The following is a 141,725-nucleotide window of genomic DNA, read 5'->3' on the forward strand; positions in this document are numbered from 1 at the left end:
GAGAGCTCACCTCTGATTTCAGAGGATGCACAAGACAGCCTTATCTTAGAAGAGTTCAGGTTACTCAACCGTTGCTCAGAACTGGGTCTCATGGCTACAGGTTTCCTGCTGGGACTGTGGTCCATGCACCTCTTTCCAGCCCCGGTGGTCCCGTGTGGGATCGCGGTGTTCACAGTCGTGTCTGCCCAGGCCAACACCTCCCGAACCCGAGCTGCAAACAGAGGCACGTGTTTCTCTTGCAGCGCGTTCTGGCCTTGTTCCCTGAAGGCGCATCTGGAAACCAGGGGTGTCGTTTGCACTCATCTAACCTGGGAGTCTTCCAAGTGACGAATGCACACGTTTATCTCCACCTGTTCTCCTTTCAGCTCCTCGGGGTCTGTGACTCCGTGGAGCACAGGACCATGTTGTAACGGCACCAAGTCGGGTCCTGTCTGTGTGATGTCACGTTTGGTGGTGATTGAAGGCACAGGGTCCCCAGAGCCCGCAGCAGCAATGCCCCCGAGTCCCCCACTCGAGTGTGCCGACTTCAGGAGTGAGAGTCCATCTCCTACCAAGGGCTGTCTCGTGAGTCACGATGCTCTGACACCGTGTGTGTCTCTCGAATTAAAAACAAAGACTGGTGATCTGACGAGGGAGGCGGAGCGGTGAAGCTCTCCTACAGATCTTCATGACCTAGTTGTCCTGTTGGATTAATGTACATCTCATCCCTTCACCCTGGGCATCATCTTACCCAGATGGCTCGTCACTGGTGACAGTCAAGGGCACAGAGACGCTCCCCTGATTTCAGCTCTCTGACCCGCGGGGCCTCTCTCCCGCATAAACTGAGGCAGTGCGGCTGCAGCAGGAGGACCGGCAGGCCGTGCTCTTGACAGCGCTCTGGGAGGGCAGGGTGCAGGGTCTGCACGCAGAGGCACACCTGCGTGGGGTGTGCACGCACACACAGCCTCACAGGGCTCACCAGGGCACGGGGTCAGCACACACAGCCTCATGGGGCTTATCAGGGTGTGAGATCTGCACACACAGGCACACGTGCATGGGGTGTACATGTGCACACAGCCTCACAGGGCTCACCAGGGCGCGGGATCTGCACACACAGGCACACCTGCATGGGGTGTACACGTGCACACAGCCTCACGGGGCTCACCAGGGCGCAGCGGCAGTTCTGTGCTCGCTCCGCGGGTGGAGAGGCCTTTCTGGCCAAGGACGAGGACTGAGCTCGGGGCAGACCTGGGAGCAGATGGCTCAATGCCTTGTTTTCCAGCCTAAGGAGTTTGGACTTTGTGAACAGCTATTACGTAAAGGCTTTTCTTCAGGAAATTCTCTAATTTTACTTCCACCAGTGCATCCCTGCCAGGGAGTCAGCCTGCTGTTATTCCCCTAAATCACGCCCACACAGACAGCCCCAGCAGCCCATTCCCGCCAGACCTGCCTGCATCTCCATCTGCTTCCCTCTCCGGGCTGGGACAGCCCGCGCCGTCAGCATGCTGACCCCCGGACACGCTGGGCAGCGGACCAGACCCACCAGCGTCTCGTAGGCATCCCTCAGCCAGGCACGCGGATGCGGCAAAGTCCCGGGCTTCACCTTCAAAACTGGAACAGACAGGAAGGACCTCCCTGGCGGCTCAGTGGTAAAGAATCCGCCCGCCAACGCAGGAGACTCAGGTTTGATTCCTCGTCCAGGAAGATCCCACATGCCTTGGAGCAACTGTGCGCCACAACTGAGCTTGTGCTCGAGAGCCCGGGGAACCACCGCTACTAAAGACGGCAGGCCCTGGGGCTTGTGCCCCACAAGAGGAGAGGCCATCGCCACAGCTAGAGAGCAGCCCCCGTGCACTGCAACCAGAGAACGCTGGCACCTTGCAGACCCAGCGCAGCCAAAATACATAATAAAATTAAAAAAAAACCCAAAACAGAAGTAGCAGACAGAAGGACCCGGAGCATCGGGTGGGCGCTGGGCAGCATGGATGCTGGAGCCAGGCCGTGGGCCCCATCTGACTCAGCCACCTGCCAGGCACTGGGCTGGTTAATCATATGAAGTTGGTGAGACCGCTTCACATCTCATTTCCTCTAGCAAAACAGGGCTAAAAACTGCAGCCCCACAGAAGGGTTCCTGCAAGGGTCACATGTGTAACATACGACAGCAGTGCCTGGAGGATAGACAAGACAGGCGTGAGCTGTGTCACGGCCACTCCTGTGCTGAGGCTGCCTTACAGTCTGCGGAGTCTTAGAAATGTCCTGCATGTAATCTGGCAGAGTAGACTCAGGTTAATGTCATCCCAGGATTCACTGGCTGCTCACTCTGTGGGTGGGGTCGACCTGGTGTGTGTGGATCAGTGGCGGGCAGGGTCAGGGAGTGGTCCTGGGACCCTGCTGTCACAAGCAGGTGGCTGGACACTCGGATTACACACATGGCGGACCTGACCCAGAGGACCCCCAGAAGGAATTGGCTGCAACAACAGGCGCTGCAGGTCTTTAGATAAACTTCCTAAGTCTGTTCATTAATGTTTTTAAAAAATTAACTTTATTTGAAAGGGATATTCCCTTTAGCAACCTATATCATGATAATGAAACATACTTAATTTTAAATTATCTGATGGCCACATTAAGTGCATAAATAATGTCCACATTTGGAAATTATACACAGTCTTTTTTTAAAAAAAATTCATATTGAGAGTGAAGAAATTCATAGGAAGAGGCTAAAAACTTCTGCTTGGGTATTTACACTGTGGAGAAGAGATGTATATCCTTCACGGGGAGTGCTACCTAAGTTATATTTAAAGCAGACATGTTCCTATTAAAATATTTTCTCACCAATAGTCAGGAAGGATCCTGTTACTATTGCACACCCACACCTCTGCTGACACATCCCTCCAGTCAGTCACAACGACAGGCGGAGAGGCGGTTGTTCATCTAACAGCCCCAGAAAGGTGATCGAGGGAGGCCCTTCCTGAGCCACGGTCGGCGGGGAGTCTGGTGGTTTCTTTGCTGTCAGGGCGGGCGCCAGGCTCAGAATCCTCCTAGAGCCTCCAAAGGGGGGACTCTGATTCCAGAGCCAAGTACAACATGGGGAAAAGTCCCTTTGGAAATCCCGGACTTCCAACCAAAGCAACCTGACCTGAGCGTCTTGGCAGATCCGCCAATGCCTCCGAGGACTCTTATACACAAAATGGGCAGATTCCTTCCCATCCATTTTAAGGCCAAACCACAGTAACGGGTCATTCTGGGGGAGAGGGCTTCGCTCTGCAAGTTTGAGTTTCTTGAACGTCATTTGGGAAAGGAAGTGGTCCCCTGCTCTCTCCTGGGGATGCTGACCGTTTGCCCTGCACCGTGTGTTGGGGTGGGGGTGAGGCAGGACCTGTTGGCCTGCAGCACCTTCCTTCAGACAGCGGACGGCACACGGGGAGTGGGCACGGCCGTGCCTGCTAAGGCCACTGACCGCCTAGATTGTGTCTGTTTCATCACGCAGCTCTTGCTCAGTGCAGCTATGACAAAATTTCTGCTTTGCCCGATTCTTTCAGGCTTTAAATGGATTCTGGAGAGCTTTTAAAACATGAGAGTTCCAAACTCAGGCTTTTCAAGTGAGTCCCATGCCCTGCCTTGGCTTCGAGTCTATGATGACTTCCCAGAGGAGAACCCACAGGGGTTGGGCCTGTGCACATTCTGATGAGAGTCAGGCCAGAGAGGGAACTAGGAGGATCTGGAACTCTTTTCCTGGCCAAAAACTAGTTAGTTTTCTGAGGCCCAAGACTGGCCATACCATACAGAGCAAGTGTGAAAAGAAGGAGGCAAATCAGAGAGCCAGTTCTCTGGTTTTATTTCAGACATGGAGGTGTACACATATATTTGGGTAAGATATGTAAGTATGTGTTACTTTTTATCTAACTTTCCCTGAATGACTCAGCTGACTAAGAAAACACCTCTGGCATTTTGGGAAAAAGCCAGAACCTTTGCTTATAAAATCTGTGCTGGTTTCCAGTCTGTCATCACATTCCGGTCACCAGGGGCCGGAGTTCATCTCCACCTCAGTGGACACAGCCTCCCCAGCGGCTCCGCGGGCTGGGGCACAGCTGAGTAAACATGCAGCACCCCCATGACCCTCACGCCCGTGGTCAGAGTTTCAGCCTGTCCCCACCGTCCCCACGCTGCCTTTGCACACGTCCTAGACAGTGCTCTGCATGTGGGAATATGCCCACAGGGTACTGTTAACAGTTTCTGGGAAATAGGGAGGGAGGGAGGGGAAGAGAGACAGAGGAAGGGAGAGGGAACTGAACATCTAGAATTTCCACCTCTGAGACACTTGTATTTCTGAGAATATAGGAAAGCCTTTTTCCTAACATGGCAGCAGGAAAGAGCCGGGCAAGGATGTGTGTTTATATATATACATACACTCAACCCTGCACATTTATAGGGATCAGGTAACAGTATTAAGTACGGTTAGCAGAGAATCAGAAGCAGCTGAGGGTAGGTGGTTACATGTCACTGTATCTCGTCTAAGAGGCGAACACAGCCTGGAAAGACGGCGGGCCTGGCTGCGTGCATCTGGCGGGTTTCTCTTGTCCTCAGCCTCTTTGTAGGAAAACCAGAGCACAGCTGCCCCACCCCTTATGCCAAGAGCCCCCCTCCAGGCTGCCGAGTCTCAGTGAAGATTTGGCTAATTTAGGAAAGATGGTTTATTCTTATGATTCATCTGCAGGCGCTCACCTCTGCCTTCCAAGGAGTTATGTGGGTTTTGTTTTCTGTTTTCTTTCATCTTGGCTTCTCTTTGGGGGCATGTGTGCTCTTTGGAGCGTCCCTTTCTTGGAGGTTTTCAGAGGTGCGGTGCGGAGAAGGAGTCAATCAAATGGGTTTCAGGTTGGAGCCTCGGAGGCCAAGCCCACACAAAAGCCCTGGCTCAGCACCTTTCTTTAAATACTGGTTGTGACCAAATTTGAGATAGCTGACTGGATCAGGTTTCAGGAAAACTGTCCCAGGGTAGAACTGAGGAGGTGTCATAGGCTAACCATGCTTTCTCACTGAGAGTTCTTAATTTCACACATAACATCTCATTAGCTTGGAGTTCGGGAATGGTTGATATTGACTGTCAGTGATCCCCAAACCAGCAGTTTTGTGGTTCAACCCAACGTATTAATATTTACAGCCCTTGGCTGAACCGGGTCCTTCTTTACAGCCCTCAGAAATCAGGGGAGGAACAGTCTTTTAATTCCTAAATAATATTCACTGAAGTATCTCTCCAGCACTGAAAAGCCAAAATCCCCTTCCCACCAAATCTGAAGCCTACAGCTTGTGGGGGTGCTGGGGACAGATGGTATCACACGAAATCGCCTATGGAAAATGCAAACTCAAACATCCTCTCTTTCCCCGTAAACAGGAACACGAAGAGCTGGTGACACGACATGGAAACACCTGATATTCCGACAAAGGAAGAGGAAGGCCCCCGGTGGATGAGTGAGGAAGCCGGGTCTAGTGTGTGCACTGACTTGCCCTAACGCCCACCTGGCGAGTGAATTACAGCATCCCCGCCCGCCCCAGGTGAACACTGCCGAGCCAGGCCCCCGCTCAGCGCTGATGGCGAACGGGGGTCACACACGAGGAGAAAGTTCCCCGGGCGGCTGCCTGTAAAGCAGGACTAAAAGTCAGGGTTGGGAAGCGTGGGTCGCAGCCCGGCGCCGAGCGCGGACGCGATGGGATGCGGACAGATGGACGGTGACTCGGAGAGAGAGGGCGGGCCAGGTGCTTAGTACCCGACAGCTCGGCCCGCAGAGCGGGAGCCGTGCCCAGAGCGTCCAGTCCGCCGCGCGGAGCCCGGACCGCACAGACCCGGGCAAACGGCCGCCCGCCCGCGGGGACCGCGCTGGGGTCACAAGTTCAGCCGCGAACGGGAGCGCGCTCCCGCCGACACACCCCTTTCTCGGGAGAGCAGGCGGGCGGGCGCGAGCCGAGCGGCGCGAGAGCGAAACCCGCTGTGGACACAAGTGAGGTCTGATCGCGCGCCCGGAGCCCGGAGGAGCCATCAACCTTGGGCGGCCCGAGTCTGGGCGGAGTGATGTGGGGCTGCTGAGCGGGGACAGCCGCCCGAGCGCGCGCGCATGGAGAGCCCGGTGGTCCCCTGCGTCCTCTACCCGGGCGACGGAGCGTGCGGCCAGGCCGGGGGCCGGGGCGGCGCTCCCGAGGCTCCGGGAGAGGGCAGCCTGCAGCCGCCGGACGCGGCCGAGGGGGAGGGCGCGGCGTCCCCGGCGCAGACACCCTGCAGCCTCAGCGCGTCCCTGTGTTTCAGCTCCGGGGACGACTCCCCGCCGCAGTCTCGCGCCTCCTCCGCGGCGGAGGACGCAGCGGCCTCGCCGCCCTCGTGTCGCAGCGGCCGGGGGGTGGTGGAGAGGCAGTGGGGCGTCGGCAGCGCGGGCGCCGCGTTCCCGGAGGAGCCAGCGTCCCCGGAAGACTCCGCGTCCCCCGAGGAGCCCGCGTTTCCCGGGGAGCGCCCGCCGGCCAAGGAGCCCGCGTCCCCGGAGGAGCCCGCGGACCCCGCGCCCGTGCCCCCCGGCGTCGGCCCGGAGCACGGAGAGCCCGACCTGCTCATCGAGGTCTCGGGCCGCCGGCTGCGGGCGCATAAAGCGGTGCTGGCGGCGCGCAGCGACTACTTCCGCGCGCGCGCGTCCCGGGACGTGCTGCGGGTGCAGGGCGTGGGTTGGGCGGCGCTGCGGTTGCTGCTGGCCTACGCGTACAGCGGGCGCATGGCGGGCGTGCGCCCGGACAACGTGGCCGACGTGGTGGCCGGCGCGCGCCGCCTGCAGCTGCCCTGCGCCGCGCAGCGCGCCACCGATGCTGTGGCGCCGCAGCTGAGCCTGGCCAACTGCTTCGAGGTGCTGACCGCGGCCAAGCGGCAGCGGCTGGCCGAGCTGCGCGAGGCCGCCTACCGCTTCATGAGCGACCACTACCTGGAGGTGCTGCGCGAGCCTGCCGTCTTCGGGCGCCTGTCGGGAGCCGAGCGCGACCTGCTGCTGCGCCGCCGCCTACGCGCCGGCCGCACCCGCCTGCTGGCCGCCGCCCTCGGGCCGGCCGGGGAGCGCGCGGGCAGCCGGCCGCAGAGCCCGTCGGGGGACGCGGAGGGCCGCGGCGAGGCCGCCGTCTACTGCTTCCACGAGGCGGCCGGCGAGTGGCGCGAGCTGACGCGGCTGCCGGAGGGCGCGCCGGCGCGGGGCTGCGGCATCTGCGTGCTCTACAACTACCTCTTCGTGGCTGGAGGCGTGGGGCCTGCGGGCCCCGACGGCCGCGCCAGGCCCTCCGACCGGGTCTTCTGCTACAACCCGGCCACTGATCGCTGGAGCACCGTGAGGCCGCTGCGCCAGGCGCGCTCGCAGCTGCAACTGCTGGCCCTGGACGGCCACCTCTACGCCGTGGGCGGCGAGTGCCTGCTCAGCGTGGAGCGCTACGACCCGCGCGCCGACCGCTGGGCTGCCGTGGCCCCGCTGCCCCGGGGCGCCTTCGCCGTGGCGCACGAGGCCACCACGTGCAACGGCGAGATCTACGTGTCCGGGGGCTCCCTTTTCTACCGCCTGCTCAAGTACGACCCGCGGCGCGACGAGTGGCAGGAGTGCCCGTGCAGCAGCAGCCGCGAGCGCTCAGCCGACATGGTGGCCCTGGACGGCTTCATCTACCGCTTCGACCTGTGTGGGGCGCGCGGCGACGCGCCGGCGGCCGTGCAGGCCGGGGGGGTCAGCGTGCTCCGTTACCACTGCCTGGCTAAGCAGTGGAGCCGCTGCGCCTCGCACCTGCGGCCCCCGGGCGCGCCCTCGGGCCTGCAGCCCTTCCGCTGCGCCGCGCTGGAGGGCACCATCTACTGCGTGAGCCGCGCGGGCACCTGGCGCTTCGTGCCGCCCGCCGAGGGCGAGCCCGGCGCCGGTGACAGGGGCCCGGAAGGCAGCTTTGAGCTCCATTCGCTCCAAACCCCGGCGGACGCCCGGGGCCTGCTCTTCCCCTTCGTGCTCAACTTGCCGGAGGAGAAGCCGGACCGAGGGGAGGAGGGCGCCGCGTAAGATGGGCCCGGGTGGTCACTCGGCGTGTCCCTCCGTGGCCCGAAATAGGGCCGAGGTCCCAATTGGGAACCCGGAAGGGCGCAAGGGGAGCGGAGGCGAGGGGAGAGGGTCGGGGGTGGGCGCTGCCCACGGGGATCACTTACGAGGTAGTGCTTGTTGCAGGGCCTGGGAGACCGTGTCCAAGGCTGCCTCAAGGCCCCCTTTCTACTCTGCTTTCCTTCTGCTTTGCTTTGCTTTGCTTAAGGGGGGGGTCGATGGATTAAGATGCAGGATGTGAGCAAATAACCTTGCAAATAAGATACAACATACCTGAGAAAGAAGGAAACAGAATCAGAGACTGCGCTTCCGGGTGCAGTGGGTGGGCTTGAGTTCTGCGGGCTGCGGGGTGCCAGCCCCCTTGTTACTGCCCGCTGAGAAGGCCCTGGGAAACACGGAGGGGCTCCCAGACTGGAGTCCTAAATGAGGCCAGTGTGAACCATATTCCTGGAAACACCTGAAAGAAGGTCGTACTATTTTTAGCTTGGAGTTTAAAATTATAACCGATAAATCAAGCTCTTAAAGCTTTTCTAATTTAGTTTAAAAGTTCCTGCCCTATGTGCTCAACTTGCAATTGGCTCAACTCCAAATGTAAGCAGTATTAAAGATGAAATTTTTGATTCCCAATAAGGTCTTCTGTTCAGTGAGCACTGGAGATATTTCCTGTCATCGCAGGGGCCCCAGACGGGGTCCAGAAATCCACACACCTGAGAGCAGGTCCCTCATCACCTAACTGAGGTGGGTTTAATACTTTCAATTTAAAGGGTGTTCATCATTGTGTTCTGGAGAAGGCAATGGCACCCCACTCCTTACTCTTGCCTGGAAAATCCCATGGATGGAGGAGCCTGGTAGGCTGCCGTCCATGGGGTCGCGAAGAGTCGGACCTGACCGAGCAACTTCACTCTCACTTTTCACTTTCCTGCATTGGAGAAGGAAATGGCAACTCACTCCAGTGTTCTTGCCTGGAGAATCCCAGGGACAGGGGAGCCTGGTGGGCTGCCGTCTATGGGGTCGCACAGAGTCAGACACGACTGAAGTGACTTAGCAGCAGCAGCAGCATCATTATGTTCAAAGGTGTAGCAATGACTGACTCTTACTTGGGTTTTAGGTCAATAGGAGAGGCTGACAGCGGCCTGGTGCTTGCCTGCTTTGAAAGCGGGGCCAGATGTGCCCAGCCGCGGCGATGTTTTATAGTGGGCTTGAAGAGAGCAGTGTTCCCCCTGAAAGGGGCCTAAAATCCTTTCTTGTCTGAGAGTTCTAAAGAAAAACATACAGGCATAGTTTGAACCCACTAATTGTGATGTTTTAAATATTAATTCTGTAACTCTGAGGGAACTTTATTTTTACAACCATTATTCTAAGAAAGTGTGCAGAGTGACAGCATATTGACAGGAGAGGGAGCTAGGTAGGTTGGGGCTTTCCTGGTGGCTCTGCGGGAAAGAATCTGCCTGCCAATACGGGAGACTCGGGTGAGGAAGACCTCCTGGGGGAGGAAACGGCAACCCTCTCTAGTATTCTTGCCTGGGAAATCCCATGGACAGAGGAGCCTGGTGGGCTGCAGTCTATGGGGTTGCAAAAGAGTGGGACATGAATTAGCAACTGAACAACAACAACATAATGTAGTTTAGCAAATGAACTACTTTTGTCTAATTGTGAACTCCAAAATAACCATTAATAAAACTAACATTAAGTTTCACTACTGTGATAGGGCACAAGGATTAAAAGGCAGGGTTTACTGTTTATTAAACATTTAAGGATAAAATATATGTTCATAAAGAGAGGCCAACTGACTTGGCCTCTGAATCCAATCCACTTTTTTTTTATGACAGCAAACGTGCCCACTGAAGGTTACTGGCACAGGAGTCGATGAAGTCACGTGTAGCTTACTGTGATTTCCTCATGAATCAGTGAGGGGAGGGAACCTGCCTGTGCGATCCGTGGGTGGGCGGGGAATAGGTTATGCTTCCTAAAGTGGCAGTGGTCATTAAAGTGGTCAGTTAAGCATGCTTAGAAATTCAGCGTGACTCATGCATGTCCTGAGGACAGAGCTCTGCCGTCTCAGCTGGTGTGTTCTGGGGATTTGTGCGCCTGCCCGTGACCGCTCCTGACACGACAGGATGTCTTGGCAACTTGGGTCAGCGTCTTAGGAAAACCCAGGCTCCAGATTGCCTGACTTTGTAGGAGCAGACTGGAGGCATGGCAGGAGAAGAAGAAGTGAGGGCCAAAAGAAACAGACAGTGTTCTTGTAAAGACATGAGCTTTTCACATGACAGTACATTTTCCTCCAGACTTTCATTATTTATGCTCAATTTTTATTTGAAATGGAACCGGGGTGATATTTTCATTCCTTCACTATCAAACTCATGAGATATTATCACTGTGATTTTACTTGAGAAATCATTCCTAGGATGCTTACCACTGAAAAACACAAATGCTAAAGTGGGCTTCCAAAGTCAACGCTCCCCATTGGAGATGGGAGACATACTAGCTGTCAGACGTGGACAGCCAGACGATGACACACCCCGCTGGAGTGTTTGGATATTATTTCATCCTTGAATTGAATGAAGGGACGCGTGGCTGAGACGCAGCACCGCTTCCTGTGGGAGCTGGCCCCGAGCCCCAGGGAGTTGTCAGGACCAGATCCCGGAGGATACCTGAGGAGGGTGATGGACTTAGAATCTTGCAGACCACGTTTCTCATGGCAGCATCATCGAGAACAGGTGCCAGAGGACCTGTGTGCTGCAAAGACCAGTTTATCTTGTTTGGGGGCCAGTACCAGGGGTGTGGGGCCAGTTGGACAGTTCGCCAAGGACACGAATGGAAAAGCCCCCCGCCCCGGATCCTTCTGCACAGGAGGGTGGGGTGAGGGGCTGGCCTCCAGGGCTGACGTTCCAGGATCGGGGCTCGTCCCATTGCCGAGCCTGTGTCCGGCTCTCTGTAGAGAACCAGTTGGTGCAAAAGTATCCCTGCTCTTCGATCGCTTGAATCAAATGAAGGCAGTGTATTTACAACATCCGTAATTCTCATGAAATTAAGAAACCCCCAAACACTGACATTTCCAGACATTTGAAAGAGCAGTGGGGCATTTTCAGGGGAAACGTTAATTTGTGGAAGCTTAATCTTTTGGTTGGTTGACAGCAATGACTTCTGTGTTGTGAATCAAGGTTCGTTTGGAACCCTAAGGGTTGGGGTGAAGTCATCTTCATTTCCTTTCTGTTTTTACTCCTGGCTGGGGAGAGCTCTGGTGCCAGCGCCAGCGTGGACTCTGGCAGCTTTATTGGGGCTGGCCTGGGGCTGCGGTGACTTTATTTCTCCACCAGTTTCCTTTCCTTTGAGAAAATGAATGTTGCAGAAGTTCTTTGGCTACTTAGTGACAACAACTGCCTGTATCACTTTTGCTACAAATACTTAAAATGAATCACTTGGCCCATTTTTGTTACTTTCTGGTGTCACTTTATTAATGCTGGTAGCCACTGGTTAATTTGTTGGTCTCTTGGGTAACTTCCTCTGACATGTTTTGAAATGAAATGTGTTTTTAAGTCTTGGCCTTTTCCTGAAGTTAAGATGGTTTCAGGACATTATCTGTTGTAACACCTTCCTGGGTCGAAATGTAAACACAAGTGCTCTTTTGCATTCTGTCTTATTGTAGATGATTTCCTAGCTTACAAAATGTTTTATTTTTGGTGTCTTTAAAAAAATCAGTGTTCTCCTTTTCCCCATTCCTCTGTGACATCATCATTCACAGGAAGATAACAGGAACTAAGGATGGGAATGCGTCGTGTTCTGGCTGTGTCTGAGTGTGCAGCAGAGCTGCGTTCTCTTTGCTTCCCTGCGTCCTGGAAGGCACCGCGAGGCTCCGGCTCCTAGTGTGGGAACTGGCATGGGTGAGGGCCTCCTACCTGCTCGGTGAATTGGTGTGAAATGAAACAAAAGACCAGATGTGTCCTCCTGTGAGACGCAAACTCCTCTGAGGCTTTGAAAGCGCTAAGCAGTGCTGTGATGTTGCTGGATGTTGAAGACAAACAGTCGCCTTGAAGACACAGATTTGCCCAGTTGATGCTGTACCAATCAGCGCTCGCGTTTCGAGTCCTGAGTGCCCACCCCCATGAAACCCTGTCCATCTGCCTGCTTATGCCAAGATGAAATAAATCACTGGACGATGCTAGCGCTCCTGCAGTCTGCGAGGCTGGCCTTGTGTCTTCTCTCCGGAGCAGAGCCCCTGGTGGCGGGCCTCTCTGGGAATGAGCTTCAGGGCTGGGAGATTCCAGCCTGACCTTTGAGGCCTGGGGGTCGGGGGGCGACCCCTCTGTGAATGAGGCCTGTGGAGTGTGGAGGGGCTTCCAGCGGCCAGATCCAGGCATGGGTCTCTTCATACTCCTCAGGCACCTGTGGGCACCTCTGCCCACCCTCCCCACCGTGCCCCTTCCAGCTCACCGCTCCTGGGGGGCAGTGTCTATGCTGGGACGTTGCCCGTCGGCCACGGGAGGACCCAGGGCTGGGCGGGGGCGGGGAGAGGCGGTCAGGGACACAGCACGAGGGTGAGGGGAGTGCTTTACTGGAGTGTCTGTGGGAGAGGCAGGTGGGGGGGACAGCGGGGCGCTGGCTGCTCTGAGCAGTCTCAGGGTCTGTTGGGGGGGTCCCTGAGCTGCCCAGGGTGCCAGGCAGGGGGGATGAGTGAGGTGGGCTGAGGGCGGCAAGTTTGGGTGTGTCTGAGGCTGGGAGTGATGGGGGCTGGTGGCCTTGGGGCTGGGGGCGGCCTGGGTTGGGGCTGCAAGGCTGGGGTATGGGTGAGGGACAGGCAGGGGCCTCAGTGGGCAGAGAGGAAGCCCGCCCCCTGGAGGGAGGCCCTCCCGGGTCAAAACCTCCTGAGTGAGCAAGAAGCCAGGTGGGCATAGCTGTGGTCCCGTGACTTAGTCCTGCCAAGGGTCTGAGGCCCAGGACTGTCAGGCGAAGCTTGGGGCGCAGTCCCTGCTCCCCGGGATCCTCCTCCTTCCCTGAGAAGCACCTGATGCCACTCAAATCCAGAGGACACAGAGTGCCCAGGGCATCCCCCCCGCTCCCCTCCCCGCCCAGCCAAGTCACCCCCAAATGAGAAGGAGGCTCAGGAGGGGAGAGGAAGTGGGGCTCGGGTTACTTGGCGGAGTGGCTGGTACCTGCCCCCTGAATCACCGCGTGGGATGCAGGCCTGCAGACCCACAGGAGTGGGTGGGCTGTATCCATTTAAAGTTTTCTGTCTCCTGTGATGTTCTGACAGCTGAAATCCCACCTGGTGGGCAGATACCCCCCCACCTGCCAAGGGCCCAGGAGCCGCCTGTGACCTGTGCCAATCCCCCGGGGAGGCCCAGCCTCCACCACCTGCCCTGCCCCCGGAAGGGACACTCCTCTGCCCGAGTCACCCCGGCCCGGTGCCCGGCACCTCAGAACACCCCAAAGCCCAGAGAAATCACTAAAACCGGCCAGTGTCGTGTTCACCCCACCCTGCTGGCCTCTTCCTGGAAACCCAAGGACGGCTGTGGCCTCCATCCCCCTCTGTCCTGTCGTCTGACCCCTGATCCCTGACCCCCGCGTGCCCGGCAATTTGGGACACCCCTGTGGCCCAAACCCATCGACATCACGATGAGCGGCCAGCCCCGCGCCTCATCTCTAGGGCTCTGCGAGGAGCCTGACATTTCCTTCAGCAGCTTCTCCTGCTGCCACCATCCCCTCTGTGGGCTGAGACCTGGTGTGGGCACTGGGCGCAGACAGAAGCTGGCCTTGGCAGGGGCAGGACCCACAGAGGGGGCCCAGGGTGTGACGGGCAGGGCCTGCCCCCGATGCATCACTCAGCTCCCCTCCCCTGGGCGAAGGGGGCAAGGTGCAGAGAGACCCAGGTGTGCCCCTGGAGATGCCCTCTGCGCGGAAGAGGCGTGGAGAGGACTGTCCCGCTGCAGCCATTTCCTGGGTGTGCTGGGAGGAGGATACTTTCAGAGCTTGTCCACGGCGCTCTGCCTGGTTTCGGGCTGGAGTCAGATGGGTGCACCAGACCCAGGCTGGGTGGACACGGCCTCTGGCTCGCTTGGCTCTGACCCGACTGCTCGGAGTTTCCAACACAGTCCAAAGGGCCCCAGCTGCAGCCCGGCCTGGGCCACACAGTCTGCCCCTCACCCCGCGCGCCAGCCATGTCACCCCGCCACGCTTCTCCAGCACCAGGCCCGCCTCACTGGACCTGGCGGGGCCCACCCCATGGCGTCCACGCTGTCACCTCTCTCCTCGCCCCCGCCCCGTTCTCCTCTCTCTCTCTCCTGCCCCGGAACGGCCTTCCAACACCACCTTCCTTCCAGCCTTCTCCTCCTCCATCCCGGCCACGGTTCACTCAGCATGCTTTCTTGATGACTCTTGTTAGTACCTAGCTTGTTGTGTATTATTATTGTCCATTATGTCTTATCCTTATTGTTACTGTCCAGTGTATCACATGTTTATTGTTATCATCCGGTTCTATCAGAACCTTATTATTACTCAATTAGATCAGGCCTTTATTGTTAATATCCCTCATGTCATGCCTTTCTTTTTGTCTACTTATGTCTCTGGTCTTAGCCATTTAGGTCATGTTTCTATTGTTAATGCGCAGTCAGAGCAGGTTCCTGTCTGTTTGCTGCAGTCTTTCGTCCTCACTGGAAACCAAGCTCTTTGAAGACATGGGTGGGCCTGGTCGTCGGGACCCTTGGCTTCCAGATTCATGGTCAGCGTTGGGGACGGTGGGCACTCAGCTGAGTCCACTCGTGAGCTGTGGACACCGCAGGCGGGCGTGCTACTGTCTGCAGACCGCGCCTCCCGTCCAGAACCTTCACCTCCGGGCCTGAGGTCGCGGGTGCAAGGCCACTGCCTGCATGGCGGTGAAAACACTGGGGCCCAGCAGGGACATGACACTGACCGGCCAGTTCCTCTCTGGAGATCTGTGTTCATGTGAGCCCCTAGGGGCCGTTGTCTGAGTGAACGGCCCCCAGGTGTCCTGTAGGAGAATCCACCAAACCCCAAACAGACAGACACCCATGGCCACGCAGCGTTTTCTCTGCTGTCTCCTCACATCTGCTGGTCCTCTGGGTCCACAGTCCTGTGTCCACAGTGTCCTGGCCCAAGGCTCCTGCATCCGTGGCCTCTGGTGCCCACAAAGCTGCTGAGCTGCTCACCACCCCCGAGTGTCATCAGGACGTCACGGGGCCGCTGTCCCTCCTCCACATCAAGGCTCGGGCAAGCACAAGTTTCCTGGCCTTTGGAACCCATCAAAGACAAACACAGCTGGGCGTCCGCTAAAGCGGATTCTGCTCAGTGCCGCCCACAGTGAGAGGAGCCAGCATGGGGCTCAGCCAGGTGATGGCGCCTTCGAGGGGGCGGGAGGGGGCAGCAGACAGTGCCGGGGCCGGTTCCTGGACCGCAATGGAGCCGTGTCTGAACCTGGCAGCTGCTGAGTTAGGGCTCTGCCTCCCCCAGGTCTAGGGGGCCAGCCGTCCTTCCTCAAGCTTCCTCCAGAAGGCGTGACTCGCAGGCCCCCAAGAAGGATGCCCCGAATGGTGGGAGCACGCAGGTGTCTCAGAGAAACAGAGGAAGGGCCCATGCTCGTCAGCCATTCTTAGTGAAAGCTCTGGAAGGTCAGGGCCCGGCCGGGCACGGCGGGAGCGGACAGCGTACCCCTCGCTGCAGCTCTGAGTTTCCGGGTAGGCGTTTCCACGGGGCTGGTGCCCCCAGGACCGCCTGGTGGGTGGGAGGCCCTGCTCAGGTCAGACTCGGGTCCTGGTGCTGAGCTCAGACAGAGCGGTGGGTGCCCGGGGCCCCGCCTTCAGACAGGTGGGCAACACAGCGACTCCTACCCGCGACAAAAGTCGAGTTCAAGCCACTGCTGGCTCTGCAGGTTTCTAATGCACTCTGGAGACATTTCCTTCTGCTTCCCGGGCTTAATTTGAGAACTCTCTGAAATTGAGCAGCAATGGTATAACTGGGACCGCATACACAATGGAAGGAAGAGTCTAATGTATCAGAAGTATGCATCCTGGCCATGCCCGCGGTTTCAGGACTGTGTGATGCTTCAAACAGACTGCATGTGCCAAGTCAGGCTGCCCGGTTTCCGCTTAGGTTTAGACTACAGGTCCCTTCGGGGCCTTACGAATAACCTGATTACCGAGGCCGCTGCGTCCCGAGGGTGCTTTCCCTCCAGGGCATCGGGGGCCGAGGCCCGCCCCCGTGTCCAGCCCCATCTGCCCCGCAGCTGCTGCCCCCTACAACCCAGCGGGTCTGCCCTTTGGATGTGCTGTGACTCTGCGGTGACTCACACAGGCTGTGGGCAAACCGCCCTGCAGGCCGTGCGGTGCAGGCGCCGGCGGAGCAGGGAGGGCGGCGGTCGGGGCGGAGAACCCCAGGCTGGCCTGGGGCCCCCGGGGGCGCACCGTCCTGGAAGGAGGCGGGAGCGGGGGGGTGGGCAGGCGGGCGGGGCACCTGCAGCCAGCCCGGGCCTCAGGACGGCCAGGGGAGCTCTCTGTCCGCCTCCAGGATGGTGGCCGGGTGCCCCACCGGCTTTCTCGGCGCTTCTGTGAGCTTTTCCCCGCAGGCTTGGTGCCACCCTGGGGCCGGCCGAGCCCGCCCCGCCCCTCTGTACACAGCAGAGCAGTGTCCGCCGGCCTTTGTGACACAGCGGCTGTGGGAACTGGCCCTCGCGCAGACAAAGGCTCTTTCTCTCTGCGGCTCGCTCTGAATCTCCTCCTGTCCCCGGGCAGGCGGGCCGGCGTCCCCACAGTGTCCTCAGCAGTTAAGGGCTCTGCGCTCTTTTCAGAAGGTCGTGGCCCAGGGCTCTGTGTCCGGGTCAGGGAGGCCACTCTCTGACCTTGGCCGTGAGGAATGGATGGGCCCCCTGCCCCCACTCACCCCATCCAGTTACTAATCATTTACTTGGCACAATTCAGATGCATTAAACCTGAATAGAGTTCAGGTTCTAAGGAAGGATGGGTAATAGAGACATGTAAGTAGGAAGGGATGGCTCATAGGAAATCCTAAGTGGGAGCTGTGACTGGGGCAGCAGACGGGACGAGGGCAGCTGGGGTCCGGGGGGGCCGGACCCCCCCTCTGTCTTTTCAGCCATCACCAGCCCATCACAGCCTAGTTCTGGAATGCTAACTCAGTAACCTGACTTGGGCCACTGTTTCCCCATCTATTTGCCATGAAGTGATGGGGCCGGATGCCATGATCTTAGTTTTCTGAATGTTGAGTTTTAAGCCAACTTTTTCACTCTTCTATTTCACTTTCATCAAGAGGCTCTTTAGTTCCTCTTTGCTTTCTGTCATAAAGGTGGTGTTATCTGCATATCTGAGGTTATTGATATTTCTCCCGGCAATCACCTTATAGCAAATAGATGGGGAAACAGTGGAAACCGTGAGAGAACTTTATTTTTGGGGGGCTCCAAAATCACTGCAGATAGTGACTGCAGCCATGAAATTAAAAGACGCTTGCTCCTTGGAAGAAAAGTTACTATCAATTTACACAGCATATTAAAAAGCAGAGACATTACTTTGCCAACAAATGTTCATCTAATCAAGGCTATGGTTTTTCCAGTGGTCATGTATGGATGTAAGAGTTGGGCTATAAAGAAATATGAGCACCAAAGAATTGATGCTTTTGAACTGTGGTGTTGAGAAGACTCTTGAGAGTCCCTTGGACTGCAAGGAGATCCAACCAGTCCATCCTAAAGGAAATCAGTCCTCGGTGTTCATTGAAACGACTGATGCTGAAGTTGAAACTCCAATACTTTGGCCGCTTGATGCGAAGAGCTGACTTATTTGAAAAGACCCTGATGCTGGGAAAGATTGAGGGCAGGAGGAGAAGGGGACGACAGAGGATGAGATGGCTGGATGGCATCACTGACTCAATGGGTATGGGTTTGGGTAGACTCCAGGAGTTGGTGATGGACAGGGAGGCCTGGCGTGCTGCAGTTCATGGGGTCACAAAGAGTCGGACACGACTGAGCAAATGAATTGAACTGAACTGAACTGACTTGGTCACCCCTTCCTTTTCCTCCCGTTCTTTGCCCAGGGCCCCCCACACCCCCTTCGCCTTCACTGGGCCCTGGCATCCACCCTGGTTCCTCACTTCCCTCTGGCCTCTGTGGGCATCTTCCCCTCTCATCACAGCCTCGACCTTCCCACACTCTCCCCACTTCCTGTCACCCCAAAGCACTGCCCACCAGAGCCAACGTTAAATTCATTAATGTCAAGAGGGGGCTGACCTTTTCCCCTCTGTCCTGTTCTGAGTCTGTTTGTAAAGGTGACTGCATGATGGCAGGCAGTTGGTCACACGTTACTTACAGTCCCCAGGAGAGATGGGAACTGCGGGACGTGTGGACGCGCAGGGGGATGGCCTGGGGTTGGGGCAGAGACACGCTGGAGGCAGGACGAAGGCCGTGGGCTTCCCTGGGCTCCAGGATGGAGGGCAAGCGTCCGTCCTCGAAGGACACAAGGGGACTCAGTCTCAGGGCTGCAGCCCGCAGGGGGCCCACGGTCCGCGGAGGAGGGTTCTGACGCTGCTGCAGCCACCCTGATGCAGACGCTGAGGGTGGGAGGGGCTGCCAGGACGCCCCCGCCCACCTGCAGCTGCTGCTTCCTTTTGTGTTTCTCAGTTCTGACAGTGAGTCCCTGGGCCCACCCCATACAGTCGGGCAGCTTCTACACAGCAGCAGGAATCAGCTGTCTTTGCGATCAGTGTTCTCAAACCTCAGGCTGTGACTCACTTGTCAGGATGTCAATGTGCTCGGCTGCAGCTGCACGTGTGAGATGAAACAGAGCCGAACAACCAAAGTCAGAGCTCCTCCTGCCCCCGCACCCACACATGTGCTCACACGTGTCCTCTGAGATGGTGGGCAGGGGCCTTTGATTTCACACGTTCTCCTCTACCCTCCTGTTTGCTGTCACATCCCCAGTGATCTTTGCATCATCCATGATTTCTAGCTCAGGGACAAGGAGGCTGAATCAGAGAAACAGGAGCAGTAGGAGGTATAGAGATAGATAGGTAAGTAAATAGATGAATGGATGGACAGATGATGTTGATATCAATACAGACACATAGATGCACATCTGTGTCTGTGTATACACATATACCTGGGGCTTCCTGCCTGCAGTGCAGGAGCTGCAGGAGGCACGGATTCCATCCCATGGAGGAGAGCATGGCAACCTGCTCCAGTATCCTTGCCTAGAGAATTCCAGGGACAGAGGAGCCTGGTGGGCTACAGTCCATGGGGTCGAAAAGAGTTGGACACAACTGAAACTACTTAGCATATATGTATCTATATCTGTTTCTAGAAAGATCCTTCATAAGGTGTTTGCTCACACGAGGCTGGAAGCTTAAGAGCCGGCGACGAGCCCTCCGTGAGCTGGTGGCCAATGCGGCCGATGGTGCAGCCCGGGGCCTGAGTGGGGTGCTGCTGGGCAGACCCCGGTCTGAGCGCCAGGGTCGGGAACCCGGGGAGCTCAGGGCAGAGGCTGGGCGCGGGCAGAAAGGCAGAGAGACGCATCCACCCTGCTCGGTCCACACAGTGGGTGGGATGATGCCTCCCAGATACGCCCGGAAACACTGCTTAATCTGACATCAGACTGGCCCCGAGGCCCACGGAGGTGACAATTGAAGCCATCCGTCGCAGAGGCAAGTCCATTTAACACAACGGACGCAGCCCTGGAGGCAGAGAACCCAGGCAGGGTCACCGGCAGACGGGCTGTCACAGGGCAGCCGGCCGCTGCTGCTGTTCTGCTTAGAAAGATGATTTATACCCGCTCCCATGTGTCTCTACAAACCTGCTCGTCCTTGGAGCCTCACTTGCTTAACTCTCAAGTGGGTGACCCTTTTGTTCAGTTTCTTCCGGTTTGGGCCGTAATTCACAGCACCCCGAGTCTACTGCACCCCCTGAATTTCTGAACTGTGACTCTCGCTGCAGACCCAGCAGGGGTAAACGCGCAGGCCTCCTGTCAGACCTGAGACTGGACGATTCCAGGGTCTCCCAGACCTGAGCCCAGACTGTGACGGGCAGCGCTGCCGCCATCTCGTGGACAGCTGCAGACATTACACTTCAGAGCCTAGAGTGAACTAAATACTCAGCACGTTGAATTGGGGAAAAGTCAGTTCGGTTCAGTTCAGTTGCTCAGTCATGTCCGACTCTTTGCGACCCCATGAATCACAGCACGCTAGGCCTCTCTGTCCATCACCAACTCCCGGAGTTTACTCAGACTCATGCCCATTGAGTCGGTGATGCCATCCAGCCATCTCATCCTCTGTTGTCCCCTTCTCCTCCTGCCCCCAATCCCTCCCAGCATCAGGGTCTTTTCCAATGAGTCAGCTCTTCGCATGAGGTGGCCAAAGCATTGGGGAAAGATCAGAAGGTTCTAAATTATACAGCTACTATAACATAGGACAGGGCACAGAAGATACTTGTGAAACCTTTATGTACATCCAATATTATTTAAAGTGAATTCACACAGTAGATGGTTGCTAATTAAAGGACTGACATGCATCTCTACTTTCAAAGGTGACACACACCCCAGGACAAATTAAATCCTCCAGCGATGCACGTTTCTGATCATAACATGAAACACAATTTGCCCCTTCATGCATGTGTACTGTGGTGTGTGAAAGCAACCCTAAGGGGTGAAAAAATGAGGAGTCCTGCTGTAGCAGGCACCTTTAGGAAAATCCCAAATAACAGCCCAGAGTTATTAAAGAGGCCAGAGAAGTTATATCTAGCATTCAGAATATAAGAAATCAGGAACCTTAAGTGGAAGGCTCTCAGAAATGCTAACATTTGCAACCACAAGTTCATCTAACATTGAGAAAAGATGTCAATTTCTTCTGACCTGGCCCTCCCCTCCTCCATCACCGTGTCCAAGACTGCAGCCCAGCCCCGTTCCAGCCCCCAGAATGCAGCCAGCACCAGTGTGTTCCCGTGGGCCCCCTGGGTCCTGGCCTACTGTGGCCTCTGCGGGCCGGGGCTCTGGCGTTTGGACACAAGCACGCACAGTGCCTGCCCAGGGGAGATGCACGGTGTAGGGGCTGGGGGCGGGTGTGGGCTTCGAAAGGCCCCCGTGGCTCCCAGGGCCGGTCAGCAGAACCAACAGGAGGTAACACAGGAAATCAGCGTAAGAGCCAAGCTAGGGTAGGAAACCAGCTGACACCACTGCAGGCCAGCAAGCCTCAGATCTGTGGCGGCGGAACCCCGGCGAGGGTTGCAGTTGGGGTCTGAAGATGGTCTGCTGACAGAATCCTCTTTCTGGGACCTCGGTCTTTCCCTGTGGGGGCCATCAACTGATCGGGCAAGGCCCACCCACGCTGTCGATAATCCGCTTCCCTCGAGCCCACAGATTAAATCTTAATCCTTTCCAGAAAGGACCTTCACAGGAACAGCTGTGTGGGTGTTTGACCAAATATCTAGGTGCCACAGCTTAGCTGAGTTGACACATAAAATTAACTGTCCCGGTGTGTGAACACACACATGCACACACATCTTCAGATTTTTTAAAATACATATTTTCAGTGTAAGAGTTACTATAAATAATTAACCTTACGTTACTCAACTTGGAGCTTTTTTTACCCTGATATGTTTTTGTTTAGATAAAATTACTGTGATTAGCTGGAGCCGTGTTAGGATTATTATAATTTGTTTCAACACTGAAAAAGATTATTGGTAACACAATTATTTAAATTTGCATTTAGTGTTTTTCCTCTTTCTTAGAAAATGCGTTTGAATTTCTTGAAGGACTGGTAATTTTTGGATAGTTCTGCCGGCTTGGTGTGCCCTCCAGTGGATGCAAGTTGAATATGCACTTGTTCAACATTTCAGTGGATGGTTCGCGGCTTTAGCACTTCTGAGCATGGTCCAGAGTCACCCGGAGGTTTCTGATGCCGCTTACAGAGCCTGGGCATCAAGAATCATTCTCATAACACTGATGAGATTGGTGGTTGTATCAACAGTATGAGCTTTTGCTCCTGTATGATGGAATTTGGAAGATCTGTGTAAATTCAGGGAACTCTTATTTTCCGAATGGCCAACATAGGATGTCACAAAGTGTGTGGGTGTAGATGGTGTGTCCAAGCCGCAGGAGAGATCACAGGATGTGACAGGTGTGGAAGGTGGTGGCTGTGATTCCAGGTTCCCTGCTGTAAAGAAGCTTTGAGAAATTACCAGAGAGCATCTGACTGCAGTAAAAGAAAAAACTATTCACTTCTGAGAAGGCCGTGAAGAGTGCCCTCTCCTGCACTGCGTACACACGAGAGCCTGAATCTTTCCCACACATTCCAGCCAAGAAACAGACTGCAACAACCTGAATGCAGGAACGCAGCCCCAGCTGATTTTCTTAAACCAAACGTCGGTTCAGTTCGGTCGCTCAGTCGTCTCCGACTCTTTGTGACCCCGTGAACCACAGCACGCCAGGCCTCCCTGTCCATCACCAACACCCGGAGCTTACTCAAACTTTATGTCCATTGAGTCAGTGATGCCATCCAGCCAGCTCATCCTCTGTCATCCCCTTATCCTTCCACCATCAATCTTTCCCAGCATCAGGGTCTTTTCAAATGAGTCAGCTCTTCGCATCAGGTGGGCAAAGTATTGGAGTTTCAGCTTCAGCATCAGTCGTTTCAATGAACACCGAGGACTGATTTCCTTTAGGATGGACTGGTTGGATCTCCTTGCAGCCCAAGGGACTCTCAAGAGTCTTCTCCAACACCACAGGTCAAAAACATCAATTCTTCAGTGCTCAGCTTTCTTTATAGTCCAGCTCTCACATCCATACATGACCACTGGAAAAACCATAGCCTTGACTAGACGGACCTTTGTTGGCAAAGTAATGTCTCTGCTTTTTAATATGCTTTCTAGGTTGGTCATAACTTTCCTTCCAAGGAGTAAGCGTCTTTTGGTTTCATGACTGCAATCACTATCTGCAGTGATTTTGGTCAGAGAGAGTCTTAAAAATATAAAGAAGTGCCACTCTATTTTCTGTTTTAAAAATATATTTATTTTATGTAAATATGTTATTTGTGTTAACATATAATAGGTTTCGTTACCTTAAAGTGAACTAAATTTCTCGTGTGGTAAATATAGGTAGACGCAACCCATGTCACTAAGAACTGTTTGGGATATTTTAAAGGGCACATGAGGGTCCAAAAAGTTTGATTAAAATGTTCAAGAAATCTTGGGCTCAAGGAGTATTTGATAATCTGCAGATAATCAATAGTCAAACATAATGTTGAATTTATAAACTAGAATGAAGTAATGGATGATGTCTATATGTTGACACAAATAATAATGATGTCTATATGTTGTTACTTTTTTATACTTTAACATTATTTCATTTGTACCTCTAACAAGTCAGGAGTTGATACTTGTGTCTTTAATTTTCACAGGATTAAAGCAGGTTCCACTCCTGCCTTGACCACATCTCTTAATTCAGTTCATTTAATTTTCTTCTAAACAACCAAATCAAGGAATATTTATCAAGCATCTGTTTTTGCCAGCCCCAGGGATAGTTGTTTAAGACAAAAAGGGAATGAGACATGGTTTACGCCTCTCCTGGGGTAGAATAGCAATAGTTTTATTTATGCACACTTTTGAAAATAATTTGCTCAAATTTCTAAAATCATTGCCAAATTAGACTTCGGATGGTCGTCTTTTAATTTATGAGTAACTGAGTACTCTTAGATCCTAGGCACTGTGGTCTGCAGTTTCATTCCTAATTGGCAAAAATTAGAATTTTATGTAAACAGCCGTTGCTTGAACTTGGGCTATTTCAGCAGCGGGTCGGGTTCAGCAGCGGGTCAGCGTCTTCTCTATATAATAGTCTGTGATGACGAAGGGAACCGTCTCAGGAAGAGCACCATGGGAAGCTCAAGTCGAACGAGGTGAATCTGTGACAGCTCTTCACAGGCATGAAAAATAAAGTGCAGGAGCTCACGGGAGAGACAGCAAAGCTCCATGAGCTCAACTCCACATTCGGCTGGAAGGGGAAAATAAGAGTCTTTTGGAGAAAAACGTCATCCTCACTGAGTGTGCCTCTAAAGTGTTTCATTTTCATGGGGCAGGTCTGGGCCCCCTCATGGCTCTGGGTCCCCATTCGTGGGGTGAGCGTATGCTGGTTGTAATTAGGGTGCTGTGGTCAGCGTGCTTCAGAGAGACAGCTGGTGGGACAGACAGATGGACAGATGGACATGAGGGGAGGTTTAGAACAGGAAGTGGCCCAGAAGTCCCGCTGTCAGCCTTCGGCCTGTCTGGGTCTGTTTCCGCGTTTGCGGGGGGCAGCAAAGGGCCGGGGGGTGGCAGCCAGTGCTGTCTGGCTCTGGGGGTCCTCTGAGGCTGGGCCCGTCTCTGCCCCCCGCATCCACCCTGGGACTGGGGCTCATTGCCGGCTCCCGCCACGCACAGGACACCGGCCCTGCCAACTGAGCGCTCCTGCTACCCGCTCTGTTTTGTGACAACCGCTATTTTCAAAGCACGATGCGCGGTGAGCTTGGTGATCTCCAGGCCATCAGGCGCTTACGGATTGCACTCCTCTTGGCAGGCGCGTCCTGGGCTCTGGTTCCTGTTTCCTGGATCCTGTTCCGGGCCTGGCCGCTGGGGACCCTATTCGCGGGGGCTGCACTCCCTTCCCTGGGTGCTGCCGTTCAGCACTGAAGTCACGGCGGATCGGGGCTTAGACAAGGACCATCTAATCCGCGTCTCGCTCTCCCACCGGGAAGCCAAGTCCCGGGCGGCGGAGCCTGTGCCCAGGGCACGCAGCTTCAGCCGCAGATTAGCAGACAGGAAAACCAGGCCGGCCGCCAGTGCCCTTGACAACGGGCTCAGGGTGCCCCGGGCAGCTCTCACCTCCTCTGGCCCTGCTGTGATTATTTAGTGACAGGGTGGAGATAAACTTCCCATTAATTGAGGCCCATATCTGTAAACAAACCTGTAAATAGAATCCGCAGGACAAAGTCCATGCTCTCCCGGTTAGTAAACACGTCTTTATGGAGCTGAGACAATGCGGAGGCCCGATTTGGTCAGAGGGAGGGCGCAGCTGCCAACCAGCTTCCGTCCCAGGGGGAGTCCTCGGGTGCTGGGGACGGTGGGGTAGGAGAAAGGCCCAAGGGTACAGTTCTGCTGGTCAGATGGCAGTTCTCAGCTTAAAAACACAACCACGAAAACTGCATTCAGGATTGAATATAATTTCCAGCTTTTCCAAGACGTGGAAATCTGTGGTTGCCTTGACAACCGTAACCCACTTCAGGGCAGCCCTTCCCCTGCCACGTGGGTCTGTGGGCCTCTCTGGGTTTTCTACTTGCCGAGACAACTTTTATTCTCTAGCTGGTTGGGAAGAACCTCCCGAGTCAGGAAACGTCAGCTCCCTGGGGGAGCTGGGCTGCAGGCCCCCCGTGGCCCCAGGGGCTCCGACACCCCCGTGTTGGGGAGGGACGCAGTGGAGGTCACGCTGAACAGAATGTACACATGACCCTGCAGAGACGTGGCCGGGAGCTGGTGCCAGGTTTCCTAGGATTAGTTCCGATTTACAAAATATGGAAAAACTCTGGGCTCCATTACAGAGACACTGAGGAATGCTCCAGGCACCCGCTCTTTGATGCCAGGGAGAGCGCGGGTCGGGTCACTCCTCCGTGTCTTGCTAACGTTGAAGGAGGCCTGTTAGCTAGTTCCGTGCGTTCATCAGGAATCACCTCTTTGTTGAGTGTGCTTTCCCTGCAGCCTGGAGCTGTTTTCATGGCCAGCTGGGTACCTGGTGCTCAGAGGCTGGAGGGTAGATGGACCGGTCAGGCCATCGCCCCGGTTACCGCACATGTATGTTTACCAACCACGATGAGGTCTCTCAGGGGACATGACAGAGGAACCTGACTTAGAAGGGGTCAGGGAGTGGCACCCGAAAACGAGCTTGAGGTGGAATCTGGACGGGGTTAGCTGAGCAGAAGGAGGGGGCAGCCTGGGGCCTTCCAGCTGGGACGCTGCAGCCAGGCGGACATCAGCACACTAGTCTTTAAGGCGTGACGGGCTCTCAGAGGTTGGGGTGATGGATGGCTCAGATTTGCAGCCCGAGGCTGTCGCTTGGGATGGGGCCTGGGGAGGCCAGGGTATGTGTGGGTGCAGACAGTGGTGATTTGGGCAGAAGGGCCCAGCTCTGCCCTGGAGGGGGACAGAGGCATGGAGGGGGTGTCAAGGAGGGCTGTGCAGGGCCAGGTGGGCCTGGCGGAGGCACCCAGGGTCCCTGCCTTGTGCTGCTCGTGGAGGGGGCACCGCTGGACACGGAGACCCACGGGAGCAGAGCCGGCCTGAGCTCAGTCTTCATCTCACGGAGGTTGCTGCTGCATCCACTCTGTAGACGAGGACGGGTGTCCACATCGGGTACCCGTCCCCCCAGCGCTTGCTCCCAGGCGGGGCATCCGCGGGGTAAGGGGGGCAGAGGTGGGGAGAGAGGGGCTGTGGGTCCTGCCCCAGGGCAGCTGCGATGTCTCTTCACGGCATCTCAAGGAGGTGGTCCCTGGGGTCAGACGGTGGCAGAGGTGGCGGGTCACAGCCCCTGGAGGCAGTGACACGGGGTTGGGGGACTGCGGGCTATTCTGGTGAGTGACGTGACGGGAGTGGAAGGTGGACAGAGAGGCCCAAGGGCGGTGGAAAGTGGATAAATGGGGAATGTGGCCACGTGCGGCCGGGAGCGGGGGAGGGCGAGGCCGGCAGAGCACGTGGGGGCTGGGGGGGCACCGCAAGGACGCCGGGGCTGAGGGGGTGGGCTGGGGGGTGAGGAGGGGAGCGGCGGGGCTGGGGCGGCGCCTGCACCCTCTGAGCACCTGGGAGGGGACTGAGTCCTGGGAGGCGGGGAGCAGGGCGGGGGCCCCGTGTGCAGAATCAGCTGGCCCGGTGGAGAAGGAGGTGGCGGAGTCTGTGTGGGTTGTGTTTGGATCAGGTCCCTCTGGCCCCAGCCTGATAGGTTGGGGGGGTGGCTCATGCTGCCTGGTTACTGGTGAGACCAGGGCCCCCAGGCTCTGCTGACACCCCGGGTCTGAGGCAGGGGCACCTCTTGGGGGTCCCCCCCAGTTTCCCACTCATAGCACCCCAGCTCTGTGTGTGCATGGGGGAGTCACCTTCATTTCTGAAAGTTGCTTTTTTTTTTGGCTGAAGACTCTCCTTTGCACTGTTTCTATGAAAAGCCCTTCTCAGCTTCATCTCTCTGTGCAGAACGTGTCCTTTGAAGCCATCCTGGTAATCATAACTGCTGGCTCTGAGCACCTGGATTACCACTTGACTGGCTGTAGCTTCGTTCATGTTACTTTTTATTTATTTACTTATTTTTAAATTTTTATTGTAGTGGTTTTTGCCATACATTGACATGAATCAGCCATGGACCCACACGTGTTCCCCATCCTGATCCCCCCTCCCGCCTCCCCCTCCATCCTATCCCTCTGGGTCTTCCCAGTGCACCAGCCCCGAGCACTTGTCTCATGCATCCAACTTGGGCTGGGGATCTGTTTCACCCTTGATAGTATACTTGTTTCAATGCTGTTCTCTCAGAACATCCCACCCTCGCCTTCTCCCACAGAGTCTAAAAGTCTGTTCTGTACATGTTTCTTGACCTTGATGTCTGTTGAATTTCTTACATCCATGGGCTCAGAGTTTTAGCAAATTTAGAAACATCGTGCTGGTTATTTCTTCAGGTATTTTTTTTGGTCCAGCCCCTCCCTTGGGGGCCCTGATGACTCCCGTGGGACCACATATATTACCTGCCTCAGGTCATCCTGCAGTTCTTGGAGGCTCTTATTTTTCCCCATCTTTTCCCTCACTGTATTTTATCTTGCTTATGTTCTATTTTTGTATCTCCAATATTCACTGAGGTTTTGATTCTGTAGTAATGTCAATCCCAGCAGTACTTTTGTTGCTGTTTTTCAGCTGTTCAGTCATGTTTGACTCTTTGTGACCCCATGGACCACAGCACAGCAGGCTTCCTTGTCTTTCACCATCTCCCAGAGTTTGCTCAAACTCATGTCCATTGAGTCAGTGATGCCATCCAACTTCTGTTGTCCCTTTCTCCTCCTGCCCTCAACCTTTCCCACCATCAGGGTCTTTGAGTCAGCTCTTTGCATCAGGTGGCTAAAGGATTGGAGTTTCAGCTTTAGAATCAGTCCTTGCAATGAATATTTAGGGTTGATTTCCTTTAGGATTGACTGGTTTGATCTCTTTGGTGTCCAAGGGACTCTCAAGAATCTTCTCCAGCAGCATAATTTGAAAGCATCAGTTCTTTGGCACTCAGCCTTCTTTGTGGTCCAACTCTCACATCCATACATGACTACTGGAAAAACAATAGCTTTGACTAGATGGATCTTTGTTGGCAAAATGATGTCTCTGCTTTTTAATATGCTGTCTAGGTGGCTCAGACAGTAAAGCGTCTGCCAACTATGTGGGAGACCCAAGTTTGATCCCTGGGTCGGGAATATCCTCTGGAGAAAGAAATGGCAACCCACTCTAGTACTCTTGCCTGGAAAATCCCATGGACAGAGGAGCCTGGTAGGCTACAGTCTGTGGGATCGCAAAGAGTCGGACATGACTGAGCAATTTCACTTTCACTTTAGGCTTTTCATAGCTATTCTTCCAAGGAGCAGGCATCTTTTAATTTCATGGCTGCAGTCACTGTCTGCAGTGATTTTGGGGCCCAAGAAAATAACATCTGTCACTGTTTCCATTGTTTCCCTATCAATTTGCCATGAAGTGATGGGGCCAGATACCATGATCTTAGTTTTTTGAACAGGAGCTTTTTAACTCCTGGTGGTAATTAGGTATATGTATACACTGCTGGAAGCAATGTCGATGGATCTATTGATTAAAGTTTCTCATCAAATTTGGGAGGTTTTTGGCCATGATTTCTTCAGAAACCAGCAGTTTTGCTGTCAGAGGAAGCAAGTTTGTGACTTGTGCCTTTATAAGCTCAATGTGATGAGCAAAGTAGAAAATGGGATAGGGAAGCCCTCAGCTTCGCTACCTGAGGGAGAAGACCCAGCGAGTGTGAGCAGTGGCCCCCTGCACTGGACCAGCAGGGGGTCCCTGGGAAAGGTATTTGTGGAACTCTTCCAGGACACGCCTGCGTCAGTGGAGCAGCGGCCTCGTGGATGGTTGTGTCCCGAGGATGAGGTGCAGGGTGCAGAGTCCAGGAGGCAGAGCCCGAGGGGAAAGCCTGCAGACCCCACGCAGGCTGGCCAGCAACGTGACGGGAATGGGATGCACGGGGGTGTGATGGGCACTGATCCCTGCCCCCCGTCGTGTGGCATCTGCAGGGTGTGCGCCCACTCTCCAGAGTCAGGACGGGCCCAGCGGGGGTCAGCTCCAGTGAGCTGTGGTAAGAATATCAGGATCACGTTCTTCATTGAGAAGCGAGGCCTTCAGCAGCAGAGGGGGGACCCGCCTGGGGGAAGAGCTGGGTTCTGGGGCTCGGGGCCAGCTCTCCAGGGCCCCTGCTCACAGCGTCTGCCGGTGGGGAACCCCTGCAGAGGTGAAGGGTGACATGCATGCCCGGTGCCACCACAACTGGCCCTGGGCCTCCCACTCTTGCCAAAGCCTCGAGCCTCCTTTCAATGGGCCTTCATCCTCCGCAACGTAAGACAGTCACAAACGTCTGGCCAGCTGGACACCTGTTCCCTAAACTGTGTTGAAAGATTTCTTTTGCTGCTTTCTGAGACAGAATATATGGAAATTAACAAAATATCTTAGAATATTATGCTACTTTTTTCAAACATTCAAACAGGTTTCTCTGAACTGAGCATCAATGTTGGCCCTGTGCTATAACTTCGAGAAATCCTTAGCACTCAGCAGATGGGGACATGGCCATCTGCCTGGGGGCTGGCGCTGTGGCTGGGTGGGGCCTCGGAGATGGGGGTCCCTGGCTGGGGGGCCTCGGAGATGGGGGTCCCCGGCTGGGGAGCCTCGGAGACAGGGGTCTCCTGCCGCCCCTCCTCTCAGCGATGGGTGCCAGGTGGCAGCCGGGGCTCGATCGTGCCAGTCGTGTGTTATTTATATTTTGACTCGGGCCGCACGAAACGACGGGCACCCTGCAGTCATCTGGGCGGGTGAGATGCCACGCACGCCTGTGGTAATAACTATAAATAAGACGTAACTTGCCGACTAGGCATGGGTCTTCTTTTAGGTGGAAGTTCTGGGTAAATTAACCCCCGGATGAAACCTGGGGTGAAATTCCCAGCCGGAGTCGTCTCTGAAATAAACTTAAAAACCCAGCCAGAACCTCCCCTGTCCCCGCCAAGGCCACCTCCCTGCACGCACGGCTCAGAGCCTTCTCGGGGTTTGGAGTCCAAACGGTTCAGTGTTTGCTGCAGTCCACTCTCTGTGAGAGAGCTGTCTAGGGGTGTCCGTTCATGAACCAGGGACACTTTAGCTGAAAACTGCTGGAATAGATCTGTGGACCCCTGAGCAGAGGGAAGCTGGTGGGGGGAGGGCAGGCGGCAGGGGGTCGGGCCCATGCTCCTTTTCTGGGTCAGGTGCCTCAGTTTCCTGGGTGTGAAAGGTTCACCTGGGGAGTGCAGGTGGGTGCTCTCAAGGTTTCCATTTTTCCGACTTGAATTGGACTTTTTCCGTCATGAGTTCAGGCTAATGATTTATGACACAGGTAGCCCCGTGGGGCCAGGCGTCCCAGGGTCTATAAATAGCATCTCCTCGGCCATAAATGGACCGCAGCTGGGCATCAGGAGGGAGTCGTGCTTGGCTGCCCCAGCAGAGCCTGCAGCCCTGTGAGCCCTCTCCCCTCGGCCACCCTCTCCTGCGGTGAGTCTCCTCTTCTCTCCCTCGCTCGCGGCAGGCTGGGCAGGGAGGACGGAGGTGTGGGTAGGAGCTCACCGCACTCAGACTCCCAGTGGGTGTCAGGGGGAGAAACGTGAACCAGAGCAGTCCACTCTGCGCAGACAAATGTCAGCCAGGACTTGGAGTTGAACTTGGAGTTTCTGTGCCGGGATTTGAAACTTTCTGTGCCATTAGGCGCTTCTGAGCCCGTCCCAGCCCTCGTACCTTAGCCTGGATTTTGCAGCATCTCCAGGTTGCCCAGTCAGTTGATGGATGTCTGCAATTTTCTGGAGCCTCAGAAATGACAGCCTCTGGCAGGACAGGGCAGATCTGAAGTGGTGTGAAATGAAGCTGGATATTTTCTTGAGAGAAAGAGAGAACCCAGGGCCATTCCGCTCTGACCTGACTGCAGCGTCTCGGGGAGGGGACAGCTCCGTGCTCCTCGTCACTGTTTCCAAGAGCACCTGTCACGGCAGCAGGCTGCCCCCGTGCTCTTCTGTGTGTTACAAGCCTGCACGATTCTCCCTCGGTTCCCCTGAGAGAGCCTGAGTGCTGGGCATGCTCTTGAAACGCTGCCCCTGAGGAGGGCAGTGGGGTTGGAAGCCTGCACCCGGGAGGTCAGGGGTGGTAGGAGGAGTGGTGAGGCAGGAAGGTGGGGGCTCAGCGGTGGGAATCCCATGGGAGGACTTGGGCTCGAGCCCTGGTCCTGGCCAGGGAGGGTCCTGCAGGCCACACGGCGCCAGCAAAGAACCCAGAAATGCTGAGCTCTCCCCACCTCTGGATCTAAGGTCCTGCCCTGAAGAATGCAACGGTAACACAGACTTCCAAGAGCACTCTGGGCAAAGCTCATTTAGAGCTCTGTCCTAGACTGAGGCTGGGTCGTACCTGCAGGGCATCTGTGTGAAGCTAACGCTGAACTGGGGAACTTGGTCCATGTGTTCTTATGGAGACAAGGAAACTGGTGGGTAAAGTTTGTGGGATGAAATCTCTGGATAATCTCCTTTGTTTCTAGCTCTTTTCATTTATGAAAAATGCGGCAGGCCGCTGGGCTGCTGGAGAGGGCCGTGCTCCTGTCCAGGAAGCAGCGCCTTATCCTGTTTCTCCGTCTAATTTGATCCTGCTTAAGCACCGGGGCAGCATGGACCAGCTCCTGGGGAGCCAGGGACTGCGGCAGCAAGGAGGGAACTGCTAAGACATTCAGTCCCGGGGCTCAGAGGCTATTTGGGGAACACTTGAAAAACTGGCAGCCAGACACTAGGCGTCAGGCTGCCTCGCGGGGTGAGGATTTGAAGGGCTGCTCTGTGCTCTATTATACTGACTTCTGGGCTGAGTAGTCCGGAAAGCCTCAGGCAGAGCAGTGCGTGTCTTGGGAACCCGGGTTGGGGGGCGGCTCCGCGGGGTGGGGGGCCAGCTCCGCGGGGTGGGGGACGGCTCTGCGGGGTGGGGGCTGGCTCCCCGCGGTGGGGGCGGCTCTGCAGGGTGGGGGGGCGGCTCCCCGGGGTGGGGGGGGGCTCCGCGGGGTGGGGGGCGGCTCTGCAGGGTGGGGGAGCGGCTCCCTGGGTGGGGGGGAGCGGCTCCCTGGGTTTGGGGGGGCTGGCTCCGCGGGGTGGGGTCTGGTTCCCTGCGGTGGGGGCGGCTCCGCGGGGTGGGGGGTGGCTCCGCGGGGTAGGGGCGGCTCCCATGGGGTGGGGGCTGGCTCCCCGCGGTGGGGGCGGCTCTGCAGGGTGGGGGGCTCCGCGGGGTGGGGGCAGCTGTGTGCTCTGCTTCTCTGGAGGCGCTCTCACCTGGTGTGCCCGTGGACTCTGACCTCTTTAGCGGCACAAACGACACTTTCTTTTACTACATGGAAGTAAATGGACACGTTTCCACAGATTAAAGCCCTTCTGGGGACACAGGTGATGACTCCGGTCCGTGCGCGAGGACGGGACCAGGGCCGAGCCTCTCACAGAAGCACGTCCCTGCGCCGGAGGACAGGCTCGCGTTTCATTTCGGGGTCACGGTCCCCAAACGTGTCAGGAGCACCCGTGGGTGGAGAGCGGGCGGTTCCGGGTCAGACAGACGCTGGGCTCTGTTGCCGGGAGCCAGTGAGCAGGAGGCTTATTTTCATCACCTGAGACGGTTTCCTCGCAGGAAAGGTCGAGACTCAAACCGGGACAGAAGGAGATGACGAAGCTCAAGTTGCGTAAATTCACTCACAGTTGAAAACGCCGAAACCCCTGTGCTTTGTCCACGGTTGACTGGTCAGAGTGGGGTATTGTCTCTAGGGGTCACAGAGCCGGCCCGCTGGTGTGCCCGATGTCCCCTTCTTCCTCCTCCAGCCCCTTTTTTTCTCCGTGAAGGACACTGACCCGGGTGGGCGGCCAGGTTAGAGCTGGGATCTGGCCCCAGTGCCCCCTCCCCCGGGACTCACTCCCCTAAGCTGTGCTGGGCGCGGCTGAGGGGTCAGTGGGGGGATTGTTTTCCTAAAGAGGAGAAAGCGGAGGAAGGTCTGTGGAGATGGCCCATCACCCCCTCCTCTTGCGGGGTCCCCATAGGGCAACTGGCTATGTCCCTGTGGTCCCCTGAGACCTTGTGGCTGCAACTCTGGAGCAGGCGCTGGGCCTGCAGGGCTTGCTTCCACAGGCATCCTCCCACTGTTGACAGGCCCCGAGTGGGCGGGGACGGGCACAGTTGGGCAGGTTCTAGAATCTGAGGCCCACCGAGCAGCGCCCACGCGGGGCCTGGCATGGGCTCTGGCTGTGTGGCAGTCCCGCCGGCAGGGGTTGCATGCACAAAGGTGGAAGTTCACTGCCAGCCTGGAGCAGGCATCCCTAAGTCCTCTCCATCCTTGAGATGCAACAGGCCGGGGTCCAGGCTTGGCTGGCATGGGCAGGTGTGCCCGCTGTGGGCGGGGTGGATGCAGGGGAGCCTCCTGGATCTCTGGGCAGGATGTCTACTCAGTGAGTGGAGAAGCGTGGGGGCTGGGGGCTGGGTACTGCCAGGCCCCCGGTGTCCTCCGGGACGCATCTCGGGCAAGTCCACAGTCAGAGCAGGGGAAGTGCGGGCACTCCACTCCAGCCCTGTGTCCCCATCGCTGCAGAGGGCTCGCCCGTGCGGACTCACCAGCCACACGTCAGCCCACCACGGGCCGGGTGCCCCCGCACGTAGAGCCCGCGGGGCGCTGGCTCTGAACAGGACCGGGGTCCCGCCAAGGGGGGCTGCCTCTTTGGGGCGCTCGCTGCCACACTCTGAATGCGTCCTGACAGCTTACTCTCTCCTGTCACCTTGGCCGTTTTTGGACTCTTCCCTCTGCCAAGAAAGGCGACAGATTTGATGGGTGTCTCAGCAGAGACATGTGCACATCACGATGGGACGGGACACCGGTGCAACAGCAGCTGCGGGGCGTCCTGGGCTCCTCTGCTTAGGACTCTTCCCCACGAGTGCAGGGTCGATGGGAGACGGCGTCTCGGAGGCGGAACTGGCTCCGAGTGATGACCCCTGGCCCCCAACACAAGGACTCAGTGGCCCGTTTCCAGATGTAATGTGTGCCTTATTAGAGGGGAAGCTTTCCTTGAAGATTCGCTCTGAGTCTGGAGAATCCCAGGGATGCAGTTGAGGGATCTGCACATATTAAAATGATAAGCACATGCTTTCAGATACCCCGTCCTGCCTACAGAATTAAGCTTGACAACAGCAGACACTGGTGTGCCAGGCCCAGATGGCCACTGGTGTTGGTGTGCGTTCCTCCCTGGGGAGCGTGGTGCCCGCGCTGTGTACGTTCAGTCGGAGGTCCGGGTTAGAGACAGGACAAGAGCGCCAAGGCCACGCAGAGGGCTGCGGGTGTTGGAACCTGCGCACTTGACCTCAGCATTGGCGCCTCTTCAGAGCTGGGTGGGATGGAGCATCTGCATCTGCATTGGCTCCCTCAGGTGGAACTTTCTGTTGTGTGTTTACAGTCAGACATACACCACGTGCCACACGCCGGACCCCAGGGATCCGTGGTCATTGGTTGACTAGTTGGTCTTTAGGAGGGAATTTGGAGATGAGTTAGTGTAGAAAAGTATAAAAGGCCCAGGAAGAGCAGTCTGGTGGCATCTGGACCGGGTCTTCTGTGTGCTTCTGTATGCTTCTGCATGCACATAGGTCATTTCTGTTTGCGTCTAGGAAATCAGCCTCCTCTCTGGCCACGGGGGCACCTGCCCATCCACCCCAAGGCTAACCCCCAACGACCTTTCTGAGCTCTGCAGTTCTGTGATTCTGGGAGATCACAGTCTAAAGGGACCTGATTGTGAGTCACAGGAGAGGAACAAACCCTGCGTTTGGAAGGCTTCCTAGCCTCCGCTCAGGAGTGTGGGTGGCGGTGCGGACTGGGGGACCGCCGCAGGCAGGACCCCGCACTTGCCCCTCGGCTTTCATCCTGTCCCGTGGGCTATGCTCTGGGCCAGATCACAGTTTGAACACAGACAATGAGAGTGGACTGGGGTTTGGGGGGTCCTTGAGCCCCTCTGCCTGGAGGTCAGCAACCACAGGGCCTGGGGGATGCTGTCTGCACCCCTCAGAGAGGCAGGCAGCTGGGAAGCCAGTGGGCTACCGGCTTGGCGGGCACGTGCAGCACACGCTGCTAACACGCCCTGTCTCAGACCCCCACGTCCTCGCCGCAGGGGGGGCCCTGTCTCTGGGATCTAATGCTTGATTATCTGAGGAGCTTATCATAGGAATAAAGAGCACGATATATCTAATGCACTTGAATCATCCCAACCCTGCCCCCTCCAGTCTGTGGGAAAACTGTCCTCCTCAAAACTGGTCCCTGGTGCCAAAAAGGTTGGGGACCACTGCTCTAGCAGACTTCTTGTTTGGGGAGGATTTAGCTGAAACATGCTCACTTTCCTGCACCCCGCAGACTTTGAGGCCTGCTCCTCCCATGAAGTGAGCTGACAGGTCGCCCGTGAGCAGGCCAGGCTGTTGGAGGGGTGGGCCTGCGGGTGTCCTGGAGACACGATCCTTTCTCAAGGCCCCTTCAATCAGGAGTGACTTCAGCCCCTGGGAGATGCCGAACCCTCCACCCATGGCCGAGGTCTTTGCAGAGTGGAAGCTCTCTTGTTGGGACCCTGCGACCCTTTGTCCTGCCTTGCCTTGCTCCAGGGACGCCCTCACCCGCCCTGCGGCCGCTGTCATCTCCCCACCCAGAGAGGCTCCTCTCAAAAAGGCGCCTTCTTGGGGGCCGCTGGCCGCTGCCAGTGGGGCTGCTTCCCGGAGGGCTTCGCACCTCCCTCTGCTGTGTCTCCTCCTTGCTCGTGTTCTAAGCGCTTGTGTACTTCTTTGACCTGTGCTTCAATTATTTTTATCCTTATCACTCACATTGCTTTCCATGTTGCCTGAACGAACTAGGTCGTGAGTTTATTAATTAAGTGGAAAGTGTAGCTCAGTCTTCCGATTTTTTATGGACTCAAACAAGAAATGCAGTCAGGTGCCGGGGAACCTAATAGGTGTCCAACACTATTTCCTCTTATAGAATCTTCCTTTTGTTCCCTTCTTTTAGCCAGGGTTGAGTTAGTTGGAGCTGATTTCCGTGCAGGCGTTGCAGCAGCCTGGCCGGGGGAAACGCAGGGCCTCAGCTCCGCCTGTCGCTCTTCCCTGCAGGAGTCGCCAACATGTCGCTTGTCGCTGTGCCCTTCTACCAAAAGAGACACAAGCACTTTGACCAGTCCTACCGCAATATCCAAACACGGTACCTTCTGGATGAATACGCAGCGAAAAAGAAGTAAGTCGAAAGTCACTGATGAGGCAGCCGATCTCGAGTATGAACTGTGTCTGACCTTGGAGGCTTCCTGAAACCCAGGGATGAACTGGTTTGGGGGTTCAGGGATGGCTGTGATCCCCAATGCCCATGTCCAGAGCAGACAGGGAGCGTGGCTGACCCAACTGCAAAGAAAGCTGTCGGGCTACTGCATGACATCCTGGCAGGTCCTGGCAGGTCCCAGCAGGTCCTCTTAGATTGGCTCTGAGCCCCGGGTTTAGCTCATGAGACAGGGACCTTCCTTCACACATCTTCCAGAACTATAATCTAGAAGCTCACCCAGAAGCAAGGACCATGAGAAGGAAATTCGTGGAAGGGAAGGCCGGTGGGACTGAGGTGTGTAGGGGCAAAGTGATGATTGAATGGAAGCTGATCTCAGAGAGGATGCTGCTACATTAATGACAAATGTAGCAGAAGGTAGATTGCTCTCTGTCTGATGGGCTGGTGTCAAGCTGCAGCAGCTTCAGTGAGTTCCTGCGGCGACAATTTAGGAGATGGACACTGAGCGGGGCTCTGGCCTCAGGTCCACGGCCCCTATATTTAGAGCTGCCCATGGCCCTTGTGGTCGGCTGCCATCCCAGGAACAAACAGAGCCAAACATTCGCTGCCCCTCCCTGCAGCCTTGGGGAGCTTCAGATCTCTTAAGATAGACATCACTGTGGCCTCAGGCCAGAAGGGCCTGGCGGGCACCTGCTGGCCCCAGAGGGCGGGGTGGGGGTGGCAGGGATCTGAGTCCGGGGAGAGGGGGCGCCCCTGGGGGTTGGCCCCGGGCAGATGGGGCGGAGGTCACACATGGGGATGGGTGTGTGTGTGCACATGCGAGCCAATAGGTGTGTACACACATGTGTGCCCGCAGGCGTGGACGCCCGTACATTCCAAGGAGAGGCTGGGGGTATGGCAAGAGTGATGCTGTTTGTGACTACACGTTTGCGCTTCTCTCCTGCACCAAGGCGCGCTTCTGCCCAGTCGTCTTTGCAGCGATCCGTCACTCGGAAGTCGTCCTCGCAGAGGGAGTCCAGCCGGGCGGCGCTGGGAGAGACCACCCTGGGAGAGACCACCCTTGGGGAGACCACTCTGGGGGAGTCCACCCTGGGCAGGACCACCTGCCGGCTGTGTGCCAAGAGGGTGAGCAGTGCGCTGGAAGAGGAGGCGCAGGAGAGGAAGCGCAGGTAACCCCCCAACCCCCACCGCCACACTCGGCGTCCCAGCCCGGGACTGGGGGCTGTGCGGTCAGAGAGCGGGGACAGAGCTAGAGGGGCCTGGGAGACGCGGGGGGGCTCCTGCTGCAGCAGAAGCCACGAACGGCCGCTTTCGGCCCGTCTTGCTCTGCAACCCTGTCGTCTCCACTGGTCCCTGCAAGGAAGCCACCGGGGTGGCTTTTCTGCAACCTCAGGTCCAGGGTCCAGCGCTGCAGTCCAGGGGACCCACGTCTGCTTTTCCGCGACAGAGCTGGACTGGCCTCAGGCCTCTGTCCCCTCCCCGCTAAACACACTTCCCCACCCAGGGAACATGACTGCCACACTTGGAAGCATCGAGACCTAAAGGTGTGAATTGGAGTTTTCAAATTTCTATCAACAGCCTCTCAGGCTACTAAAGGCCAGCTGTGAGACCTGCGCTCAAGCAGGGGACCTTCCAGAGAGGGACCAGGCTGCCAGCCGGCTGTCTGTGGACCCTCGTGTTTCACATTTCTACTGGCTCAGCTCACGGGGGAGAAGCTGCTGGAATGGGGGTGGGCAGGCGACTGAGAACTCTCGGCTTAAAATTATCCCAGATCACAAGAAGCCAGTGGTCAGCTGACTCCAGTCTTCTAAGAACAGAGTGCTTATGCATCTCGAGAATGCTTTGTATCTGCTCTATTTTCCCTCCTCACCTTCTACTTATTTCTAGAAATTTCTGTCTATATCTCTAAAACACTCAAAACCAGAAGGAAAAATGGGATTTACGTCAACATGTTTCAGTCGGAAAGTTGCACTATGACTAAGGAATCTGTTTAATGAAAATATTATATAGCTGAAAAGATTAGCCTTTATTTTTGAAAATTTGAATTATCTTTAAATGCCTTATGGGAATGTTGTCCTATAAATTAATTTTATTGTCAAGTGAAGACTTATTTTGTAAAAAAATCAATTCAAAATGTGTACATTAAGAAATTGGGTTTTTATATGTTGGATTATTGCAGAAAGAGTTCTACTCTACTTACAGTTTTGGCACAGCAAGTGACAAGACCAGAGTCTTATCACTTTATCTTTATTTGAACCATCAGTTATATTAATAACTTGCGGTGACCTTGTCCCATAAATTCCCATTCCTCAGTTTCCTGAGGTGAAATGGATGAGGAAAGTAAGCTTGTATTGATTTGAACAGTTAGGGAGTCGGTTACCGTGACTCGTGTGGTTTCAGCAAAAAATGACTTTTGTGACAGTTCTGGCTGTTGGAAGTTTTCCTAAAACATTTGAAGCTTCTCTCTTGCAGTAGCAAATCTGACTCAAGAATGTATTTTGATTCTCAGTGACTGATTATGATCTTACTGTGTCCCTGGAGCTCAGGGTGAAGCCCGTCCGTCTGGGCAGGTGCAGTGGAGACAGGTCACGGTTGTGCCAGCCCTCCACGAAGCCCAGCGCCCAGGCTTTGGGTGCTGCTTTTAGGGCCTTCACAGGATTTTACCCTCACAATCCACATGTACATCTCCCGCGTGAAAGATCCTACAAGGTCTTTCCTCCCTTCAAAGTGAACCTGAGTACAACTGGAGGTTTTGGTGAGCTGAGCCAGAATTCATGGAGATTTTGTAGCAATTCCCGCTCTGTCCTGGCCATGGAAGGGGATTTGAGGAGTTAGATGAATTCCAGTCCTGGTGATGATTTACTGCTCTTGTTGGCCTGAAGTGTTACTGAAAGCACATATTTATTCCTACATCCTGAAGCAGATAGGAGTTTAATCTACAGGACAAATCAGTCTTGGGTGAAAGATGAAATTGTGGCTCCATCAGTGTGAGTTAAGCTGTGAGATCTTCATGCGAGTTAAAAGCCAAGGCGGCACCAGTGTGCTCTGAAGGGTCTGGGCGTGTCGTCCTGAAAGATACAGCCGATTAGCTGTGTCCCTTTGATGCCTGTCTGTCTGTCCTGGGCAAAGTGGGCCTCCCAGTCTCACGCAGCTGTCCAAGGGGTGTGCCCTTAGGGCAGAAGCTTAGACACTGACATTACTCGGCGCAGGAGGGTGGGGTCCTGGCCTCCTGGACAGGGACCAGCAGGGACACTTTGTCAGTGTCCTGAGTCGCGGTATTTGGGGCAAGGGGTGATTCCAGTTCAATTATAAGTCACTAGGGGCTGGTGGTGCCATCAACAAGCCCCGGACTCGTAGAGTTTGTACACAGGTCAAAGTGGGACAATCTTGTCAGGACAGTCTGTGGCACATGCAGAGCTCCATCAGTGCTGTGACTGTCACCTCCTGGGATCCCTACAGACAAGAAGGCTCCGTTTCTGGGAGCCCGCTTAGCAGGCCCCTGCTGTCTCCAGCACAGACCCGCAGAGCCACTTGCGCGGGAGTGAAGTGGAGGCCGGCAGCCAGGTTCAGGGTGTCTGGAGCCAGCCCGGAGCCTAGATGCCTGCTGGGCCGGGGTGTCGGGGGTTGTCTGTGGGCACACGGGAGGTGGCCCTCGGCAGGAGGAATGGACCCCTTACTTCTCCGCCCCTACAGATGGAGAAGCTGCCGACTGTGTGCTCTGGAATACAGACTATTTTACTCTGAATTTGCTAGTCCAGAAGGCTTTACCTGGGTCTGAAATTCACTCAAACATGGAAGCCTTGGGGGGAGACAAGTGGGTTTTGTGTGACGCTGGGCTCGCGGAACAAGCGAGTCAAGGGGAACAAGCGAGTGGAGAGGAACAAGCGGAGGGGAGCTCTAGGAACAAGCCGGGTTAGGAGATCCTGGGGAGGCGGGGTCAGGCCCCGCCCGCGGTCAGCGCGCCCCCTTCTCCGCGGCTCGCGCAGGTACCAGTCGATGGTGGCTGCCTACGGGGAGGCCAAGCGGGAGCGCTACCTGAGCGAGCTGGCCCAGCTGGAGGAGGATGTGCACGTGGCCCGCACCCACGCCCGGGACCATCTGGACAGGCTGGCCCTGCAGCACGCGGGCAGATACGGCCTGCACCACGCGGTAGGCGCGCGCACTGGGGGCGTCCGGGGGCGGTGGGGTGCTCCGGGACCCTGGGGCGCACCGGGGTGACCCCTGGGGCCCTGACCGTGCCGGACCCCGGACAGGTGGACGACAGGCTGGCCTGGGAGCGGCACTCGTTCGAGGATCGAATAAGCCGGGCGCCCGAGATCCTGGTGCGGCTGCGCTCACACACCGTCTGGGAGCGGATGTCAGTCAAGCTGTGCTTCACGGTGCAGGGGTTCCCCACCCCCGTGGTGCAGTGGTGAGTGGGCGCCCTTCAGGGCGGCCTGGCTGCTTCTCTTTGAAGGCTCCGCAACCTTCGGCTCACCTGGGTGGATGGAAAAGGTCCGAGTGGAGGGAGCTGCACCCGCTCCAGGGACCAACACACACAAAACCCACAGGGAAAGGCAGCCGTAAACGTGCCCGGGGTGGGGGTGGGGGGGGTGCTGGGCAGGCGGTTTCATTTCACTGCAGTTGAGCCACTGATTGTCCAGAGGTTTGTTATGTAAAACCCAGGAATTCCCTGGAGGTCCCCTGGTCAGGACTCTGAGCTCTCACTGCCCGGGGCCTGGGGTTCCACTCCTAGTTGAGGAACTAAGATCCTACAAGCAGCACAATGCAGCCAGGAAAATACAATAAAGGAAAATAAAACCAGGTTTCCTGAAATGACCAGTGTTGACACCCACGGTTCTGCTTTTACTAGTGTCAATGGAGACGCTAAACTCCAAGGCCCTGGAGCCCTACAGTGGGGTTCCTCAAGCCTTGAGATACTGACAGATGAAGTCTCTAAGTCCATCGACACTTGGTTTTGATGTGCATTGCTAAAGTTGACATATCTGTCCATTTCCTTTCCACTTGCGCATGCTGGGTCCCTGGGGTCTGTCTGGCCACAGAAGACATTTTGCTCATGTCCCGGGTTGGGTCTCTTGGCAGCAGAGGAGACAAGCGTTGCCTGGCTCCTCTGGCTGCTTGACAGGTGGGCTAAGGAGACTGGGGCTGCCCGCCCTTGGTCTTGGGGAACCATGGTCCTGTGTCCTGGGGGACCACCGGGTCCAGCCTCGTCCTGGTGAGATCAGAGTGTTTGGCTCTCTCCATGTGAGTCCCGGTGACCCTGTGACTTCCAGAGGCTGTACCAGGGCCTAACCAACCTTGGTTACGTTTTTTCCTTGGAATGACGTATCCTGAGTTTCTAGAAAGTTCCAGGGGGTCTTGGCCCACGCTCTGTTGCAGGTTGAGGGTTGCCCAGGCCGTCCGAGTGTAGTGAGAGCTGCCCCCTCTTCAACAGTTGAAGGGGTGCTGGACCTTTCCTGAAGCTGCTCCCCCTGCCCATCCACCTGAGATGTGAGCGGTGACTCAGGCAGAAGCAGGGCAATGATGCGTGTGTGTGTGTGCACACGTGTGTGTGCATGCGCGCGTGTGTGTGCGTGTGTGTGTGTGCGCGCGCGCATGTGTGTGAGTGTGGGGCCAGGCGGGGGCAGGGATGGAAAACGAGCAAGGTCGGGACATGCGCCAAACCTCCACCTGCCTTCACACTCAGGTGCTTCCCTTGTTCAGGTATAAAGACGGCAGCTTGATCTGCCAGGCCGGGGAGCCGGGCAAGTACAGAATCGACAGCAAGTACGGCGTGCACACGCTGGAGATCAACAGGTAAGTGCCGGGACGCCTGCCCAGGTGGTCAGGCCCCCGTCATGGGAGCAGAGGCCATGTTCCACATGGCGCTCTGTTAGTTTCTGAGTTAACTATTGGCAGGAGACACAAGCGTCCCTCCGGCTCCCTGGTGGCAGCTGAGGGTGTGGACCCGAGAGTTCTGCCCAGGCTTCTGCTTTGGGCACAAAGGGAGTAGGTGGTTTAAACAGTTTATCGAAGGACAATGGTGACCAGTCCAGGTGTGAGGCCACGGGGAAAGCTGGGCCTCACGCCCGCCCACCAGCAGGGCTGAATCTTCTCCCAGGTTTGGGCCACAATCCCTAAGCTCCACTCTTCAAGGAAACGTGACTTTTTTTTTTCTCACAACAAATTGGAAACATGTAATAAATACAGGTGGGCTTCCCAGGTGGTGTTGGTGGTAAAGAACCCACCTGCCAATGCAGGAGACCTAACAGACACAGGTTCGATCCCTGGGTTGGGAAGATCCCCTGGAGGAGCACATGGCAGCCCACTCCAGTGTTCTTGCTGGAGAATCCCACGGACAGAGGAGCCCAGCGGGCTCCAGTCCATGGGGTCGCAAAGTCAGACACGACTGACGCGACTAAGTATGCACACACACAGAGTAAATACAGCTAAGTAAAAGATAATGACATTCACCCGTTTCCAGCGTCTGGGGTCCATATTCCGGAGCACTTAAGCACTGCTGTTTCACTTATCCAACACTCACCCTCATGCGCACTTCAATTTTTTTTTTTTACAAAAAGTGAAATTCTGCTGTTCATTTTCTCTCTGCTTTTCTGAATACACAGCTTTTATTTTTTACAAAAAGATCATAACATTATGCAGGTTAACGAGGACAGAGGCTAACAGGTTACAGTTAAGATTAAAGCCTGTGTTGAGTCATGACTTTGATTCTCTGAAGTAAAGCTGAGGCCCCACTGGCACTGTTGGCTGAGAACATACTGTGTGCCCCACACTGTCTGGGGGCTTGGGATAAAGCCGCCAGAAGCTGGCTTCCTGACCTGGAGGTCTAGCACACGGAGGTGAGCCGTGTGGAAAGGAGTATCAGGCCAGGGTGACGGTGCTGGGCGCCCAGATGCAGACGCAGCCCGGCCCTGCGTCGGGTGTGAACTGAAGAGGCAGGTCTTTGGGGAGAAGCCATCTAAGCGCCAGGCCTGCAGGCCTGACGGGTCCCCGAGCGTCACTGCTGCGAGTGGCAGGAGGGTGGATGGGCAGCTTGGCCGGAATGTAGGGAAGGTGGCGGCCCGTGGGCAGGTGGACGGCGGGGTGAGGACAGGTTTCACGGGTGGAGCAGGAGAGCTTGTGATGGAGTGGATGCGAAAGGCGAAGCCAGGCAGTCCCCCGTCCGCTGGGGTGTGGACGGCTCGGGGATGGTGGGGGGCCGGGCATCCACGTTCCTTCAAGCCCCAGAGTTTCTGGAAATGTCCACAGGCAGTGAACCATGCAGTTTATGAACAGGGAGAGGAGTCAGCGGCCGTTTAGAAGAGTGCTTTAATTTGAGGTGACTTTTCTCACCTGGGGTGCCCTAGGACTGCTTGGGGTGAGCTTGAGAGCAACTGCTTCATTTCAAAGCTGTATTTTAGTCATTATTTTGAAGAGAAGCAAATTCCCTTTCTTAAGTATGTGTGTGTTAGTTAATCAGTTGTGTGTCCGACTCTGTGCGACCCCCTGGACTGTAGCCCATCAGGCTCCTCTGTCCATGGGGATTCTCCAGCAAGAATACTGGAGTGGGTGGCCTTTCCCTCCTCCAGGGGATCTTCCCGACCCAGGGACAACACCTGGGTCTCCTGTACTGCAGGTGGATTCTTTATCATCGGAGCCCCTGGGGAAGCGCTTCTCAAGTATGAAAAGGTCCCACTCACCCTCGTGAGGCAACTTTTCATGGTGTATCGGGAATAAGAGAAGCTTTGAACCAGGGGAACTAAATCAGTGAGGCCCTAGCATACCCAGGGATCCTCAGATATACTTGGTGTTGGCATCAGCTTGCAAGCAGCCAAGGAACTGGGGACAAGGACATTCCCGAGGCTGACGCTTCTCTCAGTATTCTTACCCATGTGGGGACATTCGTAGCAGCTGAAATGAGCATATTCTCCTGAAGAAGGGCCGGGAGGTCCCACACACGACAGCTGCACTCAGCTGTTCATTCCAAACTGCTGAGCTGCCATCATCTGATCCGCGCCTGGTAGGTGTGGGAGAATGCGCCCGCGCCTCGCCGCCCCGCGGGAGCCAGCCCCGCCTTCTCTTACCCACTCAAATTTGCTCCTATGAATATTTTTTGGCCGCTGCTGCCAGATTCTTGAAGTGCCGAAAAGGAGGCTCGGTCCCCTTCGGTGCTGTTCGAGTTGAAGCTGTAATTGACACGGTTTTACACGCTTGTAAGACTTTCTCTTGGGACTCAAAGTGTGAGTTCTGTTTCTGCAAAGAATTTTCATGCTGCCGCCGTCTTTGGGTAAAGGCGCTCAGAACATGCCATCTTGTGTTTCAGTCTGACCCCAACGCGCCCCACTCCTTGTAGGGTGACTCCAGGGCTGGCCTCTTCTCACGCTTTATTTTTAGACTTTGATATTCAAATTCTACTTTGAGTGAAAATTTAAATCCCATGTCAACACTGCTTAGAGTTTGAGGACATGGGACCTGATGACCCAGAAGAAATTCATGTCCTGCTTAAACGTTCGTCTCCCCCTCTTTTAAAATAGACAAGGGACTTTCCTGGTGGTCCAGTGGCTGAGACCCCACGCTCCCAATGATGCTAGCCTGGGTTCGATCCCTGGTCAGGAAAATAGATCCCAGGGGCTGCAACTAGGAGTTCGAATGCCACAATCAAAGATCCCGCATGCCGCAGATGAGACCTGGTGCAGCCCAGTCAATGAGTAAATATTCAAGTAAAACCAAACGGACCACGGTGAACTTCCTGGTGATCCAGTGGTTAAGACTCTGCGCTTCCGCTGCAGGGGGCACGGCTTTGATCCCTGGCTGCGGAAGTTCCACATGCCACTCGGAGTGACCCCCCCCCCAAAAAAAATAGATAAGGTTTCTTGCCTGGGGAGGCTTTGGGATGCAAAAGTGCCCCACGGACGTTTGAAACAACTGAGATGGAAGGAACCCGCCTCTGTGTGACCCGGATGTCATCCAGATAGAAAGGAAGCTTCTCTGCCTCTTCATCACTTGTGTGTGGCTTCTGACAGTCTTGAGTTAAGACTCCGGGCTTCCCCTGGTGCAGCCTCGGAAAGGAGAGAGAGATTGGGGGCCCCTGGCTGTGGTTAGGTGTGCGGGTCTCCAGGTGACCTGTGAACGAAATTTCAAGGGGGGCGCGGTCCCCTCTGAACACTCCATCCTGCATGCCCTGGCCCTGCTGTCTGCCCCTCCGTATGAGGCTTCCTGCGGCCCACCCCTGCACCGGAGCCAACAAATATATATGGGCACCCCCGCACGCCCATGTGCTTATTTATCATCTGTATGTGTTCCACTCTGTTTTATAGGGGTGAAACGTTTACAGAGACATGTTTAAGAAGAAAGAGATGAAAGTAACCAGAGTTCCGCCCTGCCCCGTGTGCCCCCTCAGCGGGCGTGCCTGCCTGGGGCCCGCTGCAGTGAGTCAGCAAGTCTGGGCACTCGTAGGGGGCGTGGGCTTCTGTCCACATCACACGGCCCATGGAGCCTCTGCACTGGCTAAGTGCGTGTGAGTGGGCGCACATGCCTTCCGCGCACCAGGACCCTGGGTCCCAGGCGCCCTCTCCCCGGCCCGGTCCCTCCTGCTAAGCGCCAAGTGCCGGCAGGTTATTGGACCTGCATCGGGGCTAATGCGTTAGGGAGCTCTGCCCCGGGTCCTAATTCTGTGAATCAACCGAGGAAGAGCTCAGACTCTGGTAGGAGATGCTGTTGTCCAGGTGGGCTTGGCACCTGGGGCTTGACTGGAACCTCTTGAGGGTGGGCCAGGGTTTCTCCGAATGTTCTGAAATACGCCCTCCTTCTGTCGGTAAAGAATCTGCCTGCAGTGCAGGAGATCCGGGTTCGATCCCTGGGTTGGAAAGATCTCCTGGAGAAGGGAATGGCAACCCACTTCAGTATCCTTGCCTGGAAAATCTCATGGACAGAGGAGCCTGGTGGGCTGCAGTCCATGGGGTCGCAAAGAGTCGGGCACGACTGGGTGACTAACACTTACTGTTGGAGACACTGTGTACGTTTTGGTCAAAGAAACTATTTTCAGCCCCAGGTGGAATAGAACGTGCAATAAAATTAAAGGACTTCTGAAGCACAGGTTTGTCTCTGGGTCACCGGATGCTTGAAGCATCTAAATGTGATGCTTGAGTAAGCATTCTCCGTGGTTTTGTCACTGTGCGTGTGATGCACATGCTTGGAGAGGCAGTAGAAGGCAGAAAGCTGCAGATTTCAGGATTTTGTGTGTGTTGTTTACCCGACTTCTTAGAGACTCTGCTTTCTTTCCGTATTGATAGGGTAGCAGGACTCTCTTGCCCGGCACTTGAGACTTTTATACAAAATAGCTGATGAAAAATGACCAGCGGAGTGTCTGTATGCTAAGTCGCTTCAGTCGTGTCTGACTCTTTGTGACCCCATGGACTGTAGCCACCAGGCTCCTCTGTCCATGGGATTCTCCAGGCAAGAACACTGGAGTGGGTGGCCATGCCCTCCTCCAGGGGATCTTCCCAACCCAGGGATCGAACCTGTGTCTCTGGTGTCTCCTGAGTTGGCAGGTGGCTTCTTTACCCCTGGCGCCACCTGGAACCCAGCCAGCAGAGAGTCTGCGTTTAGTGTAAGTCCTTACTTCCTCTCAACGCAGTGATGTTTTGGGGGAAGTTGGTGGGAAGACAGTGCAGATCCAGAAAATAAGCTTCAGCTTCTGTGAGATGGACACGGGGCGAGGAGCCCCTCCCCGGGAAACTGGGGTCTATGGTGGCCGGGTCACTGTCCTTCCTGGGGCTGAGCACACGTCCCCGTGATTCTCCAGACCTCAAGGCCTTGGGCAGGCCCAGTCCAGGCACCCGCCAGTGGGTGCTTTGGGGTCTGCACAGGGGCCCCCTGGTGGGGAGGAAGATGGGGTGATTCTCCCAGAGGCTGAGGCCATTGGAACTGCCCCATGACAAGACAAAATCACGGGCGCAGCAGGTAGGAAAACAGAACCAAAGGGAACACAGGCTCCTCCTCAAGGGTGAAACTCGGGGTTTTAGGAAGGGCCAGGACATATTTTTCCCTGCAAAGCCAACACATAGTGTGTGTAATTAATACCTCATTCCGAGGACAAGCTGGCATTGTTCTTAAACAAATCACTCATGGACGAGGGATCCAGGTCACCCGAGCTGCTTTCTAGGAAGGCTGTGCTTGTGTCCGGGGCAGAGCAGGGCGGTCCCAGGGCACCATCGGGACCTTGTCTGGCTTCTCCCCCCAGGGCCGACTTCGACGACACTGCGACCTACTCGGCGGTGGCCACGAACGTGCATGGACAGGTGTCCACCAACGCGGCAGTGGTGGTGAGAAGTGAGTGTGCCCTCGGGGTGGCTGGGGGCTGCTCCCGCCTTCTCGCCCCTTTCTCTGCCCGCCATGACCACCCGGCTGTCTTGCAGGGTTCCGGGGTGACGAGGAGCCGTTCCATTCGGTGGGGCTCCCGATTGGATGTAAGTTGATTATTTTCCTGTTTGTGCAGAAAAATGTGTCCAAATATTTTCTAAACATCAGATGTTTTCTAAAACTGTATTCCAAAAGGCCCCTTCTGCCGGCTGCTGTCCGTGTGCTGACAGTTTCTGTGGGAGCTCGGGGCTCAGGGTGCTACGACCTGATGGCAGCCACACGTCTTGGGGCTGGTGCAGGGTCTAGACCCCTTACTCTTGCATGGTGCTCAGAGCACACACGCCCTGCACACTCTGATTCTCCCTTCTCCTTTGGCACAAATGGCCAGATGTGACTCCACGCTGGTTTTCTGGTTCTTCAGAGGTGGCTGAGTCCATGCAGGCATCGTGACGAACATCACACATGGGCTTGAACATCAGACTCTTCCTTCCCCCAGTGCTGGAGACTGGAGGTCCCAGGTCGAGGTGCTCACCGAGTGGGCGAGGGATGCTGCATCCTCTCTGAGAGGAGACACAGGGCTCTGGTCTCGTCCTCTTCTTACGAGGGCATGGATCCCATCCAGGGCCCCACCCTCATGACCTCATCACCCACAGACCCGCAGTATCATCACACAGGAGCTCTCCCACATGAGACCTGGGGGACACAGACGTTCCACCCACAGCTGTCTGATGGAGGCAGAGGGCACAGGGGTGGTGGGGGGCCTGCTCTGCCTGCTGGCCTGGCCGTGACCGCGTCTGCTGCTCTGTGCAGTGCCCCTGTCGTCCGTGATCCCGTACACACACTTTGACGTCCAGTTCATTGAGAAGTTCGGAGTCACCTTCCGGCGGGAGGGCGAGACCCTGACTCTCAAGTGCACACTGCTGGTGACGCCGGACCTGAAGCGCGTGCACCCCAGGGCCGAGTGGTACCGAGACGGTGAGTGGCCGTGGGCTCCTCCCGGGCCTTGTGGGCGGCGGTGAGCTCTGAACCTGGCACTGACGTGGCGCTGTCTCTGCCTCCGTGACAGCTGAGGGGGGCAGAGCCTGGGCCTGCCGTGACCTTGACCTTCCCCGGACTGCGGTTCACGGGCCTGGAAGAGATGAGGCATTAGGGCTGTTCTTGGTCTTCAGGGAGGGTCTCGGGTGATTAGAGGGACAGAGCGAGGTGTTTGTTTCCATATGTTTTTTCTTGGCTACAGCAGTTGTGAACTGTCACTAGAGCTAACTGTGTGTCCAACTGTTCTGAGGTTGGTGACCCAGTTGATTTCATTAGGACTTTTGGAGGGACTGCGGTCAACCCCTCATGGGTGGGCAGCTGAGGCAAGGAACCATTGACCTCCCCTCTCTGCCTCTGGGAGTCAGCAGGACATGGAGTGGGACCCGGGCAGCCTGGCCCCGGTCTCCATGGCCCCAGGACCCTGCCCCATGCTACCGCCTGTGCATGTGTGAATGTGTGTGTTTTTGTGTGTGAGTTTGCATGTGTATATGGGCAAACTTGTGTGTACGTGTGTGACTATGTTTGAACTCCTGTGTATGTATGTGCAAGCTCACGCATGTGTGTATGTGTGTGACTACATGTGAACTCTTATGTGTGTGTGAGCTCCCGTGTGTGCATGTGTGTGTGTAAGAGAGAGCTCCTGTGTGCGTGTGTGTGTATGAGCAGTGTGTGACTATGTGTGAGCTCCGGTGTATGTGTGTGTAAACTCACATGTGTGTAAGAGAGAGCTCCTGTGTACGTGTGTGTGTATGAGCAGAGTGTGTGACTATATGTGCACTCGTGTGTGTGTGTGAGCTCCGGTGTATGTGTGTGTAAACTCATGTGTGTGTTTGTGAGAGAGAGCTCCTGTGTGCGTGTGTGTGTCTGAGCAGAATGTGTGACTATGTGTGAGCTCTTGTGTGTGTGTGTGTGAGCGCCAGTGTATGCATGTGTGTGTGTGAGAGCTCCTGTGTGCATGTGTATGAGCAGAGTGTGTGACTATGTGTGAGCTCTTATGTGTGTGTGTGAGCTCCGGTGTATGTGTGTGTACACTCACGTGTGTTTGTGAGAGAGAACTCCTGTGTGCGTGTGTGTGTATGAGCAGGAGGAACCTTCACCTCTGGAGGCTGCTCGTTTCCTATGGATTCGGTCACAGAACCCTCTGCTTTTATCTGTCCAGGGACCTAACCCAATGCAAAATACCACAAAGAATCCTATGCCATACCTGTCCCTGTCCATAAGGTAGTTTATAACCTAGCTGGGAAAATACACAAGATGGTAAATCGAGGTCTCTGTGAAGTATAAGGAGTGTCCCAGGAAAGCCTGTGACAATTTGCCAAATGCCTGGTTCTGGCCTCTGGTGCTGTCAGACATAGCCAGGAAACCAGGTCCGCGGTGATGACGGAGAGCTCGATGGAAAGGAAGCTGCTGACAGAGGGGGCGGCTCTGGGGGGTGCGGGGAGCTGCTGCTGACCTTGCAGCCACTGCGAGGGTGCTTTAGGTTTGAGGGCGTTGACAGCCAGGATCTTGGTTGGAAAAGGACAGTGTGTCCTATCTTCACGGCCCAGGAGGGTGAGGGGCGGGGAGAGAGACGCTTTGTGGTTGCAGAGATTAATCTATGCTTTGTAGTTCTGAGTTAGGATTTAAGGTCTCATGTAAGTCCTAAGGTTCTAATTTAACCTTTCTGGAGAGAAGTGACAGGGACGTGAGGAGGGGTCTCCTGATATTTCCAGAGGGTGTTGGCCTGGATGCTAGAAAGTGTTCCCGGTGTGGGGATCCCCAGACCACGTGGTGTCACAGTCTTGGCCGATTAGGGCGGAGCAGGCAGGCCGTCTCTGCACTTTCTGGTTGAGGACGTTACCGAGTCAGCAGGTGAAAAATAATAGATAATTTCTCATTATTTTATCCTGTGTCTCCTTAATGCCCAGTGTCGATTATTATTTTTTTTTATCATTTACATTTCTTCTCCCGAAATTTGCCTTTTTAGTTCAGTTCCCTTTAGGTTGTAGTTTCTTGGCACGTTATTATTACTGTGTAAGGAACACTGTGGGGGCCTCATGGTACGTTTCCAAGGCTCAGCAGGGCCGTGTGGGACCGTCCCGCCCTCCACACGCCGCGTGCGACCCGCTACTCTGCCCTGGGCCGGGCCCCATGCGCGCTGCCCTCCGCACGTCCTGCCGTGCGAGCCGTCTGCCGTGCGCGCCGTCCTCCGCACGTCCCGCCGTGCGTGCCGTCTGCCGTGCGCGCCATCCCGCCGTGCGCGCCGTCCTCCGCACGCTCCTGGGACCTGCGTGTCCCTGAGGCCCGTCTCCTTGCCCGTCTTGCAGACGTGCTACTGAAGGAGTCCAAGTGGACCAAGATGTTCTTCGGGGAAGGCCAGGCCTCGCTGTCCTTCAGCCACCTCAACAAGGACGACGAAGGGCTCTACACCCTGAGGATCGTGTCCAGGGGGGGGATCACCGACCACAGCGCCTTCCTGTTTGTCCGAGGTGCGCAGGCTCCCGGGGGCGGGGAGCACCGTGACACGCGGTGTGAGTGGGGCTGGGGCGGAGGCAGGGCTCGCTGTCTGGGCGCGGACGAGCCACTGGAATTCGGGGGATGATTCCAGGGGTGAGCACCTGCGGTTCAGGGGCCACGCTGGTTCCAGGCACCTCCCTCCCTCCCCTCTGCCACCCCTGAGGCTCGTGACAGACAGCAGAGGATGATGGCAGGGGGAACCGACCTCAGCACGTGTGTGTGCATAAGACGGTCACAGGGCAGCCGCACCCCGGAGTGTTCACACGGGACACACTCGTGTTGTCTCGTTTCATCCTCACAGCAGCTCGTGGGAGGGCTCACCCACCCAGGTGTGGACGCGGGGACAGAGCTCAGGACATCGCAGGCACGATGGTCGAGGCTGTATATGAAAGAGCGTTTACCTTTAGACACAAGTGTGACGTATGCATTTATTTATCGTATACACGTGCCTATCCTTTTAGGCTTATAGGTATACATTCATGTGTGCATGAAGTATAGGTCATACATACATATTTCATATACATTTTACATGTAAAATGGATAAAGGAATATATAAAATGGATATAATGCATATATAATGTACATATATATGTATGCACACAAGTATATATATATGTATTAATATATATATACACACATATTCATATACCATATGTAATCTAAACTTCATAATAGTTTTGTAAGGAATATTCTTCCATTTTGTGTGGCAGGCGGAGGCCTGGGCCCTTCTCCAGGGAGGGGCCCTGGGTGTCTGAGCTGGGGAGGGTCCCCTGTGCTGTGCTGGGGGCCTCGCTCCCCCAGCCGAGCCCTCAGCCTGTGTGGCCTCTGGGCGCGCAAGGACCTCAGGCACAGAGCCCCCACCTGGCCAAGGCACAGCTGACCGCCCTTACCCAGGACACCAGCACGGTCTATTCTTTGGGGCGGCGGCCACTGTCCTAGCCCGCCCCCCTCACCGTGGCTCAGCCCCCGACCTTGTCCTGGGCTTGTGTCTCCTGCACCTTCATGCCCACTCGGGCTCCAGGTTCTGTGTGCCTGGAATAACCCTCTCCTGTCATCATGTTTCCAAACCAGATCAGTTAGATCCATGCATGAAGGAAGCGCTGTACCATCAGAGAATATTTTAGCTTAAAAAAAATGCAAAACAAGTACAGACACGCACCCTCTCCACCCCCTCAAGACAGCGAGACTGGGGTTTCAGACACTTCTACAGAGTTTTGCCATTTTTATGAGGATGGCATTAAAATGTCGCTCCCATTCTCTGGGCAGACCTTCCAGCAAGATGTTTCGCCTCATCGAAGTGCATACAATGGAGCTGCAATTTCTAGCTTGTGCAGCACCGCCAACAGGAAGAAAACAATGCACATACAGTGGGGGCAGGGCTGGGGGTGGTTAACCGTTCTGAAGACTCTCTGAGGATTTTGAATGTCAGAAAGAATATTTGGCTTAGTGTCAAGAAATCGTTAGGTTTCAATGTGCTGAGGAGACAGAACAAGAAATCGTATACACCTAACACTGTTAGGAGGTCCAGCGGCCACAGGTCCCAAGTGCATACACACTCCACACCAGGAGATTAAATGCTCAGTGTATTAACACTTCTAAGCAGCTCTGTTGGCCTTCAGAGCTGCTGTAATTAACATTTGGAAACAAACGCAATCACACTGTGGTCATAAACGACTGAGGAAGGGACACATGAGTACAGACTCAAATGTGGTCACAACTCTCAGGAAAAAATGTAAGTCTTCAAACCTTCTGAGGACTCTGAAACACGTGAGTGACCAAGGTACTGTGTCTCCAGTGTTCAAAATGCCTCCTGATAATGGTAATATTTCATCGGTCAGTTTTTGATGACCTGATGTTATGTGACAACTGGCCATCAGGAGAAGGTGAACTTCAACTTTGGAGTCAGTTATGGAAACTCATAGACTGAATGTGTGATAGAGGACAGAACGTTTTGAGTTTAAAAGTCACACATACGGGCATCTCTCTGGTTACCAGCCTGTCACAGTTGAGTCATCTGGGTGTCAGGGTTAAGCTGGGGAGTGGAGCGAGCAGGGGGGACTCTGGGTTTGAGGGGCTGTCAGTGCCTCAGCTGCCCCGAGGCCCCGGCCACGTTCCTCTCCCCCTCCCCGCAGAGGCCGACCCTCTGGTCCCTGTCCTCTCCCCTCCCCCCAGACGCTGACCCCTGGTCACTGTCCTCTGCAATCCCCCCAGATGCTGACCCCTGCTCATTGTCCTCCCCCCCAGATGCTGACCCCCTGGTCACCGGGGCCCCGGGTGCGCCCATGGACGTGCATTGCCACGACGCAAACCGGGACTACGTCATCGTGAGCTGGAAGCCCCCCAACACGACCAAGGAGAGCCCGGTCATTGGCTACTTCATCGACCGGTGAGTGTCCTGCTCCTCCGGGGCTGGAACGTGCCTGAGGCGAGTCTCCTGGACAACGGGCGCGGGTATCTTTCTCATCTGAAGCTTGTGATGCCCTCTGCGGGGTGTAGGTGGCTTCACGATGCGGTTGTTTATGGCTCCTGGCTGGGTGGTTGGAAAACATCAGCTCCTTGGCAGGGCCTAGTGAGCCCTTGATTCCTGTGTGTGCTGACCGGGCTCCGTGTGCCTGACCAACACTAACGGCGAATTCCAGCCTGCCCCAGGCCACTCGAGGCCGCCTCGGGCTCTGCTCAGGTCCAGCTGGGGACGCTGTGGGTCCAGTGAGAGGTCCCTGTTGAGCCCTATCCCTCCTTCTGGGGCTAGAGCCCGGCATGGTGGCATGTAGACAGGGACACCAGCTCATTCACACCAAAGGCCCATCTTCTTCTTGGTTAAATAGTATTTTCTTCTTGTTTCCAAGTAGAAAATGTTGATGTTCTAACGCACACAATATTGGGATTTGTCTTTGAGTGATAACGTGATGGTAGGTCATCTCTGATCTGAAAGGAGTTTGAACTCTTTCCTGTTCCTTCACCTGGAACGGAGCTCCAGTCCTGGGAGGGAGACCAAGGGGAGCTGCGAATTTACTGGAAATGCAATTTATTATCCATTCTCATCAGTGGATGGAATTACGTCAAAGATCATGAATTCAGAAGTAAGAGAGAAGGGTATAAGCTATTTGGTTATAAGAGAATGGTTCTGGGTAGGAATTTAGGGTTTTGTATGTGTAAAATACATTAGTATAAGGGGGTTATTTCTGAAAAGAACAAGCAGCTCTTTTTTTTTTGCTTAAAATTGGTTAAATTCACTTCCTCGTCCAACATGTATGTCTGGGTCCTTATGTATTGGTTCCATCCTTTGACTGGATTTCTACATGAAAGCAAAATGAATACAGGCATTCCAGGTATTTTATCCATATAATACACACCCTATAGCAAAAGAGACTTTCACTAGTTAGTCAAGCCATGGGGTTGCGAAGAGTCAGACACGACTGAGCGACTTCACTTTCACTTTTCACTTTCCTCTTTGGAGAAGGAAATGGCAACCCACTCCAGTGTTCTTGCCTGGAGAATCCTAGGAACAGGGGAGCCTGATGGGCTGCTGTCTTTGGGGTCGCACAGAGTCAGACATGACTGAAGCGACTTAGCAGCAGCAGCAACCTCCAACAAAGCTATGTGTTTAGGTAAAGCATGCACCATCAGGGCGATAATTTGATATGCTAGGGTCAGACTTGCATTGTTCAGGGTTTGCATTGAATTAAGTACAGAAACCAAAACAGATTGGGAGATGCTCTCCCATTGTAATTGTTCTATATGTGTGTGTGATGTCTGCTGTTGCTCAGTTGCCAAGTCATGACTGACTCTCTGCGACCCCATGAACTCCAGAACACCAGGCTTCCCTGTTCTTCACTATCTCTCTAAGTTTGTTCAAACTAATGTCTGTTGGGTCAGTGATGCCACCCAACCGTCTCATCCTCTGTCGTCCCCTTCTCTTCTTGCCCTCAATGTTTCCCAGCATCAAGGTCTTTTCCAGTGAATTGACTCTTCACATCAGGTGGCCAAAGGATTGGAGCTTCAGCTTCAGCATCAGTCCTTCCCATGAATATTCAGGGTTGATTTCCTTTAGGATTGACAGGTTTGATCTCCTGCATACATGTATTAGACTGATGCAGTTGTTACTCTCTGCTCTCTTTTGTAATCTGAAGATGTGAGGTGGGAACTGACAGCTGGGTACAGTGCAATGACGCCCCCGTGAAGATCTGTAAATACCCCGTGACTGGACTCTTTGAGGGGAGGTCTTACGTATTCCGCGTGCGTGCCGTCAACAGCGCAGGGATCAGCCGGCCTTCCAGAGTCTCCGAGGCCGTGGCTGCCCTGGACCCTCTGGACCTCAGAAGGTTACAAGGTAGGTCCTTTGGAGTTCAAGGTCCGGCAGGTTTGTGTGGCTTGTTCTTTCTCTTTCCCTCAATTGACTCTGAGCCTTGAGAGAATCCTCAGGGCTGAGCATGGCACGACTGTGGCCCACGGGCTCTGGGCAACCCTCGAGGTCACGTTAGGGGTGTGGACACCAGACCCATGTTTACACCTTGAAGGGAAGGTTCATCGTCCTACGGCTCTTCACTGAAATCAGCCAAACTGGTTCAGGATTAGACTTCGTCCACTGGTTCTGTCACTTCAGTGCATAATGAGAGTTGGAAGGTGTTGAGGCCAAGCCCCTCTCTTTCTGAATTTTAATTTCATGTGACTCAGATTGCTCAGAAAGATTGTGTCCTTAACGATGCTCCTTAATGACGTTTGAAGTGGTCACTGCATTGTCCTGAGCTGCGGGGTCTCTTGAATCCAGTACAAAGAGCTGAGAAACACTGGCTCTCCTTAAGCCCACTTTCAAAACGCCAACTCAGACCACCTCAGCCTATGCAGATGCTGCCCTTGTTATGCCGAGGCTTTCTGGACTCAGATTCAGCACCGACCTTTCTCTCTGCAGCCGTCCACTTGGAGGGAGAGAAAGACATCGTGATCTACCAGGAGGACCTTGAAGGTGAGGCGCTTGGCACCACTTCCTTTTTGCTGTTTTTGCCCGAGGGGTCTAGGGCTGTGATTAGAGAGTGGAGGGTATGCTCTCACGTGTAAAAATGAAGCCTTTGGGCCCAGCTTAAGGTCATTGAATCAGGAAGATGGGCAGGCAGAGGGCAGGGCTGAGAGAGGAGGTCAGCGGAGTCCTGGTTTCATGTGGGTCATTCCAGCGTCTGCAGGGGCCATGGAGCGGTGACCAGCCCAGCCCAAGCCTTGATTCCTGGCCAAGGAGGCAGTCCTTTACCCAGGACTACATGCACGAACAGCATTCTATTTTTTTTTTTCTTTTAAAGCACAGATTTTATTTCTAGCATTGTAACTAAGAGGGACTAGTTTTCCCATCAAATAACGTCCCTGTGATTTGAAAGTTTGCATACTGGCTTTTCTGAACACTTCTCCGGGACATTCGTCCCTGCTGTAGGAAGATCGATTCACTGAGGAGGAGAATCCTACATCATTAACCTGGGATCCAAAGATTTTGATTGAAATTATGATTACAGCCCACAGAGGACAATGAACGAAAATTTAAACGTGAACAACTAGCTTAATTTGGAGCTTCTGTCCAGGGCGATGTACTTGTGAGCTCTTTTTAAAAATAGCATGTCCATGGTCTAGAACAAACCAGGTGTGAAACAAAGACTTATGCACTTATACAGGGATTGGAGAGTTCACTTGCTTACCTTTCTCGTTTTAAACAACGGATACCTCTTCCAATCTATAAAAGTCTTTAGCGAGAGAAACGCCACGATGTTTGCTCCTCAATCTGTCCCCCAAACATTGTATCTTCTACCCCATAAAGATTTTCCTTTAGTGTCTCAAAACGAACACGTGTCTTTCAGAGGAACTCCTTGACGAATTTTGGTTAATTCCATGGTAACATTAACGTCTGCATTAAAACCTCTGCTTCCAGAAAAACGCAGAAACTGAGAAGGAAGCCCAATAAAAAAATAACAAAAGAAAATAATGTAGGAGTTGCTGACATAATGACCCCCTGTACAGCTGAGAGGGGTTTCCCTGGTGGCTCAGCGGTAAAGAATCTGCCTGCAGTGGGGTCGCGAAGAGTCGGACACAGCTTAGCAATAAAGCACCACCACCAGGCAACTGATGAAGACATGGGTGTTTGAATGAATGAAAATGACCCTGATGATATTAGAGCAGATATTTCGTAGGACACCAGCCTGTACAAAATATGTGTTTTTGACCTAAAAGAGGAAAAAGAAGCTCTTTTTCTCCTAAAGTTATCAGTGAGGAGAGCAGTGATCTTAGTTACCCTGAGTGGACACATCAGAGTTCAGATGAGGTAAAAATTACCTAAAATGAAGGGGTATAAGTTGTTATGTAAAGTGAAAGTGAAGGTTGCTCAGTCGTGTCCAGCTCTTTGTGATTCCGTGGACCATATGGTCCATGGAATTCTCCAGGCTAGAATACTGGAGTGGGTAGTCTTTCTCTTCTCCAGGGGATCTTCCCAATCCAGGGATCCAGCCCAGGTCCCCCGCATTGCAGCAGATTCTTTACCAGCTGAGCCACCAGGGAAGGCCCATATAGGTTGCTACATAGATGCTGGATATCCAGGATGAAATCTGCACTGTATAAAGGTCCCTGTGAAAAGCGGTGTGTGTGTGTGTGTGTGTGTGTGTGTGTGTGTGTGTGTGTGTGTGTGTGTGTGTGTGTGTGTGTGTGTGTGTGTGTGTGTGTGTGAAGTAATATTTCCTGACACACTTTCCAAGGCAGGACTGTGCCCCTCTGGGCAGAACAGGTACCTCTTGAAACATAGATATGCATGTTCTGGGGTTGAAATAGCCAGTGATTCACTAAGCACCAAATAAAGAGACAACCTATTTCCAAAGACTTGCTTTTCCAACTGATTCCATGGGAGTGTGTCTTACAGACACAGTAGGTCTTCTTTCTAGGTCTTCTAAAGTCACAGAAAACACCTTTCGTGTTTTGCTTCCTGTTTCCTCGTAAGAAGGCAGGGTTTCATACCAACTGGTTATGAAGGGCTGAGGCTCAGACCCTCAGAATCGCTGGAGTCGGGCGTTGATGCGGCCTGGAGTTCAGCCTCGTGGGCCTCAGTTGTTATGTGAGGCTTTGCGTGTGGGGTACAGGCAGTGTCCATGGTCTAGAACAAACCAGGTGTGAAACAAAGACCTGTGCGCTCACACAGGGATTGGAGAGTTCACTTGCTCACCTTTCCTGTTTTAAACAAGGGATGCCTCTTCCAATCTATAAAATAAAAGTCTTTAGCGAGAGAAACGCCACGATGTTTCCAAGGAAACCATTTCTGGGTTCAAAATGGGCTATGAGGAACTTCTTCCTTTTCTACCTGTATCTCTTCATCTAAGCTGAGCTTTCTTGGCATTGCTTTAACTAGAAAGGTGCTGGCAAATGCCATTTGTTTTAATGAAAAAGAAATGTTATTTTTGTTGGCTAACAAAATGCTTTTCTGTTAGTTCAGGGTATTTTTATGTTTTGCTAATTTTTTTCTAATCATTTTAATGTTGGTTAGTGTCTCCTGCAAACATTTAAATTAATATCTGTGCTCTTCTCTTAATATCATCTAGCTTTTGCAACCTTTTCTTGAGTGGTTCCCTGGAAGGATAGATACTTCATTCTTAGAAAGACGAGAAGAGGCTCTTGGAGAAATAATGAGATGGTTTGTGTTCTGCTAAATGTCCTGGACCTGGTCCACTGTCTTGGACCAGATCACCTGTAGCCAACACACTGAGCTCATTCTTTGCTCTGAATGCTGCAGACTCATTTACAGTCGTTCATTCCTGAATCCTGTCTTCTTGGGTGTTCTAAGACTTCCAAGTAAACTTTATGTTTCACTGACTTAGCTGAGAGTCTCCTGGGCTGGCTGTGGAGGCTGGGGCTTCCCTGGGACAGAAAGCCAGAGTTGGAGTCAGGAGACCCAGGCTGGGCCCCTGGCGGGCTGTGTGATCCCAGGAAGGCGCTGCGTTTTCCTGCGTCCCTTCCTGGGCCGCCTTTGCATGTTGCGTGTCTGCTTTCACCGGTGCTCACGTGGCTCCTCAGAACAGCCCCCGAACAGGCCCTGGTGCTGAGGCGGGGCTGCGGGCCGTGCTCACCACCATCACCACCACGAGCACATCCTTCTCTTCTTTTTTGCCTTCATCTGCTTCTCTCTCTGTGAGGCGCCTCTCCATGGTCGGAGGGTCAGTAACAGACCTTAACTTCTGTCCGTGGTCCCCCCTTGGCTCGTGGGACCATGTAGAGACCCCTCCTCCTCTTCCTGGGCTGGGGGCACCTGCTGGTCTCAGGGGCTCAGGCTGGTGCCAGGCGTCTGGATGACATAGTATGCTGCCCGATGAGGGACTCCCTGCTGACAGGGAGGCTTCTTCCCTCTTGCCTGGCATCAGATCGAGTGCTTGTCACTCCACTTTCCTCTGCGCCTAGACGTTACGTGCAAGTCTAAAAGCACCAAGGCCCCCGGGTCTGACCGTGCGGGAGAGGCCAGTCTGCACTGTCTCCCATGCTCCCACTGTGGCGTCATCTGCGTGACTTCCGTCCGTCCTGCAGTTTGTCCCTGTGTTGTCCAGTGCCTCTGAGACAAGCCGGGACTCAGTTTCGGAAGCGCGGCTGCGTTGCCGGGTTTGGATGATCCGAGCCCTATCTCTGGCTCTCTCTCGGTGCAGATGCGGCAGGTGGTCCCCGGGGGCCCTGCTCTGCCTGCACACTCGACATCTTTCTGGACACACTCTGGCTCCATCTGAAATCCAACCCACTTGCCAGATGCTGCCAGGTAAGGCCAGGCTGTGCCTCGGCGCCCCTGCGGCCTGTAAAATGTGAAGAGCTCAGTCTCAGGGCTCTTGATGAAACAAACCCAGGCTTGTGTGTGCCGTTTCCATGCAGCCGGGCAACTCCTCACCGGCAGCAGAGTCTGGAGGGAGCAACTGGATACTGAGCAGGGCTCCGAGATGTCCCCGGGGATGTCTGAACCTTTTTAATCATGTGCTAATCTAATCAGAAGCTCGTAATATTTTGTATCTCAATGACTGGGACTGTGTGTCTGGAGAACCTCCACTCCTTACAAGAAGCTCTCACGTCCAAACATAACACCGCTGACACCTAACGTTTTATTAGAGAGAGACATGTGGCAGAACAGAGGAAGCGGGCTGCTCTGATGCAACGTTCCTGTTATGGCTGCTTGCTAATGGATGTCACGTGGGAATGTCAAGTATACAGACCTGGAAGGCAGTGCCTGTGTTGTGGGCCAGACCTACCCGGGGAGGTGGGGGAAAACCATGTGCTTCGATAGTTGATGTATAGTCTCAGTGCTTTGAGGGCGTCATGCAAGGAAGACAGCAGAGATGGCTCCACTCCCTGCTGCAGGGCATGGTTGCTCATACCTTCTCTGCACAGACTCCCCACCCAGTTAGAGCTGCATGTCTGGTTAAATGCCCTATTTCTTAGGCTTCTCAGGTGGTGCTAGTGGTAAAGAACCTACCTGCCAATGCAGGAGACATAAGAGACTTAGGTTTGATCTCTGGGTTGGGAAGATCCCCTGGAGGAGGGCATGGCAACCCACTCCAGTATTCTTGCCTGGAGAATCCCATGGACAGAGGAACCTCGTGGGCTACAGTCCATGGGTTGCAAAGAGTTGGACTTGACTGAGTGACTTAGCACACACGCAAGCCCTGTTTCTTCTGGGTGAACCTCCCCCTCCCATGTCCAGCTGAAATTCTGGATGAGCTTTGGATTAGATTCTGTTCTTACGAACTGGCTTATACTGGGAACAAGAGTACTTGGATATCACCCGTTCATTACACTTTGGCTCTGGAGAAACAGTTCTTGCCATTTAATGACTTTCCCAAAATAGAAGTGGAGCAAAGGCTGACACTGACACTCGGGTCCTTCAGGGCCTGTGAAGCAGCGGAGGGACCTGCTCCAGGATGGGCCAGGGGAGCGGGGAACCGGCTTCGGCCAGCGCTCACGGTGTTGCCTCCTCCTCCAGGCGAAGTCCAGATCCCGGGACCTCCCACCAACGTGCATGCCTCGGAAACCAGCAGGACATACGTGGTCCTCAGCTGGGACCCCCCTGAGCCCCGGGGCAAGGAGCCGCTGATGTACTTCATCGAGAAGGTACGTGCCGGCTGGGTTTCCAGGAGCAGCGAGTCTGTCGGGTCTGCCCAGGCTCTGGGTCGTGTGTTCTCAGGGTGGGCGGCTTTCGGATCAGTCATCTCAGAGACTCCACGTGGTTTTCCATCGTGAAGCTGCAGGCAGCGGCTGAGCCAGCAATGCCTGAGCAGTGCTGCAGTGGACGTGGCCTCGGGAACATGGCAGTCTCGGGCTGTGCGGCCTTCGTGCGGGCCAGGCGGCCCCCCGGGTCCCCGCCACACACAAGGGCCTGTGCTGGGGGAGCCTGCAGCGTGCTTCCTGCTGGAGCATCCTAGGCCCCGGTTCTGAGGATCCAGGACATGGGGGACAGCGGCCCTGCTCTCAGCTTGCTCATAAGCCGAGTAACTACTCGGTGGCAGCGATCGCGTTGAGCAGCTCACATTTCAGTGGTGAACGATTACACAGACTCGCTGCTTTTAGGTCTGGATGCACACAAAGAAAGAGTGCATACACAATAAATGTACACCCCCACCTAAACTCTAAGCACACGCCCTCACTGCACGCCATGTGCCCTCCCTCCTGCTTTGGTTGGCCAGTCGTGCTAAAATGCAGGTTGTGACCCGCTCGTGCAGATCACTGACCTGTGACTGGGTCGTGGGCTGTTTAAAAACCCCGTGTAGCCAGATGAACCCTGTAACCATGGTTTCGTGATACTGACTTTAATGTTACAATATAACATACAATCCAGTAGAGTCTGTAACACTTACATGAGCACACGTCTCACCCAGTGATGACGTGAAATACTACAAGGTGAAGCAAAGCAGGGTGAATATGAACAATTTTCAGGCTCCAGAAGGTGTAACGACCCTCAGCTTTCCCTGCGTATCTGCAAGACTTTCCTGTGTTGCAGAGTCGTGTTAACCTCTTTCTTCTGAGTCTAACTTCTAGTTCTTGCCTCATGAAAACCCCAGAGGAAGGGCTGGCAGAGGAGGAAACCTGTTTTCTCTCCCCCTCTTCAGGGATATTTCCTTATCTACTTATCCAGAGCTGGAAAGGTCAAATTTTAATTTTTCAATTAAAAATCTTAAAAAATTTTTAATTATATTAAACTGAAATATAGTTTATGTGTCATATAATGTTCTTTTTGGAAAGGAAGGCACATTTCCAGAGGGGTGGAAAGTTACATTAGGCATGCAATCCTGGTTTTTGAAGTAATTATCATTCATCGCAGCACTGTTTATAATAGCCAGGACATGGAAGCAACCTAGATGCCCATCAGCAGATGAATGGATAAGGAAGCTGTGGTACATATACACCATGGAATATTACTCAGCCATTAGAAAGAATTCATTTGAATCAGTTCTAATGAGATGGATGAAACTGGAGCCCATCATACAGAGTGAAGTAAGCCAGAGAGATAAAGACCAATACAGTATACTAACGCATATGTATGGAATTTAAAAAGATGGTAACGATAACCCTATATACAAAACAGAAAAAGAGACACAGATGTACAGAACAGACTTTTGGACTCTGTGGGCAAAGGCGAGGGTGGGGTGTTCTGAGAGAATAGCATTGAAACAAGTATACTATCAAGGGTGAAACAGATCACCAGCCCAGCTTTCATGCATGAGACAAGTGCTCAGGGCTGGTGCACTGGGAAGACCCAGAGGGATGGGATGGGGAGGGAGGCGGGAGGGGGGATTGGGATGGGGAAACACATGTAAATCCATGGCTGATTCATGTCAATGTATGGCAAAAACCACTACCATATTGTAAAGTAATTAACCTCCAACTAATAAAAATAAATGAAAAAAAAGTAATTATCAGTGATAAAAATTTAAAACACTATAAAAAATTTGGAAAATACATAGATGTTATATAGGACAAAATGAAAATCACCAATAATTTGATCATGTAAAATAGTCATTATTAACATGGCACATGTTTAGTCCTTTTCTCTATGGGTATTTGTGTCTTGATATATCGAGTCCATAGATATGGACTTCCCAGGTGGCACCGGTGGTAAAGAATTTGCCTGCCAGCGCAGGAAACATAAGAGACTCGGGTTCAATTCCTGGGTCAGGAAGATCCTCTGAAGGAGGGCGTGGCAACCCACTGCAGTATTCTTGCCTGGAGAATCCCATGGACAGAGGAGCCTGGTGGGCTACAGTCCATGGGGTGACAGAGAGCCAGACGCTACTGAAGTGACTTAGCACATACATGCACACATATGCACACATACTGTAGATATGGTTGGCATGCTGTATTACATTTAACAAAATGATACACTTTCTCTCACCCCAGTGAAGGTCTTTATACAATGACTGAAGTGGCTACATGTAATACATATATGTCATTTTGTGTTATTTAGGGAGGTGTCACTTTGTGGCTACTATGGTAGTTGGGAAACTGAAAATTTTAAACTGACATGTGAGAAGTTATGATGGGATTTTCTGTATCTACTCAATTAGCTCTGTTACAGTTCACTTCACCTTGCCTAGAGCTGCAGCCTGTGTATTGATTCCCTGAAGTTTTCCATCATTCATTGGCTTTCACATAAAAATTTTCATTGGTAACATATCCAGTTTTGGGCAATTTCTCACCCTCTTCTCCAAATTGGCTTCCTTTTCCTAAAATTCAGAACAGGGGTGTTGATGGACTCCAAGGAGCCGTTGGCTGTGGTCTCCCGCCATGTAATCTGGGAGCCAGAGCCGAGCACCCCCTGGGATGCGGGTTCAGGGAGCGTGGCTCCCAGCACCGCCCTTGTCTCCTCAGTCCATGGTGGGGAGCGGCAGCTGGCAGCGGGTGAATGCCCAGATGGCCGTGAGGTCCCCCAGGTACGCCGTCTTCGACCTCGCCGAGGGGAAGCCGTACGTGTTCCGAGTGTTGTCGGCAAACAAGCACGGCCTGAGTGACCCGTCGGAAATCACTGCCCCCATCCAGGCCCAGGACACCATTGGTGAGTAGTCCCTGAACGTGACCCCTGTGTGAGACGGGCCCTGGGCAACATCACACAGGACAGCGAATGTTGACAAAGACATTAATGTCACCTGTGGGTTAAAATTCAAGTTGTCTTAAAATTCCATTGTACACGAGTTGACAATCTCTCTGCCTTGATTTGGTCAACATTTCTCCCAAGGTCCATCTTCTTTTTATGGAGCCAATAGATGGGTTAGAAATATTTTAAAGCAGTGGCTACTTAAAACACACAACCCTACATGCACCAAGGTTCTTGTCCGCATGGCTTGAAGTTCTGTCTCTGAAGATGTCAAGGCTGGGTTAGAGGGATTCTGGCTTCTCCAGGGAAGAGGTCCAGGGCTGCATCATGGTTTGATTTGAGCCCTTGCTGAGTCGCTCCAATCTGCTGGAAACGTGTCCTGGTTTTCTTAAATGGCTAATGTCACACCCCAGTTAAGAAAGCACAGTGGAGGAGCACCCTGGAGGGTCTGGACCAGGGCCGGTGGGGGCGGGAGACTCTGTGATGGGGATTCTTTCTTGGGGAGCCAGGCTGGCACCTTGGGACAGAGCGTGAGGACTGCCCGGCGCCTCCTGGGCCCCCTTCCCTGCGCTGTCCTCAGTGTCCAAACCTCACCGAAGCCCCCGGCCCTGCAGATGAGGGGGCTGCGGGCCTCCGGCGTGGCCCCCAGACCCTGATGCCTCTGGGTCTGCACGCCTGTCTCTGTAGCGGTGCCCTCGGCTCCTGGCCGTGTCCTTGCGTCCCGGAACACCAGAACCTCGGTGGTGGTGCAGTGGGACCGGCCGAAGCACGAGGAAGATCTGCTGGGCTACTACGTGGACTGCTGCGTCGCTGGCTCCAACGTCTGGGAGCCCTGCAACCACAAGCCCATCGGCTACAACAGGTGCGGTTGCCTGCGTCCCGCTCCCTGCCCCCTCCCCCCGCCCCTGAGTGAGGCGGGAGAGGCCCAGCCCCGGACCAGGGCCCTCGGCTCGGGCCGGCGGGAAGCTGAGGCGTCCAGGCTGCAGGCATCCTCTCTGGGCCCCCGTCAGAGTCCAGCTTCCTCCAGCCCTCAATCTGGGACCCACCAGTAGTCACGGGAACTAATGAACTACAACTGCAGATGAGAATGGATGAATGTTAGGCGTTCCTGAGACACTCAAAAGAGTAAACTTCCTTTCAGTCCCAGTGACTATGTTTCTGGTGTGTTCAAGGCGATTTCTGTGTCTGTTGCAGAAGGGAACAGGGCTGGCCCTGGTCGTCACACCCCCGATTCATGTTTTCCAGGTTCGTGGTGCATGGCCTCACCACTGGCGAGCAGTACATCTTCCGCGTTAAGGCTGTTAATGCTGTCGGCACGAGTGAGAACTCGCAGGAGTCGGACGTCATCAAAGTCCAGGCCGCCCTCAGTAAGTCCTTCTCGGGCGGCTCTGCGCCAGCCCCTGGTTCTCCAGGAATTAACTTACGTCTTAACTTCTGCAGGAATCAACTTTTATGATGCCATTTGGAACATTACCAGAGGGGAAGAGTGGATGTGAATTGTTGAACAGAGAACATGCAGTTATATGGAACCCTCTCATCAATTGGCTACTTGTCTTGCAAATGCCAGTGTGAAGGGGGAAATGATAATATGCATTAAAAATAGGAAATATTATTAGAGGTCACATTGGTTTCCAAGCACACATGCCCACATTAAAATGCATGCTGTAGGGTGTGACTGTTTCTTTTCAAAATAAGATGCTAAAATAAAACATCAGTGGCCTTTTCAGCTATTCTTAGTTCAAGGAACTTACTCATTCCAGAAAATTTCAAATGTTTATGTAACTTTGTGGCTTTGTTCATAAATGGTGATCTTTAGAAATTATTATATTGATCACATTGAACAATTTGGGTCTTAGCTTGTAGCGTTGTACCCTAGGAAACTTGATCTGTGCAGCTCTGCGTTTTATAATTGTTTATAATTATTTCATATAAAGTGGAACTCAAGGCTTAAAAGTACCCATGAACATTTTGAAATAAGATCATCTCTTATACACATTTTGAATCAGAGTATTGATATTATTTTTACTTCAGAGAGACACATTTTGCTCTTTATTTCTGTTTCCATCTAAATCTAAAAGCATCTTAAGAAATTATGATCTCTCTTCTAACAGTAAATAACCTTACTGGAATTTCCAAGGAATGTCAAGTCTGATAATACCTAGGTGGGCAATATAGTGAAACATTAATGCTCCTTTTATTTTATGGTCATTGTCTTAGTCTATCAGTTTTTCTCAGGAGGGACTTTCAAATATTACCACTTGCCTCTTCAAGTCATTCCTACTAAAGGAAAAGCAGTCATTTGTGTTTTAGTCCCATAATAGGGGTAACTCATTCCCGGGCACAGTGTTCGGGTATCAGTGCTTGGGTGTTTGGGTATCAGTGGGGGAGTGTTTGGGTATCAGTGGAGGGGGTGCCACGGGGTCTTCAGAGTCAAGCAGAGGCAGCGACATCCTTGCCAACCTGGTGGGAAAAGATGGTCGTTTCCAAACACGGTGGTCAAAAGGGAAATGAACTAGTCTGAAGTTTCTGTAACCATGTAGGAAGTTAAGACTCACTGGCCTAAGGGTACTGGTCATCGCTGGCCACGGGAGGCTTGGCAGTCCTTCACAGGTGTAACAAGAAAGCTACTGTCTCAATCTTTTCCTTAGAGGACCAGGGAGAGTCTGGACTTCACATGTCCAGGCCAGACTGAAATAATTCTTTCTTGGCCCTTGTATTATTGAAATATTGGAAGACCTGTGTATGTATTGAAGGTGTGTTTAGAGATTCCAATAAACATGTATGAGAGGCTCTTACCCATATTTCTTAAGCCTCCTGCATGGATGGTGGGTTCTTTACCACAAGTTTCCACTGGGAAGCCCTTTATAAAACCATTCTCTTTAAAAGAAGCAGCAGAAATGGGGCAGGGAGGCAGGACAGGAGGGAGGAGGGCACGGGGCTGGGGTGCCGCCCGTGGCAGAGAGGTGGCCATGGAGGGGGGCTCGGGGTGAGGCGCTGGGACCCAGGCAACTTTCCCGCTGTGTTTCCTGCAGCCGTCCCTTCCCATCCTTACGGGATCACCCTCCTGAACTGTGATGGCCACTCCATGATCCTCGGTTGGAAGGTGCCCAAGTTCAGCGGCGGCTCCCCCATCCTCGGCTACTACGTTGACAAGCGGGAGGCTCACCACAAAAACTGGCATGAGGTCAACTCCTCGCCGCTCAAAGAGAGAATCCTGACGGTGGGTGCCCGCGGGTTCAGTTCCTTTCGCCTGGCACCTTCTCCCTGGGGGCGCAGTCCCCCATCTGCTGTCTCAGAGCTCAGTGACATTAGAGAATTTGACACAGAAGCAAAGATGAATGAAAACAATTCTGCGTGAGACCTGAGGCCTTTAGGGAGCACCTTCTTCTGAGAAGCAGGGAGGAGGAGCGCGAGGTGGTGGGCTGTTTTCCGGGGCTGGTGGTCTGGTAGGGGTGCTGGAGGCAGGAGGCTCCATCCTCGGGGCGGGAAGGGCAGAGGCAGTGGAGAACGGCGCTGCTGGGCCCGTGCGTCCCCGTCTCCCAGGCCCCTCAGCGAGTCACTTGCTCAGGTGCACATTGTGTCCGGGTGCAGGGAATTTGGGCCATGAGGACTTAGGGTGAGAAAGCCCCAGAATCAGGTCCCAGACGAGCCTTTGGCCCTGCTCTTGCTCCCAGAGTGCCTCCTTATGAGCCGCCACTCAGGGTTTCTCAGAGAGAAATAAGTGAGGGGCCGTTGGCCCACCAGGGTGACGGTCGCTCACTGTTGCCAGGCGACATGGCCGTGTGCCCCGCCCCCAGCCCGCTCTGCTACTGGCCCCTCATGGCTCTCGTCTCTGAGTCCTGATCTCCATACCGGGTTGCCCTGTAGTCCTTTAGTCCTGCAGGTGGTCCTTTAGGTCATCCTATAGTCCTGTAGGTGGTCCTTTAGGTCATCCTATAGTCCTGTAGTCCTGTAGGTGGTCCTGTAGGTTCTGTAGGTGGTCCTGTAGTCCTGTAGGTCCTGTAGGTTGTCCTGTAGTCCTGTAGGTCCTGTAGGTCGTCCTGTAGGTCCTGTAGGTGGTCCTGTGGTCCTGTCGGTGGTCCTGTAGGTGGTCCTGTAGTCCTGTCGGCGGTCCTGTAGGTCCTGTAGGTCATCCTGTGGTCCTGTAGGTGGTCCTGTGGTCCTGTAGGTGGTCCTGTAGGTCGTCCTATAGTCCTGTAGGTCCTGTGGGTGGTCCTGTAGTCCTGTAGGTGGTCCTGTAGTCCTGTCGGTGGTCCTGTAGGTGGTCCTGTAGTCCTGTCGGTGGTCCTGTAGGTCCTGTAGGTCATCCTGTGGTCCTGTAGGTGGTCCTGTAGTCCTGTAGGTGGTCCTGTAGGTGGTCCTGTAGGTCCTGTAGGTGGTCCTGTAGGTCCTGTAGTCCGTCCTGTAGTCCTGATTTCCCTACCGGGTCATCACGTCATCCCCGAGGGAGGGTGTATGGAGTGCACAAGGCGACCCTGTGAGAGGGAGAGCGGGGATAGCCCTGTGGCAGGCGGGCTGGACTCACTGACCAGCCCCTTGACCGGCCGGAAATGCCCGCCCCTGAGTGACTGTGGGTTGCAGTGCAACTTTGTTCCCGTAATGATTAGAAATTGAGCAGAGCCGATTTCCACGGTTATGTCAGCTTCCGGTGCACGGCACAGTGATTCAGCTTCGCTCACACGCGCGTGTGTGTTTATTCTTTTCCACTCTGCCACAGGACGCGTGGCAGAGCCCCTGTGCTGACTGGGAGGTCCTTACACACAGGGATGTCTATGTCAGATGTTGACCCGTCTCCTGACGTACTCCTCCCTTTCCCCTTTGGTGACAGAAAGCTTGTCTTCTGTGTCTGTGGGCTCACTGCTAATGTAGACATCCTCTGGATAGGTGGAGGGCTTGACCGAAGGCTCGCTCTATGAATTCAAAATTGCTGCCGCCAACATGGCGGGGATCGGGCAGCCATCGGACCCCAGCGAGCTGTTCAAGTGTGAGGCCTGGACGATGCCGGAACCAGGTAAGGGGGTGTCTCCTGGACACCCAGGGATAGCGCGTGCACACACGGGGCTGCCCAGAGGAGGGGCCTTCTGTGGGGCAGCCCTCCCAGCCCGCAGGTGCTCAGTCCCCCTCACAGGTTCTGACACCACCGCCCCCGCGGGCCAGGGCTGAGCGGCAGGTGGCCTGCCCTGTATCTGGGCAGTGACAAGGGGGTGTGTGAGGTGGGGGGCCACCCACCCCCACTGGAGGATGAGCCCAGCTCCCCTGAGTCAGAGACGCTGCAGCCGGAGGCTGGTTCGGGGCAGATCTGCTCCAGGGGTGGGGGGAGGCCAGCTCCCGGGAGTGGGGCGGGAGCCGGGACCAGTGTGGGGCAGCCGGACACCACTGGCTGTGCATTTGTGCAGGACCCCCTCCCAGAGCACCCAGGAGCCTGGGGTCTCTGGTTCTGAAAGGCCTCAATGTCAAAGATCTGCATTTACTCAGGGCTCCACACGCACAGATGTGTTTTCAGAAATTTGCAAGGACTGGGCATATCCAGAGAAACTGATCCAGCCCATCAGGACCCATCAGGGTCCCTAATGAAATGATTAATATGTTCATATGTTGAACAAAACCAAACAACATAAAACAATAAACCCAAAGTTAAAGCCTAAAATATCAGAAATTCTGAGGCTCAAACTTTTCAATTTTGGGACCAGACTCTATTGCTTTTTCCCTTCCTTTTTGGGCAGGGAGGGAGGGGAATTGTTTTAGTGATATTAATTTTTGCCCCTTAGAAAACTCAGTGGAAGAGAAAGCTGTGGCAGTTCCCCGAGGCTTTGGGGGTATAGAGTGATTAGTCAGGGTGGGGCTCTGGCCCCCTCTTTCGCTGCTCAGGGCTCCTCTGGACCTGGGGAGTCAGCTGCACCCCAGTGGTGCTGTCGCAGCGGGAGGGGTCCCCTGGTGGTGGAGCAGGTGCCTGGTCCCCCGGGTGAGTCCTGTGATGCTCGGGTGTCGGGACAGAGGTGGGTGGGTACCGTCTTGCATGCCTTTCTCTCTGCGAGACGGGCCTGTGTGCCCTGGGCGAGCATGGGGACTTGGGCATCCATGCGTTTTCAGGCCCTGCCTACGACCTGACGTTCTGTGAGGTCCGGGACACGTCCCTGGTGCTGCTCTGGAAACCCCCGGTGTACTCGGGCAGCAGCCCCATCTCTGGCTACTTCGTGGACTACAAAGAAGAGGACTCTGGAGAATGGCTCACTGTCAACGAGGCCACCACGCCGCATCGCTACTTGAAGGTGACGCAGGCCCCTCAGGCCTGCCTTCCGGGGAGCGGCTTCGTCGGGGTCTAGTTTGAGGTGCCCAGGGGCCAGCACGTGTGACTGGGTACCCCTCCTGCTCGCCGGGGGTTCGGGACTGCCTGCCCTCTGCGGACCTGGGCCGCAGCTGCGTGTGGGGACCGTCTGCATAGGGCCAGTTTCCTCTCCTTCCCACCACCCAACCACCCCCGACAGTGCTGAGGCATCATGGGCCTGACTGCATGGATGCGCCTTCCACAGTGATGACTGGAATTACATCTTTTCACACCAGCTCTGTGTTTTATTTACTCAATTCATGTGACTGCTGATGGACGTCTATCTGATAAACACACACACATGCATGGTGTGAACATACCTGAAGAGTGTATTCTCCAAGTGTTTCTATTTCTAGCTCCTGCAGTTCACTAGTCACTGGGGTCAGGTCAGTGGTGATGGGTTAGCAGTGACAGGTCAGGTCAGCGGTGATGAGTCAGTGGTGATGGGTCAGTGGTGCCTGGTCAGTGGTGACACGTCTGGTTATCGATGAGGGTCAGGTCGGTGGCTCAGACCCGAGGCCCTGCCCCTGGATCTTGTCTCCCCTCCTGATCCCCTGACTTCCTCTGCGTGGCTGGTTGACCAGGAAGAACACGATATTTATAAAAAGAAAGCATGTTCGTAATAAAATGTGATGAAGGATGAAGTCGTTTTCATTTATCAGTTCACGTGTGACTCTGCTTTCATCTCTCAAGGTGTGTGACCTTCACCACGGAAAGACCTACGTGTTCCGCGTGCGGGCAGTGAACGCCAGTGGGGTGGGGAGGCCCTCGGACACGTCGGAGCCGGTGCTGGTGGAGGCCAGGCCAGGTGAGACTCGCCAGCTCAGCTGGCAACAGGCAGGACCTCCGGGTGGGGTGACCTGGAGGAGGGGACAAGCGGGCGGGTGGGCGGGAGGATGGCAGGACTGTTGTGAAAAGAGGTGGGTTGATTCATGTGGTAAAGGGTGTCTTCAGAGACACACCACATGCCCCAATGCCCCAGGCAGAGAGCAGTGCGTGAGGTCGTCCCGAGGGGGTGGGTGTCTTCACTGGCAGCGGCAGAACAGCAGGCAAACAGTGGCGGTGGTGTTTTAGGTTATGGCTGAGTTTTGATCAGAAATTATAAAGCCTCTGGTAACTGTCTTGGTTACAAGTAGTAAGAGCCTAGCGACGGGCCCTTGGTGGGGAAGCGGTTCTGAGCGTGGGAGGTAAGCTTCCAGAACACGAGACGTGCTGGGAGGGGGCCCCTGCCTCCCAGAAGGGGTGGAACAGGGAACTGGAAGCCATGGTGTCCCTGGGGGTCTCCCCTCCCCGAGATCGGCAAGGGTGGGCGTTCTGCCTCCCAGCTCCGTCGTCTTGGTGAGGAGGGTGTCTGCGAGCTCCCAGCTCGGCTGGCACGTCTCCTCCAGCTCTGACCCCTAAGGGGCCAGGTGTCCAGCTGCGTCCAGCACACGCTCCCTGACCCAGAGGAAAAGTGGGGACAGGAGAGCGGGGTGTAGGGGAGACTGCTGTGACCGTGCTGCCTGGGGCCCAGGGGAAGAAGGGGTCAGACCCCAGGGGGAAGACCGAGTGTATGGATCTCAGCCCTGAGAGTTTCTTCAGGAGTGCCGGGTGCAGAAAAGGAAGTGGACAGAAGGTGATGTCGGGAAAGCAAACCTGCCCTCCTCTGCCCTCCATCACTTCCGAGGGTGTGCTGGCCGATATCCCGGGCGGATGGTCGGCAAAAACGGCTGATTCAATGTGGCATGCGCTCTCTGCCGGGGCCACCCCTTCTGCAGAGAGAGCCTGGGGCGGATGCCGCGTCCCTAAGTGCTCCTGGCTCCTCTGCAGGCACGAAGGAGGTCAGCGCGGGCGTGGACGAGGAGGGCAACATCTACCTGAGCTTCGACTGCCCGGAGGTGACAGACGCCTCCCACTTCACGTGGTGCAAGTCCTACGAGGACATCGCAGACGACGACAGGTTCAAGATCGAGACCGCGGGGGACCAGTAAGTTCCTCCCCGGGCCGGCCGGCGTGACCCGTTAGGAGCACCTCCCAGCCCTGCAACTCACGCCCCGGGCTCTCTCCCCTTCCAGCTCGAAGCTGTACTTCAAGAACCTGGACAAAGAGGACCTGGGAACGTACTCTGTGTCCGTCAGCGACACGGACGGCGTGTCCTCCAGCTTTGTCATGGATGAGGAAGGTAACGCCTGCGGGACACTGACTCGCCTTTGGGGTTTTTATAACACTTTGAGAGATTGATGCTCATAGAGAAGACTTACTTGCTCAGAAAAGGCGTGTGTCTTTGCAGGAGGCTAAGGGTGGGGAATCTTTTTTAAATCCAAAAATTATTTTGGGAATTACACAAACTCTAGCCACTAAGTAAACCACTGGTCTGGGAGTATTTTATTTATTGCTCTCTATATTGCGTTTATTGCCTCCCACTTGTATTTTAGAGATGAGTGTTATTTACATTTCATTAGTTTGGCAAGTAGCAGCTAGCATATTATAAATAAGTCCATAAAACTAATGAGAGGCGTGCAAAGAAGCTTTCCTTTCCTCTCAGCACTGAATAATCAGGTAATCGGTTAATAAAAGAAAACACACATATGGATGTATTTGTGTGCATGAGATAACATTTAATTGCCGTAGTTAAGATCCCTCGCTGTCTTACAAATAGTAGACGGCAGAAAGGAGTGAAGGAAGTCAGCTCATCATGACCCGGTGAAGAGCAGCCCTTCTCTTAGGTGGGCCCCCAGGTCTGAGTCCCCAGGCACTGAGCCAGCCTTTGGGGGAGGCTTCCCCCTGCCTGGGTTGACGTTTCTTGTGTCTGTGATCTAGATGGGACTGCATAAACCTGGGTGGAAGCCTCAGATCTTCGTGTTGAGTCTTTAAAGGCTTCCGAGTGCCTGAGAGTCCTCAGTCAGAAATGCCACAGCTTGCTCATCTAATCCTTTCCTTACCAGCTGGCAGTTTGTTTGACACAGCCAGGGGGTAGTCTCAGAAGAGGGATACAGTGGGGGTGGGGAGGCTAGGGTGGGAGGGGGGCTAGGATGGGGAGGGGCTAGGGCGGCAGCGGGAAGGGACAGGGTCTGCTGATTGCAAACGTCTGAGGGTCCCGTGCAGACATTGGGTAAGTTGGGGAAGCCCCTGTGATCTGACGGGACCAGGAGGAGAACGGCAGAGGGATGCACCATCTCTGCTTCCTGGTGTCCCCAGCAAGTTCCCCATCAAGCAGGAACAGGCTGGAATCTGCTCACAGGCCTTTTAAGCTGCCTTGCCTGACCCCTACGTGGTGGTCTTCAAACAGCCTTTTACTTGCAAAACATCCTTTATGAATTCTGATAAGTGGTGTACTCCTCTGCTCCATTTGAGTTTGGAGACATTTCACCTTAATTTTAAATCATGGCAAAGGACAGACCCTTCTAGTACCTTTTATATTGTATATGGACATCAAGTACAGTCAGGCAAAACCTTGATGCTGAAGCTTAGGTCATCTGATGTATGGGAGTCCCTGCTGCGAGACCCGCTGGGACGTGCTCAGATCAGCGGTCCAGGCTGAGCTACTTCTGGTCACGAGAAGTCTGCTCCAGTGTTCAGTTCCAATGCTGTGCTATGCTTGGTCATGTCCGACTCTTTCTGACCTCCTGGACTGCAGCCCACCAGGCTCCTCTGTCCATGGGCTTCTCCAGGCAAGAATACTGGAGTGGATTGCCATCTCCTCCCCAGGGGATCTTCCCCACTCACCGATCGATCCAACCTGAGTCTCCTTTACTGCAGGCTGATTCTTTAACTCTGAGCCACTGGGGAAGCCCAAAGTCTGGAGTGGATTTGCATACAGACCTTTGTAACCATGATCTCATTTCTAAATTCTAACTTTAAGAAGGAAGGAAGGAAGGTGAAATTATTTAGAACCTTCAATTTTTCTTAACTTATTCTTGAGACTCTTAGGAGCAATGTATTCGGTTTTTTTTATTATTATTGTTTAGTTTATTATAATTTTTTTTAAACTCATGAAAATACACCACAGTGAAATTCTGGATAGGTGAGAGAGATGTTGAGGCAGGACAGTCTGAAAGCAGAAGGAAAATCACAGAGCAGCATGTTCTCGGCGAGCCAGACCGATTTCATGCAAGAGTTCATGTGGAGTGAGAGGACGTGGAAGTGGAGCCCTCTGCGTTACCCTGCGCAGGTCGACCTTTACTCCGGAACACACCTGCCCTCCCAGCCCCGCCCTCAGGACCTCCACCCTAACCAGTCCTAACTCACCTCTTTAGGAAGTGGGTTGTCTCAACGGTGAGGCACCATTGACTTCCTGGCGGGCTTCCCAACTGGCGCTACTGGTCAAGAACCTGCCTGCCAATGCAGGAGACGTAAGAGATGGGGGTTCAGTCCCTGATTCGGGAGGATCCCTGAAGGGGGGCGTGGCAGCCCACTCCAGTGTTCTCGCCTAGAGAATCCCGTGGACAGAGGTGCCCGGTGGGCTGCAGTCCATGGGGTGGCAGAGAGTCAGACATGAGTGAAGCGACTGAGCAGGCATGCCCTGATTCCCCGGAGGGAGTGCTCACAGCTCACGTTACCCCGTCTCCTCATTTCAGTTCTCACTTCTTTCACAGCCTCAAGTGAAATCCTGGTGATGTCAAATCTCTTTTGTCTAGCTTTGCTCTGGCTTAAAACTTCTGAACATACAGGTCAAAGCCACTGATGATTTTTTTCTTAATTTCAGAGCTGGAACGTCTGAAGGCCCTGAGCAATGAGATCAAGAACCCCAGTAAGTGGGCCTGGGTCGGAGCAGGGCCGTGTCTGTGACCTGTGCAGTCCAGGGGGGCCTGGCTTCGTGTGGCAACTGGCATGCTTGTCAGCGTGTGGCTCAGAACAAGTCGTGGCTGCTACTGTAACCGGTTGTGATTTTCATCGCATACCAAGTTTTGGATTTCGGGTTGAATGTGTCTGCTTAATCCAAGTGAGAATTGCATCCAGTGGGATCTTCAGCTGTGGATTACACTGGATTCAGATGGATTATATCTGTGGTCCCTGGGCCCTCGGGGAAGCAGACCATGCGTGCTGAGGCCCCTGGGGGTGAGGCTTTGATTGCAGTGCCATGCTAACTAGAGTTTTTTTCTTAGTTTTGCTTTTCATAATCAAGTCAATCTTCAGGGGCTTTTTACATTTTAAAAAAATGTAATAGTGAGGGTTGATATTTTCCTATAACATGCAGCTCTGCTTTCTCACAGGGATTCGCGCACTGTTGACTGGTGATTTCTTTTCTTCCTCTAGCGATTCCTCTGAAGTCAGAATTAGCTTATGAGATTTTCGACAAGGGCCAGGTCCGCTTCTGGCTCCAGGCTGAGCACTTATCCCCAGACTCCAGCTTCCGCTTTATCATCAACGACAGAGAAGTCTCCGATAGTGAGGTGAGTGCGTGTGAGTGTGGTCTCTGGCTTTGGAGTCACCAGGTACAAATGGGGAGGTCAGTTCCTGAAAGTCGGCATTCTGGGTTTGCTTTCATCCCTTCTGGGCTATAGAAGGCTGACAAGGTGGGTGAGAGAAGGTTGAGGCTGGCACTGTTCAGAGCTTTGGTCTGGGTTACATGAGAAATGGGGAGGTCTTTAAATTCAAGCCTATTCCAATTAAGAAACGACAGTCTACGTTTTAGAGATATTGAGTTTGGTGTTATGGAAAGGTTCTGGTTACACGGTGTGAGGGATACGCTCCACAGATCCATTTATTTCCTCTTCATAGGGGTTTTGAAGGTGTGTAGTTTTGCCCTGATGGGAGCAAGGCCTCCCTCACCCTGCCCCAGCCCCCAGAGCTCCTGTGGGAGGCAACTCCAGAGAAATTAGTGTCTGCACCCTTTGAGCTTTAGGCTGCCCCCAGGGCGAATCTGGGCCAAGAAAATGCATAGGATGCTGTGATGCAATACTTTGTCCTTCTGCTGCTTTTAATTGTGTAGAATGAAGCTTACGAATGTTAGAAGGTTCCTGTTTTGCTTGTGGAATATTGTGTTTTGATATACGTAATTCTGTCTAATTACTACAGCACAACCGGGAACCCAGTTAAAAGCCGACCGCTTGACTGGAACCCTTCCTTACTGTTCGTGGTGCCCTGGGCGTCTCTTGAGTCCCAGCATCTTTACCTCCTCTGTCCTCTTTCCCCTCGATACCCACCGCTTCGTATCTATTTAGCAGTCCCACTGAGTCAACCATTTGCGGCATGAGTCTGAACAGGACTGGCTGGGAGGCAGGGTTGCTCACTCTCCTTCTGAGCCGGGCTCCTCATCCCCAGTCTGATGTCTGTGTCTGACAGGTTTTAGTAAAGCTGGGTTAGACGGATGTCCCTCAGGGAGAGGTCATGTGTGGACAGAGATCCTGGGAGTTTCTTTCCCAGTCCATCCTCCCCTTGAGAATAATGACGTCCTTGAAGGACTGTACAAGCTGGGGGTTGGCTAGTAAGCAGAAAGCACGCAGCTTCCTCCTGGCTGCAGAAGAGCCCACAGTATGGACACTGCATAGAAGAGTGTTGTGATCGAGGTAACTGGAGACATTTTTTATGAGCAGAGATCATGTGGGTGTGCAGTGGAATTTAGTGTAATTGTGCTTTATCTGTAGAGCATCTTTTGATTAACATTTCCTCCCTGCTGTGGATAGCTGGCTTTAAGAATGACATCTTCACTGCACAGCTCATCTTTTGCAATAGGGCTGTACTATTTCACCGCCTTAATTAGCAATCCACAGGTGACTTTTCCGTGTGGAGATTGATGCTGTTTTGTGAAAGTCACATAGAAACCTGTATTTATGGCCCCCATAAAATCATTGAACTTTGTCTCACTGCATAATGGCAGTCGCCAGAAGCCTAATTTTTTCTCAAACCTGCCCAGACCCTGTGGTGCAGAAGCTAAGAGAACGGGGAAGGCTCTGGGTTGTTGAGGATCCGGTTGGTGAGAGAGGTTCCTTTTCACCTCTCAGGCCTAATTAGAGTAGGTTCCTGCAGGCTGCTCCTCAGATGCTTGAAGGGAGCGAAAATGGACAGAATCAGAGTGGCTCCTTGAAATTTGCTCCTGGTTTGCAAAAGCAAATACTCAGAACTACAAAGACACCCGCGGGCCCCACAAGGTACTCTGTTCAGCCCTCAGCCCGCTGCCCCTTCCTGGTCCAGCCCCCGAGAACCACCCGAGTCTCCGGGAAGGAGACAGGTCCCATGCACTCCCTGTGATCAGCACTGTCTCCCAAAATGACCTCCCTCAAAAAGTAACCTGAGCTCATGTGTCTCATTCATGTGTCTCTCACTTTATATACACCAGTTTCCATCAAGAAAAATACCTAAGCCGTCCTGTGCAAGAACACAGTGTTACAAATGGTCTGTTGGAATTTGCAACTGTCAGGGTGATTTTTTTTATGTTTACCAGAAGTTAAGGCCCATGGGCATGGGCTGGCTTGATTCAGTTAAAGCCCGAAGTCATCTTTGGTCAAAGAGAACCTGAGGCATCATGTTAACCCCCGGGGACCTCACACACTCATTCTCTTTTCCCCATGGTTGGCAGCTTATATTCTGCAAATTGCATTTGAGTGCCCTCTGTAGCCTAGAAAAATGATGTATAACCTTGCCTTCCTGGAGGTTATCCCAGAGTGAAAGAAACACAGCTTGGGTCAGAGGATGATATAGAAAAAGAGCGTGTTAAAACAATTATGTGCGAGTTAAGTCATTTAAGAGAGGAAGAAAGTGAAGTCGCTCAGTCGTGTCTGACTCTTTGCAATCCCACGGACCGTAGCCCACCAGGCTCCTCCGTCCAAGGGATTTTCTCGGCAAGAGCACTAGCGTGAGTCACCATTCCCTTCTCCAGGGGATATCCCAGATGCAGGGATCAAACTCTCATGTTTCGTGCATTGGCAGGTGGGTTTTTTACCACGAGCGCCACATACAGTGAGTACTGATTCTGAGAAGGAGCTATTAGAACCTGAGTATTTAAAGGAGATTCCCACAGTAGTGGGTTCCTGGGTTCTCCTCAGGAGGAATAGTTTGGGGACCAGGCGTGCCCTGCAGCCTTCCCGAGGGAGAGTGGGCAAGGTGTGGGCCGGAGATGAGGGGGTGCGCTGACTAAGTGGAGTGGCCACGGACGGGGTATCTTGGAAACTCACTTGAATAAAACGGAAGGTGGGAGAAGGCAGAGGGGCCTCTTCCAACACCAAGCGGGGGAATTTGGAGCCAACCCTTGATGCCAAGGGAGCTGAGCTTAGGGACGCTGAACAGAGGTGCTATTTCACTAACATTTATCTCGGCGCTCTTGGGATACTGGCATTTGGAATCCAAAATATAAATGCCTTCTGAAAGAGGAAGACAAGCATCCCGAAAATAGATGCGTATGCTGTGTCAGGACGTGGCTGATCTTACGCACTTTGTTTCAGTCGCCTAAGACAGAAGTGCGTCTGGTAGTGTCGTCAAGGTGAGGGTCATGGGAGGAGGGTGTCTCCCTTAAACACCTGTTTAAGGGTGTTCCTTAAACAGAGTGGCCTCCCCTGGTCCCCGCACTGGGTGCTGACCACAAGTCCCGAGCGGCGACCCTGCTCACCTCGCTCCAGGCCCTGCTCTCCTGGGGACAGGTCAGGTCCAGGAGGGGAAGGCTTTGCTTAAATCCCGGCTGCCTGCCTCTGAAAGGAGGCAGGAACGCCTGCAGGAAGCGTCACCGGCAGAGGTGGCTGTGCCTTTGCTCACTGGGCGTGGAGCAGGCTGAGGCCCAGGCTGAGGGAGCAGCCCGCCTCTGCTGTTGCAGTGGATGCCCGGGGAGCCCGGTCCTGGCGCCTCGGCCCCGTTTCCCTGCCTGGCGGCTGCACTGGACGTAATCATCCGTGTGCTTGTGCTCGATGGCGACCTTGTTCCCGGGGTGGAGTAACACGTGACGACGGCGCACCTGAGCTCCTCACAGGCGACGAGGGTGGAGTCTGCTAGACTGAGCCCTGGGCGGGCTGCGTCGGGACGGGTGCCCTCCACCCGATGCTGCCCAGATGGGGTTGCAGAGCCTGGAGACCCTCAGCCCTGGTGCCAGCGTGGTGATGGGAGGGGCCCCGAGCCCCCGAAACTGAAGCCCCCGCGGCGTGGAGGTGGTTGTGCTGCTGTTTCCAGTTCTGTGGTCACACGGGCACCCCGCTCTGCTCCCCACGTGCTGAGTTATCTCATGGCAGGTGCATGTTCCCAGGGAGTGTGCAGAGTTTCTGCTGGATTCGAGTGTAGGTCGCTCCCCATATAGACCCAGGGCGTCATCACCAAATGTCCCTTATTTGATCTTTGCTTCACCAAGAGGTTCAGTGGGTGAAATTTCACTTTCTGGTTTTTGGGCAGCCTACTTCCTTAAGACACAATAGTTGAGTGACTGTCAGATCCTAGAGGGGAAGCTTCGGGAAGGCATTTTCCCTTTCGGGAAGGTGGGATTCTCACCTCCCCTGTGTCCTCCCAGGCACACAGAATCAAGTGTGACAAGTCCACTGGCATCATCGAGATGGTGATGGATCGGTTCACCATTGATAACGAGGGCACCTACACCGTGCAGATTCAGGACGGAAAAGCCAAAAGCCAGTCTTCCCTGGTTCTCATTGGAGACGGTATGCCATGTGGGAGGCCCTTGTGTGTCCATAAAAGAGAATTCAAAACAGATTCTTCTGATTGGAGGGAAGCATGTGTATTTCATTTCTGTGTTTTCCTTTAAATATTGGATTTAGCATTCAAGACTGTCCTAGAAGAGGCTGAACTGCAAAGAAGGGAGTTCCTCAGGAAACAAGGTAGGTGGTCGGCTGGCTCTCCCACCACTAGCATAGACGAAGGTGTGGGATTTGAGTATTGGCTTGGAGCAGATCCTGTCGGAGGCCAGAAGGCTAACTGCAATTTTAAATGATGGAGAAGTCAGATCTCTTCTATTCTGTAGAAGTTTGGACACTTTCTGTTCCTTTATTTCATCTGTACTTTTTTCTCGCTTCTACTTGAAAAGCCCTGGAATCTCTTGTTTAGTGTTCATGTTCTCCTGCAGAGACAAGGAAGGGTCCTCCTGAGTCCAGTGATTGTAACAAAAAGAGGAAAGAATGAAGGGGGTCAGTGAGGTGGGGGCTTTATTAGGACAGATGGAGAGAGGGCTGGAGACCCAACACCAATTCCCATGAACTTGTTATTTTACTTAAAATTGTATGAACGTGAACTTTTAGATGTAATTGTTTAGTTACAAATAATATATTTAAGATACATTGTTTTAAAAATGCATGTTATCAATAACTAGATATGAAGGAAAGTAGATAAATTTTAAAAACTGAAATATAGCCCAGGGGTTTATTTGAAAAACATTTTTATATGAAATTTCTTTTTTTTTTTAAAAGCTAGAATACAGATTTTAAAATATACAAATATTATTTTTATTGTTTTACATTATTTTTATTTTTAATAGACAAAATATTTATTTTACCCATTTCTACCATATGATTCTTTAACTTTGTAGAATGTATTTATATAGAAGAAATTAAAAAATACTTTCTAAATCTGCTTTGTATTTTTATGTTGAATGTGTTATTAGCATGACTTTTACATTTATATTAAGCAAAATGGTATTTTTTACAGATATATAAATTCGTCTTTGATTTCAGATGCTATGTAAATAAAATATCACATGTTGATAGGTCAAACTGCTTTTTCTTCATCATACCTAGATTAGTTCTCCTATTTCAAGGTTTTTATAGGCTATGTTGGTGGATGTTCAGTCAGACACGTGCCTTGAGAAGAAATATAGTATTTCATTGTTCTTCTTTGTAAAGGGCAGGAGCTGTTAGATGTCAGTAAGCAGGAGAGACTGGGCAGCGTCGTCCTGTTGGGAATAGAGATTTTTGTACCAGGATTGCACACACTGGGGTCAAAGCCCTGAAGATTAGTTTTGAGTCATCTTGGTTTCAGACTGAACAACTACTTTCTTCTGCCCCGAATGCATTTATACATATGTGTATGTGTATACATTTTTCTCCTTTTTAAAAACTTTTCCCTTCTCCCCCTCAGGCCCGCATTTCGCTGAGTACCTACACTGGGATGTTACAGACGAGTGTGAGGTTCGGCTTGTGTGTAAGGTGAGAGATTGATTCCACCCGGAAGGGAGTGAGGACCAGGGAGATGGTCAGATCACACTCGTGTGGTTTTATATTATTTATAAATTTAAAATACACTGCTCACAACTTTATTATTGAAACCTTGTATGAACCAAACTTACACCATCTAATTTTATGGGTCAGAAGAAAGAGGAGTCACTTGTTCTTCCTGTCAGGCCTTAATTATTTCAGAAGCTAGAATTTAGAAATGTATTTACCATTGATAGAACAGACAGCTTTCCTGTGAGCTTCTGTCTGACACTGTCTATAATGAAAGTTTATTTACTTTTTTTAGGTCTGTGATTTGAAATCAGAAAAGACTTTTTTCTCATGAGCTCCAGCAATTCACATACTCAACATAAGACCCCTGTCTTGTAGGTTGCAAACACCAAGAAGGAAACGGTTTTCAAGTGGCTAAAGGATGATGTTCTGTATGAAACGGAGAAGATGCCTGACCTGGAGAAGGGGGTCTGTGAGCTGCTCATACCAAAGGTGCGTGCGTGTGTCCGCGCACACGTGTGTGTACACGTCTGTGTGTGCATGTGTCTGTGTGGACATGTGTGTGTGCATGTGGGGGTCTGTGAGCTGCTCATACCAAAGGTGCGTGTGTGCGCGCATGCACACGTGTACACGTGTGTGCACGTGTGTGCGTGTGTGTGCATGTGTGGGGGTCTGTGAGCTGCTCATACCAAAGGTGCATGCGTGTGTGCGTGCACGTGTGTACGTGTGTGCACGTGTGTGTGCACGTATGGGGGTCTGTGAGCTCATACCAAAGGTGCGTGCGTGTGTGTGTGCACATGTGTGTACGTGTGTGCGTGCGCGCGTCTGTGTGTGGGGGTCTGTGAGCTGCTCATACCAAAGGTGCGTGTGTGTGTGCGCGTGTCTGCGCGTGTGCATGTGTGTGCACATGTGTGCACGCGTGTGTACATGTGTGCATGTGTGGGGTCTGTGAGCTGCTCATACCAAAGGTGTGTGTCTGTGTGCATGTGCGTACACGTGTGTGCATGTGTGTGCATGTGTGTGCACATGTGTGCACGTGTAGGGGTCTGTGAGCTGCTCATACCAAAGGTGTGTGTGTGCACGCGCGTGTACACGTGTGTGCACGTGTGTGCACGTGTGTGCATGTGTGGGGATCTGTGAGCTGCTCATACCAAAAGTGTGTGCGTGTGTGCACGTGTGTACACGTGTGCACACATGTGCGCACGTGTGGGGGTCTGTGAGCTGCTCATACCAAAGGTGCATGTGTGTGTGCACGCACATGTGTGTGTGCATGTCTGTGTGTGCACGTGTGTGTGCACATGTGTGTGCACATGTGGGGGTCTGTGAGCTGCTCATACCAAAGGTGCGTGCGTGTGTGTGCACTTGTGTATGTGTGTGCACATGTGTGCACATTTGTGTGTGCATGTGTGCGCACGTGTGTGCACGTGTGGGGGTCTGTGAGCTGCTCATACCAGAGATGTGTGTGCACGTCTGTGTGTGCACATGTGTGTGTGCACATGTCTGTGTGCATGTGGGGGTCTGTGAGCTGCTCATACCAAAGGTGCGTGCGTGTGTGTGCACTTGTGTATGTGTGTGCACGTGTGTGCACATTTGTGTGCGCATGTGTGCGCACATGTGTGTGCACGTATGGGGGTCTGTGAGCTGCTGATACCAAAGGTGTGTGTGTGCGTGTGTGCGCGCACATGTGCGTGCACGTGTGCACACGTGTGTGTATGCGCGTGTGTGCATGTGTGTGTGTGTGTGCACTCTGTCATTTCAGTCATGTCTGACTCTGCGACCTTCTGGCTCCTCTGTCCATGGGATTCTCCAGGCAGGAATACTGGAGTGGGGTAAAGAAAGCAGAGAGACAAGGAAGAAAATTCTTTCAAATCCCTTGTGAATTCTGCCTTATCTCCCAGTTTGCATGCTGAATTTCCATGGTTTGCAAAGGAAATGTATCAGCTTGCATTAGGTTTTATATCCTGGCATCAGTTTTACATTCATATGGGATCTGTTTCATTTGCAGTTGTCGAAGAAGGATCACGGTGAATACAAGGCGACCTTGAAAGACGACAGGGGTCAGGATGTGTCTACCCTTGAGATAGCTGGCAAAGGTAGATGAGAGCCTTCTCCCTCCTCCCCAGGGAAGTGCACTTGGCCAGCAGGATGGGTGTGAGACGCAGGCGAGGCCTCCTGTGTCCTTAGGTATATTTTGTCTTTAGTGGGAGCACAGTAGAGGACAGGTTTCTACTCCTGTTGTCCTCAGAGGTGTTTGAGTGAGTTGAGAATGATATTACTCTGCGCTTCTCTGAAACGCCATCTTCGTCCACCAACAGGAGCCAAATCCTGTCCCGTGACGAATGTGTTACAATGATTGAACCCAGGATGAGGTGGTTCATTTAAATTTAAGGTCAGATGAATGTCGAGCAAAATGTCCTTGTTCCAGGTTTAAACAGTGGAGAAATTAGAAGGATTTATTGCCACATAAGCCTTTCATGGATACACATTGCCACTTTAATGTTTCATTTTTCAACTGAACATCCTGCTTTCCAGTATCAATTTAATTAAACATGAAAATGCTGCTGATACATTAGGCCTGTAACTGTGCATTTCCTCCTTCCTTTCAGTGTACGAGGATATGATTTTGGCGATGAGTAGAGTCTGTGGTAAGTAAATGCCTTCTAATTTTCAAGTCATTTCGGGGCTAGACTCTCTATTTCCCGAGAAGGGCATTTTCCACAGCTGATGGAACACACACACATCTGTGAACAGACCCAGATTCAGTGGCAGGACAGCGTCTTGCGGATGACAGGCATAAGGAAGGGACTTTCCTGCGGGGTCGGGCTAACGGCCCACAGAACAAGAGTCTGTTCTTAGTGTCCCCAGGGCTAAAGGCTGTGTGTGTCTGCAAAGCAAATCTGTTGTGACAGAGTTAGGCTCCCTCGACCTCCTCACCCTTGTGATAGGGAATCTGGAGGGGTGACTTTCAGGTTCTCATCCAGAGGTAAAATTCTGTAACTCTGTGGATGCAAACAAACTTGTTATAAGATCGATGTCAAAGTGACAGTTCTCTTTGTGGAGGATGCTGTGTGTGTGAACACACACCTGAGAACATGCTGTTGACACTTCTCTCTGTTTCCACCTGACTTCTGAGGTGGGAAGGCAGAACTGGAGCCTCAGGCTCCTGAGACTGAATCTCAGCATCGCATCACTGTGTCCACGAGCTGTGCTGAGGGACCCTGTGTACTTCTGCAGCATCTTAAGAGAGACCGCAGTGTTCAGATGAGGACTGTGGTCCCGGGGAGCTCTGTGACCTGCTGTCACCAGCAGAGTCCTGGGGAGCACTGGGGTCATCGCGTGTCCCTAGTTCAGGAGCCCAGGCTTCCTTCTGACGTCCTTCAACATTCCCTCCTCTCACGAGACGTGTGCTCTAAGATGTGACCCATCCAGTTCTTTCCCGTTGGTAATCCTCCTATTTCACAAAAATGTCTGAGGTGTATGTTCTCTAAGGGGGGGCCAGACTTATAGTGTATCCCTTGATTCTTAATACTTAGCTCTGAAATGTCTAATCAAATAAGAATCAATTGTGAAACAGAAACACCAATGGTAGAACTTACTTTTTGGTGTGGTATCTGCAAAGATTAAATGCGTATCTGGTTAAATTTTGTCTGATAAGACATAGATGCTCCTTAAAGCTTCAAAGTCAAGGTTTAGTAAGGACACAGTTGAGATAAAGTTGAGGATAAGCACACGACTTCCTGGGCCATGTTGCCCTGGTCAGCGTCAGCCCTGGAAGGCAGGCTTTTGTCGTCTGATTACCCGGGAGGTGCATCCTGCCGTCCCTTCTCCCCATGGTGGGCGCAGTTACTTATCCGTGGATTCCGGCTGAAGTGAGCCCCTGCTGGTGGTGTGGGCAGAGTGTAACCCCCTGCAGGCTTGATGAGGAGCACAGGGGACATGGCGGCACCTGGATCTGAGCAGAGATATTTCCCAGAACCGCTCTCCTGCTTGGCTGTCCTGCGTGTGTGCTTAGGCACTGCAGTCAGATCTGGCCACTCTCCTCTGCCCCGGTGTCGTACAGACGGTACCATTCCCCGCTCCCTGCTTGACTGGAAACCCTTCTGGACACGCTATCATTTACTGACCCTAACTGTGGTCTGAAAAACGAGCCTCCTCTTTACGCTCTTCTGTTAAGACTGCAGCGTTTCCGCATCTTTGTGTTCCAGGATGTGCGGCTTGCTGCCCTCTGCGGTTAGCCCCTTCACCCCCCCACCACAGGGTGAAACGTGGGGAGAAGCATGATGCAGGAAGGGGTTTAGAAAAGCCATTTTCTGGTTTATCTTCAGGAAGGAGCAGAGAGAGGACTCCAGAGGCCATGGGGTGGGGCGTTCAGGTAGCCGGCTCCGAGCTCAGAGCCCCGTGGAGGTACTCCCACTGGGGCATTGTTGATGCATTTCCAGAAAACATGTAGGCGATGGAATGCCCAGGGCTTCTTCCCTTCAGGGGGAAGGAAGAGGGAGGCGAGGGCTTGAGAAGCTGGGTGCGGTCTTGCCCAGCGGGCGGGCCCGTCAGCATGGGGCCCCGTCTGCACTGGAGGCTTGCCTGCGGTCTAGCTGTAAGAGGACGCCTGTAGTAGTGGCTGTATGGACATTGTCAGACGTGAGGAGCCCCTTGAGAACATTTTCTTGGGGCCATCTGAGTCCCGTCATGGCTCTGTCGTAGAGATGTTCAGGTACTTTCGGTGTGGATGTTAGAACACTTGGGTGAGGATGTTTTTACGGGGATGTGGCCGGGCTTCCTGGCCCAGGGCCGGCCCACTCTCACCCAGCACAGACCGCTTTCCTCAGCTCTGAGTCTGCTCTGTCTTCTGCAGGAGCCTCTGCATCTCCACTGAAGATTCTTTGCACCCCAGAAGGAATAAGGCTTCAGTGCTTCATGAAGTACTTCACTGAGGAGATGAAGGTGAACTGGTACCACAAGTAAGTGTCCACGTGCATGGCTGCGGCCCTGCGTCTCCGCAGGGAGGTGCCCGGGGCCCGTCGCTGGGTCACGGGGCTCCTGGCCAAGTCATCTTGAGACTTTGCAGTTTTGAGAAGTGATGACAGCCGTGGGCTCAGAACGGGGCCGTCTCAGAAATGGGGGGAGAAGGACAAAGAGGAGAAGTGCTGAAGGTGCCTGAGATCATGTCCTCGGCTTTCTTGGTGTAGACGAGGGTGGCTTTGCCGGTGACACACATTTTGTCTGGAATCTGGCAGAGCTGATGGAAAAAGTATTCAGAAACTGTGCTCCAGATTTCCAGTCTGTTGCTTTCTCATTAGATCAGTTAAGAAGAAGGGACCACAACATACTTAATAGTACTTAAGAGAAGAAAGCAAGTGAGACCAAGCCCTGCACGCAGCGGGGTTCTCGGTTTTCACCTCTGCTGCGGTTGCCCGTCCAGGTGGGCATGCTCACAATTATAACAGTAGAGACTCCCATGATGCCCATGGCGGTGGACCAGGATCTGCCCCCAGCCCCTTGGGGTCTGCCCTTCCAACCCTCCTCCCCAGGCCTGTCTCCAGCACACTCATCAAAGCTTCAAGTCTGTCAGGAACAGGACCAGGTTCAGGGTTACCGTGCCCCGGGTCTGGCCTCCGACGGGCAGTAGGGACTGCGGTTAGTCTGCCTCTAACCTGAGGACACGGGCAACCTTTGCAGACCACGTTTTCAGTGATGTCCACAAACTCAGACCTTCTGTTCCTCAGCGGACAGGACCCCAGCGTGTTCACACGTGCTTTACAGGACCTCGGCTGTACGTCACTGACAAGCAAGTTCTTGTTAGACACTCATCGGACACATAGAGAATAACAAGCATTTGTTGAAATACAGCCTGCCGTGGGAGGCTGCTGGGCCCACTTAACAGAGTCGGGGTGCCCGAGGGAGACTCGTCCTGGGGACCCGGACATTCTGTGCCAGTAGGTGATGAGAAATCGATAGAGATGAGGATTTGGTGAAACGTGTGCGTCAGCAAGGCCGACTACTCGTTGAGGAAAACGCTGAGTAAGACACCAAGGCCACTTAGAGGAAGGTGTACGCCTGCTCCTAAGGACTTAGAAACCCACAAAGTGGAGCTGGCAGAAATGCCCTCTGATGGGGATTTTCTTCTCTTGCTGGAAGGTGAAATGACAGTGACGCGGGAGGGCTAGACCTCAAAGTGCGAAGTACTGGCTGCTGAAGGCGTTGAAGCTGCAGGGCTGCTGAAGGCTCCAGTGGCCTCTTTACAGAAGGAAACAGTTAACACTGCTTTAATCCCAGAGTGCAGATTTTAACTTAACTTGGGGAGCTTTGCTCAGAGGCCCCTGAAGTCTCAGTGAAGCCTGGGGCTCCCAGGGGAGGGGAGATTCGGGGCGATCCTGCCGCCAGCCCACCGCCCTCCCCGCCCACTGCTGCAAGGACCAGCCTCCTGGTTGCTTTCACACAGACGGGCAGACACATGTAGGCTTTTGCACATCTTCCTCTTTCTCTCCTTAATGTAAGATGTTTTAAAATTACTGGGGAATAAAGGGATTCAGTCAGGTTTTGTGATCAAGTAATAAATCCAAGGAGGCGGTTTTATCCAACTTGGCCCATTTAAGTCCCCAGGCAGTAAGGAACAGCTAGTCCTTTGGGCCAAGGTCGCTGTCCGTGGGGTGACGGTGACAGTGGATTCTGCTGCAGCCGTGCTGCTCCAGCAGGATTGGTTTGCCTTCTAAGCTGACGGGTTCATGGAACTGCTGTGGCAGGTGGGGGCTGACCCTGGGGGTGCTGGCCAGGGAAGGTTCTGGAGGCAAGGGTTCACCTGGGGATGGAGCCAGGCCAGGGGTGGTGGAGGGGTGGGTCTGCTGCAGATGGAGGGCTTCCTGTGTGTCTGGGGGACAGAATGTGTCCCCAGTCCAAGATGGCAGGGCTGTGACCATGGGGTGGGGGCAGAGATCAAGTCTGGGCTTGGGACCGGAGACTGGGGCTGATCTCAGGGTCACGCTGGGCTGGGGACGTGCTCGCCCAGGGGCCGGGGGTTCCTGCAGGAGACCTGGTGGGCGGCAGGGCTCCAGACACGTGCCGGCAGGTTGTGTGTGGTCTGGCGTTCGGTGGACGCCCCCTCCTTCAGGTCCGTGTTCGGCCTTCGTCATGGCTGAGTCGATGCTGGGGGCAGTCCTCCCTTCGTGATCGGGTGGTTTTACTCGCCATGATGTCCTTGAGGCCCGTCCGTGCTGTAGTGAGTGTCAGAATTTTCTCCCCTTCCATCGTGCAGATGGGCCACCGTCTGCTTATCCATCGTCTGTCAGGGACACGTGTTTCCACCTTTGGCTACTGAGTCATGCCTTGTGAGCATTTGTTCTAGTCCCTGCTGCCCATCCTTTTGGTTACATATCCACTGGGTCATACAGTGATTCTGTTTTTAATTTTTTAAGTAGAGAAATAACTCATGGCCTAGAGGATTTGATAGTCTATGTGTGGCCAGCAAGCAGATGTTAAACAGCAGCGTATCTCTATGAAATAAGTATCAGATTTAATTTCGGGAAGTTTCCAGGGCTGAGCTGCTGATGTGGTTTGTAAATGTACAATATCCAGAGACATCTCTGATGACATTGACCCTACAGCTTGGAGGAGGCTCCCTCCGAAAGATGCCCAGCATGCCCCAGAGGTGTCTCACGTGCAATGTGAGATTGTAAATCGAATGTGTCCTGTGACTTTTCAAAGGGACGCTAAGATCGCGTCGAGCGAGCACATGAGGATCGGCGGCAGTGAGGAGATGGCCTGGCTGCAGATCTGCGAACCCACGGAGAAGGACAAGGGGAAGTACACCTTCGAGATTCTCGACGGCAAGAAGAACCACCAGCGCTCGCTCGACCTGTCTGGTCAGGGTAAGATCACTATTCTCTGACCCCTGGTAATTTTCTGCTAGGTGATCAGGGTAATAAGCTGGATGCTGAAAAGGAAACCACCAAGTTTACGATTTTCATTCAGAGAGGGTTACTTCTGAATCAGTGCTTTATTCATTTGGCTATTTGTCAGTGTTCAGTAAGCAAACTCAGTAGCAGAGAGAGTGAGGAAATAAAAGCCAAGCACATTCAGACGCTCACTAATGTGTGAAATATTCCCTTGCAGCTTTCGATGAAGCGTTTGCTGAATTCCAGCAGCTCAAGTAAGATTTTCATGTTTGACTATAGGGGACAAGGTGTCATTTTGGTTGAGTGTGGGGACCTCTGTGGATGCCTCACTGACCCAAGGGATGTGAAGCTCTAGGAACTGGGATAAATTGGCAATTTAAGTCATTCCACATCCAGAAGAAGGTGTCCTTCGAAATTGTAAATGCATCTAACAATTAATTTTAGAGTTATAATGACCCTGGGTTACTTTAAATGAATTTAAATACTGAATTTCTGAAATAGGCATAATTACATATGCATATATATGTGTCCATAATTATATATGCATATATATGTGTCCATAATTATATATACTCATCATACAGAGCAATTTTTAAAATGTTGTATGTTTAGTTTCCTTTTAAAGACTTCATATTTTTAGGGCAGTTTTAGGTTCACAGCAAAATTGAGACGAAGGTACAGAAAATACCCTCACTCCCGCTCATGCGTGGCCTCCTCACTCAGTACCCGCAGCGCACAGTCCACGAGTTACACCTGGTGAGCCTGCGTGGACAGGTCACCATCACCCCGAGTCTGTGGGTCCGTTAGGGCTCGCTCTGGTGTTGGACAGTCTGTGGGTTGGGACACACATACAATGTTTGACAGGTATACACACAAGAATTTCCTACCCCGGTGCTTTTTGAGGGTCACTTCTACTGGGAATTCTATGGTCTGCAGCCTTCTCAGACGGGCTTCTTTCACTCAGTCATAAGCACCTAACCTTCTTCTGTGACTTTTCATGGCTTGAGAGTTCATTTCTTTTTAGCCAATTAATATCCCATTGCCCAGAGCAGCTTTTCAAAGAATGACTTGGGATTTCTAATCTGTGTCTCAATTTTAGAGCATCTTTAAAACTGAGAACAGTCTTTGTCCCACACTAAGTTATTCAGTAAATATTTGTTGATGGATGAATGGATAACTGGGGTGAATCAGAAACTGACATTTTCAAAAAATATCTAAAAGTCTCCAACGCAATCTGGTGAAAAAAGAAATCTCTTCACCCTGCGAGTGAGGATGGCAGACCTCTCTGTGGGTTTCGGCAGCTGGGAGGCAGGGCGGCGGGAGGCATCAGAACTCTGTCCGACCCTGTGACCCGGGTGTATTCTCAGAGAAGCTCTGTCTCTAGCAGACCTCTCGAATGTGTGACGTTTTAGTTGACAGCATTTCTCATGACTATTTTATTCTCTCTCCTCTGCCCTCTTTACTTTTTAGGGCTGCTGCTTTTGCAGAGAAAAGTGAGTACATGCTTGATTACAACAAGCGCAGTACACTCTTTCGGGTGGGGTTAAAGGGTCTGTATTTTAGGACCCTGTGTCACTGAGGGAGCCCAGCAGACCCGCCTCACCTGACGAAGCCCCAGGACTGCCCATGCCCCCTCTTGCCCCCAGCCGCCCACCCCCGCTCCCTGCAGCCCGATGCCAGCCCCCTTCCCCCCTGCCCTCCTTCACACACACCCCCCACCAGTTCTGTGTCCTTTTATTCGCTGCTCACTCAGGAGAGGCCACCAGAGGAGATGCAGGACAGGCTTCCAGTCTTGGAGGCAGGGGCACGCAGGGGTCGGGGGTCAGGGGGCAAGGGGCAGAGGGCAAGGGGTAGAGGGGGACAGAGGCCATGGTCTGTCCTGAGGTTTCCAGGGAAAGGCAGGCAGGGTGGGGTGAACATAAGACTGGCTCATTCTAGTGATTTCTCTGGGCTTTGGGCAACAGGGGTGTTCTGGGCTGCCGGACACCCGGCCAGGGTGATCCAGGCAGAGGAGTGTCCCCTCCGGGGGCAGAGCAGGTGGCGGAGGTGGACACAGGTCCTGGACACAGGTCACGGGAGGTTCCTGGTGGGCCCTGGCTGGTGGGGGTTATCTGCCCAGCCAGGCGAGATTTCAGATGTCAGAACATCACAGGAGACAGAAAACTACACATATATATATTATATATACAAAACACAGCTCTTGCAGAATCCTCTCTCCAGAGGCCAGGCCTCTCCAGCTCCCAAAGGAACTCAGGAGGACTCGGTTTACCCGGCATTGTGGCTGTGGTGAACCTTCATCCTCAAAGCCCCGCTCAGAGTCTGAGCTTCTCGAGTGTTTCACAAGTCCCCTTTCTGCCCACCACCCTGCCAGCCCCTCCCAACATGGAATCACTCACCCCTCTGCTTGGGCCTCGGCCGGGGGCCCCTCAGCCATGAGCCTTGTTGGGCAGCACCCCCACACCTGAGCCCCCCTGGCCCCTGGGTGCCCCGACCCCCAGGAACAGCCCCACGGATGGTGTTCTCAGCCAAATTGCTTTCCTGTTGCAGATCGTGGCAAGGTGATCGGCGGCCTGCCTGACGTGGTGACCATCATGGAGGGGAAGGTGAGGGTGGGGGGGTGCCTGGGATGGCGGGGGGTCTTCACGTGGGCCCAGGGTGTGAAGCCGGCGTGGAGGATCCCTGTGTCCTACCAGTGTGGAGCCGGGGTGGGGGGTCCCTGCGTCCTGCCGGGCCTGGGCTGTCTCTTCGGACCTCGTCTCCTCGAGGGACGGATGGTTCATTCTTCCAAACACACAGAGCACCCCTCCCACCACGGGACACCTTCCGTGCTGTGTCTGAGGCTCCTGGGGTCTCCAGAGGTGCCTCCATATACAAAGAGCAAGTTGACCAAATAAATGATGGGTGGGGCAGATCAATACCTGGGTGGGGCCTCAGGTCCAGCCACACAAAGGCCGCCTGACTTCTTTCTCTGTCTCCCCCTCTCTGCCTGCTCTTCCCCCAAGACCTTGAACCTGACCTGCACGGTGTTCGGGAACCCTGACCCAGAGGTCGTGTGGTTCAAGAACGACAAGGACATCGAGCTGAGCGACCACTTCTCGGTCAAGGTGGAGCAGGCCAAGTATGTCAGCATGACCATCAAGGGCGTGACCTCCGAGGACTCCGGAAAGTACAGCATCCACGTGAGGAACAAGTACGGCGGCGAGAAGATCGACGTGACGGTCAGCGTGTACAAGCATGGGGAGCAGATCCCCGACGTGGTGCCGCCCCAGCAGGCCAAGCCCAAGCTGCTCCCCGCGGCCGCCGCCTCACCCGCCCTCTGAGGGCCAGGGCTGTGCCATCCCTGCGTGGCCTGACAGCCCCCGCACGCTGTGGTTTTATCTTGGTGTTCTGTTGTTAGTAGTTTCGGTCCTTCTGAGTGGAAGGGCGTTTCCCTGTACAACTGTGTCTGCCTGCCCTGGACAGGGTGGGCTGGGGGTGAGCTGATGCCTCGCTGGGGTGTTCTGTCCATGATGCCTGCAGGCCTGGGGGCTCTGAGATGCTGGGGGGGTCAGCACATGTGCCTCTTGCTCTCTGCTTTCTCTCGCTTCAGACAATAAAACTTCAAAAAAGGCAACTTTTGGTGTCTCTCCTCTACCAAGAAGTTCCCAGCACGTCAGCCTGCTCGTGTCCCCCATCTGGTCTGGTTAATTGCAGGACCCGGGGCAGCTTCACAGCAAGAATCGGCGGGCCTCATGCGCTGAGGAGCCAGGCGTCCCGGGTGGAGAGGGGTCCAGACTCCCGCGTACGCCCTGCTCCCTGCAACTTCCCGCAGGCAGGACACCCCGGCCCGCAAGAGGCCTCTGGTTTCCTAGGATTCCACCTGAATCCTTTCCTGAAAACCCCTGCCACTTTCCCCAGTCAATCAACACGGAGTGAAGCCCATTCCTGTGCTGACCCCACCTGCATATCCATTCTCAAAATAGGAGCCCTTGCTGGGTATTTATGTACACTGCAGACAGACGTGAACTGGTTGTGAACGATGCCCGTGCCGTTACTCAGGCTTGAGCATAACTCTTCTGCCTCCTTCCGAGGGAGACAAATGTGCTGCTGTCGGGAAAACATGTGTTTTTTTTCCATGAAAGGTTTTTCACCCAGGAGAGCAGTGAGAATCCACATGTGAACGTTAATAACATAGAAAATTAAAAGCCATAAATAGATTGAGAAATTAAATTTCATAAAAGTGCATTCACGGTAATGATGGCGTGAAACAAATGAGCAGACACACATTTGTGACTCGTCTGAAAGCATCTCATCAGTGGGTGGGTATTTATGAAAGCATCTTTTAAAAAACTGATTCCAACAATTGTTTAAGTAAATAAAGGTAGGTTTGTGTGTCTGTCGATGGGGAAAGCATCCGTAGCTGGGGAGTGAGGGCTTTGCTTCTGCATCACAGAGAGTCGTTTCCCGCGTCTGGGGTTCTGGGCTGGTGCCTCGCAGGGCTGGGTTCTGCGAGCAGGTGCAAGAGCTGCGTTAGGGCCGTGACTGCGACCTGACCAAGAAGGGGAGCTGGACCCCTTCTCAGTTCTCACGGGAGGCAGGCGGCCACGGAGGTCAGCCCAGCAGGCGCTCCTGCTCTTCTCCAGGACCAGCTTCTTGGCAGCGCTGGGTTCTGCAGCTTCCATGGGCTGCTGTGTCCTCAGTGCAAACCTGCCCCAGGTCCGGTTCAACCCCACCCCTGTGCTCCTCTCTCCGCTGGGAAGGTTCCTGCAGTTCCGGCTCAGCGTGAAGGGATGAGGTGCCCGAGCTCTTAGACATGTTCACTCTCAGCCTCAAGGGTACACTCTCCAGGATAAGTTAATGAAAGCGCAGAAAGCCCTGCCAGCCAGCGCCTGCGCTGGGGCTCACCACCTCTAGATGGCACTCGGAGAGCGGGCACCAAACTGCCGCATGCCCGTCGGCATGGCCAGACCAGACCCATCTTTGTGACGCAGACACGTTGCTTAGTGAATGGAAGATTATTGAGGGTGTTATGCTCGCCCCAGAGGCAAGGACAGGTCCGGCAAATTACTGTTTCCAGGAAATAGCAGGTCATTTTGAAGGCGATAATATAGCCTCTTAATCTTCACGTGATACACATTACAAGGAATAAAACATACCTTGTGAGAGGTTATGAGGCTCTTCTCACACCAGCAAAGCCATAAAAAGATGTGATCTATCCATGCACTAAGTTTGGGGTATGGATTTTAAATATTCTGTGTTTCAAAGAAGCATGTCAAACGCAGCAGGCTCCCTCATTTTTCAAAGCAGTAAATTACAGCTTCGGGACTTTTCCCATTAAATCCACCGGCGCTGCAGGGCTGTGGGGCGGGAGTGGGACTGGAGGACCCGGCGGAGCTTCGGGGTCTTCGGGGAGCCGTGCCCACCCAGCTGACCTTGTCTGTCCTTGAGCATTTCTCAGTGGTTGCTCTGCCTCTTGATTTTTTAAAGGACTTTCTTACAATGGATGTTTGGGAGAGGAAGCTGCCGGTCGGCATGAGCAACCCCTATCATCTTCTGTTTTATAGTGAACAACGTGGTTCATTGGGAGGGGGCGTCTGTTTTTTATTGTAGTTGCCCCCTTGGATGTACAGTTAAATAAAGAAATGGAACAAAAGTGTACATATAACCATCTTTTTTTTTTTTGCATAAAGTAGTTGAAAATCCATTTAAACATCATTTAAGCATAAGATTATACTGGCATTTTAGCACAGACTTATGACGGTATTTTTAAACAAAGGGGGCATACAAACCAGGTACACTTAAGGGCTGTGTTAAAAGTGAAGGGAAGATGCAGCACCCCACTCGGCGTGGATCCAGGACGCCGAGCACAGCGCGGCCGCTCTCCTGTGTCCTGTTCATTAGTCAGCCTCGCCCATTAGCCGCACTCGCTGAGCGGCTTTTATTTCACTCAGATGACGGCTTCTGTGGTACCCAGATGTCGTTTCTTTCACTGCTTTTAATGCATTGCCCTAGAAAAGCACGTTGGGGTGGGGAATACAATTGAGGGAGCACAGAGGTTAGTCCTGGCTCTCTCAGAACCAGCCACCCAGGAGCCCTGGACAAGCCTGCATCTGTGTGCGCCCAGGGTCCTAACTGCACAAGGGACCCTGACAAGCCTCCATCCGTGTGTGCCCACTGCCCTCACTGTAGAGGGGACTGCGACAAGCCTCCATCCGCATGTGACCAGGGCCCTCACTGTAGAGGGGACCCCGACAAGCCTCCATCCATTTGCGCCCACTGCCCTCACTGTATGGGGGACCCCCAGACCTCCAGCCGAGCGCCATCCGGGTGTCCTAGGAATGCCCCGAGCGGCCAGTTCCCTGGCAGCCTCGGGCCCCTCTGTGGTGACCTCACCTGCTGTCTCCTTCATGGGACGTTCTGAAAGGCTCTTGGGGTTTTTCAGTAGTTTCAAGCTTTCCTCCTTGGATCAGAGGTTTAGGATACTGGCCTTTGTGCCTGTGGTTCTACTGGGGGCTCCGTTGGAGCCGGGGTGGGGGCGGTGGGGCTGGAACAGGTTGGGGGCCCGGCTCCGGTGGTTCTGGGGACTCCGGGGGGCGGCCCTGCCTGAGGGGGTCCATGCTTCGGGCTAGCTCCTCAGGTCCTAACTGAACCACAGAGAGCATTTAAAGAAACAGTTCAGTGCCTGCGGACAGATGGCAGCCAAGAACCCAAATGGTGAGAACAGGGAAGCAGGGGGCCTGTGGTCTCACCCACAGCACCTGGAGGGTCAGCAGGCGTTTGTTAGCTGGCAGAGGGCCAGGACCTTGGGGGCAGCAAGGTGAGAGGGGCTCAGAGCCCGGGGGTGAACCTCGGCGCTGGGCGAGGAAGGAGCAGGGTGTCCGGAGGGCCGGTCCTCATGGGCGGGCGCAGGAGGGCCGTGCTCGCTGCACTGGGTGGCCCGGAGTGCGCAGACCACTCCGCCCCGTCGGGACTCCAGTCAAGGCTGCCGTCTGGTGGCTATTTTAGATGCCTCAGCTCTTTCGTGCAATGTAAGAAAATGTACAGGTACAGCAGTCCATGTTTTCCCTTCTAAAGATTAACAGAAGGAAAAAAAAAAGGATGCTCAACCATTTCCCCGGCTCTGCTATCGTCACCTGCCTCAGTCTCTCACAGAAATGACCCATCCTGCCTGCACCCCAGGGTCTCGCGCACTCCTTGTCCCCCCACTTCAGGACCCGGGGCCCTGCTGCTCCGTGGTCACTGCCTGTGCTCCTGTTCACCACACATGTGCATTGAGCAAGAAAGCGGGAGCTTTGCATTTTTTCCGGCACACGTTCACCTCCTCGGCAGAAGTTCCTGTGTTCAGTGCACCAGCCGGCTGCCCTGTGAGGCCCCGGAGCCCAGCCAGCCCACACGTCCACCTCTGTCTCCCCGAGCTCCAACTCCCCCAGCTCCATCTCCCCCAGCTCCGTCTTCCCCAGCTCCATCTCCCCAAGCTCCGTCTACCCCAACTCTGACTCCCCCAGCTTCTCGGCTCCTGCTGCCGGGGCCTCACATTCCATTGAGAAACTACAGTAGCAGCACTTCTGGGTATTTGCAGGAGGAATTTTTTCTACATTATCCCTGTCTGCCACTTTTCTCAAATGGGCAGCCTCAGGGAGTATTTGTACACAGATGGCATGCAAAGACGTGTTTTAATCAAGTCCAAGCCTTAAAGGGCGAGGCAGGGCACGTGGGCCCCCTCCCGCGCAGATCCTTAGGTGGGGTGCGGCATTTGTGGCCATCCAGTCAATCTTAGATAATGTTCTGGGCACAAACATGATTCCCTGTACTGCTGTCTGCTACGTGCTTTCTGTCTGGGACACAGCTTACAGGTGAGTGGTGGTTTCTGTAGGGAGATGATTTCTTAACTTATCAAGCATCATGCTTTTTAACTGAATGACTTCATTTGTTACTCAGTCTCCATCTTGGTTACCTCTCTGTTGATGAATACCATCCTTGAAAGGCTCTTCTCTTCCCTGAAGCTGTGATGGATTCCACAAGGAAGAATACCATTCTGTGAGGGGCAAATAAGGGGCCTTCCAGGTGGCTCAGTGGTAAAGAACCCGCCTGTGTTGCAGGAGACACAGGTTCCGTCCCTGGGTTAGGAAGATCCCCTGGAAGAAAAAATGACAATCCACTCCAGTATTTTGCCTGGGAAATCCCAGGGACAGAGGAGCCTGGTGGACTCCCGCCCAGGGGGTCACAGAAGGGCTGGACATGGATGAACAACGGAACACACGCGCAGGAGGGGCAGATGTCAGGGAGCGACCCGACTGTCTCACGTGTATGATCCCAGGCAGCTCGGCGGTAAAGAATCCGCCTGGTCATGCAGGAGACACAAGCCATGTGGGTTTGATTCCTAGGCTGGGAAGATCCCTTGGAGAAGGAAACGGCAACCCACTCCAGTATTGTAGCCTGGAGAATGCCATGAACATTCATGGAACACTCAGAGGAACCTGGGGAGCTGCAGTCCATGGGGTCACAAAGAGCTGGACACGGCTTGGTGACTGAACATGCACACGTAGTCTACACTCCCTTTTCACATCCTTCTGTGCCCTTCCTTTGGTTCAGGCCCTTAATCCCTCTGACAAAGACCTCCCTGGCTTCCTCCGTGGGTCTGCATCCTCCCACTCCCCTTACCTGGCTACCACCTGCGGCCCAATTCACCCTCTGAAAGCAAAGCGCTGACAAAGAGAAAGCTTCTGTTTCACCACTCAGCCATAAAGAGAATGAAATTTTGCCATTTGCAACAACATGGATGAACTTGGAGCGTATTATGCTATGTGAAATAAGTCAGAGAAAGATACTGTATGATATCACTTATATATGGAACTTAAAATATACAACAAACTAGAAAACTCACAGACGTAGAGAAGAACCTAGTGCTTACCAGTGGGGAGAGGGCATGGGGTAGGGGGCTTAAAGGTAGAGACTATTAGGTATAAAATATATACTCTACAACACAGAATATACTCACTGTTTTGCTACAACTATAGATGGAGTACAGGCTTCCCAGGTTGCTCAGTGGTAAAGAATCTGCCTGCTGCTGCAAGAGACTCGGGTTCAATCCCTGGGTTAGAGAAGATCACTGGGAGAAGGAAATGGCAACCCACTCCAGTACTCTTGCTTGGAGAATCCCATGGATCAGAGGAGCCTGGTGGGCTACAGTCCATGGGGTTGCAGAGTCAGATAGTACCAAGCGACTTAACACACACACACACACAATGGAGTATAACCTTAAAAAACTGAATCACTATGGTGTACACATGTAATTCATATAATATTTTACATCAACTATTCTTTATTGAAGAAATGCAATCATACAAAAAAGAAGAAAGCTTCTGTCTGAAAAACTTTAGGTGACTCCTTGTTGCCTGCAGAGCCCCAGCCTGACTTTGATTAGATAGAATCCGTCGTTTAGGCTGGTTTCGGGGAAGATGATTTTTCCACAGACCAGTGTTGGGGGGGATGGTCTGGAGATGATTCAAGCAGATTACCTCTATTGAGCACTTCATTTCTGCCCTCAATGCAAACTCACAAGTTCCCAGAAGGCGTCTTTAAGTTTAGTTCATCATTTCCTCTGGAGGCTTAGGAGGCAGACTGCTCCACTGTGCAGCTGTTCTGCCCCACGTATTTCTGCTACAGACACTCACAGCGACATGCGTTCCCTGGACAGGCCTCCAGACGCACCATCCACAGTCCGGCAGGTCCTCGCTGGGCTGGGAGGGGCAGGTGGGTCCCTGGTCCCCTGAGCCTGATTCTCCAGCACCCTCAACTCAGTCTGTGTTTACCTGCAGCCAAAGTTCCCTCTTGACTAAAAAGATATGAGTCATTTACACAACATAAGACAGTAAAAGAAATCAAGGAGGTGGAGCCTACAGAAAACAACCCTTCTTAGGGAAAGAGTGCAGGGATGATCAGCTCTGGGCTTCCCCAGTGGCTCAGCGGTAAGGAATCTGCCAGCAATGTAGGAGCCACAGGGGACACAGGTTCGATCCCTGGGTCAGGAAGATCCCCCCGAGGAGGGCATGGCCACCCACTCCAATGTTCTTGCCTGGAGAATCCCATGGACAGAAGAGCCTGGTGGGCTACAGACCATGGGGTCACAAAGAATCAGACGTGACTGAAGTGATTTAGCATGCAAACATGCACACACGATCAGCTCTGGTCTGGATCCCACTTCTTAGTTAGACGAGGGTCAGTGACCCCTCCCCTGGCCGTGGGTTCCTGACTGTAAACCGGCTCTTGTGGGCATGGGGGCAGCTGGGAGAACTTCCTCACTGACCTGAGGGGTTTCTGAGGCTTCCTTGCGGGACCAGCCCTGCCCTGCAGCCTCCACCTGGCGCCGGCCGGCTCCCTGTCCTCTAACCCACCACCTCTTCTCTCAGTCATGGACTGTGTGGCTCTGCTGCATAAATTTGGCTTCTTGAAGTTCTCTGTTCCTGATTTTAATGGACTTCTAGCATCTTCACTCCCTGCCCCCTTCACCTGGCAGACCACCTTTAGCTGTGTATAATTACAACACCAGGAAACACCACTAGGAACAGTTAGCCTCATCAGCTAGCAGTGCATGCCTTCACATCATTTCTCTCATGCTTATGATCTTCTTTCTAAGATGCTGCTTTTTCCCTAAGTGAGGAGAAGTTTGTCAGGTACGGGTGGATGGAACACCCAAGAGGTGGGAAGGGCCAGTGGAAAAGGAGAAATTCTGGCATGGGCTGAATATTCAGGAAATGCTCTTTCTGTATTAATTTGCTTTTAAACATAAAGCAACGTAATATCATTTTAAGTTTCCAACCATTTAGAGAGGTGGGATTTGCATGGTTTTTGGACCCTGTGCAGTTTTCTCTTGAAAAATAAGCTGACAGGCAAAGGAAGTGATCTTAGATAAAACTAGAAACTTAAAATCAACTACAACACTTCTCCCATCATTAAAATTACACTTTAAAATGATGGCTTGAGTGTAACATAGCTCTGGGAAGAATAACACAAGTGGGAGAGTTAATAAATTTTTACGCAACCTGCACCCAACTGTGGGAAGTGGTCTTAAATTCCTGAAGGGGGACGAGTTGCTTCCACGTGGTGAGGGTTTGCCTTTTCCTAGACATAACGAGAACCGGAACCGGGCCACTTGTCAGAGCTGGCACCACACCCCCCAGGGAGGGTAGCGCCCACCTCCCGCACGGTGCTGGTGCCCCCTGTAGTGGCTCCCCGAGCAGCAAGTTCTCCTGGCTTCTCCCAGATTGGAGGGCTCATGGCTCCACCTCTGATGAGTCCTGGAGCATCTCCTGGGTCGCACCTTTGGCGGGATGGCTGGAGATGCCCCTGCAGGGGTGCTGCAAGAGGTGGGAACCTTAGTTGTTCTGACTGGTGTGAGCAACTGTTTCTCTCCAGTTGGAGTTGACCGTTTCTAGAGCCTTCTGAAGCACCGAGGTCTGCCTTCGTCCTGTCTCCATCTCGTTGGCTGGTGGAGGGCCCGTCTTCCCGGTTTTCTGATTTCTGCTCTCAGCTGCTGTTAACTGTTTCAAGTGCCAGGTGTTGAGAGCTCAGCAGCAACCACTCCCCTGGATCGTTTTCATCACAATACGTGTTGATAATGAAAATGACCGAAGCCGTCCCCGGCTGTCGCCTCATCAAGTTGCAGGTACCGAAGTAAAGCACCTCTGTTCTCTCTGGCTTCCTCCCTCCATTTGTGAAATCGAGGCAGCAACTCTTTGCAGGGTTGTTATGAGACTGAAGACAGCTTGCCCTGTTGACAGAGTGGACACGGGGCTGTGTGATGTCAAAATTAATGGCTTCTCCCCTCCGTCTTTGGTTCACAGAGACGTCACCACTTGGGAAGTTTCAGACTTCATCAACTTCAGACTTAACTAAAATGTGATTTCACTTCCTCTCCCTGAGTTCTGCTATTCGCATTGCTAAGAAATCGAGACTTGGCAGCGAGCTGACATTTTCTTAATCCAGTTTTCCAAGTCAGACACGGGAAAGGATGGTGCAGACACCCATGGTTTTGAGAGGGAGTGTGAGTTTTGTCTCTTTGAAAACGTTAGCCGTTTTCACCCATGCCGTCATTGCCTATTTCAGAATGAGGAGGGGAGAAACTTTATTTATAGAGCATCCACCATGCTGGGCTGTGAAGGTAATGAAGAGACTGCTGTCTGTGGCACAATTTGTGCCAACTTTCTGCCAGCGATGGAGAGGGCGAAGGTGCTGGCTGACAGTTTCAGCAGGAACTTGCGCAACACAGCTCTGACGACCCACACACACCAGGCGTCCTGCTCGTCCCGACGGAATGCGGCTGTCAGCGCCCCTGCCCCGGGGTGGGCTCCTGTGCGGCTTTAGTGAACTCCACAGGCTATAAATACCCCGTCCAGGGCCGCCTCCGCCAGCGTGTCAGGACGCAGCCTCACAGCTTTAGGAAATTCATCCTTGAAAAGTCAAATGTCTCTTTCTCCTATGTTGGCCTTTGCAACCCAGTATAAATCCTGTTCCTTAAAGTACTGTGTTGACAGATTGTTTAGCTGGTGTAAAACATTTTCTTTACAATAATATTTAGTACTATTAATATTATTAAAATAATATTAAAATTAAATTTTATCCATGAAGCTTGAGTCAAAGTAGGGGAAAGAGGAGAAATCAGGAGAAAATAAGTGAGAAGTGTGTGTTTATGTGTTTGTGTGTGTGTGTATATGTGTATATATATTTTGTGTATCTGTGCCATTTTTAGCTTCAGTGTTTTGTGTGAATCAAAAATTTCCTATAGATTTTATTATTTTTTATTATTTAAAAATAAAAGTATCCACCATATATATAAACACGTCTATTTCTAAATAATTAATACATTTAATTAAAAATCTCATGGACTCTAATTTACCACAAATCTTACCTACTAAGCAAACAAAAATAAAATCACTTAATAAAAACAGTTAATGATCATGCTGTTAATATGCTGCTATAAATTTACTGGAAAATACGTATCTCTCAACTCTTGTGGAGAGTGAGTTAAATATCAGTGTGGGTCTGTCTTTGCTCTCTCTTCAGTCTTAGATAATCTATTTGCTACTATCTTTCAAATATACAGTGTTTATGTAATAAAGGTGTCTTTTAGGCACCTTAGAATAGATGAGAAACTAGGTTTTCAACAACTTGGAGAGGGTGTGGGAAAAAGGGCAGCCCTGTGCACTATTGATGGGAATGTACACTGCTTCAGCCTTCATGCCTTTTATATGCAGAATTTAAAGACACATTACATGTCGACCCTATATTTGCTTTATATTTATGGACTCATTTATATTTCTAATATTTTATTTATGTAGCATTTATTTTATAGAGTATACATGTTGATAATGCTCTGCATTTTAAACTATTGAAAGTAACATGTGCTCATTGCACAGAAAAATTACTGGAAAATGGTAAAAGGAAAATAATTCCTTGCTCGTCTTTATTCCGGTTTCCTCTTGTGGTCAAACCAGGTCATAAGTGCCAAAAATCTGATTCATGTTCTACATAGGTTAGAGGACTAATAACATCATGAATTATTCTATCATCTATTTATGTATGTACCTATCTATCAACTATATAGATATCTATTACCTCTGTATTGATCTACCCTATTTACCCATCTTCTATATGTTCATCCATCCATCTGGTCAATCTATCCCATTCCTCATTTCAGAACTGTTTATAGATAATTTACAAAAGAGTGTCCTTACAAATAACACAAAGGGATGGACAGTTAGGTCAGAGAGAAATAAGAAGGAAATACTAAGATAAAAACAGAAATGCACAGAAATGCCTGTGGTGGTGAGAACCTCCATGGTGACTAAATTTGGCAAAAACTCGTCTCTGAGCTCAGCAGCATCCAAAGACAACAGGGAAACTTGAGCAAGACTCAAGAAACACTGAAGCAATTTTGTGGGTGCCAAGTCCTTTGATGTTTGGGGAAAGGTAACAGAAGGCAAAATAGCTTTCATCTTAAAAGGCTTAATGTATGTTTAATTCAATTTAAAACAGCACACAATAAAACCACCAATCAACCTACATGCCCAGCACAGTACTTTACTATCTCATTGCAAAAATAGCCTATAAATATGAAGAGAAGTGGTACTGTTGAAATGTGAAAAAACAGTTTTGAGAGGTAATTCATGGTTGTTTCTGTAGATAACAGACATGACGCTGCTCAGATCTGGCTGGAATTACGGCCCACAGATCACGGATGTGATTTGTGTGGCTGTAGCCTGCCCTCCTATGAATCTCAGAGTGTGGTGTTTCCTGAAGCCTCTCGCAGCTCCAGGCGCAGACAGTGAGCATAAATCTCAGAGGAGTAGCTACTCTTAAGCAGGCTGATGTGATGGAGGAGAAGCCGATGCATATTCACGACAGAAAGGAATAAATAAGAGGGGATGGTAGACATACGGACAAGAGCTGAGAGAGCAGCCATTGTGCAGTGCAGGCAGCGATTAATAAATGTGCGTGGAGGGGCTCCTCAGCAGTGTACCTTAAATAGCACTGTTTCAGTAATTATCTACGTTTTCTCCGCTTTGTTTGCTTGTTTGTACTCTGAAAAATAGTAACTATTTTTTATTTAGCCTAAGGCTAAATAATTCCTGAAGGATGGACTAGGTGATGAATCATAACTAATCCTGATGACATTAAACCAGAGTTACACAGTGTTTTTTGGAAATACATGCATGTAGATGGATTTTGTTCCTTTCTAGATGTTTAACAAAATCTCGTATATGTAACAAAGTAATATATACATTGCATGGTAAACATATTTTCCTTTTAACACTGTTTCTTTAAACAGCCCTGTCTTTTTTCCCCCCAGATTTCTGTCAACCACATGGGTACGCAGTCAATTTTATACTGATAGATTTATGTTGCACATGCTGTTCACTTTCATGCGTGTTTTGCTTGCCTTTTCTCATGCTGGACCATGGTGCTCCCAGAAGTGAGGCTGGTGGGACGCTTACTAAACTCTGACCTGGTTAAATAATGTGAAATCAGCTAAAGTTGAGAGAGAGGTTCTGTCTTATCTATTTAGAACCTTTCTGGGCTTTAGACCTTATCAGTGAAGGTTTCCAAAAGGCTCTATGTGGCCGGGAGAAAGGGAAACCCAGGAGTGATGTGTGACAGCCAAGATCACGGCAAGGTTTCAGAGGTTTCCCAGTCCCCCATGGGAGGGTGGCTCTTTGGAAAACCCAGGACAGAGCCTGGTCCAACCCGGCCCAGTGGCATCCCAGGCCCTGAAGGCCTCAGCACCCGCCCGCAGATAAATGAAAGCTCCTTGCACTTGACTCCAGCTCTCAGATCTGTGCTGAGAGCTTGCAAAACCATTACAGCCCATTTTCCAGCTCACGCTGGTTTATTGTCACCTGCCCGGCTGTGTTTCTTTGTATTATTTTAGATCCAGAATATATTAAGCCTGGTCTTCACTTGGGCAGTTAATAAAAGCACCGCTGAATTGTGGCCGTGCACGGATGGTGGACTGGGGTGCTCCCCTCTTCCTTCTTGTGGTGACTCTGGGCCTTCCCTGGCTTCCACGGGCTCCGGGGTCTTCTGGTTCCAAGTAATACTTGTTTGGAGCCTCCAAGGCCAGACCCACTGGAGCCACTTCCCCTAAGATGGTTTGTGGAGCCGGGAAGGGGGTTTGTGGTGACCTTGGGGTTACTGACTGGTATGAAATGCATTGTTTCCACGTGGGTGGGAATGGCTAGGCACAGAGATCATAAACCAGTAAAGCAGCAGTGTAAACACAACTAAGGAAACCTAAGGAAAATACCAACAACAATAATACAACGGTATTCAACACTGTTTTCAAAAATAAAATTTACAAACAGAACATAGGTTTTTCCTGACAATGAGGCTCATATTTTCTCCCATGAAGAGGGATGTGCCGCCGGTCAGAGACATGAGCTTCTCCTCCGTCGGGTCGTGCACCTGCCTGAATGTCCGCCGGGTCCCAGCCTCCCTGCCTCCTCACTGCGTTAATGGCATGTCTTGCAGGATGAACGTCCACTGGCAATTTCAGCATATGTGACCTCAATTTCCAAGCAATCATGTCTGTTTCGGAGGTGAGCCCCATTGCCAATTCCTCACGATAGTTCTGAGGCATAGGGCAGCGGTCCAGACCTGGGGTTTCTGGCTTCTTGGAAATGTGGAAATCGCTTTGTCAATCAGGCTGTCTTTATCCTTCACAAAATGGGACCATAACACCATCACATTTCCCCAGGGAGGCAGGAGGATAATCCTGCACCTTGCGCTGCACGCCTGCACACGCAGGAGCATCTTATTCCGCTCTCGTGAGGATGTTCTGAGGGGAGGAAGGCTGGCCAGACTCTGAACTAAACCCTGACACGCTCAGCGTAAGCCTTTTCCCCTCAGCATCTTCCAGAACCTCCCTTCTCGTTTTGTTAGATCTCTAATATCACTGTGAATAGATTAATCTCTTCCTAGATTTAAACTGATGCAATTTGAGGGGCAACGATGGCTAATTATGAATTCCAGCCCCAGAGAAAGGCTTTGACGCGGATCTGAGGGGCAGGAGGGTCTACAGGTGATGATGACGAAGCCGGCTGCCTTAGCTGGTTCTGTCAAACTGCCCCTTGGAGTCCGTAATGACGCACGAGCTAACAGGTTATTTAGTGATATGGAAGGAGTCTTTCCAAGTCTGCCTTTGAGGCATAACAAAACCTGGGGAAATTGTTTAACTTTCCACCTGAGACCCGGCACAGTCGGGGCAAATAAAACGCCCCCGCGGGCCGCGCTCGCCGCATCTGTGGAGGGCTCCTTTCTGCCTGCACGGGGTGGGGGGAAATCTGTGTTTGTCCCCAGGGAACACCAGCCTCCACCTGCCCAGCTTCTCAACCATGCAGTCAGACTCACACTCCCCTCTTGTTCCCAGTCCCCGAAGCGCAGACACAGAGGTCCTGCTGGCTTTTTTCTCCGTGCCGAGAACACCCTTGGGCTGTTGTTCAAACGCTCAGTTGTGTCTGACTCTTTGCGACCCCGTGAACTGTAGCCCTCCAGGCTCCTCCGTCCATGGGATTCTCCAGGCAAGAATACTGGAGTGGGTTGCCATTTCCTTCTCCAGGGGATCTTCCCAACCCAGGGGTCAAACCTGGGTCTCTGGTTTCTCCTGCATTGGCAGGCGGTTTCCTCAACACAAGCACCTCCTGGGAAGCCCTCGGAGCACAGAACTGCCACCGATAACTTTCCTTTTGAGGTTTCCGGTGGCCGAGACGGCATCCCTGGGATTTGCTCGGCTCCGGGCTGACTCTCCCTACAGGGAGCAGATCTATCCTGCGTCGAGCGAAGAGAGAGCAGGGAAGACCTGGGAACAGACAGACCGCGTTGCAGCCCAGACTAAACCTGTGTCTCCTAACCTGTCATGATATGCAATTAACCAGGACATGTAATTAGTCTGTTTTCCAGGACGGCTTGGAGGCACCTTAAAGACCTAATGCACGACTTACTACGGAAATGAGAGCCATGGCAGTGACATGCAGCAAGGCGTCGGCAGAAGAGAGAGTGCCCTGAGCACTTCCTACCCTGCGGCCAGCGACCTTACAGGCACTCACGCTCTTGAATCATCTGCTCTGTGTTTCATCGATATGCCCTCTTCCACCCCACTTTTCACTGACACTTTCATACAGCAGTTGGGAAGCTAAGTGTTTCAGAAGAAACTGAAATTAAAATAGATTTATATTGGGAAGAGCTGACAGTTTGGAGTTTGATAGTCTATAAAAACGTGAAAATTCCTCTCTTTTATTAGCCCCTAGGGCACGCATTATCGATGGAGCTGACATGCGCGAGCTGATACACTACAGAGCATTTCATCAATAACATCTCTCCTGCTTAGGTTAAGCTCAACATTAAGGGGACAAAATCAAGTGGCAAAAATATCTACTCCCCGACAATGATAGACAGAAGAGGCGAAAATATCTACTCCCCCACAATGATAGACAGAAGAGGCTGTCAATCTGGTGATGATGGGTTCCTTGACAGGGTATCTGAGCAGCTCTCTTCAGAGAAACTCCCAGGATCTCTGTGTCAGAGGCTCTGAGGGTGGGTGCCGAGAGAGGCCCCTCCCCATGGCGCGCGGTTGCAGGGCTGCTTCGGGAACCACCAGGCCATGGCCTCCCAGCTTCGTGGTCCCAGCTGAGGACCCGGGCCCTGGACACTGGCTTGGGGATGCTGTTGCTTACTTTTTTTTTTTTTAAAGATGCAGATTTTATTCTTGGCTGGTGTCCTGAATCTGTGAGGATCTCCGATTCCTAGGCCATCACGAGTTAGACTTCAGATTCTAGAGAGGCCGAAAGCTGTTTAGACGTTTGAAATAAATATATCAGATAAGAGCATTGTACTAACTTTAAAATTCCAGCGGACATGAGCACACTGGACTCTCCAATGTGAAAGAGAGCTCCTAGTGAGTATGTTAAAAATGGCCACTTTCTCCAAGTTTAGCAAGGTGTTCCTAAAGGAGATCAGTCCTGGGTGTTCACTGGAAGGACTGATGCTGAAGCTGAAACTCCAGTACTTTGGCCACCTCATGCGAAGAGTTGACTCATTGGAAAAGACCCTGATGCTGGGAGGGATTGGGGGCAGGAGGAGAAGGGGATGACAGAGGATGAGATGGTTGGATGGCATTACCGACTCAATGGACATGGGTTTGAGTAAACCCATGTGATGGACAGGGAGGCCTGGCGTGCTGCGATTCATGGGGTCGCAAAGAGTTGGACACGACTGAGCGACTGAACTGAACTGAAGGAGGGGGTGATTTTTTAAAGCCAATATTATGCCATTTTGAGAACGAGGGTGTTGACATGTCTCTGCATGCGGAGGTTCTATCTAACTTGCCATGTGTGTGAATTTCAGCCTCTTCGCCTGATGGAGCTAAGGATTGCAGGTGAGACCTCTGTGCATCTGGAATGTCTCTGACCTGTGGAATAAGATGGGGTCCAGTTCCTTCGGGGGCAGGACTCACCCAGGATGGGGCTCTGGCTACATCCTCCCGGATTAAGGGCAGTGAAGAAGAAGGTTCTGCAAATGTCCTCTCTTTCTCCTCGCAGTGACTCCAGGTAAGGTTTCCATGCACATCAAGGACTTTGTTGATTTTGAAATCACTCTTGCAGCCCAGGTTTTCTAAACTTTACCAATTAATTAGAAGGCACTTAGGTAATTTGAGATAAAAATCAGTAAATCGATCAATTATGGAAATGAGACTTCCCTGGAGTGGCCTATGAGTAGACAGTTCACGACCCGGAAGCACTGTGCTGGCCCTCTGCTTAGCTGCATGTCATTCAGGCAGCTCAGGCTGTTTCAGAAGTTTCCTAAGCAAATCGATTCCAACGCTTTTATTCCATGAGAGATTAATGAGCACATTGATCAATTATGGGAATGAAGACATCCTCAGTGTGTTTCATAGATAAAAACTTTAAGCAACAGAAAGCATTAATCTGCCAGCTTTTTTATTTTTTAGTTCTGACACCCTTGCATGTTGTAATTAAGACAGAGCAAAATCACGCAGACACAGACATGTCACTTGAAAGGACCTGATCTTTTACAGTTAGTCTTTTCAAATGGAGTTTAAAAAAGTCAGAAGTTAAAAACTATGCGTTTCTCATTAGAGCCTATTCAAAGGATTAAAAAAATTCTTACAGAGAGAATAAACATCAAAAGGATGATGACATTTCCGAGGCAGAGCTTCTTTCAGCAGCGTTCTCGTCCTCATATCAGATTCCAGGCGGCGCTCTTGATCTGCACTTTTATGTGCTCTGCTTTGAAAACAAAATGGGTTATAAATTGCCCCACAAAGTTCTGGGAAACCCACCAACTTTCAAGGGGGAGCTCAGAATGGTGAGCCGGGGTGATGGGTTCGCCCATTCCGCCTCTGCAGGGCAGAGTGGACGTCCGTGCCTCCCAAATCTGGGTTTTTGTTTTCTTTGTGCTTTTTCTTTTTTTTAAATAAAACCACAGGGTTGGATTCAGCAAGGTCTGATGGTGTTACCAGTCCCCTGGTCCCTTGACTCTCCTGTTGCTGGCATTTGCAGAAGGCAAAATTTCCACACACGGCGGCTTATGAACGGTGTCGGTCTCTGTTCCCGTTCATTGATGGCTGCAGTCACTGCGTCCTCGTGTGGCAGAGGGGGCAAGGGAGCTTCTGGGGTCTCTTCTCATAAAGGCACTGATCCTAATCATGGGGTCTCCACCCTCATGACCTCATCACCTCCCAAATCCCCAGCCCCCCACCTTAACGCCATCGCCCGTGGTGTTAGAATTCAGCATAAGTTCTCAGGGGACACAGATCGCCAGGCCATACCACTGAGATTATTATTAGCATTCCCTGTGGTCTGTGGCAAACCTTGCTTATCTGGCCTTCTTGGCTGTGCTCACATTGAAAGGGGGCTTGATGTTGTTAGGGTCATGGCAAGACCGAGAGGAAGGCACAAAAATTCCTACACACGCCGTCCCTGCCTTGCACTGCCTTACCTCCATCAACATCTGCACTGGATGTGTTAGTATCTGTGTGACAGTGGGCGGACCTGCAGGCATCATCACCCGAATCCATGGTGCACATGAGGTCCCTCCTGGTGTGGACTGTCCTGGGGGTTTGCACAAACAGGTGGGCTTGGGCGAGGTCTGTCAGGGGCTGTGAAGGGACTTTTCTCCATGTGGCAGCTTGTGATCAAAGGAAGCCACCACGTCAGCCTGGGCAGCCCCGTCACTTTCCCCCTAAACGCCAACATATGTGCTCTTCTATCTTGCTTCTTCACATCACTCATAAATGCACGGCTATTTAAGTTGCTGGGGGTCGTGGTTTGGCTGACACCTGCCGTTTCCTCCGTCCCCTTTTTCTTCCTTTTTCTGCTCTGACCCCCTGACTTGGGATTGGCTGGTGATAGCGCGGTCTGTGCTCCTGGAGGCCCGGCTGGCCTGTCACGTCCACGTTGATGAACTGGAGACATGTCCCCAGGAAGGATGGCCACGGGCACTCTCTTCCAGGCGGTGAGGCTGAGGGAAGAGGACGGAAGTTCTCCTTCTGGGTCGGGGGTGGTGGGCGCACATCCAGGGACAGCAGTGCTGCAGGGGGCCTGACCCCGGAGGAAGTAACAGTCCTAGGTTGCTGGGCTGCTTGCCTCTGGCATGGAGAACGCAGTGCAGTTTCCCAGGCTCTTTAATGGTCCTGCATCAAAGCTGTTCAGGGTTTTCTTAGGCTCATGCCACATCTGAAGTCACAGGCACGGACCATCCTCATCCACCAGGCTCTCTGTCTCCATGTGGCTTCTGGGAGGTGAGGAGAACAGGAGCCCTTTCTTAGTAAATGTTATCGAATAGGTTGGAAACGCATCTCATACTCGATCTATGCTTTCAACGCTTCTTTCAGTTCAGTTCAGCTCAGTTCAGTTCAGTCGCTCAGTCGTGTCTGACTCTTTGCGACCCCATGAATTGCAGCACGCCAGGCCTCCCTGTCCATCACAAACTCCTGGAGTTTACTCAAACTCATGCCCATTGAGTCGGTGATGCCATCCAGCCATCTCATCCTCTGTCATCCCCTTCTCCTCCTGCTCCCAATCCCAAGTATCAGGGTCTTTTCCAATGAGTCAACTCTTCTCATGAGATGGCCAAAGTACTGGAGTTTCAGCTTCAGCATCAGTCCTTCCAATGAACACTCAAGACTTATCTCCTTCAGGATGGACTGGTTGGATCTCCTTGCAGTCCAACGCTTCTCTAGTCATGTGTAAATACATTCTGCTTTCCTGAGACCAGGAAAACTGTCCGCTTTCAATCCTTTGATAACTGAGAGTCTCCCCGTAATGAACTAACAAGTATCTTCATCTGCGCCTTTCTTTCCATGCCTGGTTCATTAGGAATCAAGCAATGTGCTGCTTCGGAGCAGGAGGCCGTTTCTGGGCATCTGCACAGAGGCAAGCAGGAGCTGAGTTCTCATTTCCCTGCAGACCTGTGCTTAGAGGGGAGCCCACGCGGGCGGCTCTGAACGGTCTGTGCTAAAAGGAACAGAGATGACTTGAGAAGACGAAATCCCCAGTGCTCAGAAGCCCTCCCTCCCCCCGCCCCACCATCTATTTCCGCCTTTCCTCTCTTCCTCCTTCCAACGTGAGCAAATGAGCATCCAGATCACAAGCAGGAGGAAGACTCAAGATGCTGGGAGGACCCCCACGCGGAGCGCCCCCGGAGGAACTGCCGTCGCAGGGACACGCACAAACTGGGTTCCAATCTGTCAGAGACGCGACCACAAAGGCTGGCGTTGAGAATTGGGATAAACAGAAATCTGCTGCTTTTCTTTCTTCCTGCCAGAAAGTCCCCCTCCTTCCACGGCAAACATATCGTATAAAAGCGGTCACGTCTCAGTTCCTCTGTGTCAGATAACTAACTCCCCGTTTTGCCTGGCGGTGGGGGTTTTACTGTCTCTCCCTAGGCCTGGGATTCCATAATATTTTAGCATATTTTTCCCTTTGAAATTTGAACCTGAAATAAAAGTTTTGTATTTCCGCTCTTGGCCTCTGGTTGTTTCGTCTGTAGGAGCACCGGGTAACTTCACACATCCCTTTATCTGTTTCAAGCTGCAGTAGGATTTCCGTTCGCGGTGAAGCCTCACGCTTGGAAGCAGTAGCATGCCCAAATGGTGCTAGACCGCCCTGCCATCCTGTGTCGGCACGGGGTGGTCTGAGCGGAACTAACACCATATACGTCTGCCCCTCGCAGCCTTGCTCTTTCCTGGTGTCTGTGAGCCCACTCTCACCAAGGACGCAGCTCCCCCCGCACCCCCCCATCTTTATCTCTCCTTTGGCTTCCTGACACCTTCTCTTACCCTTTTGGATTCTGATTGACACATCCTTTAAGGTTGAGCAAAAGATTCAAAGGCAGGGATGCTGCGGGCGAGGGGTGGGAGGTGGGTGAGCGGGGAGCAGGTGGGCGGCCGCCGGGCCAGGAGGCCCTAGCTCAGGCCTCTTCCCTGTGGACTGCGGCTGGGGCTACAGTCAGGCTTGGGTGTCGGCTGCCCTGGAGACAGGAGGGAGGTGCCACCTGACTTAAGGCTTGGGGATGTTCCAAGAGAAGACCCAGAGTCACTTTCATATCCAAGTGTCGTCCACATCGCGGTGACGGGCAGTTGGGGAAGAAGCCTCCCAAGTTCCCCTAAGAGCCGATGACACGGGGTCCAGCGCTGCTGTCAGCGTTGGGCGGTGGTTCTTCTCCTGGAGCGTGGCACGCCTGCCTAGCCCCCCAAGCGGCCCTGGCACCCCGGGACACTCCAGATCGCCTTCCTGCTCATCCCCCCACCCAGGGGTGCACCGTGTTTAAATGTCATCATTAAAAATGCAGACACCGAGTTCTTTCCTCTCCCCTCCTGGTCCCCGCACGTACGGGAGGGACGAGTCCTGGGCTGGTGGTTTCTGTGCCTCCTCAGGGGGCGTCTCCGGGGTTGTCAGCTGCCTTGTAGGTGGTAGGAGATTTGCTTCCTTTGTTATTTTTGATCCATATGTATCATCCTCTCTGAGCTGAGGTTATTTACCCAGACAGTGCGAGGGAAGAGCTGGGAGGAAGGGAGATTAAAACAAGAAGGATGTCCCTGCATTAGAAAAGGTGCTGAGCAGACGCAGCTCACGAGACAGAGCTGTGGACCAGGTCGGAGGCCTGGAGGAGGCTTTGGGACTGGGCTGAGGTGGGGCATCAAAGGTGTGTATGCAAACGACTGTGCTTTCTTTTTAAAGAACTTATTAGCAGGCAATGAGGATGAAAGGATGAATGAGATGTTTGTCCTCATCTTTGTTGAAAAGAATCTTTATTTATAGACAGACCTGAAAACCACTGTGTGCCCTTGGGGGCTGCGGCAGGAGTTGCGGGCTATTCGCAAGACCATGAACTTGGTGGCCGTGGAGCTGGGCAGCAGAAGGCCTGAGACTCAAGTAACGCGGGGGGCCTGCCCGTCACGGAGAAGCGCCTCCAGCCCAGGCCTCTCCCATCGTTCCGCCCTTGCTCCGGGGATAAGGAACTGACACCATATGTAATAACATGCTAGGTGGCCAGAGCGTTCTTCGGTAGCTAACATGTCTTCTGCATCCTCTAGCAAAGCTGCGTCTGCTCATCAGCGGTTTGAGCAGCTGTGATGTTGGGTTGAGGCGGTGTTGGTCAGAGCAGGGCTGGGGCAGGACCCTGACTCCTGTCTTTGTTCACATGTCCCTCCTGTGTCTGCAAGATAACTGAGGACTCTTTCTCTCTTTTTGGCCATGAAGTCTCATGACCGACCCCAAGAAGGCAGAGCTCATATGCCTATCCATTTCAGGATTCCTGATATCTGACCCATGGAAGGTGCTCAGTGTAGGTTCTGAATGAGTTGATTAGTAATTTATCCCAATCATTAGAAATTGAAACCAGATATATATACATTTATCCTGCACGTGCATGCTAAGTTGCTCAGTTGTGTCTGGCTCTTTGTGACCCCATGGACTGTAGCCCACCAGGCCCCTCTGTCCGTGGGGATTCTCCAGGCAAGTATCCTGGAGTGGGTTGCCATTCTCTCCTCGAGGGGATCTTCCTGACCTAGGGATTGAACCTGTGTCTTCTGTGGCTCCTGCATTGCAGGCGGGCTCTCTCCCACTGAGCCACCCAGGAAGCCTTTATCCTGCCCGAGTCATGGTAAAGTAATAGAGTGTAGTGATTCAGAGTCTGGGCTGCAGGATTTGACAAACTGCGAGTTTAAGGAGTTCAGTTCTGGGTCAGTGGCACATTCATTCTGCCCTGGAACAAGGTATTGAATCCCAGATCCTACTTTTTAAAAATGGACACAATAGCTGCCCCTTGCTTATGCAAGCTTGTTATTCAGTCTCTAAGTCGTGTTAGACTCTTTGCGCCCTCATGGGCTGGAGCACATAAGGCTCCTCTGTCCCCCGCAATCTCCTGGAGCTTGCTCAAACTCACGTCCCCTGAGGCGGGGATGCCATCCAACCAGATCCTCTCCGCCACCCTCTTCCCCCTTTGCCTTCAGGTATACGCACCCCTACGCCTGTCACATATGCATCTCATATCTTTTTTAGCGTGCTGATCTCCCTTCTGACCGACTGCTGCTCGAGTCCCATGAAGGCGGGGCCGCTCTGGCTCAGGTTGCTATTTTCTGACCAGCACTGAAAGCAGAGTGAGGACCTCAGCATCTGTCTGGCGGACACAGGGCCCCACAGGGTTGCAGCGAGGTGGCAACAGAGAGCCGGGTGTGTCCTGAACCCGGATCTGATGAGCGCTGGTAGCACCCCCTCTGCCGTGTCACTAACAGGGGCTGGTCAGTACAGAGAGGAGTCAAAGAGGAGGTTTTATACATTTTCCTACACAGAGGAAGTTCAAGTAGGTTACATGCATAGAAGGTTTGAGTTAATACATAGATGGGATTTGTTTATAATTAACATATTAATTGATTTTATGCAAATCACAACTTTAAAATGAGAGTGTTCGAAGACAGTTTGTCCCCTTAAATGTAAGTTTAATCACTGCTCCTGCATCTTTATTTATGCTAGGCAATCACCTTTCCTGTATTAAAAACCACCAGATATTGAGAGGAAGAGTCTACAAATACTCTTAATTCCTCCACTTTAAGAGGTTCTGATCCCAGTTTGAGCAGAATTCTAATTAGAAAAAGAATTCAGTTTATATATTTATTATTTTGGCCATGCCAGGTGTCGATCTCAGGGCCACAGTGAAAGTGCTGAGTGCTAACCGCTGGACTGCTAGGGAACACCCCAAGAAATTCAGCTTTTTGTCTTAGGCTATTTCCTAAAGGACAGGTGCCTCCTAGATTATGTCCCCATTTCTACTGCAGTTCTTAGAAATGGCAGTTGGGCTGCTTAGACTGTACGGTAAGCGTGTAGTTCCTAGAATTCAAGAGCTGACTTCTGGCGGGAGAAGGCGGCCCCCACAGTGTCCCTTAGAGGTAGGGAACAGTAACGTTACATTTTAGTGGGACGTTCCCTTTCCCTCAGATGGTGGAGCATCGCCTGTCAACACTTACCTGTCATATGTGGCACTTAATTCCTTGAGTTTTAGGAGCAAGTTACTAACTTTTACATTCTGGAATCTGAAAAAACCTTCCGTGCAGGGAACAACAGAAAGAGAGGCACTGTATTAATTATTTGGCTGCTTAAGAATGACTCAATTATATAACAATTATATAACAACTTGCTGTGTGATTTATAAGGTGCGTTTCCTGTGTTTATTAAAAAGGGAGTTACTCCAGCAATTATGTAATGAAACAAACCTGTTTATACTTGAACTGAATGTCTTTGAGGGTTTGTTGTTTTTATGCATTTTCTTTAATTTTCTTTAATTCTTCTTCCTTTCTTAATCGGTCTACTATGATGTGTTTTCTAGACTTCACATTAACTGGTGATGACCCTGAGTCATTTGACTGATAAAGTGAGCAACTTCTTTAATATACTGAGGACGTCCAAGAGACAATAGAGGCTTTATTTATTTTTAATTAAAAATTATTCTACAACACAAAGTTGCTTCCTGCAGGAATCCCTTCTTTTGCAGCCCTCAAATCTGGCTGATGAAAAGGCTTCGAGGAGGATGCTCCTGGTTCTTCTCTAGGACAGCCGGGAAACAGATGCACTTCCCACCTCCAGGGCGACTGCGCCAAAGCGGTAGGTTCCTATGACCGGAGAGGACTCGGCAGCCCCCACGGAGCCCTCGCCGCGGGGAGGGTCCCGCGCTGACCGCCTTCCCCTCAGGGGTGGTGCTGTCCTCGGGCGCTCCCGGCCTGGGAGTCTGGCCTCCCGTCTCCAGGCTGGGGGTGCTCCAGACAGAGGCAGCGCGGCTCGGCATGGCGCGGGGTGTCCTGCGTCTCCACCACCCTCCCAGCGTCCTGTCCCGGCCTTAGTCCTCCTTATGCTGGGCGGCCGCCCCTGGTCACAGGGACGGTGGGACCCCGAAGAGCAGGTGCTGCTGGCCTCGGCGGTGAACCAGCTCCGGGGACGTGCCAGGGGAACTGGCTGGGCTTCCTGCCCTCACTCTCCTCCTCCGTCAAGTTCAGAGTCACTGTTTAATCAGCGAGTCCAACGCCTGCTGCAGGGAGGTTATAAAGCGGTGGCCTGGCTCAGCCCTGGAGGTGGTGTAGGAAGCGTGGTCTGAGACCCCAGCCTCCTTTCGGGAGCCAGGAGGACCCGGTTCGTCTCCCCAGCACTCCAGGCAACACGAGCTGAACCGAGTGACCTATGCGCGGAGGAGATGAGGCTGGGACCCGCCCTGAAGCCTCCGCCTTGCGCTCCTGGGGGCCGATGCTCAGGCTGGACGGGGTGCGGGGGCTGCTCAGACACGGTCCCTTCCGAGGGCTGGCCTCAAAGGCTCCAGGAATGAAAACATGAGCTCTGACTACTGCACAGCGAATTCTGTAGGACTTCTGGAAACAAATGCTTCCAGATGTGGTTTCAAAGTCTGTGGCTCGAGATTTCCTCTGCATATACCATGCAGTGACACTTCTCTTTGTGAGCTACTGGTCCTTACTGTCTTTTTGTAGAAAAGACATTAGACTGACCCGCGTGGTGATGCCGGCATTTAGCTGGTGACTCAGGGTGGGGAACTTCAGCTTTCTGGTTCTGAGTCACCCCAACCCCAGAGCCATATCCTGATATATTGCCAGAACTACATGAATCCCTGTTTCAGCAGCGTCGTTGCTTCCAGCCCTTTCTGAGATTTTTTTTAGGTTCTTGTATATTTTTTTTAATTAAGTATTTTTGGAAGGATGATTGCTTTAGAGAGTTCTGTTGTTTTCTGTCAAGCCTCAACATGAATCAGCCACAGGTATACATGTATCCCCCTCTTTTGAAACTCCCTCCCGTCTCCCTCCCCATCCCACCCCTCTAGGTTAATGCAGAACCCCTGTTTGATTTTAATGAGAAGTGAATGCACACGTGTTTATATTGTAAGAGGGGCTAGAGATACGTCAGTTTTCACTGCCTTTTCTTTGGTCATCACTGTGGGAAAACACACGAAGCCCCATCAGCTTAGAGCTTACGTCTTGGGTGCTGATGCTCGGGCCTGAGTTGGTGTTAACTTTGGCTGCACCCATGGGGGGTTGGGGGTGGGGGGTGGGATTACAAACAGCACTGGAAAGGCAGCCCGCACGTAGGGACCTGGAAGAGACCCGACGCACGGCCCCGGGTGACCCCAGTGACCCCTGTGGGACTGGGGAAGGGGTTTCGTGGACTTGGAACACACACAGCGAGCTTAGGGCAATGTGGACTTTAATTAAAGGTGGAGGCACAGTGAGGCTCTGGACACCAGGGTGGCTGCTGCCGGTCCCAGGACCTGCAGTCCTGGACGATCACATCACAGCCCGCCACAGCCCCACACGACCACACAGCAGTCACCGCCCACTAGGATGTGCTCGGGAGCTAAAGTGTGCAATGGTTGGAAGAGAAAGGGGAGGCTCAACCCAGCGAAGGGGAGCAGACGGCAGGGGTGCACCTCGGGGCTGTCCATGCCCCAGTCCATCCCCAAGGCCCAGGGAGCCCCGGGAGGTGGGTCGGCCCTGACCCCTCACGGCCACAGTTTTCCTCTCTTCTCTGCACCTCTCACCTGGCCCCGCTCCCGTGTCCTCCTCACCCGCTGCCCTGACGGGGGAGAAGCAGGGCCTGACTGGAGGCCTCCTGGGTGGTCCTGGGGCCAGGAGTCCCTAACCCGTGGGCTGGAGGCTCCTCTGGCTGCGGTGCTGGCGGGCTGGCACCGCTGGGCCAGCGCTTTTCTAGATGCACCAACTCAGACGCGGCACTCGTCCAAGTTCGTCCTCATGGACACACCAGAGTAGTGTCTCACCTGTGGCCCGTCAGGTGGCGGGCAAGACTCACCACCTCCCTAGTCCCGCTGTCCCGGGGCCCGAGGAGAAGCCGGCTCCCCTGACCTGTGCTGGCCGAGCTGCCCTCCGACCCGGCCTCCCGGGGCGCGCTCTGTGCCCCGCCTGCACTGGGCTCCATCCCGGGCATGGGCAGCTCGGAGGCCCCCATCCTGGCTCCCGTTCCTGAGAGGGCTTTGTGCTCCTGTGACTGCTCTGCACAAACACTGTTTCTTTTTCCTCTGCCCCTGGACCTGGCGAATCCCCAAGCACCCTCTCTCGGGGCTGTGCTCTCAGCGTTTCAGTCAAGAGTGGTGACTCGTGGCTCCTTTCTGGTACAGGCACTGTGATAAAAGTATTTGTTTTCTTGTCTAGACTGAAGGTCCGGGGTGGTGAGCGACTGTTTCTGTTCTTACTGACAACTATGGCTTTGTATCCACACTGGCTGGGAACCTGCCTGGTACCTAATAGATGCTCGGTAAGTAAGATGCCACGTACCCTGAGGGGGCAGCGTGAGAGGGGCCGGGGCTGCTCTCTGATCCCCGCGGCCCTGCACGGAACAGGGTGGACTGCAGGGTCCAGGCCTGCACCCCGGAGACGCCGTAAAACCGCCCTGTGAGGTCGGGTCTGATCAGAGCCCTCGTCACCCATGGGGAACATCACAGTTGGCAGGAGGCAGATGTGAACACCAAAGTGAGGTTAGAATGTACTTTATAAAAAACACAACAAACAGGCTTTGGAATATTCCTTTGCATAATTAACTCATTATACTAATGCACTGAGTAAATGTCTGTGTGACCATATTCTAAATTAGAAAATTATTTATCCCCATTTCTGTCTATACACATATACACTGTGGTTACCTTTGTGCTGTGTTCTAGGAAGCTTGTTTTACTCCAGCTTTTAAAAGGAATCTGTGAAGCTCCATGTGACTCGTGAAGGCCCAGGTCTGACTCAGCCAGAATCTTGGGCTCTCTCTCACACGGGGCTGGGCTCTCTAGAATAGGTTCCTCTGTCCAGGGTTGTGATAATGATGCACAGGTGAGGTGAGTTCCCGCACGCTGTCTTCTGCACATTTATGTGAAAATGTGAGAGGTCATGGCCACTTCTGTGTGGGATCAGAGGCTTGCTGTCACGGTGGGCAGTCTCAGCTCTCTGGGGGTTCATTAGAGGAGCTGACGGAACCTTCAGGTGGCTGTGCTGCGGAGCCCTGGGCCTGCTGGTAGAGCATGCAGGAGGGAGACACGTCCCACGGTCTGGATGGCGTGTGTGAGCGTGTGTGTGTGTGTGTGTATGAGCGTGCATGTGTGTATGTGTGAGTGCGCCTGTGTGTGCATGTATGTGTGTGTGAGTGTGTGTATATGAGTATACATGTGTGTATCTGTGAGTGTGTATATATGGGCGCATGTGTGTATGAGTGTACATGCACGTGTGTATGTATGAGTGTGCATGTATGTGTGCATGTGTGTATATGAGTGAACATGTGTGTATGTGTGTGTGTATGCATGTGTGTGTATGAGTACATGTGTATATGTATAAGTGTGCATGTGTGAGTGTGTATGAGTGTGAGTATATGAGTGTACATATGTGTATGTGTGTGTGCCTGTGTGAGTGTGTGTATATGAGTGCATGTGTGAGTGTGTATGTATGAGCATGTGTCTCTATATGGTTATGTGTGTGTGTACACGCACACACGTGTGTTTTGAGAGGTGTACATGCTGGGCAAGGGTGGTCTCTGCATCACAGATTGAATGAAACAACACGGCGTGATCCCAGCCATTAGTTTCAAACAATAAGAACCACATTACAGATTCATTGTTTCACTTTTAAATTATATTGTTTAGCGGCTTGAAGGGGTTTACCAGGGTCTGAATATCAAAAGATTTTGGCAAATCGAGAATGGATTCACTCTCCTTAACTGACTCTTAATGAGGATACAAAGCACTCCTTTAAAAAAGCTCTCCACCTTTCCACTACATCATGGAAGTAGCAAGGCTCAGAGAAGACAGAGGTGGCCTTCGTTATCAGGTAGTTTAAGTGAGAAAATGATAAATTAGTATCAGACTTTATTTCTTGAACCTATGGAATTGCCATCTGTGACTTGTATTTTAATTATTATTGCATCTAAGGTTACATGGGCAGGCATTTAAAATGTTAGCTCTTTAATAAATAGGTGTGTGTGTGTGTGTGTGTGTGTGTGTGTGTGTGTGTGAGACATCTGCCATCTTTCCAACAGCAAGTGTTACAGTTTCCTATTCAATACTATTTGCTTGGACAAGAGTTTACTCTTTGTCCTGGGAGTCATTTTTCATGCTTCTATAGATTTTTATTTTATTTTTTTTTTTCTTCCAATATATTTGAATGGGAGTTGAGGGGATATAATAACCCTATTAAAAAATGTTCCAGAAACTCACACCCCGCCCCCCCACACCCCCACACACCCTTCTATGCCATACCAAACATGACACCTTTTACTCTTTCTTATTACCTCCAGGTCTTGACCCCACGCATACATCATTTGAGGTGGTGATCACCCACAGCACACTTCTCCAGTCTGCAAGGAAGACCTTGAGAGACCAGGGTTAGCCTGGGGACAGAGTGGCTGGTTCTTTTCAAACGAGACAGAAAGGAATCTTGTCACTCTGTCATGTTTCTATAGATTTTTAAATGAAAACCAGTTTCACCTAGTTTTACAGTGTATCTGTAGTAAAGTTTATCACAAGCCCGTTTGGGTTCGCTACATTCTACAAACCTATTTGAAGCTTTTAGACATATGTGCAGATGCAGGAAGGCCCTGGCCCAGTCTAAGTGGGATTCGCACAATCGTGGTGAAGAAAAAAGCTTTTCTCCAGTTCTGCTTTACTGTGAGGGTGCTGTCCGCTTGCTCTTCTCCCAAATCATATTTAACACTACTTTAGTAATTTGTGTGCCTGCCACTTACTGCATTAGCTTATTTAATTTCCAAGCTAAGGACTTCCTGTAAGAGGTGGTGCTGAAACCATCTTACTTTATAGATGGGAAAGCTGAGCCAAAACCAGATTATTTTGCCCAAGAAAAAGAACCAGTCAGTGGCAGACCGGGACCTGGCTTCAGGGTTAAACTTTTAACCTATTAAACCAGTCTATCATGGACACTGAACATCATTCCCTGTGCTATGCAGCAGGACCTTGTTTGTTCATTCCCTGTATAATAGTTTGCATCTGCTAATTCTAAACTCCCCAACCATCCTTCCCCCCACTCCCCTCCTTGGCGATCCAAGTTTGTTTTCTATGTCTGTGAGTCTCTTTCTGTTCTGTAAATAAATTCGGTTGTGTCATATTTTAGACGCCACATATAAGTGATATCATATGGTATGTCTCTGACTTATTTCATTTAGTATGATAATCTCTAGGTCCATCTATTGTGCTGCAAATGGCACGATTTCATTCCTTTTCACGGCTGAGTAATATTCCACGGCATGTGTGTACCACATCACCTTTATCCACTCTGTTGATGGACACTGAGGTTACCTCCGCATCTTGGCTGTTGTGAATAGTGCTGCGGTGAACACAGGGGTGCATGTACCTTCTGGAACTGGGAGTTTTCTCTGGATATACGCACAGGCATGTCAGATACTGTTGATACATTATTTCTGTGGCCTGTATGTCTGTCCATACCTCATGACATTCAGGTGTTCCCCCTATGGTGTGCACCCCACCAGATCCAGCAGCCTGCTTACGTAGCCACAAGAGTGCAGACCGTGGGGTGTTCCGAGGCGCGAGGCTGGAGGCTGCCTTGGTGCTCCGGCCGTCAGCCCCCGCCTCACTGGGGGCATCGCACCGGCAGTGACTCGGCTGAAGGGGAGCAGCAGGCAGCCCGGGACCAGCAGGGGCGCTCGGGATGAGCTGTACTGCGAGCTGCTGCTCCCTCATGAGGCTGTGAGCAAGGCTTCCGGATTCCCGGCCCAAGAGGGACGAGTGCCCTTCCTCCCGATGCCCGTGTCTCGGCGGGTCTGAGACTCCTCTGTGGACACTCTCTTCTCCATCTACTTCTTCTGAGGATATGGAGATGCTTCTCAGGAATAGCAGCTGCTTTTAAGACTTAGGTCCTTGATGCTCACACTTGTCATTCTGGGAAATGGGCATCTTAAACCCACGTGTGACCTCTTGAGATCACTGACTGACTTTAAAGTAAACTTCGGATTAATAAGCACAACTTCTTAAACTGATTGTTATGTTTATTACTGATTTCCAGTACTTTTTACATTCTGTATATACATCTTTTTAAAGTTATGTGTATCAGCAGATGAATGGATAAGGAAGCTGTGGTACATATACACCATGGAATATTACTCAGCCATTAAAAAGAATTTATTTGAATCAGTTCTAATGAGATGGATGAAACTGGAGCCCATTATACAGAGTGAAGTAAGCCAGAAAGATGAAGAACATTACAGTATACTAACACATATATACGGAATTTAGAAAGATGGTAACGATAACCCTATATGCAAAACAGAAAAAGAGACACAGAAGTACAGAAAGACTTTTGAACTCCGTGGGAGAAGGTGAGGGTGGGATGTTTTGAAAGAACAGCATGTATATTATCTATGGTGAAACAGATCACCGGCCCAGGGGGGATGCATGAGTCAAGTGCTCGGGCCTGTTGGGCTGGGAAGACCCAGAGGAGTCGGGTGGAGAGGGAGGTGGGAGGGGGGATCGGGACGGGGAATACGTGTAACTCTATGGCTGATTCATATCAATGTATGACAAAACCCACTGAAAAGTAAAAAAAATAAAAAATTAAAAAAAAATAAATAAAATACAGAAAAAAAAATAATAAAGTTATGTGTGTTGGGATTCTTTGTTCTAGACTTACTATCTTATATTTTTCCAAATGGGTTTTTTGATGAACAGACATTATTATTATTTTTTTTTGAACAGACATTATTAAGTTGTGTCTGACTCATTGTGACCCCATGGTCTGTAGCCCACCAGGGTCCTTTGTCCATGGGATTTTCCAGAAAAGAAGACTGGGGTGGATTGCCATTTCCTCCTCCAGGGGATCTTCCTGACCCTGGGATCGAATTCAGGTCTTCTGTATTGGCAGGTAGGTTCCTCGCTGGCTGAGCTACTAGGGAAGCCCAAGATATGTGTGTTGGGATTCTTTTTTCTAGGCTTACTGTCTTTTTTTTTTTTTTTTTCCTAAATTGATTTTTTTGATGAGCAGAAGTTCAGTGAAGTGAAGTGCATTTTATCATTTGTAATGATTGGCACTTGTTAACATCCTGCCAGCTGACTGCAGACGCATGCAGGGGCCCCGCTGGGGCAGCGCAGCCTGGCCGGTGGGTCGCCCGTGAGTCCCGGATGCCCTCCGTGTGGGGCGGATCGTTATGCAGCAGTGACGGCCCCTGCAGCGAGCCAGAAGGAAGCGGGTGATCTCTCCAGCAGGGGACACTGATGAACCGGGTGCAGTGCTGACTCCTCAAGCAAATGCTGATGAAGACCAGGTCCTCCCCTGACCATGGGGCATGACCGTGAGGGTGGGGCCAGGCCCAGGCCCTGCAGGGCGGCCGCTGGTGGGGTCTGAGTGTGCCCGGCTGCTCTCCCCGTGTCACGGGCCCCCGCTGAGCTGCCTGCGCTCCTGACCACGGCGGGCGCAGCTCACTGAAGGGCAGCTGCTTTGCGTCAGCAGGTGAAGCGTGGGGCAGGTGTGGGTGACCCAGCTCCCCACCCCCTGCCCACGAGCTTCACCCCAACACCACACAGGTGCCCATCGGTGTCCCTTGGGTCCTGGACAGCCCAGTGTGACCTCCTGTGAAACCTACTCTCGGGACCTATCCACGCAGCAGGCCCCTGTCCGCCTCCCCTGCAGTGGCAAGGCTTCCGGGGAAGGGGTTCGGGGGCGTGCTCTGCACACTTCCAGGACTCCCGAGGGCATCAGGCCAGTCCATCCCTTCCAGTCTGGGTGTGAAAGTGTTCTTCCTAAGAAGCAGGAGCTGCCTGGTCACTGCGGAGTCTACAGACGTTCCCTTAAACGAGGAAGCAGGGAACTCTGGGGACTTAAGGGGGGAAAAGGATACAGCGCCCCCCGCCCCACCAGCCTCCAGAGCCACTGAGGCTGCTGGCTTTTCTACAATGCTCATTTATCAATCTTGATAGAATTTAACTTCATGAAACAAAGTAAAAGTGATCAAAGTCAATATGGGAACGTGAAGGACAACGGGTCTCCAGGAAACTTGATGCCTGGAAATCAGGTTTAGTGACGTGAGAATCCAATTAAGGGGGTTCGCCGCTCCAGCGCCCTATCCCTCCCCCGACACCGGCCCGAGAGGGAGAACTGAGGCCTGTTTACTTTTCTGAGAGGATTCAATCACCCAGGTAAGTTCATAAATTCCTTCTGAGCAGAGAGGTAGGTAGACAGACTGCTGTATCTTTGCATTTAAATCCAGGTCTCTGGGAAAACACTGCCATGCTGAGGACCACACTGAGGAAAGGCCACCCTTTCAGGAGAGAGGCTGGCAGGAGGCAGGTGCCCACGAACATTGATCATGGGCACCCGTGAGCTTCCTCTGGGCTCAACCTTCTCCTCGGCTTCAATACAACCCCGCCCAGGGGCTGTACAGCCTCAGGACATGTTCATTGATATGAGTCCTGGCATGGCCATCTGTGACAAAACTGTATGCGTGATTGGATAGTTACTGTATTCTTCTTCCCCAATAAGTGTTACTTATTACTCAAATTACTCAAGTAATTACTTATTACTCAAATGAAACATGATCAGGCAAAATATAAAATAAGTGATGAAACAAGCTTGCAGTTTTGATTGTGAACATTCAGCTCACTGTTATGGCTTGTGATTTTCTGGGAAAGTCCTCGGAACAAGTACATGTTTAGGCCCTTACTCTCTCTATGTGTTTAAAAGGTCAGATATTCATGAAATAGTTTAATAATTTTAACAAAAAAAACAATAGCATGTCAGAAGATCTGAAGCAGGCATTAACGACATTTTTAAAATTTTTAACTAGAAAAGCAACAGTGTGTTTAGCACACACACCAAGACTTGTAACACAAGGTTGAAAAACAGATGGTGACATACACGTTCGATAGATGCACAGAACGTGAGTGTAAGACAGTTTCCCCTGCACTCAGTGATGTTGGGGTCACCGTGTTTCTTGTAGCCAATGGACCCTATCGCCCCACTGCTATGCTTGGGGACCGCCCACCCACTGTTAGCTGGGGGGACCCTGACCCCACTGTTTTCTCTGGGGCTTGGTAGATCTGTTTTTGTCATGGGACTGAACACTTGACCCCCTGGCCTCTGGGCTGCCGAGGCTTTATCTGGAGCACAGGTGCACCGGTGCGCACTCAGGGAGTCACAGCTCGGAACCTGAGTCTGGAACGTGGAAGAGTCTGATGATTAGAAGACGTGATGCTGTTCCAGCTTCTCATGTCCATGCGAAAACTGCTTTTCTGTAATTCCCACCCCTCGGTCTTGTTCTGCTTCTGGAAAAACAAACAATACCATGACCGCCCTTCTGTGTAAGAGCTCTTTGAATTATTCAAATTCAGGAGACTGGGCAGACAAACAGCCGCTGGAACTGACTCCACTGGCCGGTGGGCGGGCTGGACGTCCATCTCTGGCTCAGTCAGGCCCTGGGTTTCTGATCCAAACCTGCAAACCGAGGCCCACAGCTGTGCTGCAGCTCGGGGCCCAGAAAACTGAAACGAAATGGCATAGCTCCGGGCACAGAGTACACAGTTAGTGGACAGTGGCTGCTTGTTACTCTGACATTATTTTTAGGCTAAAAAAATTATACAGTCTTGATATATGGCCAGAAGGAGGTCATAGTTCACTGGGAGAAACAGGCATATAAATATCTAAAAAACAAATATACAGATGCCTAGAATACAACAGGATCAGTGCTGTGAGAAGAGTTGGAGAAAATAAGATGGGAACGTATCGACCAGTGACAGTCAGTACATCTCCCCCGCCCCGCCGCCCCTGCGCCCCAGGCAGACACACATGAAATGCCATCCGCTGAACTGACCCAGAAGTTGGGGCCCTGCTTGTTGTCGCCTGAGAATCAGGAATGCAGTGTAGGAGGCGGTGACTGGACGGGACTGGGTGAGGCCAGGCCGCGGTGCCATCCCTGCAGCATGTCCTCCCAGGTGGTTGAGGGACACTGCCCTCTGCGGCATGGGCACTGCAGCCGACCCCATGGACCAGAGCCTGCCAGGCTCCTCTGTCCATGGGATTCTCCAGGCAAGAATATTGGAGTGGGTTGCCATTTCCTCCTCCAGTTATTTAATAGAAAGAGAACATCCCCTGGAGAAGGGCATGGCAACCCACTGCAATATTCTTGCCTGAATCCCAAGGACAGAGGAGCCTGGCGGGCTACAGTCCATGGGGTTGCAGAGGACTGAGCAACTAAACCAAACAGCCAGCAGAGTGAGGATGGGAACGGGAGCCGTGACAAGAAGCACGCAACACCTGATCTAGCCACCAGGTGGCGCTCTTGCCCTGTGTTTCGCAGCGGAGGGTCACCGCTCCAGGCCAGGACTTCTCTGCAGAATTCAGACTTTCTGTCCACGGTGTTCTGCTTGAATCAGGCGGCGTATTTTAACCTCTGCACGTCTGGCCAGGGAGGTTCAGAGGGAGAAACTTGTTTTTTCGGGTTAGCAGCTGATGGACTTCAACTGTGAACACCCAAGTGTCCAGATGAGTGTATTCTGAAGTACTTGGGTGTTTAGGAAGGGGAAGCGTAGGGTAAGGTTTTGTTTTCTGCATATAAAGGAATAAAGAGTTTCTCCCCTTTATTTCTTTAAATGGATCTTTGGAAAAGAGCTCTTTCTTTGATGAAATTTAAGCAAAAATAAGGATTTCAGGGTATCGGGCATTAATGGATGCTGAAGAGAGAGCTCCCTGCTCATCCCAGAGGAGCCGTCTCGGAAGCGGTACTATGCGGCCTCGGCCTTCAGAGCCTGGGGGAACCGGTGAGGCTTTATTCTGGTGCGGTTCATTCCTCAAACACTCTAAACGCAGTCCTTCCTGTTTGTTGTGAGACGAGGAGGGCCGTCAGCTCAGTGCTTCCGGGAGGAGAGGTCTCCCAGAATGTCAGCAGGGGAAATGGGATGGGGGCGGTTAACTGGACCAAAGCTCCCATCCGTCATCACCCTTCATCATCACTGCTATGAATATGCTTCTCTAAGATGCTTGGCTGACTAAACAATGCAACACAGCGCAGGGACGGTGTCCGGAAGGTGCATGCCAGAGTCTTTCTGCCTTGGTTACGGGATCACCGGGTCCAGACGTGCCCTTTGCACCCGGATGCGGCCGCTGCTGGCCCTGTCCCCGCCAGGAACTGGCCCTGTTCTCTGGGGCCGGGGTGTGCTCCTTCCTGCCCAGGGATAGAGCAGGAGGCGGTCGTGTGTATCCCCGGGGACCAGAGGCCATGCGCTTCCCACCAGGCACACGGCGGGATTAGCAGAGCAGCCTGGGGGTGAGGAGCCGGCCCTATCTGGGAACGCCTGGCTTCTCCGCGGGCAGCGAGTACCCGTGGTCTTCCCGGTGGAGGAAGGTGAGGATGCCGATTGCTCTCCAGGCGGGGGGCTTCCCTGGGCCAGAGCCTCCGCGGCCCCGGGGGCGGCCCAGGCGGACTGGCCCCATGACGCCTGGACAGTTGGGCGCTCTGACACAGGGTCCTCACACGGGGTCCCTGGATGCCGGCAGGCCCCCGCGCCGGGCTGGTCCGCGAGGGGGACGCAACAGCAGAGTCATCGGCAGCTCGCAGCGCAGGCGGGCGGGCCGCAGGGCGCGTGCGGTGCTGCTCCAGGGTTGGCGGCGTGGTCCAAGGACACCCGGCCGCAGCCAGCGCGGTTCCCACGCGCGCAGTCTCCCAGGCTGCCGGCTTCCCCCAGCTCTGTCACAGCTCCGCTCAGAGGAGGAGGCACCCCGTCACTGCACCTCCATCTGTCCTACCAGGCCAGGGCAGCTGTATGTCTCCACGCGATTTCATCATCTGTCACCGGAACTCACCGGTGTCTCAGCTCATCGTGTTTGGGAGGTGGACCAGTACTGCACCTTCTGAAGGGACATCTTTGTCCAACTCTGAAAGCAGGAGGGAGTGTTGAACCAAGATGATTACTTTTTCTAACAATGTCTGTTTTGACTGGAAACCTTGCTGCCTAGTTCCAGGTCAAGTAGAATAAAAGTAACCTTTTTTTTTCCTTCCCCTGGTGGTGCTTTATAGGGTTGTAGGGAATCTTCATAAAATATGCCAGCAATGCATCTTTGATTCAACATTCACATATTCTCCCCCACACCAAATCTCAAGGCCATGCTTAAAGGGAATAAAAAGAAAAGTTCCCATAAAGAATGCCAGCTTATGTGGCTTATTTAAGAAAGAGACTTTGATAAACTGCTAGCTCTCCCAAACTTCCAACTTTTTAACTCTGAATCCGCCAGACTCCAAATACCTACAAGTAGGTCTCTAAATTTTAATTGTTCACTCCTGTGGATAAGGTTACAGGAGCACATGTTTAAAACTGTGGTGAAAAACACACTTTCAATTTACCAACGTGACCATTTTTAAGTGCACAATTCAGTCGTGTTAATCAAGTACATTCCTGGTGTTGGGAAACAGGTTTCTAGATCTTTTCCATCTCGCAAGAGTGACACTTTCTTCCTACTAAACACAGCTGCTCTTCCATCCCTCCCTGGCCCTGGCATGCGGCATCCTTCTGTCTTTAAGAAATGGACTCCTCCAGGGTTAACCTCTCAGAAGGGGAAACCTGAAGGGTTGGCTCTCTGGGGACTGGCTTATTTATCTGAGCAACGTCCCCGAGGCTCACACCTGTTGCCCATGTCACACAAACGCTCTCGTTCTTAAGGCTTCACGACATTCTCTGGTGCGGAGGGCCGCACTGTCTCGGTCCGTATGTCTGTTCTTGGACACCTCCGGCTGTTGTGAGCACTGTGAATCCGGGGTGCAGGTATCTCCTCAAGGGCCTGCTCTGAATCCTTTCGGATAAATATCTAAATATCCAGAAATGAAACTGCTGGGTCACATGGTAATTCTAAGTTTTTTGAGGAATCTCCATACTCTGGTACACAATGGTTACACCCTTTTACATTCGAACCAGGTTATACCAGTCCATTTTGACAAGTTATATAAATTGTTACATTTAGTTCCACTGCACAAGCTCGTTATTGATTGAAATGGTAAGTACTTCTGAAGGATCAATTTGCAAGGGCAGAAGAAATTTGTCATTTACATATATAGACATGGCGCTCTAGGAAAAGTATCTAAGTACCTTAGAAATGTATTTTTTGTTTTGTTTTGTTTTGGATAGTAAATGAAATTCCAGAGGCCTGAGACCAGAGCAAATTAGAAAATTGAATAGAATCTCAATCATTTCTAATAAGTTTAGGGTAGGCAGAGCATTACATAGTTTAAATTGAAGATCTGTGAAAACTGTGGAGTCCTGATGATGTGGATGATTCAGAAGGGCTGTGAAAAGACAGACATGTTCCTCTTGGGAAGAGAGATGCATGTAGGTTACTTAGAAACCAAACCATAATCACGGGCTAAGCTGGCAGGGTCCCTGAGTCAGGTCAGGCATGTCCTGGTGAGCAGATCCAAGTGGATACATGGGCAGGAGGGTTCATGGGGGCCTCAGGACAGGAGCCTTGGCCAAAGAAAGGACAGACCCCTGATGCCAGGGAGAAACTGTCCCCATCCACAGCTTTGCTCAGAGCTGGACACCAGTGTTGACGTTTTATGTGAAGTGTTATTAAATAGTTTAACTCGAGAACTGCGTCACATGCAGAGCAATCTGAGGAAATAAAGTACTGAACTCTTCACCTTAAAGCATAACTCCAGTGTTTAAAGAAACGGGAAAGAGAACTGTATCAACCTTTCTAGTAATCAATCATGAAATATTAGGCCTAAAACAGGTTTGTTTCCCCTTTTCCCTAAAGCCTAGTATGTTGGCTACAGAAGATGTTTTTATTAGCACCTGTCTGGATTCTGTGTTGATAAGAAAGGGCCCAAGTGACTCCTTTGAGCAGTGGATGTCAATAACTTTTATTTATCAGTGGATTCATTTAATTCCTGGGTATGTCAGTTCTCACATATTTTTATAAGCTGATTCCCATCTTATCATAAATTCTAAGTCAATACTTCTAATACCCAAAAAAGCATTTAAAACTTATCTCCACAAGTCATCCTGATGTGACCAGGGCGTTATTAGAGTCAAGAAGGAGACACATGATCCATATTCATCCACAGAAAGGCTGACTTCCGTAGTGCCTGGATAAGCACCAACTCACAGACTGACTTTAAAGCTGGTTGAGTTCAGTCCATTCAGGAGTTTTGCCTATTGTGCCTGAAGCTTTATTGTTTCAGACTAAAATATGCTTCCACCAAGCCAGCAGTCATTTATTTTTGAAAATACCAGAATTTTTATTTACGCCAAACCAGACGTCAAGGAGACCTCCTCAGACCCTGTGTGGTTCAGCCCTCCTGGTCCATCACAGAAGGTCAGGCCTTTTGCTTTCAGCTTAAAGAGACGCAAGCCTTCAAGCTCAGTTTCATGAAACACCCTGCAGTGAACCGTGCGGTGAGTTGGGGAGAGCGGATGGGGGGAGGTGGGCAGCCCTCACTTGGGATCCTAATGTCTGAGGGCAGGGCGGCGGCCAGCTCAGAAGTGTGTGTCCCCCCAGCGCCTGGCCACGAGGTCGCCCCTGCTCCAGGCCTGACTGCTGGGGCTGTTTTGTGTTTTGGATCTGGCCCTGCAGATGTTTCCATTTGGGTAGAACTTTGGATTCACCACGATGTCTGATGAAGCATCCCTGTCCCCAACCACGGCTCTGCAGTGCCCTGAGACGTCCCTTCCCACAGGTGCCTTTACTGACCCGCCTCACACGGCATCTGGCCTTCCCCACTGGCTCAGGGGTGAAGAATCCGCCTGCCAATGCAGGAGACGAGGTTTGATCCCTGGGTTGAGAAGAGCTCCTGGAGGAGGAAATGGCAACCCACTCCAGTATTCTTGCCTGGAGAATCCCATGGACAGAGGAGCCTGGTGGGCTACAGTCCACAGGCTCCCAAAGAGCGACTACACACAAGCACAGTGCCTCACACCACATGACAGGCTCTGTCTCCAGCTCAGTCCAGTCGCTCATTCGTGTCCGACTCTTTGCGACCCTATGGACTGCAGCACGCCAGGCCTTCCTGTCATCACCAACTCCTGGAGCTTACCCAGGCTCATGTCCATCGAGTTGGTGATGCCATCCAGCTATCTCATCCTCTGTTGCCCCCTTCTCCTGCCCTCAATCTTTCCCAGCATCAGGGTCTTTTCCAATGAGTCACTTCTTTGCATCAGGTGGCCAAAGTTTTGGAGTTTCAGCTTCAGCATCAGTCCTTCCAATGAATATTCAGGACTGATTTTCTTTTTTTTTTTTTTTTTTATATTTTTTTTATTTTTCAGTGGGTTTTGTCATACATTGATATGAATCAGCCATAGAGTTACACGAATTCCCCATACCGGTCCCCCATCCCACCTCCCTCTCCACCCGATTCCTCTGGATCTTCCCAGCCCAACAGGCCCGAGCACTTGACTCATGCCTCCCACCTGGGCTGGTGGTCTGTTTCACCACAGATAATATACATGCTGTTTTTCGAAACATCCCACCCTCACCTTCTCCCACAGAGTTCAAAAGTCTGTTCTGTACTTCTGCGTCTCTTCTTCTGCCCTGCATATAGGGCCATCGTTACCATCTTTCTAAATTCCGTATATATGTGTTAGTATACTGTAATGTTCTTTATCTTTCTGGCTCACCTCACTCTGTATAATGGGCTCCAGTTTCATCCATCTCATTAGAACTGATTCAAATGAATTCTTTTTAACAACTGAGTAATACTCCATGGTGTATATGTACCACAGCTTCCTTATCCATTCGTCTGCTGATGGGCATCTAGGTTGCTTCCATGTCCTGGCTATTATAAACAGTGCTGCGATGAACATTGGGGTGCACGTGTCTCTTTCAGATCTGGATTCCTCAGTGTGTATGCCCAGAAGTGGTATTGCTGGGTCATATGGTAGTTCTATTTCCAGTTTTTTAAGAAATCTCCACACTGTTTTCCATAGTGGCTGTACTAGTTTGCATTCCCACCAACAGTGTAAGAGGGTTCCCTTTTCTCCACACCCTCTCCAGCATTTATTGCTTGTAGACTTTTGGATAGCACCCATCCTGACTGGCGTGTAATGGTACCTCATTGTGGTTTTGATTTGCATTTCTCTGATAATGAGTGATGTTGAGCATCTTTCCATGTGTTTGTTAGCCATCTGTATGTCTTCTTTGGAGAAATGTCTGTTTAGTTCTTTGGCCCATTTTTTGATTGGGTCATTTATTTTTCTGGAATTGAGCTTCAGGAGTTGCTTGTATATTTTTGAGATTAATCCTTTGTCTGTTTCCTCATTTGCTATTATTTTCTCCCAATCTGAGGGCTGTCTTTTCACCTTACTTATAGTTTCCTTTGTTGTGCAAAAGCTTTTAATTTTCATTAGGTCCCATTTGTTTATTTTTGCTTTTATTTCCAATATTCTGGGAGGTGGGTCATAGAAGATCTTGCTGTGATTTATGTCAGAGAGTGTTTTGCCTATGTTCTCCTCTAGGAGTTTTATAGTTTCTGGTCTTACATTTAGATCTTTAATCCATTTTGAGTTTATTTTTGTGTATGGTGTTAGAAAGTGTTCTAGTTTCATTCTTTTACAAGTGGTTGACCAGTTTTCCCAGCACCACTTGTTAAAGAGATTGTCTTTTTTCCATTGTATATCCTTGCCTCCTTTGTCAAAGATAAGGTGCAGGACTGATTTTCTTTAGGATGGACTGGTTGGATCTCCTTGCAGTCCAAGGGACTCTCAAGAATATTCTCCAACACCACAGTTCAAAAGCATCAATTCTTTGGCGCTCAGCTTTCTTTATAGTCCAACTCTCACATCCATACATGACTACTGGAAAAACCATAGCTTTGACTAAATGGACCTTTGTTGGCAAAGTAATGTCTCTGCTTTTTAATATGCTGTCTAGGTTGGTCATAACTTTCCTTCCAAGGAGTAAGCATCTTTTAATTTCATTGCTGCAGTCACCATCTGCAGTGATTTTGACCAAGAAAATAAAATCTGTCACTGTTTCCCCATCTATTTGCCATGAATAGATGCCACATCTTAGTTTTCTGAATGTTGAGTTTTAAGCCAACTTTTTCACTCTCCTCTTCCATCAAGAAGCTCTTTAGTTCTTTGCTTTCTGCCTTAAGGGTGGTGTCATCTGCATATCTGAGGTTACTGATATTTCTCCCAGCAATCTTGATTCCAGCTTGTGTTTCATCCAGTCTAGCATTTCTCATGATGTACTCTACATATAAATTAAATAAGCAGGGTGACAGAGTATACAGCGTTGACATACTCCTTTCCTGATTTGGAACCAGTCTGTTGTTCCATGTCCAGTTCTAACTGTTGCTTCTTGACCTGCATACCGATTTCTCAGAAGGCAGGTAAGGTGGTCTGGTATTCCCATCTCTTGAAGAATTTTCCATAGTTTGTTGTGATCCACACAGTCAAAGGCTTTGGCATAGTCAATAAAGCAGAAGGAGATGTTTTTCTGGAACACTCTCTTACTTTTTCGATGATCCAGTGGATGTTGACAGTTTGGTCTCTGGCTCCTCTGCCTTTTCTAATCCAGCCTGAAAATCTGGAAGTTCACAGTTCACGTACAGGAGGCTGCATCTTGGGACCTGTTATTACTGTTTCTGCCCCAAACTTCTCAGCTCAATTCAAAGTTCCAGGAAAACAAAAGATAATGGAGCTCCATCTGGAAGTCAGACCACGGAACTAGCTGGATATTGTGTTCTGTGTTTTATGAAGTTTTCTCTTATCAACACCTACATCAGATGATGTTTATTAAGCCTGTCCTGGGCCCAGGGCCACGTGTGATAATGTTCCCCCACAGTCTCACACTGTGCTCGCTTTTTAAATGGTTCTGATCAATTCTTTTGTGAAGTCAATTTCTCTCTTGATATTTTTATTTTATGGTTAGTTTTTATTAGAATCACCAGATAGTTCAGTTTGTGATATCAGTGAAGGTGGTTCAAGAGCATCATGGCCTGGGTGTCAGGGTCAGCGCTGCGGGGACGGACACCCCCGGGTTCCTCATCGGCAGCTGCGACACAGCCTGAAGCCTGTCAAAGAGAGCTGGCAAATCTCACGATGCACAGAAGTGTGTCTTGGTTTCACAGAAGACATTGAAAACCACGGCTCTAATTGAAGCTGTGGGCTTCATGTCGGGGCGATGAGGAGACGGACCGGGGAGCAGCCACTGATCTGGGGGCAGGGGAGAGAGGCAGTGTCAACACGGTCAGGACACAGGGTCCCCTAGATCTCAGCCCCGTCCTGGTGATGGAGCGTTCCTTTCCTCTGGAAGAGTGCATGGCCTCCCTTGGGCTTCTCTCTGCTCCCAGGAAGAAAAAGGGCTCACAATAGCTTTTAAGTCAAAGAGGCTTATTTTGGGGGTGATTTAGGCCCACTTGTTTCCAGGTGGAGGTGGTCCTGTGCTCACATGCAGCATTTAGCAAGGTTTTCTCTGCCTCATCTCCCTCCCTCCCTCCCCTCACTGCCTCTCTGTCTTTCCCCTCCTCTGGCTCTCTGCCCTCCGTCTCTGTCTCTTCTCTGCCTCCTTCTATCTGCTCTTCTGGCTCTTTGTCTCCCTGCCTGTCTCTCCCCATCCCCCAGGACAGGGAAGTCACGTGGGGCCAGCATCTCCCTGGCCCCGCCTGTGGAAACACATTCACAAAAGGAGAGTGAGTCCACCCATCTGTCTGTCGTGTATCTCTCACAGGATGGAGACTGGGCTTGAGAACCAGTCACCTTGAAATGCAAGCCCACATTCTCAGCCCAGGTGCCACGGATAGACCAAGCACTCACAGGTTCACAGGCTCCTGCACGTCTGGGCTTCTAGGTGGGGTGGAGCGGCTCTGTGGAGCGTGGACGCCTGGCTTTAAGGCTTTAGTCTGGACAGAGAACCAGAGCAAGGAGGGCACAAAGAGGCCTTCCCAGCGGCAGAAACAGCAGAGCGGCCAATCAACCAGTCTTGCGAGACTCGGCGGCAACATGGATTCAGGACCACGGACAGCTCCCGGGCGCCGCCTCCCAGGACCCAGGTCGCCTTGTTCCCTGTTCCCCTGCTGTCAACAGCTCTGCATCTCTCGGTCCAAGGAGGCTCACCAGGAGCTGCACGGAGACTCTGGAGATCATCAACATCTACTCGAAACTTCTTTCCTGCAGTCACTGCAGGCGGGAAGACAACAACCAAGGGCTTCCCAGAAGAGAAAGAAGAGTTCTTTCCTCCAGCATTTTACGTGTTGACAAACATTTCATCACTTTGTATGGTGCAGAGATCTCAAAAGTTTCTGACAGCAAAGGAGAAAGCCAGTTTTGCCTTCGTTTATCAAATCCAATGACTGTACCTTTAGCTCTTGAACTTCAGAATCTGGAATCACTGGGGTCAGACTGCGAGTCCCTTGACAAGTCAGCATAACAGCAGTAGCTAAGGCTGAACAGGCCGCCCTGGTTAAAGCGCCTGTCGGAGCCGGTTCATCGGTGACGAATGCAGCTACAGGAGTCTCATTAACACAAGGCCAACAATAAACCCAAGGAGCTGAGAGGAGGCCAGCGCCAAAGGCAGGGAGCAATGGGGATCACTTCTGCCCGAAGCAGCAGGGGCCCAGACAAGGGAGTCCCAACACCCACCCTGCTGACTACTCATCAGGTCACTTCCCGTGCACTGGCAGCCTTGTATCACCCAGACAGGTGACAGTGACAGTCACTCAGTCGTGTCCAACTTTGTGGCCCCACGGACTGTAGCCCACCAGGCTCCTCTGTCCACAAAACTCACCAGCAAGAGTACTGGAGTCGGTAGCCTTTCCCTTCTCCAGGGGATTTTCCCAACCCAGGGATCGAACCTGGGTCTCCCGCATTGCAACCAGATTCTTTATCATATGAATCATCAGGAAACCCCCTTTATCACCCAGAAGTAAACTTTATTATTATTACATAATTATTGGTCTTCATCATATAAGATATATATACAGATAGAATGTGAAAGCTAGGTTTGCTTATATTAAGAGGAACTATGTTATAGATACTAAGTTTGTGATTTTTAACAAGAGACAAGGCAATGACAGAAGGCGTCATAGGCCCGTCGTAAGCCCTCTGCTGCTGTTCACAGAGGGGATGCTGAGACAGGGAGGCAGCCCCACGGGGGGAGCAGGCAGGTCAGCGCCACCTTGCCGTCCCTCCCCCACAGCCCCTGCTGTCATGAGGGGTGTCACTGGCTTCCCCATCCCCCCAGTGCGAGTTAGGTGCTCCTCTTAGATACTCGTGAGACACAGGGAATTGTACTGACCTGTTTATTCATATGAAAATACCTCCTTTGCCATTAACTTCTAAGTTCATCAGAGTAAGGACTGTCTAATCGCCTGTCTTCAGGGACGATCCCAAAGCGTCAGTCTTAACAGACGTTCATTCAGGGTCACAACACCAGAGGTTGTCATTCAGGCTTCAGTGAGCACTAGGATCTGTGTCTTTATTTTAATTTCTAAAGAGAAATCTGATAACTGATGGGGTTTGGAAGGCGCCATCTTCTACCCTCACTGCATCACAGGAATGGGCATTTTTTGAAACAGGACTGGGCCAATCATGTGGAGATTCAGATTCCAGTGGTTGGACATGGAGCCTACCCACCAGATGCTGTTGTTGGCTTTCCTGAGGTTGATGGTGCCCACGGCAGGCAGAGGGGACCCCAGAACTGCGATTGAGGGTGCAACAATGTGGCACATGCTTTAGTAACATCAAGAAGACATTTCTATTTTCAGGCTAAGAAAGTTGTCATTAACCTTAAAGAAAGGTAATTTGCTGCAGAGTTTAGTTTTAAAGCTAGGCACACACGCTCCACAGGGACATGCATTGCTTTATGTGTTTGCGGTAAGTGATGGCCAGTTCTATGACTTTTGTCCAGAAAAATGAGGATTTGAAGATTGAGCTACAAGCTATGCTATCAAGAGAGTAACTATTGAGGCTGGTTTTGAATTATAACTGAGCCAAAAAGCATTTCAAAGCAATCCGTTCTTTTTCTTCCCTTTCTCACTTAAAAAACTTGGCTGTATTTTTTCGCATTTGGTAAAAGGAATGCTCAGAATCTTTGACTGGGTGTGCCAAGTGTAGCCCAGAGCACAGTTTCAGAGCTGATTCATGGGTCCCAGAAGGCTACCTGGGGGAGATCTCTGTGGTTGCAATGTCCTATTTTTCCCCCTGAATTGCTTTGTATCTGATGCAGCCTGGGATTTTGCATACAGATTGGGCACTGCTTTGAAACCTCCACTACAATGCATATTTCATGATTAGTCTCCTCAAACTCCAAAACCTCTCCAGAAAAAAATTCTGTACCTTTGTGGTTTGCTCATTAAAATCTACATGGACCAATGAAAGGAGCTGTCCCCTAAGTTAACAAGAAATACTTTTTGAAACAAAACTTGGAAGAGTTGAAAATGGCATGAACAACAACAACAAACTCCTAAAAGAGAAAAATATTTAATTGTTAAGTATGGATTTGAGGAAAAGAGACTTATGATTGTAATTTAAAAAATCCTCCCTTTGTGGAAGGCATCTGGACCAACACACTCTCTTCCCGTGGGTGATGTACTGTGAGAAGACACAGATAAGTGAGCTTAGACCCCAGTAGAATGATGCATTTGCTCTAACTCCTGGCAGGGAAACCAGCCAATGGTGGTGGAATGGGGGTGAGGACCAAGGCATAAGGTCAGGAAGGGAGGAAACTGTAGTTTGAGATGTGAGAGCTTCCTGCTTAAATGAGGATTCCCTATTTTCTTGGTGGATGACTCATCATTGCCCGGGAAATCTGAGGGCATTTCATCTGAATAGACCCGCCCCAGCACTGTTTCTTGCCCATCTAAGAGCATTCAGGATGTGAGGATGGGAAAGCCCACAAATGCAAATGCAATCACCTCTGGTCCTCTGCTCGACCCCTCCAGGCTTCCCTGCTATGAATGCACGGCCTCATCTGTGGTCCAGTTTCTCCATCCAGAACCAAAGAGATGGTGATGCCTCCTGCCTTACTCTTCTGTATTAACTTGACCACCAGTGTCTGGGTCCTTGGGGGGTTCACGTCCCTCCACTGGCAGACTGGCCTTGATCATCCCTGACCTCTGTTCCACCCCCAGCGTCAAAAGCTCTGTCCTGCTCACAACTCAGCAAACCTTAAGCAATGTTCTTTCCTGTAGCCAGAATGATACTTCTAGATTTTATATCTCATTATAATCTTTCTGTGCTTAAAACCCTCTGGTGACCCCGCAGCCACCAGCATAGATCTCGTCTGCATGGGAACAACGCTCTGCAGGAGCCTCCCCCCACTTCCTCTGTCAGTGCCCTCCCTCCCCACCCCATGGTCTGCTGCAGCCACGTTTCACTTGAGATTTCTTAAGTTTACTTTGCTCTCCTTGACGGCAAGAGCTTGAAACATTCCATTTCTGCGTGAAATAGGATTTGCCTTTCTTGACCTCTGGGCAATGCCTACTCAGTCTTCAGAATTCAGCTTAAAAACAGCACTTCCTCCAGGAAGCCCTCCTTACTGGAATGTGTCCTCTCCCCAGCACACACCTCCGCCAGCATGACTGGTGTGGTTCACACACGTGCTTCTGTCTCACCCAGATCGTTCGTTCTGGACTTGAGACACATGCGTGCTCATCCTGCACCCTCAGTGTGCTGGCGGCTCATTCAGCAAGGACATGGAAGGTCAGCCCTCATGCATGTCTGCACCGGCCATCACACCACCCTTTCCACACCCCCAGGGTGAGGTGAGGTGCTTCTCCCGTAGGATCCTGAGAGTGGTCACCTGAGAACACATTTACTGCTCCTGACATAGATCTGTTACTGTCTCCTCACCCTCATCAGCCTTGGGCTCACTCTGGGTATCTTCTCCTTTTCCTCTGGGAATCCCAAGGACATGGTGGGCTTGACTAGAAATCCTTCTTGGATGTGTGTTCATGATTTCATGTTTTCAGGTTCATTTCTATAGTGATTACTTGGTCTGTGGACATGATTTAGACAGCAGCTCTCTTAAGAGCCCCAGCTTATTCACAGCAATGCTTTCACAATAGCTGGAACATGGAAGCAACCTGAGCGCCCATCAGCAGAAGAAAATTCTGACATTCACCAGTGCTCTTCCTTTTTAGGGCTGAATAACATTCCACTATAAGCACATGCTACACCCACTTACCCAGTCATCATCTTTTTTAAATAAGGATATACGTATATTATAAGCCTATGACATACAATTGACCTGAAGACCAAAACAGAGAACAGAGTTTAGGCGCATCACATCATCCTAAAAACATCTCCTAAAAACTGGAAATCCAGAATAGTCTCAAACTTGCATGCTAATGCTGACAACAGTCTTCACACGTATAAAGTTTAAAACGGCAGTAAATGCCATCTATCATCTGTTGATGGGCACTCGAGGTTCTAGAGTCCAGGGTCCTGGAGTCTCAGAAGGTCAAAGCTAAGTGTTCCTTTCCTCACCCATCCCCCAGAGCTTAACTTCTCTTTGGAGACTTCTATTCTGAATTTTGTGTTGTAACACCTTATTTCTACTAAATAAACCCAAGAATCTCTGTTGTCAGTTTATTCAATACAATGTTCATCATGAATTTAAGATGTTGAATTCAAGGTGTATTTTAAAAAGTTCATATATTTTAATTGGAGGATAATTACTTTACAATATTGTGATGGTTTCTGCCACACGTCAGTATGAATCGGCCATAGGTACACATGTGTCCCCTCCATCCGAGCCTCCCTCCCATCTTCCTCCCCACCCTATCATATTTTAAACATTTATTATATTAATGAAAACCGTCTAGAACTATCTTTTGCATTTTTCCTAGATGTGAAACTCTTCCTATCCTTGATGTTTATATTTTTATTTGGCTTCTCAAATTCCTCATTTTTCTTTCAAGATTATTTGGATGGTCCTTATTTCCTAGAAGAGCATACTTAACTGAGATTCAAAGGCAGATTTTCAGAACACAAACTACATTTTATAGAAATGCTCTACTAGTGACTACTTATTTGTGATCTTGCTATGTAAGTACATTTTTTTTTTACACGCCATTCTCTTGGTTTTCCTCATCGTCTCTGCATCACTTTTCGTCAAGAAATGTCATTTTCCATGAAATGGGAAGAAGTTCACAGCCAAGAGGATTTAAGATATACTCAAGTTACCTTCTTGAAAATTGGTAGAATCAGCAACGCTGCTAAAACACATTGGTTTTGAGGCATCAGCTTTCTTGGCTGCCTGACTTGGACACTGTGGCGAGTTCCAGCCTGTGATGGCAGTAGAGATGACAGCTGCTTCACTTCCCTCACATCTTCCTGGGATTTCAGCCGGTTATCCTGCTCTCAGAAACCTTTCTGTTTGTTGTCATAATGGGATTTTCATGATTACATCATTGAAATAATTAGCCTTTTTTTCTTTCCTTTTGCAATCTTAATGTTCCTACTGTTCCACTGAAGTTCTTGAAGGCACGTTATCTTACTGGTCTCATCTGTATATAGTGATGATAAATGGATGTGTTGGGTGAGTTAATGAACATGAGTTTAGATACCACCATAAGACTTGGGATTTTCATGTTTTTTTTTTTTTAAACAGAAATCAAAATAATAAATATAATGGCACTTTAAAATTAGAATGCAGCAATAGCTTAATTGTCAAGTTTCCTCTTCAGTCATACACAGACTTCATGTCCAACACGCTTTATAAACGTACACTCTTTATGCACCTGAAGAGGCCTAGTGACAGCTCTCTCCACACCACCTCACAAGGATTTGATCGACTGTTTCATTCCTGTAAGAAGTCCAGGCACATAGAGAGTTGACACAGAGCTCTTGTCCGGAAAGAGAGAGA

General features: G+C 52.1%; 2 protein-coding genes across 2 annotated transcripts; both read left to right on the plus strand.

The window, feature by feature from the left end:
- The first annotated feature begins 5,938 nt into the window (after positions 1-5,938).
- On the plus strand, positions 5,939-11,675 carry KBTBD11 (kelch repeat and BTB domain containing 11). Its single transcript, XM_065946475.1, has 2 exons — positions 5,939-8,804; positions 9,896-11,675. The coding sequence occupies exon 1, from the start codon at positions 6,087-6,089 to the stop codon at positions 8,028-8,030; it is 1,944 nt and encodes a 647-aa protein (XP_065802547.1). The 5' UTR covers positions 5,939-6,086; the 3' UTR covers positions 8,031-8,804; positions 9,896-11,675.
- Positions 11,676-30,779: 19,104 nt separating this feature from the next.
- Positions 30,780-93,488, plus strand: MYOM2 (myomesin 2). The gene is made up of 37 exons (XM_065946933.1): positions 30,780-30,858; positions 36,493-36,613; positions 37,600-37,818; positions 40,636-40,798; positions 40,903-41,060; positions 42,353-42,445; positions 47,871-47,959; positions 48,046-48,096; positions 48,800-48,964; positions 51,331-51,492; positions 53,765-53,906; positions 55,651-55,850; positions 56,430-56,483; positions 61,491-61,618; positions 64,373-64,556; positions 65,283-65,457; positions 65,841-65,962; positions 67,628-67,815; positions 69,480-69,606; positions 70,686-70,864; positions 71,614-71,728; positions 72,730-72,886; positions 72,975-73,081; positions 75,605-75,649; positions 76,156-76,292; positions 80,327-80,471; positions 80,589-80,648; positions 81,901-81,968; positions 82,365-82,478; positions 83,992-84,079; positions 84,593-84,631; positions 86,839-86,944; positions 89,685-89,848; positions 90,093-90,129; positions 91,346-91,368; positions 92,423-92,478; positions 92,878-93,488. Exons 2-37 carry the CDS (start codon positions 36,504-36,506, stop codon positions 93,193-93,195), a joined length of 4,488 nt encoding a protein of 1,495 aa, XP_065803005.1. The 5' UTR covers positions 30,780-30,858; positions 36,493-36,503; the 3' UTR covers positions 93,196-93,488.
- The last annotated feature ends 48,237 nt before the right edge of the window (positions 93,489-141,725 follow it).

This window comes from Muntiacus reevesi, chromosome 10, assembly GCF_963930625.1.
Source record: "Muntiacus reevesi chromosome 10, mMunRee1.1, whole genome shotgun sequence".
Lineage (NCBI taxonomy): Eukaryota > Metazoa > Chordata > Mammalia > Artiodactyla > Cervidae > Muntiacus > Muntiacus reevesi.

Excerpts from the sequence above, each read along its gene's own strand:
- KBTBD11 (XM_065946475.1), top strand. The coding sequence starts at position 6,087 with ATGGAGAGCCCGGTGGTCCCCTGCGTCCTCTACCCGGGCGACGGAGCG.
- MYOM2 (XM_065946933.1), top strand. The coding sequence starts at position 36,504 with ATGTCGCTTGTCGCTGTGCCCTTCTACCAAAAGAGACACAAGCACTTT. Across the intron at positions 42,446-47,870 it reads CACACGCTGGAGATCAACAG|GGCCGACTTCGACGACACTG; the intron begins GTAAGTGCCGGG and ends TTCTCCCCCCAG. Across the intron at positions 90,130-91,345 it reads GCTGAATTCCAGCAGCTCAA|GGCTGCTGCTTTTGCAGAGA; the intron begins GTAAGATTTTCA and ends TTTACTTTTTAG.